The sequence below is a fragment of the Marmota flaviventris genome, chromosome 3 (assembly GCF_047511675.1).
Source record: "Marmota flaviventris isolate mMarFla1 chromosome 3, mMarFla1.hap1, whole genome shotgun sequence".
NCBI lineage: Eukaryota > Metazoa > Chordata > Mammalia > Rodentia > Sciuridae > Marmota > Marmota flaviventris.
In genome coordinates, this window is record NC_092500.1 from 49,210,372 (window position 1) to 49,354,550 (window position 144,179).

The window sequence follows — 144,179 nt, forward strand, 5'->3', positions numbered from 1 at the left end:
TGAAAAAGGCAATATCACAACAGATGCTACAGAAATACAGAAGACAATTAGAAATTATTTTGAAAACCTATATTCCAATAAAATAGAAGATAGTGAAGACATCGATAAATTTCTTAAGTCATATGATTTGCCCAGACTGAGTCAGGAGGATACATACAATTTGAACAGACCAATATCAATGGATGAAATAGAAGAAGCAATCAAAAGACTACCAACCAAGAAAAGCCCAGGACCCGATGGGTATACAGTGGAGTTTTACAAAACCTTTAAAGAGGAATTAATACTAATACTTTTCAAGTTATTTCAGGAAATAGAAAAAGAGGGAGCTCTTCCAAATTCATTCTATGAGGCCAACATCACCCTGATACCTAAACCAGACAAAGACACCTCAAAGAAAGAAAACTACAGACCAATATCTCTAATGAACCTAGATGCAAAAATCCTCAATAAAATTCTGGCGAATCGGATACAAAAACACATCAAAAAAATTGTGCACCATGATCAAGTAGGATTCATCCCTGGGATGCAAGGATGGTTCAATATACAGAAATCAATAAATGTTATTCACCACATCAATAGACTCAAAGATAAGAACCATATGATCATCTCGATAGACGCAGAAAAAGCATTCCACAAAAACATAAAGCATCCCTTTATGTTCAAAACATTAGAAAAACTAGGGATAACAGGAACTTACCTCAACGTTGTAAAAGCTATCTATGCTAAGCCTCAGGCTAGCATCATTCTGAATGGAGAAAAATTGAAGGCATTCCCTCTAAAATCTGGAACAAGACAGAGATGCCCTCTATCACCACTTCTATTCAATATAGTTCTCGAAACACTGGCCAGAGCTATTAGACAGACAAAAGAAATTAAAGGCATAAAAATAGGAAAAGAAGAACTTAAATTATCACTATTTGCACTCGACATGATTCTATACCTAGAAGACCCAAAAGGGTCTACAAAGAAACTACTAGAACTAATAAATGAATTCAGCAAAGTGGCAGGATATAAAATCAACACGCATAAATCAAAGGCATTTCTGTATATCAGCGACAAAACTTCTGAAACAGAAATGAGGAAAAACACCCCATTCACAATATCCTCAAAAAAATGAAATATTTGGGAATGAACCTAACAAAAGAGGTGAAAGATTTATACAATGAAAACAACAGAACCCTAAAGAGAGAAATAGAAGAAGATCTTAGAAGATGGAAAAATATACCCTGTTCATGGATAGACAGAACTAACATCATCAAAATGGCGATATTACCAAAAGTTCTCTATAGGTTTAATGCAATGCCAATCAAAATCCCAATGGCATTTCTTGTAGAAATAGATAAAGCAATCATGAAATTCATATGGAAAAATAAAAGACCCAGAATAGCAAAAGCAACTCTAAGCAGGAAGTGTGAATCAGGCGGCATAGCAATACCAGATTTCAAACTATACTACAGAGCAATAGTAACAAAAACAGCATGGTACTGGTACCAAAACAGGTGGGTGGACCAATGGTAGAGAATAGAGTACACAGAGACTAATCCACAAAGTTACAACTATCTTATATTTGATAAAGGGGCTAAAAGCATGCAATGGAGGAAGGATAGCATCTTCAACAAATGGTGCTGGGAAAACTGGAAATCCATATGCAACAAAATGAAACTGAATCCCCTCCTCTCACCATGCACAAAAGTTAACTCAAAATGGATCAAGGAGCTTGATATCAAATCAGAGACTCTGCATCTGATAGAAGAAAAAGTTGGCTCCGATCTACATATTGTGGGGTCGGGCTCCAAATTCCTTAATAGGACACCCATAGCACAAGAGTTAATAACAAGAATCAACAAATGGGACTTACTTAAACTAAAAAGTTTTTCTCAGCAAGAGAAACAATAAGAGAGGTAAATAGGGAGCTTACATCATGGGAACAAATTTTTACTTCTCACACTTCAGATAGAGCCCTAATATCCAGAGTATACAAAGAACTCAAAAAATTAAACAGTAAGATAACAAATAATCCAATCAACAAATGGGCCAAGGACCTGAACAGACACTTCTCAGAGGAGGACATACAATCAATCAACAAGTACATGAAAAAATGCTCACCATCTCTAGCAGTCAGAGAAATGCAAATCAAAACCACCTAAGATACCATCTCACTCCAGTAAGATTGGCAGCCATTATGAAGTCAAACAACAACAAGTGCTGGCGAGGATGTGGGGAAAAGGGTACACTTGTACATTGCTGGTGGGACTGCAAATTGGTGCCGCCAATTTGGAAAGCAGTATGGAGTTTCCTGGGAAAGCTGGGAATGGAACCACCATTTGACCCAGCTATTGCCCTTCTCGGACTATTCCCTGAAGACCTTAAAAGAGCGTACTACAGGGATACTGCCACATTGATGTTCATAGAAGCACAATTCACAATGGCTAGACTGTTGAACCAACCCAGATGCCCTTCAATAGATGAATGGTTTAAAAAATGTGGCATTTATACACAATGGAGTATTAGTCTGCACTAAAAAATGACAAAATCATGGAATTTGCAGGGAAATCGATGGAATTAGAGATTATGCTACGTGAAACTAGCCAATCCCTAAAAAACAAATGACAAATGTCTTCTTTGATATAATGAGAGCAACTAAGAACAGAGCAGGGAGGAAGGGCAGGAGGAAAAGATTAACATTAAACAGAGACATGAGGTGGGAGGGAAAGGGAGAGAAAAGGGAAATTGCATGGAAATGGAAGGAGACCCTCATTGTTACACAAAATTACATATAAGAGGTTGTGAGGGGAATGGGAAAAAAAACAAGGAGAGAAATGAATTACAGTAGATGGGGTAGAGAGAGAAGATGGGAGGGGAAGGGGGATAGTAGAGGATAGGAAAGGTAGCAGAATACAAGAGTTTCTAATATGGCATTATGTAAAAATGTGGATGTGTAACCAATGTGATTCTGCAATCTGTATTTGGGGTAAAAATGGGAGTTCATAACCCACTTGAATCTAATGTATGAAATATGATATGTCAAGAGCTTTGTAATGTTTTGAACAACCAATAAAAAAATAAAAAAAAAATAAAGCAAATGTGGTATATATACACAATGGAGTTTTAAAAAATATTTATTTATTTATTTTTAGTTTTAGGTGGACACAATATCTTTATTTTATTTTTATGTGGTGCTGAGGATTGAACCCAGTGCCTCAAACATGGTAGGCAAGCATTTTACCAACGAGCCCCCTGAAATCCATTTTTGAAGATCACTACCCTGACAAGCAACTTGGCCAATGGTCTCTTCAGCTGTTATTGAAAGGCACCCTCAAGTTATTTTTCACCTATATCCTTACCATCAGCTCCTTGTGTCAGAGGCACTTTGGAACTTCTCCCATTGCTAGTCCCCATTGAATCTCTGCTATCCAAAATGACTTCTGGGTTCTTTGAAACATGAATATCTATATGCTTTTCATTTTGCTTAATGTAAATCTGTTCCTATACCTTCCAGAAGAAACATGTACTTTTAAAGAGGTTGTTAAAAGTTCCTTTCAGTTGCTCTGGGGATGTCTGCAAGTGTAACACACCAGTGTCTGGGGATGGAGAACAGGTCTGTAATTCCTTTCTTGGCTCCCAGAGGTCAGCAGTGCAGATTCCAGGACTCATTCATTCCTCAAGGTCTATTATGACCCAAGGTTATGGCATGTTTATTGACTAACATGTAGAAATGAACTCATGCCAGTTATGGATGATGGAATTTTCTCGAATAACTGGACTGGTAACTAGGAGGAGGAGGAAAAGGAGGAAGGGAAGGGGAATAATAGAGACCAGAATACTTGCATTCTCTCTCATAGCATACGTGATAAAGGGTAATTGAGCACACAGCAAGATGGCAGCCACAGTCCAAGAGAAGAGGCCTCAAGATGAAATTCACCCTGGTATCTCCTTTATCTCAGAATTACCAGTTTTCAGCTCTGTGACAAATTTCTATTGTTTAATCTTCCCATTCTACTGTATTTTGTTATGGCAGCATAGGAGGACTAATATGGTGCATAATGAATGGAATCTTGCAATGATTGATTATAAAATGAACAATCATAGAATCATTTGAATTTTTCCTACCCAATGTATATATTTCTCACCCAAATGTGTGTGTGTTGATATATATATATATATATATATATATATATATATATATATATATAACCATAAATGTCTTTCAAATGCTTTAATCTTACTTTATCTTTACAGTAATACAAACCTCCTGTATAGAAATGCTAAATTCTGCTTGAGATAATATAATTAACAAAATGATAACATAATCATGGGCTTTAACAATGGTATTTTTTTCAATATTCTGCTTCCCACATTTTTGAATCATGATGGGGATCATTAAGCTCATTTATAAGCAAAAATTCTCAGCTCATTTAAAAATGTCAGTGAAAAAAATTTACCCTTTGATCTTCTGTATTATTCTCTCTTTCTCTCACTCAGTAAGTTTCACTTTATTGAAGAAGAAGCAGGAGGACAGACTGATAAACTATCTGGAGCTCCAGGAAGCAGTGAAAAAGACTTTGCATGTAATTGCATGGACTTCTCAAATTAGACCAGAGGTAAAATTATGTTCTTTAAATTTGTTCTCATATATAAAAATTTAGTATTTCACATTGAATATTTTTGGGGAAGAATAGTTATAATATATGCTATCACTTTTTATGAATGGATGGTTAGCACAGAGAAAAAGGTAAATGAAAAGATAAATGCATAGATATCAGTCATATTTAATATAATGTCTGCTTCACTTTCTTTCTCCATAGTCCAGACTTAATTCAGTTTTAAGTTTTACTTTATGTTTTTATAATTTTCTGAATCTTTACTTGTGATATAAATATCAACCCCATAATTAGCAAAGGGAACTTTTTAAGTTTTACTGGAAGACTTTTGTGACCTAGATCTTTAGTTTATCAAGGAAGAAGATGAGAATATTAAGAACTCACTTCTGGGGTAAGAGTTAATTTTGGATATAGAATAATTTTGATGAATCAAATTAAATGGTATATGGTAGAAGAGAGCCTGTTTCAGATGAACACAGATTATGTGACTAGGTTGGGATTTTTGTGGAGATGGCTATTTTCCTCCAACAACTAATTAAACTGCCAATATACTTTTGATCTCACATCAGGCAGTATTTTAGGGCTTGCTATCTGAGTCAGATAATCAAACAGCAGAAAATCTCCCAGCCACTTCAATTGCATCACAATTCTTAATGCTATGTAATAACAAGGCCTTAATAATCATACTTTATTTTTTCATATACATATGAAGCTGAAGTGTTAGATTTTGGAGTGATTTTCAATATAGAAACATCTCAATCCCTTTTCCTTGTCGAAGCTCTTGATACTAAGTAAGGTTAACAAAAGAAATATTTATTTTATTGTGAGACTTTATATCAATGTTCGTCCTCTACATCATCTAATTTCTTTTTTATTATGATTGTAATTCTTTCTTTCCCTCAGTCATTTCCCCCGCTTTCAGCATTTCCTTTAATTACAATCTTGCATGGCATGGCTCAGCTGATGCATAAGCCCTGAGCTACTTGCAAACACAGAGGTTGATTTTTGTGCCAGAAGAAAGAGCAAGTCAGAACCCTGACTCTCTGATTGTCACCTAGCTACTGAAAGACTTTCAGAGGCTTAGAATTCTGATATTTTCCCCTTTCATTCAATTTAGTTTGCTCCTTCCACTAGACTCCACCTTTTCATCAAGTTTCTTGTTTCCTTTAGCTGCTGCTTTGCTTCAAAAGCAATTTATCATTTAGGAATGCCTGCTATCCCCGAGTTAGGATCCTCAAGTCAAGCTGAAATCAAATCAGCTGAAATCTACCCAAGTTCATGTTGAACTGATCCAGAGCTTTGGGCTCTCATTGGAAATTTAGGCATTTAATAAATATTTATAGTGAAATATTATGTGAGGCACTGAGTTGGGCACATGGTGGGAATCAAACAGGTGCATTTCCTCCTCATGGGCTTGTGTTCTACTGAGGAATTCAGATAATAAACATGTGCAAATGCGTGATGGAATGGAAACACTCTTAAAAGTCTCACAATAAAAGAAATATTCTCTTTCTTCCCAGCAGTGGTAAGAGCTGGGAATAACAACCAAACAGGGCCAACTGTTAGGGGGGAAAGAAGGTAGAGGCAAAGTCTATGTGGGCAGGTGACCTTTGAACCCAGGCTAAATGAATTGGGAGGGAATATCTGAAGGAGGGAACTGCAAAGTATCTGAGTAGGGGTGTGCCAAGGGTTCTTAAGGGACCACAAGGGGACCAGGGTGACTGTAGAGCAGTGATGGGAAACATGGAAGGTAGTAATAGGGTTCTAGAAGTTGCGTTTCTTTTATTGCTACTAAAAGAGCACTGTAGCTGGGGAAACAAGACTTAGAATAATAAAAATAAGAAACGTTAGTTATTACAGTGCAATGCATTCTCCAAAACAAAATAGAGGTATAAATAAGAACACTACTGGGTATTTGAAAAGGGAAGTAATTAAGTGGAATAGGCATAACCTAGGAAGGCTTCTTGAGAAAGGGTGACCATGACATACTCTTTCTTTCACTCATTCAACCTGTATTTGTTCAGTACCAAATATATGCTAGACTGTAGTCAGTGGTTAAAATATGTGATAAGTAAAATGGACTAATCCCTGCACCTATCAACTCACATTCTAGTTGAGTAGACAGAGGTAAAGCAAAGTAGAGGTTAGTTAGACGGATGCTGGCTCAGATAAGAAGGCTAACAGTGGAGACCCAGGGGAAGAGTAAGCATATTTTTGAAGAATATTCATCAGGTAGACCTCAGAATTATTGATAAAAAGTGTGTTTTATTCCTGGGAAGACTTTGAGAGTGGTTTGCTGCCTTCATGAAAGTTGCAAATAAGGATGAACTTATTGGTATAACAAACAGAATACTCATGGTGTGCTAGGAACAGTTACAGGTGCTGGGTACAATGCACAGGGCCAGGAATGTCTCCTCAAAGAGCTGGTATTATGCTAAAACTTATATTTCTATGCATCTTTTAAGAAGTATATATTTTTGACCAAAAAAAGAATAAATGAGAGTGATACATTTCTTAATTACCTCATTTGATATAGGAAAATATAAAATAATTATTTCTGAATTTTTATGGGAAGGATTTAAAAGCTTCTGTTGAAAATATTTTAGCTTGGGGCTGGGGTTGTGGCTCAGAGGCAGAGCGCTCACCTAGCATGCGTGAGGCACTGGGTTCAATCCTTAGCACCACATAAAGTGAAAAATAAAGACACCATGTTCACCTATAACTAAAAAATAAATATTTAAAAATTATTTTAGCAGCTAGGGTTGGATACTGAGGGAGGAAGATTGTGAGTTCAAAGCCAGTCTCAGCAACTTACCAAGATCCTGTCTCTAAATAAAGTATAAAAAAATGGCAGGTAATGTGGCTAAGTGGTTAGGCATCCTTGGGTTCAAGCCCCACAAAAAACATAAATAAACTAATAGGCAAATAACTTACTAGGAGAAACCATTTTTCACCAAGCTACTCAAAGAATAGTGTTATTACCATAGAAAGATCTTGCATAAATCATTGAATAAAGTTGATCCCCCAACAGAAAACAAATGTTCTAAGAACATATTACACACACACACACACACACACACACACAACAAGTTAAACTAACTTGATATTATTTCCTCCTTTAACATTAGCAAAGATTTTTCTTTTCAATCATAATATTTGTGGGTGGGAGAAGCTGAATTGACACCACTTCTCTGGAAAGCTTAGGATGTACATGATGAAGCTTAGGATGTTCAATTCTTTTACTTAAATTCTATTTTGGGGACATATCCTAAAATAAGATAAATTACAGACAAAGAATTATGTACATACAAATGGGTAAAGGGTTCAAGACTGCACAGATATTGAGCTTAATTGACTCTGTGACCTGAATTGCATCAAGCATTTCCAAAGCTTCCAAGGATTTTACACTGACTCTTTGGTGAATGGATCAAGTGGCCTCAGGGAAGTCCTACACTCAGTAGGTCTCCAGTTTTCTTCGTTGGAAGAGGACATTATACTGAATTAGCCTCAAAATGGGACTGCAGCATTTAGAATTTCCTTATCGTTCTACCTCAGAGAGCTGACCCAGGCTTTTTTTTTTTTTAGCCCAGAGAATTGGTCTTCATATCTGTTAGAAACTCTTTACTGCCATCTCCAATACTTTCTTTCTTTTATCTCAGTCCTGCTTTCCAACTCCATCCCAAAATTTAGATCTTCAGCATGCATGCACACACACAGACAAAAATGGAGACACAAGAGGTGGAGTAAAATAAAAACAATGGATTTGGGATCAATGATAATAATCATTGGTAATACTTATGTAGTGTATAAATCAGGCACTGTGATTTTTGTATATTAATTTAGTTTCTATATATCTCATTATACTATTACTACTATTTGTAATAGTAATATGGGGTATTATGGATTGAAACTATTATTATAGTATTTAACATGAGGATGATACAATTATTATACTATTATTAGCAACATGAAGTAGATAGCATTATTATAGTATCTAACATGAGGCAGATACTATTATTTTTCCCATTATATAGAAGGAAACAGGCATAGTAAGTTGACCAAAGTTACACAGCTAGTATGTGGTTATAGCTGAGGTTTGACTCTAAACAATCTAGGTCCAGAATCTTGCTTTGATCTCACCACATCACCCTATCTCATTAATCAAATGACTAGAAATCATGTCCCGACCTTCCCACTTAGCAACTGGTTGACTAGGAAAGACAGTAAATGTCTCAGAACCTGGGTTTCCTATTATGAAGTGGGAATAGTAACATTAATTTTATCAAGTACAATTGATAACAGAATGAAATGGTGTGTGTGAAATTCCTGACATGTAATAAGCATATAACTGGCATTATTATTCATAAGCATATTATAATTACAGTTGATAGTTTGTATGTTGGCTTTGCCTGGGAACCTGGAACAACAAGTTTGACAAAAATTATTGGCAATTTCCTGCCACCACGGTGAATGGCAGCTAGGAACTTAACAATATCCTTCAATCCAGCAGAGCATGGGACTCTAGATACAGAATTTAGAAGTGGCTGGTCTGTCTCTTTGATCCCATGATCTGGCTTCTATAGAATGATTGAATAGAATAATTTTATGCCAAACACAAGAATGCAGTTAGGAGCATCTTCTCACTTATGTGGTCACTGTTTGCTCATTTTGACTCTGCAGAGTAAGGGTTCTAAGAAAAAAAGAAAGATTCCTTTTATACCCCAAAGTGGAAGTGGAAATGGAAAATTTTTTTCTTGGGTTATCCTGTCTGCATCTAGCTGAACAATAAGTTTCCATGTTTATTTTTGTAAAATATACATTGTCTGCTTGTCTTCAGTTGTTCTGTTTTTCAACTCCTTCCCCAATCTCCCACTTCTTGTGATGTAAAGGTGTACAGGTCTAGGTTTACATCTGGCTCTACTGTTGGCTGTGAGACTAAACCAGCTGCTTATCTCTATGAGCCCAGGTTCTCTTATTTATAAAATAAAAGTAATAATGGGATTGGTAAAAGGATGATATGAGATAATGAGTATAATTTTATAAAGTACCCAACTTCTTGTAGGTAAGTTATAGGGATGGGAAACAGGACACCCTGTAAGACAGGAAACATGTAATACAGGAGACGAGGGCAAGGAAGAGGAGCAGAAAGTATAGGAAATAACCACATAGCACATAGATGAAAGAAAAACAGATTTTTTTTTTAATATGGAGAAAAGACAAAGGTTCAGAGTTCAAAGTAAGATTTTTTCATTTATAAAGAACTTCATTGTCAGAAGCAGAATCACAGGCTTTCTTTAATTCATTTATCAGATACTTACTGTCTCTAAAAATCTTGGTTGGAGGCCATCATGGGAGGAAGGATCTTGAGAAAGTCAAGGAGAATATATAGCTTTGATACTTACTAAGGGAAAAGCAGCAGGCACGTTAATGAATTCTGAGAATACAATATAAATGGGGTACCAAAAGCCAACTCTTGAAAGGGGTTCAAGTCGAGTTTTTGTCTAGAGAAGATCTATCTTTTTTTGTAACTAATACAGTGATAATGTGCAAATAATACAGTGATATTATGACAGGGCTGATTTCTTCAGTGTGTTTTAGTCTATTTGGGCAGCTTGAACAAAAATTCTGTAGACAGGGTGGCTTAAACAACAAACATTAGTTCTCTTAGTGTAGAACTGAGGAATTTAAGCTGAAGACACTGGTAGATTCAGTGTCTGGTAAGGTTCTGCTTCCTGGTTTGTAGATGCCATCTTCTTGCTTTGTCCCCATATGGTGGAAAGGACCAGAAGCTCTCTGAGGTTATTTTTATAAAGGAACTAAGCCCATCTGTGTAGGCTGACCCCTTATATCTCATTACTTCCCAAAGGCCTCATTTTCAAATACTGTCTAATTGGTGGTTAAGTTTCCATGTATGAATTCTGGGGAGACTTAAAAATTCAGTCTATAGGACAGTGAGAAAGATGGTGTGCAGTCAGCCATCTGCTACTATAACAAATGCCTGGGATAAATCAAATTAAAAAGAGAATTTTGACTCATTTTGGAGTTTTCAGTCTATGGTAAGTTTGCCCTATTGCTTTTAGGCCTCTGCTGGGGGAGCAACACATCATGGTAAAAGTGTGTGGCAGAGCAGACCTGTCTCATGGCGGAGAAGTGAAAGAGAAAAGCAGGAAGGGGCAAGGTCCCACTATCCCTTTCAGTGATAAACTGCTAATGACTGGAAGACCTCTCACTAGTCTTCCACAACCTCCTAATGGCACCAAGATGTAGATAAAGCCTTTAACACATAGGCCTTTAGGAGACGTTTCAGACCCAAAGGATAGCAAATGGATAGCTATTGCTTTAGGAGAATATTAAGAGGGAAAAGGCAATAATATGAAGAAAGACCCCCTACAGAATGGGAAAAAAATCTTTACCACACACACCTCAGATAGAGCACTAATCTCCAGGATATATAAAGAACTCAAAAAACTTAACACCAAAAAACAAAACAAAACAAAACAAAACCTCCAAAAACCAAATAACACAATCAATAAATGGGCTAAGGAACTAAACAGACACTTCACAGAAGAAGATATACAATCCATGAATAAACATATGGAAAAATGTTCATCATCTCTAGTAATTAGAGTAATGCAAATCAAAACTAAGATTTCATCTCACTTCAGTCAGAGTGGCAATTATCAAGAATACAAGCAATAATAAGTATTGGCGAGGATATGGGGAAAAAGGTACACTCATACATTGCTGGTGGGAGTACAAATTGGTGCAACCATTTTGGAAAGCAGTATGGAGATTCCTCAGAAAACTTGGAATGGAACCATCATTTGACCCACCTATCCCACTCCTTGGTTTATACCCCAAAGACTTAAAATCAGCATACTATTGTGACATTGCCAATGTTTATAGCATCTCAATTCACAATAGCTAAACTATGGAACCAACTAGATGCCCTGCAACAGATGAATGGATAAAGAAAATGTGGTACATATACACAATGGAATATTACTGAGCCTTAAAGAAAAATTATGACATTTGCAGGTAAATGGATGGAACTAGAGAACATCATGCTAAGCGAAATAAGCCAATCCTAAAATACCAAAGGCAGAATGTTTTCTCTGATAATCAGATGCTGATGCATAGTTGGGTGGAGGATAGGGAAGAATGAAGAAACTTTGTATTGTATAGAGGGAAGTGAGGGGAGGTGTGGGGGTGTGGAGATGGGAAGAATGGTAGAATGAGACAGATATTATTACCCTATATACATATATGATTATACTACTGGTGTGATTCTGTACCATGTAGCCAGAGGAATGAGAAGTTGTGCTCCAACTGTGTAGAATATGTTAAAATATATTCTTCTGTCGTGTATAACTAATTAGAACAAATTTTAAAAAAAGTAGAAGGGAGATCAGTAGCATAGAGAAAGGGCATCAGGGGGAGGGAGGGAAGAGAAAGGGGATTTACTGGGAAATGAAATTGTTCAAATTATACTGTTTTATTGTGTGCATATATGAATATATTACAATAATTCCACTATTATGTATAATTATAATGTGCCAATAAAAAAGAAAAAAATAATTATGAGTACAATATCCAATTTCTGTCTAGCATATAAATATAAATATGAATATATAAATATATTTTATATATGAAATATAAGTCTTGAAGCCATTTAGGTTAATATAATTATTATTCTAACCAATCATTCTCAACCTTGGTGGCTTAAAACAAGAGCGACCCTCAAACATCTCTCATGCTTTTGAGAGTGACTTGATAGTTTTTGTGCTGGTCTTGTTGGTGTCTCTTCTGTGATTGCCATGGGATGATGGCTGTGGCTGGGGGTTATTTGTGATTTGAGGATTATTGGGCATTTATTTCTCCCTCCTGATATTATCTTGAGACTTCTCTCTTTCTATGTGGCCTATCTAGTGTCTATCCAGCAGGTTACTGATCTTTCTAAAAGGTAACAAAGATGCTATAGTTTGGATGTGAGGCGTCCCCCAAAAGCTCATGTGTGAGACAATGCAAGATCATTCAGAGGTGAAATGATTGGGATATGAGAGCCTTAACTCAATCAGTGAACTAATCCCCTGACAGGGATTAACTGAGTGGTAACTGAAGGCAGGTAAGGTGTGGCTAGAGGAGGTGGGCATTGCGGGTGTGCCTTTGAGATATATATTTTGTATCTGGCAAATGGAATCTTTCTATGCTGTCTGATCATCATGTGAGCAGCTTCCCTTCTCCACACTTTTCTGCTATGATGTTCGGCATTAGTTTGAGTCCTGAGAATGGAGCTGCCTCTCCATGAACTGAGACCCCTGAAACTTTGAGCCCCCAAATGAACATTTTCCCCTCTAAAATTGTTTTTGTCAGGTCTTTTAGTCACAGCAATGAAAAAGCTGACTAAAACAAAAAGGAAGCAAGTGGAAGCCTCATTCTTCTTAGAAGCTAAGCCAAGAATGACAAAGCAAGTACCATTTCCATCGCATTCTGATGGTCACTATCAACCATAAGCTGAGATATTTGGTAAACCACCTCTCCAAACAAAAACTGTCACTGATTTATAGCATTTCCTCATATAAATATTTCAGTTTTGGCTGATTTTAAGCTACAAGTGTAAAATCACTGAACACAGGATTGGGGATAGATATGCACAATTGGCTCTCAAGAGCTGGTATAAGCTAGATACATCACTAGAATGTATCAATCAAGGTTCAGCACAAGAGGGCATTATACAAAGGCAATAACCACATATGATATAGTTCATTGGGCATCATTTTTGGAGATTTTCATAGAAATTGTCTACTGTAAAAGACAAATTTATAAATATATTAGTACATTATAGGTATTCTACAAGATATGGTTAAATATCATACTAAATGTGTAATTAGATAAATACAGGAACACAAGGAAATGACTAACTCTTCTAGGGGATTTAAATGAAGATTCACAGTATTAGCCATGATTAAGCTGGCTCTTCAAGAGTAAGAAGGAGTTCATTGGGGAAAAACAGTGAGTTCAATTGGGGCCACACTGTTTAAGTAATTGTTAGAACATCTTGATGGTGATGACAGATGCCACTGGAAATTCAGACCTGAAACTGCAAGAGAGAAGAGGTTGGGGGAGAGAGAGATCATAATGGACAACAAATTGAGTAGGAAAAGTTCAAGGGTAGATCTCTGGAGACTGCACCATTTGAGAAGCATGGCTAGCTAAGGAGCAGGTAGGACATGAAAGAGATGTCATTAAAGTGAACATATGGAAAAGAGGAGAAAGGAGTTGGCCATGATGTCAAGTATCTTAGTCAAGTTAGATAAAGCCTAAATGTCTATTGGACAATGCAAAACAGAAGATAATGTGGGATATGATTAAGAACAATTTTAGAGACCTTGTAGAGGCTAGAGCAGATGAAAAGTGAGCAGGTAGAGAAAAAGTCTGGAAAACTAAATGTGTGTAGTAGAAGAGATAAGCCAGGAATCACAATTTAAGGGTTAGCTCAGTAGACAGGAGAAAAAGGAGGCACATATATAATAAATGAGCACATATATAGATATATTAAAGGGGAATATGGCAAAACCAAGAGCATAAGATTACAGCTTTCATGTTTTTCATGATTTTGATATGAAGAGCATCTCAACTGAGAAACTCAAACCTGAGCTTATGAGCTTGCAATGAGATAAGTGTGCACAGTTTGGATCCCAGCTGGGAGAGCTTAACTCCTTTCCATTGCAGTTTCTTTATCTGTAAATGGTGGATGATAAGGTTATCTACCCACTGGAGATGGTAATGCACAATAAGCTTAATAAATGTTAGGCATTTTTATTATTTTCACAAACTTGAATGCCTTCTGTTTTTCCTTTCATAAACATTTTAAAAATGCTTATTGGATTCATTATTCTTATTTTTCAGGATTTTTTATTTAAAGTTTTAATATTTATCAATGTGCCCATGGATATATCTAATCTTCAACTACAACATAATTTAAAGAATACAATAAATAAATATTATTTTAGCCTGATGTATAAGATCATCAGGCCTATGAATGGCTTATTTTAGGGTTAATAAAATCCTATTTTAAATCCAAATGTGGGAGGATATTGATATAACATTTATACCTGTAGCTCCAATATGAATTTTTTTCCTTGTATGAGATTTTCATTCTGTCATTTCTAAATTAGGGAAGTCTCAAAGCTATCTGTGACCTCATGGTGTGAAGCTTAGGCTCTTATCTGAAACACTTCCAAAAATCACTGTAGCACATTGGCTATCCTCAAAAGCCTGCTGAGTTTCCTAGATCCTGCAGAGTGTAAGCATTAAATGTGCTTAATTATTACAGCAAATCAACTTGAAAAAAACTGCTAAAAATATTTGTATGTTCTTTTTTTTCAACTCAGAAAATAAAGTCCCAAACTAATATGGTTGCTCTTATGTTTAAATAATCAATTCAGTGTAAATGACTGGGTGAAGAAAAGTTGCCCAGAGTTACCAAATTAAAATTTTTATAGAAGAAAGAAAGGACATGTCTGGAGACGGGGTAAAAGATACATTTTGGACGTAAAAACTCCTCATCTATTGACTTGGTTTTATGTTAAAGAAAACAAGCAAATCTTTGCAGGTTAAATTTTATATGAAATTGATAGAGACTCATGGGCAATAGGCACTGACTGGAAATATGAGCTGTAATCTGCTTCTTAGGGAAGGGATGTTTGTCCTGTCCTGATGCTACTAAAATAGCTCAAAGTCATCATCTTAGAAATCTGCCTGACTTTCACCAGGTACTTTAAAGTTCCTGGAACAAAAGTAGAATGTATTAATTAGACTTATAATTTATTAGTCCTTAATTTTTTAAAATAGCATTAGATTTTTCTAGAGCTTTCAAATGTTGAGTGTTTTGTATTCAAACAAGTTTGAATGCAAACTTGTTGTCTTTTTACTCTGAACTGTGGAATGTGAAAAATTTAGCACATAAATATCCCTTTGACCAACATTTTGAGAAAATGTGTGAGGAGGTGTGTGTGGGATCCTAAGAATACATACAGGAGTATACTTACCAGCCTTCTTTTCATTCATACAACAAATATATACTGAGAGTTTACTTCATGTCAGCTATGTTTTCTTCTTGCACTAGAGATTTAGCAGTAAACCCTGTCTTTAGGAAGCAAATATTTTAAGTCATGAGAAGCAGAAAGGGAAGAAAAATATTTATTTTTTAAATTAGGGGTTGACTCCAGGGGCACTTTACCACTGAGCTACATCACAAGTCCCTCTGTTTTGTTCATTAGTTTATTTTTACTTTGAGGCAGGATTTTACTAAGTTGCCTAGGCTGTCTTTGAATTTGCAATTCTTCTGCCTTACACTCTTGAGTTGCTGGGATTACAAGTATGCATCATCATATCTGGCAAGAAAATTTATATTGTATATTGTAAAGTAAATCAACAAAAATGTACCATACCACTCCTTTGTTTAAATTATTCTGTGACAATAGGAGGAAGTCTAAGCACCTCCATAAGCTTGGTTTCCTTTCTATTTTTTAGTCTTCTATTCTGTTGTCTTCTACTCTATCCCTGGATGCAACATTTATCTTTTCAAATCCAGTTGGCTCTCCTGTATCCTTGGGTTTCTCATCTGTGGATCAAAATTATTTGAAAAAAACAAATTGCATTTGTACTGAGAGTGTACAGACTTTTTCCTTGTCACCACCACTTAAACAATGCAGTATAACAAGTGTTGGCATAGAATTTACAAATGTTGGGTAATCTAGGAGACATTTAGAATGTATGGGAAGAGGTAAATAGGTTGTATGCAATAATGTGCCATCTGACATAAGGGACTTGAGCATCTTTGGGCCTTGATATCTCTGCACGGGGGTGGGGTGGGTGGGTAAGAGGGTTTTGGAAAGACTTCCCTGAGGAAAATGAGGGTTCCTGTATATTTGTGAGACTCTTTTTCTCTACTCTATCTATTCTTTACCATGCCATCTCCCATTGAACCTGCAAGAAGTCTCAAAGTCCTTCTTGTGAGTCTGGATTGCATGCTTCTCATGAGGGGTTCCATAATATCTTGTGTCTTTTTTATTATGGTGCCTTTTTTTTGTATCATGGCACCTAGGTGAATGTGTGTGTGGTTGATGCTTTGTTCTGTATTTGTTTGAGTGGTACATGGTAAGCACTTGATGAAGGGGCAGATGGATAGATGGCTGAATATATGAATAAAGGAATAGAATTAATTCACTAAAGTAAGAATTCCACCTGATATTAGAATCCCTAAGGCTACAGAAACTTCAATTACATTAGTTCAGGCCTAATTGTCTTCTTAACCCTTATTCCTAGCTCTAAAGGTAAGTGAAATTTTCTTACTAACTACTTATTAACTTTTCCCAGACTATTAGATAAGATCTTTTTAGTGGACTAACTTTTCTTAATCTGGTTAAAAAAATGAAATAATTCTTTTTTTTTCAGGAATTTAAGGGATGATATAAATTTAGTACCACAGAACAAAGATCAGAAGCTTTTACATTCAGAGCTCTAGAGAACACTGTGAATGGGCTTTTTAACCCAAACTTCATCCAAGAAATTTAATTTGGAGGAGTTTTCTGTGTGGGACAGTGTAGACTCTAACAACACTATTTCCATTTACCTGTGGTATTCACTGTGATAGGGAGGGTCGCTGTCTGCTTTGTTTTGTTTTCTTCCATTCAGTTGCTGTATTCTGGTTATTAGAGACTAAATTGCACTACTTCCTTGCTTCACATGCTGTAAACCACCCAAAGATGTTTTGAGGTTTGCCTTTGAAGGATAGGTGTGTGTATAGGAATGTGAGATAGATAGCTCTTGCCATCCCTCTGCCCCTCTTGAAGTGTCAGGGGTGTAGGATTTAGTGTAGCCATTCATAGGAGGAGAGATACAGTTTAATGTTGGAGAGAGAGAGAGAGAAAGACTATGGCTATCAGAGCATTTGGTAATTGGGAGCAGAGAATAATCACAGTTCTGCAAAGAAAGGAGTCACCAAGAAATAGTGCTTTGGAGATGGCAAATGGCCTTTGTGGAGGAAGGGGCTGAGGAAGGCTGACCATTTTGTAACATTCCTTTCATATTCCTCAAATGAAATTCTTAGATAAGTATAACCCTGCTATGCATGCAATTTCAAAAATCCACATAATATTTTACTTGTAATATAATATTCATTTTAACTCACAATGCTGGGATATAACTACTTTTGACATAATGAGGTAGTCAAATGCTTGGAACTTATTTATAATAAGTATGTTTGGGTTTAAGAGAGTAAGGTCATATTCAATTGAATATTGATTACATGTTCTCTTGATATTTTGACATAAGGGTCTAAACAAGGACATTTATGCACATACATTGAATTGTCATGACCAAGGTAGCTATAAATGCATATGAATAAGAATGTGTAGTATCAGTGATACAAGCATCACAAAGTGCATGGCTGGTGGTGATACGATGTTCTAAAGTGGTGAAAATTCTCAGTAAAGTGCTGAACAAAACAAAGTACATTTTGGCAACACTGTGGTTGCCATATTGAAAATACCTATAATACACACACACACACACACACATACACATGCACACATACACACAATGAATACATGTAGAATTAAATATAAATAATGAAGTATATATAATTAAATATGTAATAGACTTAAAACTTTGTGGATTTCCTGTTCATTCCTAAATATGTTCCCAACCTTCCATTTCTGCTCTATCTAATGATGTCACTTTCAACCTTACTTCTTAAATCAGACTCATTCTACATTCTTTTACTTTGCTCATTACCCCTCTCTGTCACACTCCAGTTGGTCCCTGAACCAGTCCCTAACAATTACAATTAATGTGTTTAAAATCCTATCCTTCCTTTTTATCTCACTCTTAACCTACTCCCTTCTACCTTTATTTTATGAGGACAGTATTATAATTGGTAGGTTGGTGAGTAAGCTTCCTGCCTTACTTACAGTTTAAAAAGTTATGTGGTCATCACAGTAATGGGGGAGAGGTGAGCACTGGTAAGTAATGGCCAGGAATTCTGGAAAGCCTGACATTCATTAAGCAGCAAATGCAACAATGCATGAAAAATTACAAAAGTGTCCTGGGACCTACATGACTTTTGTTAGTCTTCTGAACCATGTGGAGGTGGACTTCTTATCTATAACTACTGTTCACGCCTAGAAATTAATTTTAGGATCAACCTGAGAACTTTTTAGTTTTTTAGCACCCATCCAATGCTTTGTTATTGAATTTATATGCACAAAGTTTATCAAATTATCTTATGATTCCATTTTATAACTGGTTATTCCTCAATTTTCTTGTCTCCTCTTTGCTTAGGAAATGCATGGTTTATACATTTCAATGTTTGTTCATTTTTCAAAGAACGAGGTTTTTATGTAATTGTTAGGTTCATTACTTTAGGGTTCTGAGTCATTAATTTTGGATTTTATCTGTAGCATTAGCATTTGATTTCTTCTATTTTAATATTAGTGTGAGGTTCCTTTCCAGATTTTTAATTTTTTTTGGTATTTATTGTATTTTAGGCTATGACTTTTTCTCTGAATTATGTTTGCCTTAAAATTTATTTATTATTATTTCTTAGGAACTCTGCTCTAATTGATTTAATTTCTATATTGGATATCTAATGATTGGGGAAATACCTAAAATTTTCATGTGTCAAAAATTTTTATATTTTTGTTATTAATTTATAATTTTATTACATTCTGATTTAAAAATATTATTCATACTACTCCTACATTGGGTAATGAGGTTTCCTATGGGATCTGTTGTAGGTTGAATTTTGTCCTCCCTAAAGATATGTTGAGGCTCTAACTCCTGGAACCTCTGAATATGACCTTATTTGGAATTGGAGTCTTTGCAGAAGTAATCAAGTAAGATGAGGTCATATTGGATAAGAGTTGGCCTAACTCAATGACTAGTATCCTTATGAGAAGAGAGAAATTTGGACATAGAAACTTATATGGAAACACCATGTGACAATGGAGGCAGAGATTCAAGAATTGCATTTACAATCCAAGGAGTGTCGAGTATTGTTGGAAATCACCTGAAGCTAGAAAGAGGTAAGAAAGGATCAACCCCTGGAAGCTTCAGAGAAAGTATAACACTGCTGGCATTCTGCTTTTGAACTTCAAGCCTCCAGTTCCATGAAGGAATACATTTCTTTTTTTTAATATTTATTTTTTAGCTGTAATTGGACACAAGGACACAATACCTTTATTTTATTTATTTCTACATGGTGCTGAGGATCAAACCCAGGGCCTCGCATGTGCTAGGCAAGCTCTCTACTGCTGAGCCACAACCCCGGCCCTGAAGGAATACATTTCTATTGGCTTAAGTCACACAATTCATGGTACTTTGTTATGAAAGACCTAGGAAACTGATACAGAGCCAAACAACATGTAGCAAAATTTTGCAGATTAAAGGTGCTGCACCTGGGCTGATTCCTATGCAGAAAATTATTACTTGTCCCAATTATACCTGCAAAGGAGGGTATAATTCTTTCATGTCAGGATTTGTCTTCTTAATTATGTTAAATCCTCTATATAATTTCTAATGTTTTGCTAATTTGAGTAATCAAGAATTGAGAGGCAGATTAAACTCATTTGTAACTGTTGTGCTTCAGTTTTTTTTCCTTGTAGTTTTGAAACTTTAAATATCATGTTATAAGGTACATAAATATTAGGCTCAGATTTCCATTATGGATTATATTGACCTATTTTTACTAAAAATGTGAAGCACCTTTAATTCTTCTTTTAAAATATGGTAAAGTTTAGTAGTAGGAAATCAATCCAGACCTGGGCTTTTGTTTGTTGGGAGATTTTATTATTGCTTAAATCTCATTACTTGTTATTAATCCACTTGGGATTTTTTTTAATATCCTCTTGGTTCAATTTTGGTAGGTCCAATAAATACAAAAAAATTTCCCATTTTTTATAGGTTTTTCCCATTTATTTGCATATAGTTTTCCAAAATATTCTCTAATGGTTCTTTGAATTTCAATGGTGTCTTTGTAATGTCTCCTTTTCCACTTCTAGTTTTCTTCATTTGGGGCTTTTCTCTCTTTCTTTTGGTCAGTTTAGCTGAAGGTTTGTAAATTTTGTTTATTGTTTCAAAAAACCAACTATTTTATTTGATTCATCATATTGTTCTTTGAATTTATAGTTCATTTATCTCTTCTTTGATTATTATGATTTCTTTCCTTATCCTGATTGGAGGTTTGGTTTGTTTTTGTTTTTCTAAGACCTTTAGATATATTTTTGATTATTTGTTTGAGATTTTTCTGCTTCCTTTCTGATGTAAGCAATCATTACTATAAAGTCTCTTCTTAGTACTATTTTGAAGTATCTCACAGACTTTAATATGTTGTATTTTCACTTTTATTTGATTCTAGGAATTTTTAAATCCCCTCCCAATTTATTCAATGACTCATTCTTTGTTCAACAGTGTGTTGTTCAATCTCCATGTGATTATATAATTTCTGTGGTTCTCTTGCTCTCAATGTCTACTTTCAAACCATTGTGATGTGATCAGATGCAAGAAAATATTTTAATTTTTCAAATTTGTTAAAATTTATTTTAAGGCCTAAAATCTGATCAATTTTGGAAAGAGTTCTATGTGCTGATAAAAACTCTGTTCTGCAGCTGTTAGATGGAATACTCCGTAATATATGTTAAATTCTTTTGAACTGTACTGTAATTCAACTCTGATGTTTCTTTGTTGTTCTTCTCTGGATGATAAATCAGTTAAGTAGGATACAGAAATCATACATTATGATTGTATTGCCCCCCTACTTATGTCTAGTGATGTTTGTTTTATAAAACTGAGTGCTCCAAAATTCATTGCATATATATTTATAATTGTTAAGTCTTCTTGACAAATTATTCCTTTGAATAATTTGCAGTTACCCTTTTTGTCTCTTCTAACTGATCTGACTTGAAGTATATTTTGTGAGATATAAATATAGCTACTCCTGGTTGCTTTCATTTATTTGGATTATCATTTTCAATCCTTTCTCTTTAAGTCTTTATCTGTAAGGTGAGTTTCTTGTAAATAGCATATTGTTGGGTCTTATTTTTTATTCCAATCAACTAGCCTGAATCTTTTAATTGGAGAATTAAGGCCATTTACATTGAGTACTATCACTGAAGGTATATAGTTGTTCCTGTAATTTTGTTAATTTTCTTGGATCGTCAAATATGACTTGGCATTTCTTGTTGCTTTTAAAAGCTCTTGTAGCTTTTAATATTCTTTCTTTTCATTACTCTTAGCAATTTGATTACGTTGTGGAAATATTCTTTTCTAGACATGTCCATATGTAGTCTGAACCTAGATATCCATGTCTTTTCCAAGATGTAAATTTATCTGCTATTATTTCATTGAATAGGTTTTCCTGACCCTCAGCATGTATCTCCCCTCCCTCTGATATGCTAGTTAACCAGACACTTGGATTTTTAATGATGTCATTGAAATTCTCAGCCTATGCCCACCAGAGCCTCTCTTTGTGTATTCTCAGGCTATATGTATTTATTGGAGAGAGAGCAAAGGATGGGATTTTATTAACCCCCTTCTTTCATTTGGGGTGCTCATCAGATGACTAGAGGAGCAATTTGGGGAATGAAGAAGAGAGGTACAAATTCAGAAAAACAATAGAAAAGAGAGCTAATAATGTCAAGGAAGAAATGGAAAAGGATTAAAAATATATATGAAAGAAATATTAGAAGCAACAACAATCCTGAGAATAAAGTTAAGAAAACTTTCATTTTTACCAACACTTTTTTTTCTGGTATAATGATTCATTTCTGTGTCTATAGAAGTGGGTTTGTAATAAATCACTGACCATCACAGATAGTTTGCATAGTAAATTATTGCTTGCTTTGCTTGAGTTAAGAACACCTGCCACAGAGAAGATTTATTCCGAATCTTCCTTTTGACTGTGCTTACAGCCTTCTTATAATGGTATGGCTGTACAATCCTCATTTGGTTCCATGCTCTCTTATAGTCCAAACCATCACATATTTTTTTTAATAATTATGCCAACCAGAGTCCCTCAGTGCCTTCCAAACTTTTCTCTTTAAAGAAAGAATTGCTGGTTTTTCTATTATGTGAGCACTCTGGGATCTGCCTCACATCTGCAGAATAAGGGACATCCTTTTATTCCCCCATTGGTTTAAATTTATTGTCAGTTTTCTATTATCATACATAGATTATGGTTTAAAGTTCTAATTCTTTTTTGAATTGAAGGTGAAGTTACATTTTCTTTTTTTAAAAAATGTTGTATTGTTTTTATTTGTTTTCAGGGAGAAGAGTGAGGTAGAATTACATAGTTCAGCCACTTTTAATTTGATGTCAGTTTTGACACCTTCTAATAAAATTTTACTCTATTAACAAGATCTTTCAATAGTTAAGAAATATAGAAATATTACTGTGAGCCGAACATTATGGCAGTGGATACTATACAGAGATAAAATGCAGAAAACCTACCCAGAATATAGTCAATGAGACACAGAAAAATCAACCAATCATAACTATGCAGTAATGAGCATTAGGAAAATGAGATGAGATGGTTATGTGCAGGTTGTAATAGGAACATAAAAAAATGAGAGTCTGGGGGTGGGGTTGTGGCTCAGTGGTAGAGCGCTTGCCTAGTATGCGTGAGGCACTGAGTTCAATCCCTAGCACCACAGAAAAGTAAAAACAAATAAAATAAAGGTATTGTGTCCATACACAACTAAAAAAATCTTAAAAAAATGTAAAATAAAATGAGAGTTCAGAAAAGGTTACTCATAGGAAGAAATGGTCAAACGAAGTCTTAAAGTAGGCATAGGAGTTCTCTGTATTTGTGTATGTGCATAGTGTGGTTAGGAAGGAAGATGAAAAAGCACATATAAAAAAATAAAAACATAAGAGAATGTGGTACTCTTAGGGATCACAAGAAGATTAGGACACCTAAAAGACAAGTTGTATAATGGTACATGAGCCTGGAGACTTAGATGGGGGCAGGCCATTATGAATGAATATCCCTTAGACCTCTAAGGAGCCACTGAAAGATTCTGAGTGTATACAATTCAAGATCAAAGCAGTAAAATAATACTCTGGTATCCACATGGAAGATGAATGAGGACAGGGAGAGGAAGGTGGTCAGCAAATTCAAATGCCATTTTATTATATCAAGTGATGGGTATTGAGGACTTGTATGAAGCCACAACAGCACATACTGAGAGAAAAGAATTAGTTAACAGGAACAAAAGATTATAGGTTGATTATAGATATTGGTTGGGTGGGGAAAGGGACTTTCTATGGTAACTTCATATTCATGATTTTCTATGATAACTTCAGGTTCATGATCAGTTAGTTCACTTAGGTGGACTGTAGTTATATACACTGGAATAAAGACTCAGGAAGAGAAAAAGGTTGGAGGAAAACTTAAGTTCAGTTATGAACAGGATGAGAGGTCCAGTTATGACTAATAGATAGGTGGAAATCAAGGCGAGAATATAAAACTAAAAATCCCTTGGGTATGATTGGTGACTGAAGTCATGGTTTGGATAAGGCTATGAAGGGAGGCACTGCCTAGCATGGGAGCCAATAGTCATATGTGGCTATTTAAATTTATCCATAAATTAAATAAAATTAAAATTTCAGTTCCTTAGTTGCACTAAGCAAGTGCTCAAGTATTCAAGTACTTGAAATCAAGTGCTCAAGTACTAACTACGGCTGCCATATTGGACAGCACAGATTATAGAATATTATCAAAGAAAGTCCTACTGGACAGTATATATATATATATATATATATATATATATATATATATATATATATAATCTTTTATATATATGATCTATCTGTCTATCTATCTATCTATAAAAGAGCAAGGGTTTGACATAGATCAGAGCCCTGATAACCTTATTGATATTTATGTGGTTACTGAGGAAGAAAAATCTAATGACAACAACAAAAATGTGTGAATGATCCTCCATCCATTGAATCACTTTTAAAGAGTTGGACATTGGATGCTTTTCATGTTATTTCTTATCCCCAAATGACCCTGTAATATTAATTATTTTTATTGAGACTTTTTAAAAGTATTTACCCAGGACCTCAAGCTTCTAAGAGGCAGAGATGGAATTATAACCCAAACATATAATCTAGTAAATTTTCATTTATCCTAGCTGTTTGTCCTCCAAAAGACCAGACAAAATAATGTCAAGGGAGAATAGAATGCTGTGAAAGATGAATGACAAATTCAAGTAACGTCAGATCAGAGAAGTTTTCACTGGATTGGGCTACAAGAAGTTTTCATAAACTTTGTTGAGAACAATTTCATTCAGTGTAAGGGTTGAAGCCCAGTCAGAGTGAACTGAGAAGCAGTATAGTTGTATAGAGTGTGGACCAGGATAGGCTGTTATTTCAAGACATTACACATAGGTGATTCCTTTATTATATAAAATGGTTCACTGAAGAGACGTTTCAAGTTTTGCAAATTATATGTACTGAGTGTCCTAAGGCTGTAGCTCTCATCTTTGGTATAATCAGATCAAGCTCAATCCTATATTCTTCACTCCTTAATTACTATCTGACTGACCTTGGTTTTGTCACTAAATTCTTCTCCCAATTTTTCTGCCTGTGCACTGGGGTTGTAAATATGTGTGATTCTCACCTAACAGGAATATGGGAGCACAAAAGAAAATGATGAGTTTCATGATGAACTTCACAGTGATTCATGATAAAACATGCTATTCCTAACCAATCTGACCCAAACATTTCAGCTCCACTAATTTAACCACGAAGTATGTACATGTGTTAGCATAATTGCAGCCATCTTCCTTTTCCCCACCCCTCACTTTATGAATACAGTTCTTATTTCCAAGAAATAGAAACTAACCTGAGATAAAACCTACCTGTCTGGAGACATGCCGGTCTCTCCCTGTTCTCTGATTGAGAGATAGGAGACAACTACAGGCCCCTGAGATGGGAACATACTGGTTTTCCTGTTCTCTTCTTGAGAAGATAAAAGGACATGCTGGTTTTCTTGTTCCCCATCTCTGAGAGACAGGAAAATTGCCTGTCTTTGTTCCCAAGAAACAAACTTGCCTTCCATAAGATCAGGGGATGCTTTACTATGTCAGTCAAGACTAAACCCACCCCTAGCCAGTGGTCATGATTCTAGCCTATAAAAAATAACATTCAAAGGGGAGTTGCTGCTGCTCTCCCTCCTTGCTGCTGCTGTCCCTCTCTTTTTGCAGAGCATCCTTGTCAGGCTCCTGACAATAAACGTGCTTCTTATCTCAGGTGTGTGGGTGATTGGTCCTGCATCACTTTTCTTTCAACATTTATTGGAGATTTTAATTTCAATCCATCAACTCTAAATTCCAGATAAATAAAAATATGTGTCAGATTTTGTTGAATTTCTTCAGTCGATCTTTATATCTTGAAACTTGCCTTTTAAAACCAAGGCCCATGAATTCCTGTGGGTTAAATCTAATTTAAATCTTTGCTCCATGGCTAACTCCACCAAAACTGGAGGAAGAAGAGATAATTTATACTCTCCAAAATGTTTAATGAATGAGTGATTCAGACTCCTTAAAGAAAACTCAGCACTTACAAGATAGATATTTCTAATTATTTTGCTAACTAGGTTATGTGCCTATATCTAGAACCTGATAATTTATAAAAAACTTAACATTAGTTTACCCAGTAGCAAATCATGTTTATTATGGCAACTGGAGAATGCTCTGAATTTTGTTTACTTTTGAGCCATGTTGATGACCAGAGAGCAGAGTGTTGCTTGGAACCACCATGGTTTCATAGAAGTGAGGGTCAAAATGAGAGGGTACATATTTACTAAACCATGGGAAGAAAAAAAAAGAACTTTGCAGGTATTTTTCTGGACCTCACCAGCTGAACATATTCCTTGCTGGCAGAAATATTCCTAGCTTCCTGAACTCCCAGGTTTGAACACTGGAGTCTTACCATAATTACCCCTGCTATCTGCAGTAGTTTTCAGGAGAACCTTTAATATTTTAGCTCAGAATAAATCAGAGAAACAGTAACTCCAAATGATAAATTGTTTGTCAATAAAGTATTTCTTGGTCTCCTCTGAAACTTTTCTGATTAGCTTCAAAGCACGTTGAACCCACAACAAGTTACTGGAAATGTTAGTTATTAAATAGACACTTTACAGTAATTCAATGTTAGTGTCACATAGTTCAGACCACAGGCCCTGGCAGCCTAGAGAAAAAGTTGCTTGTAGCAAACTCTGCACTGACAGGAAGCAAACTTCTCAGCTGGGTCCCACCACAGTGCTTTGGCCTTAAGTTGCAAGAAGGAAAAATAACCAACCCCATCCCCCTACATCAGCTATTGCCACTGAGCTGCTGTCATTGAAATAATATCATGGTGGTCAGATAAAATATGAAGAAAACCAAAGTCTTGGTGGGACTTTTTAAAGCCCATTTCAAAGGAATTATTTTTCTTTTGGTTGAGGTTTATCATGCTACTGTTAAATGGTCAGAATAATGTGCAGAAAGGAAATCCCCAGCCACAGTGGTAGAGGGTTAAGACATTGACTTGGCTCTGCTGATATTTTAGTAGAAATGGTATGAAATTCCTCTATTTTTTTTTTAGTGATTTTAAGGTACCATCTAAGCACCAAAAATCTGTCAGGTTGAATTTCAGCCTTCTGACTTCAAGACAGATAAGAAAAATTGTGATTGTCTTAATCTTGGGATAGAATGCTACCAGTGTATAACGCTGGTTGCAGTTTTCCATTAACTGCTGCATATCCCTGTTTCTAGTGGCAAGACTAATTCATAAAGTGAGCTAAATTAGCCTTTTTTTAAGCTAAATTAGCCTTATATTTAGGGCTCTTCTGTGTGCTTGGTCCCATCTCCAGCTTCCTCAGGATCCTCAAAGATAATTCCCTTCACCCTCCAAATGTGCTCCAGTGTCCTCCTCTTAAAATGAACATAGAAAAAGCAGATAAATGATCTTCCCATACTTTTTCCACACATCTCCATCTACTTAAAGCCTTTTTCTTCTTCCTTTTATATCTGTAAATATTTGGTTAATGATAGCATCTCAATGTCAAGCCCAGTGACATCATTATGTAAGGAGTGAGAATAAAGCTACTATATTGCTGACCAAATCAGTATCCACTGTATCCAATGTGAGCCCTGAATGCTATCATGAGACATGAGCTTATCCTGACTCCTTGTAAGTGGGCTGCAATGCAGACAGGTTTCTTCTTTATTCTGGTCTGCCTTGCCTCTGTTTGGTGGCTTAGAATACCTTCTATGTATGGATTCATGGTTCACGTAAATCTCTGATATGGACCAGGACTCTGGTGCCTTGATTAGTTCTTGCAAGCTCTTTTTTTTTCTTGGTCTAGATTCAGGTTTTCTCTCTAGTGGGAAATCCTGTTATATATGGGCAGATTTCCTGGGACAGACCATTGCCTGACTCTTACACATGTCATATATATAGGCATCTCATTATATATATATGTCACATCATGCATTATATCATCAAGATAAAGAGTAAATACCACACACTTAAAATAAAACTAAAAGAAAATAGTTTTAGAGCTTCTTTAACCTTTGTTTTCTAGCCAAATGCTAATCAAAGAAATGATCAGCTTTGACAGAAGCTGCTGTCTCTTATCTACCCATGATGGGAATACCTGATCTGAATGGTTGAATTATTGCCATTTAAAAAATGATGAGGTACTTATGTTTTCTATTTCTAGCCTTACTCTGGAGCTTGGCAATGTTTGGCCATGACCATCCCTCAACATTGGACAGAGCACTCTTTTAAACTAAACCAGCATTCTTGCCACTCACCTGACTCTGAGTGTTACAATTGCCAGATTCTTTGGGGACCAAAGGTTTATCTTGTCTTCTCTAGCATGTTCAAATCAGCTTCAACTGCATTTGTCATGTATGCTCCTTTATAATTATGATCTGGACTTCTGGCTACCAGCATTATCAAGGGTCAGTCATAAGCTGGTTTAGTCTGCATACTCTAGCCTCTTTCCAGATTCCTCTCTTAATCAATAATTCAGCATGGGGATAAGCCCATTTCTTCTTCCAGAGGAAGTATGACTATTTCCTCTTCCAGACCCAGCTCAGTGTTAGAAAATGTGCAGAAAAACTTAATAAGCAAACAGGCGTTAAATGTGGGCATCATGATTATTCACTCAGATAAGATATAAAATTAGCAATAGGAAGTTCCCATGAATATTTGAGTCTATGATTACTGTGGTAAAATTCACTTTAAGAAGTGTGACTGGATATCATGGACAGGAATGATAAACACATGAAAGCCAGAGAATCAAGAGCATCTGAAAGTCTATTACAAAAAGGTACATAAAGCATGTAAAAAATTATGAAATTGTATATTGAAAGACATTAAAAAGACCTTGTGTTTTCACATTTGTTGACAAGAAGACATTTTAAAGATGTCTAATATTTCCCTAATTAATCTGTAGAATCAATGAAATTTCAATCAACATCTCAACTAGTTTCTGTTTGTTTTAAAACTGATCTTGACAAATTCTAAAATGAACATGCAAAGGTGGGGTCAAGAAACCCTAAAATGCTACAAAAAAATGACACCTAGGTAGAAGCATTTATTTTATAAGATATTGTGATTTGCAAATATTTAATAACTGAGATAGGTGATATGTGAGCATGGTGAAATAAGATCAGTGGCAGAGAATACAGTCCAGAAATTTTAAAAAATGCATATGGAAACTTGATATAGTACACCATGAACATTTCTAATCATTGGGGAGAAGAGGGACTGTTCAATAAATGGTGCTAAAAAGGAAAAAACCAAGAACGTGAAGAGAGAGCCTACAGGATGGGAGAAAAACTTTGCCACCTGCACCTGAGATAGAGTGTTAATCTCCAGAATATATGAAGAACTCAAATAACTTAACATCAAAAACCAAATGACCCAATTAATAAATGGGTTAAGGAACTGAACAGACACTTCACAGAGAAGAAGCACAATCGATCAACAAATATATAAAAAAAATGTCCAACATTTTTAGCATTCAGAAATGCAAGTTAAAGCTACACTGATTTCATCTCACTTCAGTTAGAATGGCAATTATCAAGAATACAAGTAACAATAAATGTTGGCTAGGATGTGGGAGAAAAGTACACTCATACATTGCTGGTGGGACTGCAAATTGGTGCAACCATTATGGAAAGCAGTATGGGGATTCCTTGGAAAACTTCAAATGGAACCACCATTTAAGCCAGTTATCACATTCCTGGGTTTATATCCAAAGGACTTAAAATAAACATACTACAATGTTTTTAGCAGTTCAATTCACAATAGCTAAGCTATGCAACTAACCTAGGTGCCCTTCAATGAATGAATGGTTAAAAAAATGTGGTATACATACACAATGGTATATTACTCAGCCATAAAAATGAAAGAAATTATGGCATTTGCCAGCAAAAGAATGGATCTGGAGACTATTATTTTAAGTGAAATAAGCCAATCCCAAATAACCAAAGGTTGAATTTTCTCTCTGATAGGTGGATGCTAATCTATAAAAAGGCAGGGTGGAAAGAGGAAGTATGGAAGTTTATTGGATTAGACAAATGGGAATGAAGGGAAGGGAGGGATGATGGGAATAGGAGAGACAGTAGAATGAATCGTACATAACTTTCCTATGCTCATGATATGAATATACAACCAATGTAACTTCACACAGTGTACAACCACAAGAATGGAATCCAAATAAGAATGGGTTACACTCCCTGTATGTACAATATGTTAAAATATACTCCTCTGTCATGTACATCTAAAAACAACAACAAAAGCAGATACTGAATAAGTAAATAATTTAAACACATAATATATGTGATGATAAATACTATGCAGATTATTTACCTGAGAAGGAAGGTAGAGAATTCTTGAGGTAAAGTAGGTGTCATCTTCAACATGTTTATCAGGAAAAGTCTCCCTGAGAATCTGAACATTGAGCAGAGATCTGGAAGAGGTAAGGGAGTAAGCTTTGTGATTTTCTAAGGAAGAAATTCATGTGCAAAAATCCTGAGGCATAATTATGCTTTGTTTGCTGGATGAATAGTAAGGACACCAGTATGGCTAGATTAAGTGATTAAGGAGAAGAGTAATAAAAGATGAAATCAGAAAGGTAGAGGGGACAGATTATGTAAGAGCTTTGTAGACTATGCAATTTTTTTTTTTGTATTTTATTTAGAGCGAAATAAAAAAAACCTTTGGAAATTTTTAAGCAGATGATAATGTTACCTGATTCACAGATAAAAATATCATTCTGCATACTCTGTCAAGAATAGATCAGTTAGAGGAAATCCAAGCATAAATGCAGGGAGAACAACAAAGAAGCCATTGTACTAAGACAAGTGAAATATGGTGGTCCTTTGGTGCAGTGGGGTAAGAGGAGACTAGATTTTGTATGAATTTTGATGTAGAGCTGAAGGAGTTTTCTGAAGAATCAAATGAGGTTCTTTTTGTCCCAAAATAATGTAGAATTACTGATGTCATTTACTGAGTTAGGGGAAGACTGTTTCGGACTAGGCATGAAAACCATGAGATCAGATGTGGATGTGTTATACTGAAGATGTTTTCAGAGAAGCTGTTCAGTAGACATTTGCATATGCTAATATGCAGCTAGAGATAGAGATTTGGATTAGAAATGTAATTTTGGGAGTTATCATGATGTAAATAGTGTTTCTAGCTAAAAGACTGTCACTGAGATTGACAAGAGAAGAAGTGTAACACTGGAACCCCAAGCAGTCCAATTGTTTTAAGTATATACAGTAAAGACAAACAGGGAGAAAAGAAAAATTAGCTACAAAGAATCAACAAAAGACTCAGCTCATTTCTGTGTATCAATGACAAATCCTCTGAAAGGGAAATGAGGAAAACTACACCATTTACAGTAGCTTAAAAAAATACTTGGGAATCAACTTAATGAAAGAGGTGAAAGATCTATTCAATGAAAACTACAGAACCCTAAAGAAAGAAATAAAATAAGACCTTAGAAGATGGAAAGATCTACCTTCCTCTTGGATAGGCAGAAATAATATTATCAAAATGATCATTCTACCAAAACCACTATACAGATTTAATGCACTTCCGATCAAAATCCCAATGTCATTCCTCATAGAAATAGAAAAAGTAATCATGATATTCATCTGGAAAAATAAGAGACCCACAATAGCTAAAGCAATCCTTAGCAAGAAGAGGGAAGCAGGTGGCATCACTATACCAGACCTTAAACTATACTATAGAGCGATAGTAACAAAACAGCATGGTATTGGCCCCAAAACAGACTGGTAGACCAATGGTACAGAACAGAGGATACAGAGACTAACCCACATAATTACAGTTATCTTATATTAGACAAAGGTGCCAAAAACACACATTGAAGAAAAGATAGCCTCTTCAAAAAATGGTGCTGGGAAAACTGGAAATCCATATGCAACAAAGTGAAATTAAACCCCGATCTCTCACCATGCACAAAACTCAACTAAAAGTGGATCATGGACCTAGGAATTAAATCAGAGACCCTGCGTCTAATAGAAGAAAAAGTAGGCCCTAATCTTCATCATGTCACATTAGGCACCCACTTCCTTAATAAGACTCTCATAGCATAAGAATTCTTAAAACCAAGAATCAAAAAATGGGATGGAGTCAAACTAAAAAGTTTCTTCTCAGCAAAATAAATCATAAGTGAGGTGAATACAGAGCCTACATCCTGGGAGCAAATTTTTACCCCTCACATATCACACTAATCTCTAGGGTATATAAAGAACTCAAAAATCTAAACAACAACAAAAAACAAATAACTCAATAAATAAATGGGCCAAGGTACTGAACAGACACTTCGCAGAAGGTGATACTCACTCAATCAACAAATTTATGAAAAAATGTTCATCATCTTTAGCAATTAGAGAAATGCAAATCAAAACTACTCTAAGATTTCATCTCACTCCAGTCAGAATGGAAGTTATTATGAATAAAAACAATAGTAAGTGTTGGTGAGGATGTGTGGGAAAAGGTACACTCATACATTGCTGGTAGGACTGCAAATTGGTGCAGCCAATATGGAAAGCAGTATGGAGATTTTCTTGGAAAACTAGGAATGGAACCACCTTTTGACCCACTCCTCGGTCTATACCCAAAGGACTTAAAAATAGCATACTACAGGGACACAGCCACATGAATGTTTATAGTAGCATAATTAACAATAGCTAAACTGTGGAACCAACTTAGATGCCCTTCAGTAGATGAATGAATAAAGAAAATGTGGCATATATATACAATGGAATATTACTCAGCAATAAAAGAGAATAAAATCATGGCATTAGCAGGTAAATGGATGGAGCTGGAGAAGATAATGCTAAGTGAAGTTAGCCAATCAAAAAAAAAAAAAAAAAAGCCAAATGTTTTCTCTGATATAAAGAGCCTGATTCATAGTGAGGTAGGGAGGGGGAGCATGGGAGGAATAGACGAACTCTAGATAGGGCAGAGGGGTGGAAGAGGAAGTGTCTTTTTCTGCTAAAAGAGGGAAGGGAATCTGATACTGATTTTCTACATTCTTGTAAAATGTACATGTTGTGAAATCCCTTCTACCTTCTTGCTTTCTTAGCCCGCTTACCTGCTAATGTTAATAACATTAATGCTAATAACATCTGCAAATGTTATTATCTATATAGGAAAGGCCTCTGTTATAGTTTGGATATGGAATTACCCCATAGGCTTATATGAGAATTCCCCCATAGGCTTGGCCCCCCCATGTAGAATGTTAAGAGGTACAGTTTTAGGAAGTGGTTTAATCATGAGGGAGCTAACCTCATGGGGGTGCTAACTTCCTCAGTGGATTAATCCATTGCTGAATTCACAATTTTAATGGACTATTGGGAGGTGGTAGAAAGTATGGAAATGGGAGGGAGTGGGTCCTTGGGGCCATGTCCTTGGGGTCTATGCCTTGTTCCAGTTTTGATTCTCTCTCTGCTTTCTGTTTATCATGAGCTGATTAGCATTCTTCTGCCATACCTTTCTGCCATGATATCTGGCCTCATCTAAGGCCCTAAAATGGATCCAGTCATGGACTGAAACCTGAAAACTATAGCCCAAATGAGTCTTTCCTCTTTTTAGTTGTCTATGTCAGGCATTTTGTCATTGCGATGAAAATCTAACTCAGCCCCTCTTAGATTCTGGTTTAATGATTGGATGTAATCTCATGCAGTCCCATAATTTCAGATACTGTTTATGGGTCAATGAATCTTTTGAACACTCCACCTTAAGCTGCTTCATTGACTTTTCAACCTGGATATCTTCAATCAGCCTCTCAAACTAAAGACAATTTTTTATTTTTATTTTTTTTTAAGATTAAATTTATTTATTTATTTAATATTTATTTTTTAGTTTTCGGCGGACACAACATCTTTGTTTGTATATGGTGCTGAGGATCGAACCCGGGCCACACGCATGCCAGGCGAGTGCGCTACCGCTTGAGCCACATCCCCAGCCCCCTAAAGACAATTTTTTATACATCATGTTTTATTGGCAATGCATGGACAGCGTTGCATGAGACTGGAAGTCCCTCATGGCATAAGACTGTCCAAAGGTTTAATTAATGTTCCTGGGTGTGGTGGGACACACCTGTAATCCTAGTGACTTGGAGCAAGAAGATCCAAAGTTCCAGGCCGGCCTCAGCAACTTAGCCAGACGCCTATATCGAAATAAGAAAATTAAAAAGGGCTGGGATGTAGCTCAGTGGTAAAGTGTTCCTGGGCTCAATCCTCCCCTTCCCCAAAATAAAAGGTTTAAGGTGGCTACAGTATTAATATGGGGGTGGGGGATAAGAGCAAGGGAACTCCCTGGGGAGAAGGGAATCAGAGAAGGCTTAGGTGTTTTGACTGGCAGGGAACAAGGAGTCTACTTAGCTAGTTGTAACTGTAGGGACCTATTAAAGAGAATTCTTGTTTTCCCGTCTGCTCTCATCTTCTGCACACCTGGGTGTTCCTTATTCCAGTTCAATAAAATCATCATTTACCCCTTTTTGACTCTGGCAGACAGCTGAGCAATTCTTTATTGCCTTCTTTACATCATTATTCATCAGCAGATCCTCTTGACTACACCCCTCTAAAATCTCCTTAACCTATTTTCCTCAGTATCTGTTAATAATGCCCTGACTCAAATAACAAATCTTTTTTTAAGGATCATCATATAATTTCTTTCTTATTTTTTCTTCTTTCTGTTGCACACAATAGTTAATGGAATCTTTTAAAAATGTAAATCAGAACATGTAATTTTCATGAGTAAAACCTTGAGCCTCACTTAGAATAAAATCTACATGCCTAATGTGGCTTCCCCAAACCTTAAGAACTCTTTGGTGCTATTCTCCAAAGTCAATAAATTCCTTCTCTCTCACTATGTTATTATTACCTGGCTTCTTCTGGTTTCTTTGAATATGCCAGTCCAGTTTATTATGAGGCCCTGGGTTATAAAGGTCTCTATCTAGACATCATCACCTTCTCAGAGAGGAATTCTCTGTCTGCACAGTTCATTGTAGGCACTTAATACCTTTCTACCATACTTCCTTAATTTCCTTCTATCATATTTGTGACCTTTGATATTTTTTTTGTTTACTGCCTCATCTCATTCAAATTTAAACATCTTTGTAAAAGAGAAAACTTGCACAATTTATATTCTCAGCATATTTGTAGAGTAGGTTTTAAAACATAATAGAGTCTCCTCAATATCAATTAATATAATGAATGGATGAAAAGTGCACTTAAACTTATTTTTCTCATAAAGGCACTGTGAGAGATATATGATAAGTGTAGCAATTGTTTCTGTTACATGTGTGGCTTCCAATCTATTTGGAGACCAAACAAAAGAGCATTGCATGACTAGGTGGCAGTAAGCTATGTGGTATTGACTATAAGTGAGACTGGAGTTCAGAGAAGAGTGTGGGAAATGCAAGAGACCTAAGCTCTGGGCTTCTGTTCCAGTATTTGCATACTGTTCCAGTATGCAAATCATTTAACAGAATGTATAGAATTTCCATTCCCATCATTGTGGTTGTAGCAGGAGTTAAATGGTGCTAAAACTGGTGATAGTTTATGCATCAACTACTCATCCAGCAAACTTTTATTTTATTTTATTTTTTTTGTGTGTGTGTGTGTGTGTGCTTTCTCATTTTAGCATGCTTTCAACAGAAATGTTTTGGGTAGATTTTAAGTCTTACCCAAACTAAGTAAATCATTGGGCAAACTTCTGCTCTTTCTAAATAAGATACATATGCAGGATGACTTTAAGGGTCATTAATTCATAGCAATAAGTAATAAACATTAAGAACTCCATGATACCAACATAACAAAGGACATTTGAATATTTGTTTTCTCACTTACTGGGTATATTTTTGGTCTTAATTGCTTACATTACTTTGGCTTTTTGAAGGATAATTCTTCTTGGAAGTGAGTTCTATTTGTAATCTCTTCTTATTACTCATTTATTTAATAGACTATTAGAATTACACTTTGCATTCACTTCTGAGGGTCTTCCACCAATTTTCAACAAACCCGTAATAGTGAACATATTCATTAAATGAATAACCCCTAAAGTTGAAAATAATTATTTTAATTTTATAATTTCCTGCTGAAAAGTTAATAAATAAGGTTTAAATAATTTGTCTAGGAGAAACAGCTGAGCAAGGAAGACACTGTAAACTTTCAGGGCCTTTACCATCTCTTTCTCCTGGAACAATAGTCAAGACTTCAAGAACTCATTGCCTTTGCTTTTCAAATAAATGTCTTGGGGTGTGAAAAGCAGCACATCCGCCCTGTGGTTGAGCATTGTTTTCTGTGAGTAGCATAGCTTTGAACTTTTCTGTAGTGCTGGGCTGGTGGTACTCCCTTGGCCTTTCCCAGAGATTCCTCTCTAACTCACTTTCCATTTACTGAAAGACCCCAGAATGACCAAGTAAAAACTTTTTGGTTACCTCATTTCCTGACTTCAAATTATAGTTATTGCACCTTCAAAAAACAGAATTATATACTTATGAAGGTACATCCTTATCCTATTTTATCAGGAAAGCAATATCTCTCTATATATTATTTCATGACTTTAGTTAATATGATAAACCTCAAATATTAGAACCCACTTAACCCAAGTCCTTATTTCACTAGCATTTCCCCCACTAAATTCAAGTTTTAAGAGAAAGGAGAATAGCAACTGTTTCAGGAATATATTTAGTTACTTTAAAAATATTCTATTATGATATGTAACAATAAAATATAATTTTTTAAAAAACATAACTACCAACTTATGTTCTATTATTTATAATAAAATGGTATTGTCAACTTTTTAATCTCATCCTTCAATGTTCTAAATAAGGGCATGCAAACATAACAACCATACTTGGATGAAAATTGAAGTGTTGCTTTATCAATATTAACAAAAGTCCTACAACCCCTAAAATGGAGGGCTTCCAGTAATCTAGTGAGACACTTAAAAACTAGTTTAATATGTACTTTCTTTCACAGAAATTGAAGAAAACAGGACTGCAGTGCAAACTGTCTGATTTACTTAACCAGTTACCAGATGGGAAGGATGATGGCTATCTTTTCCCACTCCTGTACTTAATAAGGAGAGGCCCTGCCAGGTCTGTAGAAACCTGAAGAGGACTTACTTCCCCTAGGCAAAAAGGGAGTTGCCAACCGATGGACAGTGACCTAAACCCTTTAGTAAAATATGCAGCAATAAAAATCAGGATTCAACTGCTTGGCATTGGGGAAGGATGTGGAAGTGAGATGCATTACACATAGAATTTCACCAAGGACAGAAAGAAGAGACAGGTTGCCATTTATAACCATACAACTCATACACTGTACTACTCTAAAGTGCAGTTCCACACATAGAATATGACACAATATGTCCTGGAGAGTTGTTCAGCAACACAAGAGTCACCAAGATTTCTTAGTACACTCATATGAAGACAACTAACTGTACTACTCTGGCTGAGTCATTTAATCCCCATCAGCCCCAATTTCCTTGATCAGAGAAAACTATTTACATATCCAATAATGATTCACTCCTATTTCCTTAGCATTGAATACCTGCATAGATGGGGATATAGCTGTGTCCACATTGGAACAAAGTACACTTCCAAGCCTGCCTTGTAGTTGGGAGTGGCCCATGGGACATTCCTTTAAATCACTTATATAAGGATAATTTTTCACCATGTTAGTTTACAGCTGGCAGAGTACCCTTCAAATTGGATCAAGCTGAGAGGTTATCATGAGGTCAATTGCAACTGAGAGGTTATCATGAGGTCAACCTGAAGATGACAAACACCCCTTAAAGATGATGAAGCAGAAAGAAGGAGACTGAGACCCTGATATAGATGGAGCTACCATAGCAGACTTTGCCCCTAGGTTTCCTTTTGACATGAGTTAAAAAGAAAATCCCATTTTGGTTGAACTACTGTTGGTTTTGTTACATATCTAAACTAATCTTTATTGACAGACAATTGACCTATCAATATTTACTTGTGCAACTGAAGAGAAATAAAGATAACATATTGGAGAATACTTTGTCAACAAAAAATATCAAATAATGTAATGGTTTTATGAGAATCTGGACTCAAGCAGTTTTGACATTTTAAAGAATGTAAATGAAGAATGTTATATGAAAATTGCTCTATCACTATAAATAGGAATTATGAATCTATAGTAAACAGACTTTTAAGTATTTTCTGACTAAGTATCCCTAAGATATAAAGGATCTAGATAAATCAATGAGAGGCAATGGAAAAATAAGAGAAAAATAAGTAAGACTTATGTATAAGAAATGGTAAAAGCAGCAGCTTAAAAAGTGAATATAAATTAACTTTATACATTATACAGAAAAATTAGGAAATCAATTGTTGCTCTCAAAACCTCTTGATTACTCCTAAGTAAGTCCAACTATCTTTTATGGAGCCCAAGTATGTGCCAGGCTCTGTCCTGATAGATGCAGTTGATATACATTAACTAATTTAGTCTCCACAATATCCTTGCCACAGACCCAAAGTTCTTATCAACTTCTCCATCCTTGGTGGAGACCACCATTTACCAGGACACCAGATGCTTCTTATTGGCCCTCTGCCAGCTCTCATAACACTGTTAAAGGGAGACAGATTTCATTGGAAACCTCTCATTTTAAAGGGGCTAACAAAATAATATGGGGCAATTAAAAAGTTTATGAAGGCTTGTAGAGTTTCTTTTAGTTGTGTGTCCTAGTCAATGAATCCCCAGAGTACAACAGAACTACTGAGCCTGGCTCTTTGGATGCTGAAAGTTGAGTTCTCTAAACTGTCTCTGGCTAAGGTGGTGTTCGGGAGTTCTCAGGAGCAATAAAAGCAGAATATCTCCTTGTCACAAGAGAAAAAGTATAATTTCTGGAAACTTCCAAATTAAACTAATTTCACCTTAGTGCCCTTTCACAGTAGTGGTTCTCTTTAGATTATTTCCTTATGAGTTTTTTGTATGTGATACCGAGGAATCGAATTAACATTTGTATAATTGCTTTTTTTTTTCCAGAACAAAAATTTCGATGTCTAAAAAATGAACTTATAAATGAGAACTTGAAGGTCAGATTTCCAAGTTAGGTTTTTATATGTACTGATTTATAGTGCATATGAAATTTCTAGATGGAATAGTGCTCATTTTCAGGTCATGTGCTATATGAACACCATTATTTTATTCTTTTTATTTATAAAATTATCTAGTACTTTTTGATTAGTAAAGCCCACTTATATAAGGATAATTTTTCACCATGTTAGTTTACAAGCTTCATGTCAAACAAAATGTTAATATCCTTTTCAGAACTGGATCAACTTTTTAAAATTTGTTCAAATTAGTTACACATGGCAGTAGAATGCACTTTGACACATCATACATAAATGGAGTATAATTTCTCATTCTTCTGGTTGTATATGATGTAGAATCACATCAGTTGTGGTAGTCATATATGTACATAGGGTAATAATGTCTGATTCATACTACTATCCTTCCTACTCCCATGCCCCATCCTTTCCCTTTACACCCTCTACCTAATGCAAAGTAACTCTATTCATCCCTAGCCCCACCCCATTATTGTGAATTAGCATCTGAATATCAGAGAAAACATTTGGCCTTTGGGATTGGCTTATTTCATTTAGCATGACATTCTCCAGCTCCATCCATTTATAGGCAAATGCAATAGTTTCATTCTTCTTTAAGGCTGAGTAATATTCCCTTGTATATATATTCCACATTTTCTTTATCCATCCATTTTTGAAGGACACCTAGGTTGGTTTTGCTATTGTGAATTGAGCTGCTATAAACATCTCTGTGGCTGTGTCACTGTAGTATGATGATTTTAAGTCCTTTGGGTATGATTATACCAAATTGCTGTCCCACCAGCAATGTATGAGTTTACCTTTTTCTCTATATCCTCGCCAACATTTATTGTTGCTTGTATTCTTGATAATTGCCATTCTGACTGAAGTGAGATGAAATCTTAAGAGCAGTTTTGATTTTGGCACCAAAAAGCCAAAGGACCAATGGTACAGAATAGAAGACATAGAGACAAACCCACATAAATACAGTTATCACATATTAGACAAAAGCACCAAAAACATACATTGGAGAAAAGATAGCTTATTCAACAAATGGTATTGGGAAAATTGGAAATCCACATGTAATAAAATGAAATTAAACCCCTATCTCTCATCCTGCACAAAACTCAACTGAAAGTATATCAAAGACTTAGGTACTAAAACAGAGACCCTGAACCTAATAGAAGAAAAAGTGGGTGCAAATCTTCACCATGTCAGCCTAGGATCTGACTTCCAAAAAGACTCCTAAAGCATAATAAATAAAATCAAGAATCAACAAATGGGATGGATCCAAACTAAAAAGCTTCTTCTCAGTGAAGGAAACAATCAATAACATGAAGAGAGACCTACAGAATGGGAGAAAATCTTTATGACATGCACCTCAGAGTATTACTCTCCAGGAGATAAAGAATTCAAAAAACTTAACACCGAAAAACTGAATAACCCAATCAATAAATGGGCAAAGAAACTGAACAGACACTTCACAGAAGAAAAATTACAATTGATCAACAAACATACAAAAATATGTTCAACTTATTTTCAATTGCATTAGAAATTATGTAAGAAAAATGTAAAATAATATTCTAAAGAAAATGAAGAACAATGGGAGAAGACTATTCCTCATATGTAGTAACACACATTATGACAATATTATTTATGTAGTGAATATATATGTATGTAAATGTTAGAGTCTGTAAACAAGTCAAGATGGTGCCTGGCATTTTGCAGAGGAAGTGGTTTGTGAAGTAACTCCAGCGAGCCATTAAGTGTGGAGATTCCTTATTGGTTGACTGCTGTATCTAGTTTATGTTAATTAAGATAAGCTGTGTGGATTGTATATATACCCCTCCTGTCCTACAATAAACGGCTCCCACTCCTGCTGTATCAATGTACACAAGTTGTTCATCACCTCCCGGTTATTTTGTTGCAGCCAGACTGCGGCATGTAAACACACACACACACACATATAAATAAATATGAAACACAAAACAGATGTTCAATATACTTACTGAATGAGTCAAAAACAGAAAGAAGGGCTGGGGTTGTGACTCAGTGGTAGAGTGCTCACCTCGTACATCTGAGACCTTGGGTTTAATCCTCAGCAGCACTTAAAAAAAATAAATGAAATAAAGGTATTGTGTCCAACTACAACTAAAAAATAAATATTAAAAAAAAGCAGAAAGAAAATCACTGTGATGTTACAAGGATATTATGCATGCATCTTTAATATTTTATAATGTTGTTTTAATGTTTCTTGAATAAGCAGAGAAAGAAAACTTCACCAGGCATGCCTGCATTTTTTACTTAACTAGGCAGGATAGAGGCATCAATGGATGCTATGTATTCCATATATCATATTGCCAGTGACCCCTGGACTCAATGTGGTATTTCTAAGTACACACATATCTCAGTTTCTGGCTTATACGTGGCCCTCTTACTGACTTCTCATTTACACTGGAGCAGAAACATTCTCATTTTTTTCCATTTCAGTTGAAATTATAAGTGGTCCTTCAAGGAAAATATGGACACAAGTTACTCTGACCTGTTAAATACAGTTTTAGTGATTGAAAATAAAAGAATGGAGTGTGATAATGTGAATTTGGCCATAGGAAAACTTTCCATCTTCTTTGGAAGTTTTAATAATGGTACTTGGAGAAAAATAATTCATATGCTAGTTATTTTTAAAATAGATTACTCTTTATATATGGGGGAGTATTTTTTTTCTTTTTGATAGCAGTTTTCTTCTCTAATTGGGTATTCAAATAAGCACAATGTCTTATGTACATATTTACAAATTTCCTAAACCTTTACTGTAAATTATTTGAAGAGATAACTTATAGATAGGAAAAATATGCAAAGTCACTTTGGAAATGGTTCTGAGAATTTTCAGTGAGGAGAAATTACACTAATAGGGTGTTTTATCTAAGACTGCATATCAAGGCCACGTCATACCATGCTGTCATCATCTTCCAATCTTTCTTTTTTTGTAGATTATTTTTATGTGCCCAGGAGCATTGGGCCCCCCAGTCCGTTTTTTGGCAATGGAGCCTGATGCCTTTCTCCACGATATCATGGGTAAACACTTGGTCCTTGTCCGTTTTTTGATGACGGAGTACCCTCTATGGTAGTTTGAGAACGGCATTCATTAGCCCAATGTCTCCCTTTACGGCATCGTGGGCAAATACCCGGTATTCTATTCCTTTGATACCTAGTTTTGTTAAACCCTCCTCCTATGGGGCAACTCCTTTTAAAATGTCCTGTTTGTTCACAATTGTAGCATGTTTTTGGCCTGGCATCTAAAGCCTGTTGTACTGCAGCTGCCAAGACTTGCCCTTGTTCATTAATGTCTCTACATAATTTAATATATGTGTTTAAATCTTCATGTCTCCATGGTCTAATGACCTCTCTGCAGTAACAATTTGCTTGGTCATAAGCCAGTTGTTTTATTAATGGCATTGCTTGTTCTGTATCCCCCAAAATTCTGGCAGCTGTTTGAATAAGCCTATCTACAAATTCAGCGTAAGGTTCATTAGCTCTCTGTATTACCTTAGATAATTGACCTTGTAAATCTCCATGTCCTTATAAAGTCTTCCATGCCCTAACTGCATCTGCAGCAATTTGTGCATATATAGCAGGATCATATTCAATTTGTTGCCATTGACCCTCATAAGGTCCTTTTCCTAACAACATATCTAGATTTCTTTGAGGGTAACCGGCTGCTGCATTTCGCCTAGCTGTCTCCGTGCAAAATTCCTCATTGGCAACCTTCCATAACAAATACTGTCCTCCATTTAGCACAGATTTACATGTTAGCCCAATCTGCTGGCGTCATGTCCAAGTTGGTAATGGATTCGACCATGCTTACAGTGAAGGCTGCTTGTGGACCATAGGTTGTTACAGCCTCCTTTGATTGCTTCACTGTTTTGAAATCTAAAGCATGGTGAATTCGTTGCCCTCCTGCCTGCTCAAGTACAGGGCATGCTAATCTTTGAGGTCCTGCCTCAGGATTCCATCTATCAACTACGGGGGTTGAGGGCCACTCAGCTGTCTCTATAGATGGAGCTGTTGGTTGAATTACGCCCTCTGGTGATAGAACGGAGTTAGTAGCAGCCTCCTGTTGTAGCTTCCCTCCTGACAGCTGTTTGTCCTCTAAGCTTTCTTCCTTTAAATTTTCTTCCTCTACCTGACTAGCCCGAGAGATCTTCTCTTTTGCTTGATCTAACATGTTTTCTACCATAGTCTGGACCTCTAACAATTTACTTAACACTCTTTTGGTTTGTTTTTTACTAATTTCTAATCTACTATAAAGGTAACGCAACCCAATAAGATAACATAAAACAAAACCGAAATAGAATGAAACAAAAACGGAACAAAAAATCGTTGTATCAATTTTCTCTTTCTCAGGGCGGAACAACTTCAAACCTTGAGCCAACCATTTTTCCCAGTTTGCCTGAGAAAGTTCTAGGGATAGGCAACTTGAAACAAAAACAAAATAAATCAAAACAAGAACACATTGTTTTTTGAAATGGTCACCCATTCTCTCGCCTTCCCTCAGGGGCAAACAATTTTACTTACCTCCGAGCTTCAGGCGTCCCCCGTACGGGCCACTAAATGCTGCAGTCTGGCTGGGCACAAAATCACGAGCCACTCAAGCAGGAACAAACTTTATTTCTGAAACTCCCGCGAATGCCACGCACTCTCCAGGGAAATATGCCGAACCACACACGCTGCGTTCTCCCGGGCCACACTACACCAACAGACAAATCCCTCCTCCGGAAATCCCTCCTACTGCACTTCCCCAACCAATGGGAACTCTCCGGGAGTCCCGCTAGAGCTCCAAAGTAGCAAGCGGAGGCGGACAGCAGGGGTCTAATATCCATTTGAATGCAGATCTTAACATAATCATATCATCTCAATGGCTTGCTGGCATCACCTTTCAATCAAAAATGCCATGCATCATTCCTACTTGGCTATGGCTCTCAGCATTAAACCATTGGTTTTCAATAAGTATAAGAACAAAAACAAGGGAGAGAATGAATTACAGTAGATGGGGTAGAGAGAGAAGATGGGAGGGGAGGGGAGGGGGGGATAGTAGAGGATAGAAAAGGTAGCAGAATACAACAGTCACTAGTATGGCAATATGTAAAAATGTGGATGTGTAACCGATGTGATTCTGCAATCTGTATATGCGGTAAAAATGGGAGTTCATGACCCACTTGAATCAAATGTATGAAATATGATATGTCAAGAGCTTTGTAATGTTTTGAACAACCAATAATAAAAAAATAAAAATAAAAAGGGCATTTTCTAAGAATAAAAATAAACACTTTTGGGGGGGACCAGGGGATTTTGACTCCAAACTTCATCCTGGATCATCAGTGCTTCTCAGTAACCATATGTCATTTAATCATTCTGGCTCTTAGATGCTCTAATTATAAAATAGGACCTCTCTGCATGTACTTCCCTCCATTAAAACTTCAGATCACAGAATAAAAGTTGCTGATCTGCAGTGGGAAAAAACTTGAATCTATATCTCATTCCATCCATATATCTACCTCCAACACCTCCTCCTTGAGCCTCATTTTCAAGCATGAACTTGCCTGCTATTTCAGAAAGAAAGCTGAACCCTCAGATGTGGCCTTCACTTGCTCCCTCAGATTGCTTTCTTACCCATTTGCCTCTGTGCCCATACACCTCCCTGTGCTCCGAACCCTTCTCTTGCCTATTCATGGATGTGCTCCTGGGATCTTCCTCCTTCATCATAGAACTCTCTTCAATAATTAATTATCCTCCTTAGAATACAAACATGTTATTTTTATTATTCTAAAAAACCCTTAACCCCTGTTCTTCTATCTCTAGCCCTCATTCTTTGTTCACCTTGAAAGCAAAACTTAGAGAAGGAGGTCACAATGTCTCCTCTTTTCTTCGCTTCCTTCCTGAGCCTGTTCTGATCAGGCCTTCTGCTTCCACCACTCCACAGATGTTGATCAATAACCTCCAGTTTCTCTAAATCCAACAGTAATTTCTCCATCCTCACCCTGTTTAACTATCACTGGTATTTGACATAATTGATCTTTGCTTGCTTTGGAATTGTCTTGAATTCCTGACATGACACCACTCTCTCGGTTTTCTTCTTACCTCAGTGGCCACCTCACACTCCCTTGCTGGATCTTCTGTTTCTCCCCAGTCTCCAAATCTCCATATATTTGAATACTTCCATGAATCTAAGCTCCACTTGGGAGTCTAATATGTATATAAAATTCAGTATCTCCAAAATGGAACCCCTTAACTTGCTCCTCTCCTGTTTTTCCTTATTCACTCAGTACATATACCATTGAGTCACCTTTAATTCTCTTCTCACTCTCATTCAGTGCTCAACTCTTTAATAAATCCCAGAAATACAGCCTTAAAAATTGTTCACAATCAGGAGGCTGAGGCAGAATGATTCAAGGCCAGCTTGTGCAACTTAGTGAGATCTTATCTCAAAATAAAAAATAAAAAGGGATGGGGATGTAGCTAAGTGGTAAAATGTCCCTGGGTTCTATTCCAAGTATCGCAAAACAAAACAAAACAAAACCAAAAAACCCAAACAGGCACATAAATAAATAAGTAAACACACACACACACACACACGATCTGCCAACTGTTTTTTTAAAAACAACATCTCTTACCAGACCTATCTAATTTTCAATACTTTTACATTTGTAATTGATCTTGTTTCTATCCTTGTTTGTTCTCCAGATGGTAAACTAGAATGATCCTTTTAAAATGCAGTTTAACCCAGTCCTTCTCAAACTATCAGTGATAAAGAAATATTTAAGAAATTTCTGTTCCATCATGGATCATCATGTAAGCTGTTACAAAAGGAATTACTAGAAAAATAAAATTTAAAATGACATAAAAAATACAAGTCATATTTATTATCAGATTCAAAACATGGAAATTACATTTCAATGATAAGAAGAAATAAGATTTCTGTAACAAGATTTAAATGCTTATTCCTAATTTGTGTGGTTGTTTTGTCAGGAACCTGTAAGGGACTGCTCGCGGATTGGCACCAACCTCCAAATCACACTTTGGGGAGCACAAGGGTGGATTTTGTTTGTTTCTTGTTCAAGATTTCCAGTGTCTTCCCTATCCTGAACTGAAAAGCTGTACATGATCTGGGCTTAGGTTGTCTCTTTGTGCTCTTCTCTGGTACCTCAGCCTGTGCCCAGACACACTGGACTCTTGCTCTTTCCTACCAGGCCATACATCTTCTCACCCCACGGTTTTGAACTTTCAGTTTTCTTTCTCTGAAATATTTTCTCTTTGAGATAGACACATTTCTCATTATCATTCCTTCAGCTCTCTGCCTAATGATTCTCTTTTCAGTGCTGCTCTTCTTCAGTACTCAATTTAAAAACAACAGTCCTCACTCCTAACCAATATAGTTTACTTATTTTATATATATATATATATATATTTTTACCTTAGTAGAATGTAAGTTTTGCAAACAGAGGGATTTCTCTGTTTTGTTCACTGCTATATTCATAGTAGCTAGAATAGAACCTGGCACATAGTAGATACTGAAAAACATGTACTGAGCCAATAAATTAAATGAATGATCCCAACATTCAGGAATGGTTCACGGTATTACCAGGTAGATAGCTGTTAAAAGTTAGAATGTTCATATTAGGCTTAAACTATTTATTGTGCATTAATAGTAAGAAACAGTAATAAAAACCACAAGCTTTCATATACCCATTATCAGGATATTGTTATCATTTTGTCCGCCCAGTACATCTACTCTCATAGGAAAAGCCTTTGCTCAGTAACATGGTTTCTATGGTAATTGTCATATTCTAACAAATAATTAGGACATTAGTGGAAATTCAGTAATGAGCCCTTTCCCTGAGGCTGTGAACATTGTACTCCCAAATTATAGTAGGTACAGTGAGAGCAACATTTCCACATGTCACAATTAAAGAACATAAAGGTGAACCCAAGGAAGAAAACAGATTAGAGGAAGAGAAGTTTTCAGGTTGTCATTGAGTCCCTAGTTCTAGTTTTTCCTGGAGTTCCTCTGCACCCTTGCCTTGACTTAATTATTCAATCTTTCTTTGGCTTCCATAATCTTCTTAGCCTCCTTTAAAAAAATGAACACCTGTGTCCTTTTGTGTTGGGCTTCCCCATTTAAAATCAAGTGCACCTACATTATAGGTATCAAAAAGGATAGCACCGAAATAGGAACTCTTCATAAGAGATTCCTGAGAAGAAAAGCAAGTTGAAAAGTAGACATGATCCTATTACATAGAATGGCATGTATTGTGGATACATAGATGCATTTAGAGAACAATAGAAACCATGACAAACCATGGGTTATCTTTGGGTGGTAAGATTTCTGAGAACTTCCTTCTTTGTTTTTCTACATTAAAAATTTTTTTTCTATTGTGAAAATATTATAAAGCTAGCAACCTTTGTAAACATGAAAGAATATAAAAAATCTTTGCAAATACAAAAGAATAAGCATCACTTCCCCCTATTATTTGATTATCCTGATATTTTCACTTAAACTGCATTATGTGTGGGAGAGAAAATGGAGAAGTTGTACAAAAAAACATTCTGGAACTTGACCTATCTTCCCTTTATCTTGTTTTAGAAAATTTGAGGTCAACCCCAATACAATTTACTAATGAAAAAATTTAAAATGTAATTTGAACATCCATCCTCTTAAATGTTCTATATTCACTTATTTCTTTCTGCTTTTTTGAGAGAAGATTACATAATATTTTTCTTACAACTAAAGTTATTATTAAGTGTTTTTCATGTTTTAGGTTGGGTATTAAGCATAAGAAACATCATGAACATCCTAGTGTGAGAAGCCATGTAGTATTTTTTTAATTTGTTCTTATTAGATTTACATGACAGTAGAATGCATTTTGACATATCATATATAAATGAGTAAAACTTCTCATTCTTCTGGTTGTTCATGATATAGTTACACAGGTCATGTAATCATACATGCACATAGAGTAATAATGTCCAAGTCATTCTACTATCATTCCTACTCCCATACTCCCTCTCACCTCCCTTCACTCCTCTCTATCCATAGTAGTTTTATAAAGATTGCAAAGTATAGTCCTGCACCCAAGAAACCTAAAAACCTAAAACATAGATTATAACACAGAAGATCCTGAAAATACAATTACCCATGCAAGACACTGAATGCCAAATGATATGTAAGTAACTGGCTTTCTGAAGAGGGAAACAGCAGTCCTGACAGGGATAGTCAGAGAAACTGTATTGGAAAAGACTGGATTCAAGCAGGACACACAGTAAGAAAAGAACATTCCAGGTTGGTGTGTATGTGTGTCCGTGGGTGTGCAGGGGGTATTTGGATGAACATAGACAAACATGTAAGAGTAGTATGGAATATTTCAGGGGGGAGTACATAGGTCACTCCAAATGAAACCCAGGGAGGTGGGGTAGTTTTTGGTCAGTTATTGGTTATCTGGGGTCCTTTGAGAAGGATCATGAGACAATGCTTAGAAAATGGTGCCACAATCAATAAATGATGCCAGTTCTAGGTATGAGAAATAATGGTGGCACTAAATGTGTTAGGGTATGTTGGATTCTACTGAAGATAGCAGGGGGCCTAGATTTTGTTGTACTGGTTCTCATTATGTCTAATACTTTTAATTTTTTTATTGCTCACAAAGCAAACTTTTGACTTTCATGCAAGTTTGCTTACATAGCTGAGAGTGTGCAAATTCCTCTTTGCACCCTTTTGTTTCTAAGATATATTTGTATTCTGGGGAATTACAGTTTACTTTGACTATTGTAGAACATGTTGTTGAAACCAGCCAGCCAGCCCTGCTGACAGAATTCTCATGAAAAGTCAATAATGAGGTTTCTGATTATTCTTATGCAGTCTGAATACAGGTAAAGAAGGTGCAAATCATGATATTTACAGTATGAGAAAGAGGTACTTCTCAATATAAATGTATGCATTGGCACTCTTGATGTTTCTGCTGGCTCACATGTGTTTTAGTTAGCAGGAGTAAATCTCCCATAACTAGTCCAGAGCAGGTCTATAGCACTAAATCGTGAAAGGCAGGATCCAGGAGACTTTCCTTAGTTGATGGTAGAATTATGCCTTTTCCCAAAGGTTAACTGTTCCCTAATGATTTTTTATTAACTATTATGGCTCTACTGGTCACCATTTAAGTACTTTTATTGTGCAATGTTTTGCATACTCAAAAGATTGTAGTTAACACAGTAGTAAAATATATACTCATAATTCTATCTTCCATCTTAAAAAAATAGAAGATTGCTGTGCAATGCTTGTATAATGTATTTCTTGGAGGCTGCCTTTCCCCCAGCAACCAGTATCTGAATATTGATTATCATTTTCTTGCATCTTTTCATTGCATTTTAGTATATAAAGATATAGTACTATGTAGTTTTGCTTGTCTTAAGCTACACTGCAACAATGTCATGGTATTTACAGAGTTTTGGAAATTACTTTCTCATATATTACTTTTCTAAAACATATTCATGCTTTCTATGTAGCTCGAATGTATTTTACCATTATGTAATATGTTCTTTTCTGACTACACCACCTTTTATTTTCTATTCTATTAAAGAATATTCAAATTAATTGAGATTTTTTTCTTACTAAAAATGTTCCTATGATCATTTGTGGACTTTCCCCATCAAGACCCTGTTCAGCAGTTTCTACAAGTTAAATATCTAGGAATGAAATTGGTCATTGGAACATGGATAGTCATCTTTATAAGATTCAGCAGAATTGTTTTCCAACGAGGATATTACCATTTTATTATCCCATCAAAATTTATAAAACTTTGTGACTTCCCTAAGGTTTTTGGAAAGGGAATGACTTAACAAAGTGGCATTTTGAAAACAGAAATCTGATATTTTTATCCAATATAGATTTAAAGAAGTAGAGACTGGGAAATCCAATAAGAAAGCTATTAAAATAATTCAAGTTGGAAAAAAAATAATTCAAACTGGGATCAGGATTGGATCAGGATCTCACTGTAGAGATTAAGCAACAAGCATGTTTGGTGAGTTATTTTTGTCATTGTATTTGGTTATTAAGGTGGCTGGAATGTTATAAATAACTCCTGCATATTTAGCTTGAGTCAAAATAATTCATCCAAATATAGTTGTCCCTCTGTGTTCTTATATATCCATATCTGAAAATTCAATCAACTCTGAATTGAAAATATTCTGAGATGAAAAAATTAATGCATGTACTGAACATGTACATGTATTTTTTTCTTGCCATTATTCCCTAAATAACATAGTATAGTGACTGCGTAGATAGTGCTCAGCTCATCTGTATTAGTTATTACAAGTGATCCAGAGATGATTCAAAGTACACAGGAGGATTGCATAGGTTATTTGAAACTATGCCATTTTATTTAAGGACTTGATAATCCTAAGATTTTGGTATCTGCAAGAGATCCTGGAACCAATTCCTGAGGACACTGAGGGGCAATTAGAATAAAAATGTATTGAGAACCAAAGTATGTCAAGCTCTAGGTTAAGCATTAGGAAATATAAAGGCTAAGATACCGCTCTTCAAAGATCTACTAAGTAAGGGAGAATCCAAGTTACTGACAGCTACAGGGCAGTGTCCTCAGCATGGCAATGGGAGTTAGCAGCAGGGTAACCAGAAGGGCAGAAAAGGAGCACCAAAGACAGTCAGATGTAGGGGAGGAGTGAAGGAGGGATGTCTGAGACCTCAGCTTTGGAAAGCAGCAGTTATCCAGAAGAAACAGTAGAAAGACCTTTAAGACAAGGACACAAATTATGGAAGGCCAGGATGAGCAAGGAGCTCATGAGAAACTATGTTTGCTTCTTTGTGGCCAGTGCCTGGCTAGGGTGTCAGGAATATTTTGCTTTAATTCTTTTGTGGTATTTTGGGTCTAGTAAATTGCTTTATTTTAAGGAAAGATTGAGCAGACGACAGGAGCTGGATCATGTGTTGCTCTGGAGCCTGGACTTACAGGCAGTAGGGAGCAGGGTTCTTGCTCTGATCCCATCCTCACCTCTCTGTTCTCCTTTTGCTTTTAAAATTTCACGAATCAGCTTACAATGTTTCTAAAAGCTGTTTAGAGACCATTTTGCCAGAGCTTTCATGGAGTCAGGACTCTGCTATGTTCCAGGGAAAAATGGACAAGTGCTGGTTTTCCTTCTTGATGTAGAACTTTGTTGCCTCGGGACCAAAGTATTACTGTTCAAATCCCAAGTCTCACAGAATTATTTCTTAAAATAATTCTTACCATTCTGGCTTTTAGCTCCTTTCTCTAAGACATGAGGCATGATCTATGAAGTACACTGAAATTAAATATCCTACCTTTCTTTGTCAGAGTTCGGTTATAATCTATTGCGATTGATGGACAGAAAAAGAATCTGTTAAAGATTATGGAACTTCACAGGAGATCAGACAGCAGGCTGGCAGTTCCCCAGTCAAGATCAGTACCCAGAATCACAACTAAAAACTGTTCTGGGAGAAAGGGCCCTGCTGGTTGTGCTGGGCTCAGCCTCATTGGTGGTGCTGGGATCTGGCACCTCCCTGTGGAAACTGGCTTTACTTGCTGCTGTTCTTCCCAGAGTGGACTCTAGGTGGCACACGTTTCTTTGCTCCTGATCCAAATCCTTGATCTGGTGTATGTGATTGCCGGGGGTCTTCATCATAGCCCTGTGTAAGAAATACACAGGAGGTGGAGGATTATTCAAATATAAGAAGTGTGTTCAGTTGTGCTGATATGCCCAGTAGTTTGACTACTTGGCCACTGCCACCCTCAGATTCTCTTCTTCTCTCTTCTCCCTCTTTCTCCTACCACCATAAACACATAGTCTCCCTCCTCCTCATTCATTCAATATCAGAGACTTCATTAGAATTGCATTCTCTGTGGCCTATCACCACCAAGTCACCAAACATGTCCAGACTTGACTGAACACCAACAGTGGAAATACTTAGGCTCAAGTTGAAATTCTATTAAGTGCTACACATGGAAGTGTAACTGAACACCCTACACTGAGTCCATAAAACTACACAACAGGAGAAAAGAACAGCTCAAGACCTAAATGGAGGCATAGACATGTTTTCATTATGGAGAAAGTAGATCTTAATTTACACTACCACCAATCTGGAAGACCTCAATGTTTGTTTTCTTTTTCCTTTAAAACTTTAATCAATATTCAGCTTAACTACCGAAAGGATCTAAGTACTGTTAATGAAGTCATAAATAAAACCAAAGACATGTCCACAAAATACTTTTATTCTAGAGGAAGAGAGAAAAATAAACAAGGAATCAAATATAATAATAATAATAATAATAATAATAATAATCTCAGATAATAATTAGTAAGAAAAATAAAGGAGGGTCAGGTGACTGAGTAGATGCACTTTTATGTTGGGTGGTCTGATAAGATGCTTTGTGAGCAGAGATCTGAATAATGGAACAGAGTGAGTATGAAGAGATTTGGGATCAGAGACACACCCAGGTATTTAAGGGAGAAGAGGAAGAACACTCTGAGTGTGGGGGGGAGAAGCCTGAAGAAGAAGTGAGAAGGGTAAACAGGCCACAAATATGGAGAGTTTTGGGGTCACATTTAGGGATTAGGCATTTATTCTTAGCATAATAGGAAGCCATTGGATGGTTCTAAAATGAACGGGGATAGGAGCAAATTTACATTTTTTCAAAGCTCTCAATGGCTAATATATAAATAATAGGACACATGGGCTACATTGGCTATGAGAAAGCTTCTTCACAGGCTTTGCTCTAATCCAGGTAGGGATGGATTAAGGTGGGAATAGTGTTGAGGTGACGTCAGCACAGATCAAGTTTGGGGTATATTTTGCTGTCAGGCCTGTTAGGACTTGTTGATGCTTTGTGTGTGAAAATGAGAAAGAATCCAGCAGAAATTTCTGGGAAAACATTTGATCTACAAAAATGGATAGAATAATATTTTCCATTTTGTATGTTTTTCCAGAACCTTGCAACTCTTCCATTAAGAGGTGAGGTCTATATCCTGTGCCCTCAAAGCTGGGTGGGGTTTTGCTACATCCTCAGAGCATGGCAGAAGTGACGTACATCACATTTGAGGTTAGGCCATAAAATGTGATGTTGGTTCTCCCTGTCCTCAGGAGGATACTCATCCTTGTTACCCAACTACCTCACTGAGGAAGCCCAGGTCACAAGGGAAGAAACAAAGCTCCAAGTCCTCAGCCCCAGCAGCCAGCACTGACTTGATGGCCATTTAAGTGTGTCCCCAGATGATTGCCTGGATCTTTATCATCACTAGACTTATTCAAGTCCTTAATTTGTCTATACTGGTGTCTTAACTATGAGCAAGAGTCCAAACAAGGCTCTAAATGGCTCTTAGTTCATCTTCCATTTTTGTAGAACTCATGGCACCTTTCTCATTGAATGTGAATCTGTCATTGTACACTTACACTTCTATTCTTATTCCTTTGCTGTCCTCTAGGGGCCATTAGCCGCATTGCCCAGTTTATATCCTTTACGTGCCAGGAAAACAACAATTAGCATTATTGCCTGGAAAAAACTTTTCTAAACTCCTCATAAACACTTTTTCCCTTATTCCAGAGGCAAGTATTACTATTAGCACCCTGTTAAAGATGAGACAACAAAGATAATCAACTTGTCCAAGCCAGGTCTACCACAGCCTAAGCTAGAATCTGAACCCAGGCAGTCTTGTTCTATAGAGTCTACACTGTTCCCTTCTCCTTCAGTAAGACAAAGTAATTTTGTTGGGCACCTATGCAGGTTTGATTTACTTCTATAACTTGTGAAAATAAGTTTGATTTTCATCTTGGGTTTTTGCCTCTTGTCTAAATTACAGCACTAGCTGCCTAACTGGTCTCCCCATTGCTGGTCTTTTCCTACCTAATCTGTTCTCACCATAACTGAGTAATTTATTTTAATGTGAATGAATGAATAGACAAGGGATACCTATTTCTTTACCTCTTCTCATACAGAAAAAAATATAACCAGTCTTATCAAAGGGGTAGATTAGTTAGCTAAGAAGAGTTCAAATATCCTAACACCCTGAAACCACAGTCTAACATTGAGTCTTCTGATGTGTGATGATAGCTCTTAATATGCAGTTTTTATATGAGTAACTTTAGCCTTTGTCTTATTCACCATCACATTAAACCTGCAAGGAATAAAGCACATCTTTACTTTATAAGAGAAAAATTTCTACTGCATAAACAGTGCTATTGTATAAAGTCACTAAATAAATTTGGTGGAATGTTAGAGCTGTTTATATAGAGCTGTAACTCCTAAAATTGAAAGTCTTTCAAAACCTGGATGAGACGTGCAGTAGAACTCTTTTTAACTCCAATCTTAAACAGAAATTATTGTGTAAAACATGAAAGCGGTTATAGTTACATAGCTGGCAATAAAAGGGGAAAAGTATGTGCTTGGCCCTCTGGGCAGACTCTGGAAGCATATTGGAGAAATCTCTAGGGATCAGCTTGAAAAACATTGTAAATCACACGTGAACCTGAAGAAAAGTCATTAAGACCAGTGATGAAGATGGAAGAAGTTGCAAATCTCAAACTCAACTGATGTTTTTAGTCATATCCAACATTTCCCAGTTTCATTAAAAAAAAATAATCTGTGGAGTATTTACTTTCCTGTGGCACATCAAAGAAAACCAAAAGTCAAAAATGTCAACATTCACACAAGCCCACTTGATGGCCTCAGCCAGGAGGAACTGGAGAATGCCTGTGTTTCCCAGCTGGCCCTTCATCTTTGCAGGTCTGGATTCTCCACTTCATGTTCAGCAATAAGAGTCTTTTCTGAAGTTTCAGCCCCCTTGCCTGGTGGGTGGGGTTGAGGAGAGGGATGGAAATGAGGAGACAGTTTACTAGTGTATGCTCTGGGAAGGGGCTCTTTCCTGATTATCAGAGTTATGCACATTCAGATTTTTCAGCTGATATGCAAAAATGAGCATAAAAAGACATCAAGAAAATCAACAATTTTTCTTACATCGAAATTCCATTTCATAAGCTCCTATTCCCCCCATCATTTGTTGTTGAGAACAAAGTCATGTTCTCAACTTTGATGTGAATCTAGATCACTGGGGCAGATATTTTAGATGCAGGTTACATTATGACTGAGTAGATTTTGGGGTGCTCATTTTTGTTGTTTAAGAAGCTTCCAGATGATTGTAATGGAAGCACGTCTTTCACAAGAAGTGTTGACATAAAGATTTACTGGAGAAATTGGATTTCATTAAATACTATTATTTTCTGTACTGATCTTTTAATATTGGTTATTTGAATTCCTTTCAAGTTTAATAAAACAAAACTTTGGTTTGAGTCCTGTGAGAGAAACAAATTATTGTGATTATTTGGTCCTGAGGATTGACCCTTGTTTCCAGATCTACCAGCTTTGACAGACATAATGATTTATTCTTCTTTATGCTGTAAAATGCCCCAAATGTCTTCACCTGCCATGCTATCTTAGTCTTTTCACTTTCTACTATGAACTTAAAATACCTATAGTTACAAATCCCATATCTTTTGGACTGATGTCCTGGTTTATTCCTGGAGAAAAAAAGTAATTCTCTGTGACAGGATCATTTCTGTCACCTCTGACAGCCCTTCCCCATTGTGACAGCTTCAAGGAACTAACCACTAACCTGGAAAGGGAAAAATACACTGTTCTGGGATTAAAGGCCTAACAGGCATACGGTAAAAGTACTGAGGTAGCTGAAGGCCAGGTCACCATCTTGTGAATGTGGTGATATGAGGAATTTTCTAGAGAAGTTTTACAAAGCAGTTGGTTCAGTGTTTCACTATCTTTATGAATCTGTAGCTCATCAGTAGAAAATATGCTCTAAAAGTCAGCCATCAGGATGGGCTGGGATAGAGTGGTAATTTATCTATAAAGATACTTCTATTTCACATATAATTTCCTATTTCTCCCAGCTATTTCACTTTATCTCATTTTTATCAGATGTGATTCAGAAGTAGTCCTTCCTAAGAGGTCTCTGGGCTTCTGAAGTTCTAAGAGTAGGACCCAATTGGATAACTGTATATATAGACATAAGCCAAGATTTGGTTATCAGCTTTTAATAGGTCAGTTATGGGTCTTAATAGGAAAATCCTTTCATTAATGGTAGGCATTAATGAACACACTATATTCTAAACACTGAAAACTCACTCTATATTTAATTAGATTCTCTTCCATCTGGTCAAATTTAACAGTTTCCCACTTAATGCACTGTCATTCTTGTAGAGAGGAAAACTTACTTCAAGACTGGAAAAGTGAGTCAGAAAGCAACGCATTTAGGGTTTAGTCACAGACTTCCAGGCTTGTACATTTATGAATCTCCTGTTGGCCTTGACCTACCAAAGTGGAAGAAAAGGTAGAGAAATCTTATCAGCATTCAGTTCAAAAGGCTCAGCTAAGGGTATATGAGTTCTAGCTCCAGTGGAAGGTTCAAAAACTGGGCTTCAGCATTGAGAAATGACATTCTTTAGATCTTGGAGTCCTCATAGGTTAATTTAAAAAATAACTATTTAACATCTTCCACATAATGTGATTAGACATGAGTATAATTAGCTTTGCAGAATTAGAACAGTCACTTTATAACATGGTTTAGAAAAGGTATACCTTCTGTCTTTTCATCTCTGGCTTTCTTCTGAAGGGACAGGTTTATGGAGAGGTAGAATAATTTACTTAGATTTGGGTAGCCAAATACACCCCACATGAAAGTCAGCCTTTATCACTTTCTGTTTGGTAACTAACAAAGCAGTTGACTTACTCTTTCTGTGATCTGCCTCTTGGCTGAATCTGGCTCAGTGTACCAATCTTAATGTACTAATTCATAAATAGTAGTAACACCCATCTTAAAAGAATTATTGTGAAGAGTGGAAATTGCTAAGTGTGACAAACAGAAACATGGCCAGGGTATCAAAGTCCTTTTGCCTTAGGTTGGGTTCTTTAGAAGCAGAGTGTGAAATAGAAATTCAAATCAAGTGACTTATCCTGAAGAGAGAACACCCTTCAGGAAAGACCTGCAACAGAGAGAGGGAGGCAAGACAGGAAAGGGCAAGATGCTGATCAAGCAGGTGGACTCTGGTAAAGTTTTGTCTTGGCCTGATCAATGGGGAACTCTGGAACATAGATAGTACTACATAATTATCATGGTTTGAGGCCAACTGGTCTTTTGTGCTCCATATGAGTCAGCCATTGGCTCCTGGAGAGCACTGGGAGCAGGTGGTGATTGTGTTGGTGGTAAGGATAATCTTCAAGGCATGTCTGGGTAAGGTGGCTTCTGTTAGCTAAGGCCAAGTTTCATATATTTTTAACTTTTGCTCTGCCTATGTAAACTTTTAACACTTAAGTTTATGTCCCTGAGGACTCAATTCTATACTGGGTACTTCCTATTTGGATATCTGTCACAATTCCAGCTCAGTGCTTGGTGTAGAGTAGGACTTGGTAGATGTCAACTTTCCTTTTTTAATCTTCCAAATATTGCCCCTTCCAACCTGTCCTTCACTTAAGCAAATTGTTGTTAAAGTATCCTTTCATGTCATACCAGAGGTGAATAAAATATAAAAGAGAATATAATCAAAGCACTTGTCATGTAGAACATGGTTGATTAGTGTTGGTTACATTTCCTCCTTCTTTTTCATTATCTTGTTACCAGGATCATGAATGTTTTTTGAATTTTCTCATGGTGTAGCCTAGCTTATTTCAGCTAGTCAGTTATCATGTAGAAAATTATCAATAGTAATAACTATAAATGTTAAGTTTCAAATTGTTTGGGAATCCTAATAAATTTGAGTAAATATTGTTGAAGAAAATAGCCAAATTACATCTTCAAAATATTATATCTGTTTTTTCCAAAGCATACATAATATGCACCATCATCCAATTTAATGTTTATATGTCAGTATTTTTTCCTACATTTTAAAAAAGATTCTAAGGTAAGAACTTACTATTGTATCCTTCTATTTTATCTAATGTGTCCTGCCTCAGTCTTCAGTAGACTATTAGGAGCAAAAAAATGTTCAATGATTATTTCTTATTCAGATCAAATATAGTAATAGGTAAATTAGGATGAACCAACTGAAAATAATGCCTTATAAGAGAAATCACATGAGAAATTGCTTCTAGAATTTTTGGCCAGGAAATTAGCAATAATTAGTAATGTTTTAAATGCTCAGATTTCTCAGCCCAGTAACTGTGCTTCTATGAATATATACTTAAAAAACTGGAACCAAAGTCTGGGGTTGTGGCTCAGCGATAAGATGCTTGCCTAGCATGTGCAAGGTGCTGGGTTCAATCCTCAGCACCACATAAAAATAAATAAATATATAAATAAAGGTATTGTGTCCAACTACAACTAAAAAATTTTAGGAAAAAAAAAAAACCTGGAACCAAGCCAAATGGCCATGAAATAGAAATTAATTGAATTGCTACATTCAAAAGTCATTAAACTAGAAAAGATAGATGTATATGTACTGATGAAAAGGAGCCTAAGATATAAGTGAAGAAAAAGAGAAGTTAAACAAGAATAAGATAAATCTATACACACTGATGCTATATATACCCAGATATATGTGTGATATACATACATCTTAAATTCATTTGAAATTTTAGTATTTAGCTGTGAGGTAAAGGTTAGATTTGGTTTTCTTCTAGATAGATGGATACAATTGTAACACCATTAATTAAATAGGTTGAATTTTTACCCACTAGATTAAAAATGTTAATTTTTACCATATATCAATTTATAATAGATAACTGAACATTTCTTCAGGATTTACTAATTTTTCTCTTCCTTTGGCAGTATCATACTAATCTTTACAGAATATCTTCCTAAACAGTTTTAATAGCTATATAGACATTACCCTGCCTCACCTTGAAAAAACGTATCCTTTTAAAAAGTTTCTAGGCAATATCCTCCATTTATTTTTATGTTAATTTTTCAACTTTTAGTGGTTTAACAGTCAAAATATTAGAAGGATTGAAAATGCACTAAATATTCCTTAATTTGGTAAAGATTGATTATTTCCTGAAAGTGTCTTTTTATTCAATGTCCTTCAGTGTAATCTTTTTTATAGGTTTTCAACACTCTGTCTTTCTTGTGGGGGAATAGGATATTTCTCCATATTTTTTCTTTTTGGTTCTTGCTAATATAAAAGAAATTATGGATTATATTTCCTTTATTTATTTATCTTGTGTCATACCCCACTTAATGAACTCTTATTTATTCTGATAATTTAAAAATGTTCTCTTGGTTCCTCATCAGCTATATTAGAAAATAATCATGGAATCCAGGCTCTTAAAGCTAGAAAGTCCTGAAACAACATATACCAAGATCTGAAAGATAAATGGATGCCATCCAGGAATATTACACCCAGAAAAATTAAGCTTTCGAATTGATGATGATATAAAAACCTTTCATGATAAACAAAAGTTAAAAGAATTCACAATTAGAAATCCTGCTCCACAGCACATGGTCAATAAAATATTTCATTAAAAAGAAGTGAAAAATAAAAGTGAAAACCAGGAAAGGGAAGAAGTACACCAGAAGAATAGTTAATCAAAGGAGAAACTAATTCAAATTAAAAATCAGAAGTAAATAAAAATGACAGGGAATAAAAATTATATCTCAATAATAACATTGAAGGTAAATGGCCTACACTTATCAATCAAAATACATAGACTGGCAGATTGGACTAAAAACAAAGACCCAACAATATGCTGTCTCCAAGAGACTTATAGGCAAAGACATAAACAGACTGAAGGTAAAAGGATAAGAAAAAACATATTATTCACATGAATCTTGTAAATAAGCAGGGGTTTCTATCCTCAGTGCAGATACAGTAGGCTTCAAGCTAAAGTTAATCAGAAGGATCAAAGAAGGACATTTCACATTACCTAAGGGAATAATAAACTAACAAGACATAACAATCATAACTATTTATGCCCCAAACAACAGAGCATCTATGTACATCAAAAAAACCCTTTTCAATTTCAAAAATCAAACTGACCACAACACAATAACACTGGGTGACTTTAACACACCTCTCTCACTACTGAATAAATCCTCCAAACAAAAACTAAATAAAGAAGCTATGGAAATAAAAAAAATAGATACACTACCCTGCATTCTACCAGATCAAAAGCAATGACAAAATAAAAAACAGAAGCTACTCTAACACCTGGATACTAAATAATATGCTATTGAATGATGAATGGCTAACAGAAGAAATCACAGATGAAATAATAAAATACTTAGGAGGTAAAAGAGAACACAAATACAACATATCAAAACCTCTGGGACACTATGAAGGCAGTGCTAAGAGGAAAGTTCATTGCATTGAGCTCATTCATTAAAAGAATAGAAAGTCAACAAATAAATAACCTAACATTACACATCAAAGCCCTAGAAAAAGAAAAACAAGTCAACACCAAAAGCAGTAGAAGACAGAAAATAATTAAAATCAGAGCTAAAATCAATGAAATTAAGACAAAGAAACAATTCAAAAATTGACAAAACAAATAGTTGGTTCTTTGAAAAAATAACTAAAATTTTTAATTTAAGAAATAAATAAACACTTAGCAAAGCTAACAAAGAGAAAGAGAGAGAAAACTCAAAGTACTTAAATTCACGATGAAAAAAGAAATATAAAGACAGACACTAATGAAATACAGAAGATAATTAGAAACTATTTTGAAAATTTATAAATAAAATAAAAAATCTTGAAGACACTGACAACTTTCTGGAGACATATGACCAACCAAATTAAATCAGGAGGACATAGAAGATTTAAAGGGCTCAATTTCAAAAGCCTACTAATCAAGAAAAGCCCAGAACCAGACAGATTCTCATCCAAGATTACCAGCCTTCAAAGAAGAACTTACACCAATCCTCTTCAAATTATTCCACAAAATAGAAAAAGAGGGAGCCCTCCAAACTCATTCTATGAAGCTAGTATCACCTTGATACCAAACCAGACAAAGATATATCAAGGAAAGAAAATTTCAGACTAATATCCCTGATGGCCACAGATGCAAAAATTCTCAGTAAAATACTGGCAAATCACATAAAAAATATCAAAAATATAGTGCACCATAATCAAGTAGGGTTCATCCCAGGGATGCAAGAGTAGTTCAACATATGAAATCAATAAACATAATTCATCACATAAATAGGTTTCAAGACAAGAATCAATTATCTCAATAGATGTAGAAAAAGCATTTGATAAAATACAGCACCCCTTCATGTTCAAAACTAGACTTAGGAGGAACACAACTCAACATTGTAAAAACTATATATGCCAAATTCAAGGCCAACATCATTGTAAATGGAAAAATATTGAAAGCATTCCCTGCAAAAACTGGAACAACACAGAGATGCCCTCTTTTATCACATCTATTCAACATAATCCTGGAAAATCTAGTCCAGAGCAATTAGAAAAGAAATTAGAAATTAAAGGGATACAAATAGAAAAAAAAACATCAAAATATCTCTATTTGCCAATGGCATGATTCTATATTCAGAAGACCAAAAAATTCCACTAGAAAACTTCTAGAACTCATAAATGAATTCAGCAAAGTAGCAGTATATGTATAATTAACACCCATAAATCAATTGTATTTCTATACATCAATGATAAACCAACTGAAAAAGAAATTAGGAAAACTGTCCCATTCACAATGGTCTCAAAAAAAAATTTGGAATCAATCTAACAAAAGAAGTGAAATACCTCTACAATGAAAACTACAGAACTATACAGAAAGAAATTAAAGAAGCTTAAAAGATGGAAAGATCTCCCATCTTCTTGGATAGGCAGAATTATTATTGTCAAAATGGCCATACTACCAAAAGCACTATACAGATGTAATGTAATTCCTATGAAGTTCTGATGATGTTCTTCATAGAAACAGAAAAGCAGTCTTCAAATCCATTTAGAAAAATAAGAGGCCTAGAATAGCCAAAACAATACTCAGTGAGAAAAGTGAAGCAAAAGGTATCACAGAGGCCAGTGAGAATGGCAATTATTAAGAGTATAAGCAACAATAAATGTTGGTGAGGATGTGGGGAAAAGGATACACTCACATAATGCTGGTGGGACTGCGAATTGTGCAACCACTATAGAAAGTGTTATGAAGATTCCTTAGAAAACTTGGAATGGAACCATGTATGACCCAGTTATCCCCCTCCTTGGCATTAACCCAGAGGATTTAAAATCTGCCTAGTATAGTGACATGGCCAAATCAATGTTTATAGCAACTCAATTCACAATAGCTAAGCTATGGAACCATCCTAGGTGCCCTTCAACAGCTAAATTGATAAACAAAATGCAGTATATATACACAATATAATATTACTCAGACTTAAAGAATGGCTACATTCAAAGGTCTTTAAACAAGAATGTGATAGATCTATACATACTGATGATGATGTATATTATACACATTTGTATATGTGATATTTTATATAAACATCTTAAGCTGTTTTGAAATTTTCATATTTTGCTGTGAAGTAGAGATTATACTTGGTTTTCTTATAAATGGATCCATCAACAATTGTAACACCATTTATTAAATAGTCTATTTTTCTACCCATTGGATTATGTCAAGTTATAAAATAGCTCAACCATTTTTCTGGATGCTACTAAAAGGAAGATGTCTCTTCCTTTAGTAATACCATAGTAATCTTTACAAAGTACTGTTGTAAATAGTTTTAATAGTTTTACAGAAAGTACCCTACCCTACCTTGCAAAAATATATCCTTTTAAAAAGTTTCTAGGCAATATCCTACATTTATTTTTACATTAATTTTAAAACTTCTCTGTGGTTTTAAAAATAATAGAATTGAAATTGCACTAAATATTCATTAATTTGGGAAAGATCAATACTTACATGTCTTTTTATTCAGTGTTCAGAGAGAGGAGAAAGGAGTGGGGAAAGTGCTGGGGACTGAATTGGAATGGGTTAGGTTCCATGCTTTTGTGATTTTGTCAAGGTGTATCCTTGTGTTGTATCAAAACTAAAAAGAACAACAACAACAAAAAAACACCTCAGTATAATCTTGTTACAGGTTTCAACCCTCTCTCTCTCTCTTGTAGATAAATTATCTATCTATTTCTCCATTTTTTTCTTTGTTGGTTCTTGCTAATAAAAAGGAAAAGTATAGATTTTCCTTTATTTATCTTGTATCATACCAATTAATAAACTATTGTTTACTCTGACCATTTTTTAATGTTTCTTGGTTCTTCATCAGCTATATAAGAAAAGTGTTGTGGTTTATTTTAATCCTGATTTAGATAATAGGACAGTTATAGTAAATGACAAACTCTTACTACCAAGTTCAAGTTAGTTTCAGTCTTATTCTCCATCTTCATCATTCTGAAGCCAGGTTTCCAAATTCTAAGGGGAGAAAGGAAAGCAATAAAAACACTTGTATGGCCAGGGCTCTTGTTCTCACTTGGCCCAGGGCAGGGAGTCCACCAAACTCCTAAACTGGAAATTCCACTGGTCAATAGAGGAGAACACAGCAGCTGGTACGTGAGGGCCAATAGCCCTGGGAGTCCTCTCCGTATTCTATCAGGTGCATGGGATCTGGGACAGCAAGCCTTGTTAGATTTTACAGGACTGATTTGAAATGTCAGAATAGGCACCTACAGGTCAGCCTCCCTCACCCCATGATTCTAGGCTTCAGTCACTATTAGGACTACAGTGCCCTGGCCATACATTCCACAGAGGTCTTCACGAGACAGTAGTCTGTAAATGGGTCTTGCAAAAGGAGAGATGCTAAATTTATGCAGTGAGGCTGGCTCAAAGATGTTGTGACCTAATTTCAAAAGAAGGACCTTAATATTATTTCTTAAGTATTTTATATAAGCTGAAAGGACAGAGGGAAAGCCATCCATGGTTTTGGGAATGAGCTGGCATGTGGAGTTTTCTTTTACCTTAGGATACTTCTCTTCCTTAGTTTCTGTCCTGGGCCTCTTGGTGCTTTGTCCCATCAGCATGATGTGCTTTCCACTTACCATTCTAACCATCTACTCATAGATTACCCCCTAACACACCCCACCACTGCATCACCTCCACCAACAAATTGTGAGGAGGTGAAGTTACTGTTTAAGTCTTTATAATTCCATTGTAAGAAACTCAAATGAGTTTCTCTGTGTATTTCCCTTTCTTTCTTAAAAGAAAGAAAAAGAGACAATAAAATTTTGTGAAGCACTTTATCACGCACAATCTATCTCTAGGCAAAGCTCCTAGTAATTTAGCAACTGGTACTTGAATCACATTGCCTAGAATTCTATAGAGTATATCTCTGCTGGATGTACATGTTTCAGTCACCAGTATGTTTTTTTTTGGCAAGATTTAATTTTCTTATTGGTACCTTATAATTATATATAATAATGGGACTCATTATTATATATTTGTACATGTACATAACATAATTTGATCCATTTTATCCCCTAGTATCTTCCCTTTCCCTCCCATACTCACCCCTTGATCTGTTTGCTCAGCTCCACTGATCTTCCTTCTATTATTATAATATTATTAATATTTTAATTGGGACATTATAATTATATATATAAGAAAGATTCATTGTGGTATATTTGTACATGGATACAGCGTAATTGGTAAATTTCATTCTCCAATACTTACCCACAACTCCCCTGGTCCTTTTCCCTCTATCCCTTTCCTCTACTCTATTGGTTGCATTTCTATTTTAGTAAAATCTTCTTTTATTTTATTACTTTTTTCTCTCTTTAGCTTCCACATATGGGAGAAAACATTCAAACCTTGACTTTCTGAGTCTGCCTTATTTCACTTAGTATGACTTTTTCATTCCTATCCACTTACCGGCAAATGCCATAATTTCATTCTTCTTTATGACTGAGTATGTATATGTGTGTGTGTGTGTGTGTGTGTGTGTGTGTGTGTGTGTGTGTGACATTTTCTTTATCCCTTATCTGTCAGAAGGCACTTCAGTAACATGGCCCTAGTGAAGTGCGTTGCTATAAACTGGTGTGTATGTGTTACTACTGTATACGGATTTTAGTTAGTTTGGATAAATACTAAGAAGTGGGACAATATGTTCTTTTCTATAAGCAAAATTCTGCCTTGACTCATGATGGCTATATAACACCTATTTTTTTCAAAGCATTTTGAGCTGATAGACAACCAATATTTGTCTAATCTGCAGCCTCAGGACATGCTGATAGATGGAAATCACTTTCTTCACTGAAAGGTCTATATTATTTATTCGTTTATTTATTTTTGTGGTGCTCAGGATTGAACTCAGGGCCTTGTGTATGCAAGGCAGGCACTCTACCAACTGAGCTATATCCCCAGACCCACTTACCATTCTAACCATCCACTTATAGATTACCGGCTAACAGATCTATTTTGAAAGCAAATTCTTTGATAAGAAGCAGTGGATGTTCTGATGCCTTTAGGTTCAGTATTATATTTTTTACCCCAGTAGGGAAAGATATTTTTCTGAATTAGTACAAACATGTGCTGTCACTTTAATTTGTTTTCAATTATTAAAGTAATAAATAATCATTAAAGACCTTAAGAATAGGGCTGGGGTTGTAACTCAGTGATTGAATGTTTGCCTTGCATGTGTGAGGCACTGGGCTCAATCCTCTGCATCACATAAAATAAATAAATAAATAAAACAATGATATTAAAAAAAAAGACCATAAGAATAGTTTCAAATTATAAAGGTAAAGGTAATGGCAGCCTGATAACTCAACCAAATCCACCCTCCACCGCACCATCTTTGCGTTTACATTGAATGTTAGAAAATACTGTTTATAACAGCAAACAATTACATCCCAGTGTTGTTTGATTTTGCATTTTCATTTTATTAATAACAAATGTAGGGCTTGTATGTTTATTAGTGATAAAATCAATAAATATTATTATTTAAAATTTTTCCATGTACTTAATTTTCTGTTTACTTGAATTTACCACCACCCCTCCCTCATTTTTCCTGTGGAGTTTTTGTCATTAGTTTAAGCTCATAGTACAAAAAAAAATTTGTCTTTTTAGTATTTTATGTAGCTATATCTATAATTTGATAGTTATCTCATGATTTTCAAAGTTTATGTAGCGAAGTTTTAAATTTTTATTTAGTTTATCTTTAAATTTTCCCCTTTGTGTCTCTTATCATTTATAAGGAAAGTCCATCTGTCCCTATACATTTGATATTCATTTCCCTTTTTTTTCTAGTTTCTGTTGCTTGATTTTCATTTTGGTTTTATTAATTATCTAAAATATACTTTACTGTAAGAAATTAAATGATGCTCTAAATTGTTTTTTTTCCCCAAATTGCTAAGTGCTTCATCATGTATCACTTATTGACTAAACCTTCAATTTCTCATGGATTCAGTGTCTCTATTGTTACAACAGTAGTGCTATGTACAACAGGTTATATTTTAGGGGCTACACATTCTGTATATTTTTAGCCAATAACAAATTAATTTTATTGCAAAAGCAATTTAATGTATACATGATATATTAATATATTCCATCAATAGCATAACATATGTATATCAATAGCATTAGTCCAGTCTTAGTTTTTGTACTAGTTTTCTTTATTTTTTCTTCTCTATGTTTTCTATTTATTTTGGAACAATTTTGTGGGGTTTTTTTGTGTGTTTGTCACTGGAATTTTGGTAGAAATTATTTTGAATATATAAATTTATCTTAGAATGACTACTATCTTTAGAATTGTTAAGAAAATCTTTCATCGTTTAGGCTCAAAGAATAGTCATGACAAATGGTAGTACATTCTCAGTATATACTGTATGGGGTTGGAAACTGCAATTGGGTTGACTAATATTGTAAATAATTGTTTAGCATAGCCACATGAATATTTTGGACCTGTTCATTGCAAGATCTTACCTTGTCATTATCACTATTATCAAATTCATAATTTCTTTAGCATAAAATGCTCACATCATTTTCAACCTTAAGGAACATGTTAAAATTAATCACTGGTTAGGTGCTAGCTATTAGTAGTACCAAAGGCAGAAGACTTTTTCAACATGACATATAAGTCTTAATGTGCTTTTATTTCTGCAGCCATTATTCCCTCTGATTGAAATGTCACTAATTCTGCTTCTCTACATCATGAATTCTTTCTGATCCACCAATGTTAAAGCTGCACATAATTTTAATTTTCTCTGTTGATCTTCAAAATCCCTGGTAGTTAGTGACTTCCTTCTCGTTAGCCCTAGGTATTTTGTTTACACTTTATGGATCAGCTTGTCTCTGGATTGTAACTACTTGCATATGCTTCTGTCCCTCACAAAACTGATGTTTTTGAGTTCAGGGAATTAAATTCTATGTAATTATGACTGTATGAATGTCAAGTATTGAGGGTAGACTTCAATATGTGTCTAACAAATGAATACATGATTGAATAAATGAAAATAATTCTATTTCATAAATATTTGTATGGGAAATTATTAATACAAAATTTTTTTAGGAAATGTTTTATATTTTGAACATTTTGAAGTTATCTAATAGAACTTGGAACTACTCAAAAAATTAAAAACTGGTTTTGTGTATATGTTGTAGGCAATAATTTCCTCCTAAGATTTCAAGATGACATGTGGGTTAGGTGGTTTATCACTTTTGTTTCAGTGCAAATATAGTCTTCCAAATAATGTTTGGCTTCAAAATACATCATTCAAAAACATGCAACAGCCAATATATAACTTTGTGACTAAGCTGAAAATGTCACTGACGTGCTGGACTTTCCAAAGTGGAAAGGTCTGTGTTAAATAGAAACTGCAGAGTCTACCTGTGAAAAACATTTCCTTGTCAGCAGAATTGACTCTAAGTATGGATAAGGTTGACAATTCTTTACATGGGATTTACTTCCTCCAAAAAAAAAAACTCTCTGTGTGTTTGCAAAGGAACCTAATACTCTCATTATTGTACTGCCCTTTTAGGTGCATAAAATATAATTGGCACAAAAGTAGCTCAGTGGAAAAATACTTGTCTATTATATACAAAACTCTGGGTTTAATCCCCAACATTGAAAAAAATTTAAATCATTATGACCTAGAACACAAAATTTTGTGTGTGTTGGGACTATGAACATATTTAAGCCACTCAGTACGAAGAGGCACCCCACCTTGACCATATTACAAATCCCTCACAAAGAACTCTAATGCATACTCCATCTCCACAAACTTGCCTGTGAACACAATTCTTGATTCTCAACTCCATTTTCCTTTGTTGCCTTGGCTCTTTTCTCTCAGTTTGTCTGGTTTCCACTTCCTGGATGCTTTATATCATGTTCGGATATTATACAAAAAATATTTACAATCCTTTTAGGCCCTGGGAACATATTGATGAAGCTTTTTTGCCTCACTCTGGCATGAGTAGGAATTAGACCCTTCAAGGGGTTCTTCATAACATCAGTCAGAAGAATAATATTGCAGGAGTCTGGTTCAAGGGAGACCAGCAACTTGGAAAAAGATGAGATATTGTATATATCTGGCACCACAATCAAACTGGGACCAAGTACATTATATTAATGAACATTCTATTATTTCAGACTCTTACCATTTTGTTTCTTAAAATAAAATTGAAGAATAGGTAGTAAAAATATCTGATGAAACTCCATAGTGCTTCAGTGGCCACTCTACACTCAATTAGTGTTTCCCACATTTCTCTGAGAGTCATTCTTTTGCAATATTTTAGTAATTATTAGTATGTGAATTATTCATAATTTACAGAATATTCCTATTTATGTACAATTATTTGGTCTCCCCGATTTCATTCTTAGTCTACAAATACATGTTTTCAATAGAATCAATTGTTAAAACAGGCAAATGATGATATCCCTGCTCTACTCAAAGCCCTGCAATGGTTTACCTGTATTTTCCTCAGATAAATAAAATCATTCTTTACAATGAGCTTGATAATTCTCTGTGGTATTACTCTACTCCAATCCCAACTCTCCCTGCCTATCTATAGAGGGATCTAATATTCCCACTAATACTCATGGTTACTAGAACCAAATAGCAGATATAGGGGAATAAGGCAGATCACATTTTCTGGTTTACCACATATACAACTGATAATCATTTATCAACATAAAGAATATGAGAGATATGAAGTTTATGAGATGAGCTTTGGTTTGAGTATGTAAATGACACAGTACCTGGGGGTCACCTAGAGAAAGTAGTACAATACAGTGCCACTTTTAAGGGTGGCACTTAACCCTCTGTCTGGATTCAAGTTCTATCTCCATTAATTATATTAACTCTGTGACTTGGGGCAGACTTAGTTGACTTTATCTCAGTCATGTTATATATAAAATAGGCAGAATAATGATGATCTTCCTGAAAAGGTAATACAGAAGAACAGTTTCTGATACACAGTAAATATTGCTGTTCTTCATAGTCTGAAGGAGATAGATATGGTAAAATGAAGATAGGTAAATGGACTCAGGTGGAAATACAGCACTATGGATACTCAGAAAATAAAAGACCCAAAGAGCATATAAACAAGTAAGTGGGAGCTGAAGAGTATGTATGAGTGTGCATGTGTGAGTGTGTGTGTGTGTGTGTTTAGACATGTGTTATAGTTGCAGTAGTAACAGAAACAGTAGTTTTCCTAGTGGAAGGGCATTCAACATATAAAGCTTAAATTATGACTGTGAAGAAAACAATAGATTTGACTCATGGTAATATAAGAGGTATTGATTTTCTTTATACAATTTGGATTTTAAGTGGCCCCTAAATGTCTATGTTTATGATCTTAGGCCCCCCAGATTGGTAATATTGGGAGATGAGACATCTTTAAATGGCAGGTTCTAGGGGTAAGGTCTTTATTATTGGGAACAGGCCCTTGAAGGGAGAGTGGGACCCCAGGCCTTGCCTTTTTCTCTTCCTGCCTCTTGGCCATGATATTTTGCTCTTCAAACACTTCACCATGATGTGGGCTGCCTCCCCACAGGCCCAAAGCAACAGTGCCAACCAATTATTGACTAAAACCTGTGAGCCAAAATAGAGCTTTCTCTTTTTAAGCTGATCGACTCAGGTATTTGTTATAGTAATAGAAATCTGACTAACATATCACAATTATCATTTGGAATTTTAATCAGTTATTTTTTCATGCCTGCTTTAAAAATCATAATTTTTCTGCTCATATATTCCTATTCCTTAGAAATTGGGCTGGGCTCAGTTGGGAGTTCTTCTGATGGTCTTCCTGGAGTTACTCATCTGACTGCAGTCATCTGGCAGATCTATTAAGGCTGAACGGCCTCACTCACACGTCTTGATTTTGACTTTTGGGTGGAAATACCTCAACTATCTACTCTCATGATGTCTAAGGCTGACCAATATGAGGATAGATGATCTTTATTCCACTAGGGTCACTGAGGTTTCTCTACTTGGGTGGGAATGGTCTGTCATTCTTATAGAGCCTGACCTAAGCTTTCTAATATATTGTTTTCAGGGTAGCAAGAGTCTGAGTGTTAAAAAGACCTCTTGTGACTGAGGCTGTGAAGCCATATGGTGTCCCTTCTGCCACATTCTGCTGGTTAAAGAAAGTCAGAGAACAAGCCTATATTCAAGAGGAGGGGAAATAGACAATGTCTTGAGGTTAGGAGTGGCAAAGTCTCGTTGCAAAGAGGCACATGTGCTAGAATCAAAAGAATCCTTGTAGCCATCTTTGAAAACTATTGAAACAGTATACTTCTCATATCACTATCATATCCACACCAAGTAGGATCTAAGATATATAAAAAGCTCCCTACTACCAACTATGTCCAGAATAAGCCTGCTGCATAACTTGTTATGGGTGTGATGAAGGTAAGAATGAGTGAGCATGTGGGTTGGTCCAGAGTTTATATTCTGAAGTGATACTTTCTATTGTCTGTCATTCCATGAGAACATGGGTAGCTGGATACATGAACCAAGTAGTCATAGAGATAGACATAGAACCTTGGATTCTGGAACTCTGAGATCCGGAGAGGAGATGTCAAAGATGAGTGGTTGAGGACTTTCTCATTAGAGAAAATGAAGTTGAACACAAAGAGTAGAACACATGAACAGAAAGCTAAAGAGCCAGGGTGAAACTGAAACAGTAGCTATGGCATTTGTAGCTTAGCTACACTTACTAGTGTGGTCTAACAGGCTGGCTTACAGGACAAAAGAAGATAGGTACTTACTGTGGGGGTTGACAGGGGACTTGGTATCAAAGAATGATGATGTCCTGTTACATGCTCTTTATTCCACTAAGGTCACTGAGGTTTCTCTGCTTTTTCCTCTTGTCATACATCGATCACAGCCAGTGACTAGGTAGAAAGAGAAGAATTCATCATTTCAATAAGCAGGTGCTGTTTTGTTTGGGATGTTACTTCTAATTAATACCACTGTGCCTATTCACACTTATCTTCACATCTCAGTGATAGCACATTAAGATGGAGGTAATGCAGTGGGTTTCAACATGAGGATCCAACAGTCATGCTATCTTTGGTATAGGTGTCAAATGTGTCCCTGTACTAAGAAGAGTCACAAAAATCATGAAGAGACTTTGGGAAAATTGTTTCTTGTTCTTTTTAGAACAAACCCTACTTGACAGAAAATCTCATGGGTAATTATTCCCATTCTTAAAATGCTTGAAGTTAGGTTGGGAAAAATTGGGGAACTATATACACATAAAAAATTAAGGGACAATTAAAAGGCCATGGTTGAGAACAAATACCTCAACTATCTATTCTCATGATGTCTAAGACTGACCAATATGAGGAGAGATGATCAATAAAGGGATGGGCCATGTAGAAGAATGGTTTTGAAGAGACTTTGAAGAAATGGCATTTGGTGGGAGAACAAATCTCCAGTACTGACAATAGCTCTAATGTCCTAGCCTTCCCACTGCCCATGCTTGAATGTGCATGATGGGCAGTGAACGCTGCAAATGTTCTCTTGCCTCACTCTTTTGGGGTGTGGACCAAAAGTGCAGTTACTGTCACTTGACATAATACCAGTTTACTCATCTTGGGTTGCTGTTTTTGCTGTCACTTCAATAGGTGAGCTTCCCATAACACTACTGACTTCTCTTTAAGGGAATTCGAGAGTTGATTCAAAGAAAACAGCAGCAGCTCTTCTTAGTGAAGAGGACGCACTTCTTAAGCTGTAAACACTCTGCTTCCTTTACACACTCTGCCCAGATTCTGTTCTCTGGTGGATACATGTGTGATTCTACAACTCCATTTCTTTGCATGTCTGAAGTTTTATGAGACAGCTTTAGTAACAACTCCAAAATCTCAGTTTTACCTTCCTTGGAGATTATAGAGATTTATTTACACTTTTAGTCCAGTGAAAAATAACTTTTGGCTCTTCACTCTCAAGATTTTAACATGTTTGTGTATTTTGGTGTAGTTTAATATACTAATGTATAAGAAAAACAAATGGCCCCTTGTACTCATCTATGTTGAGGTTGATCTTTCTGATACTTGAGCCTCTTCCTAGTCTAGTTTTCCAGGCATCTTTTCATTCCTACTGTTAGTTTTTATTCACCCTTTCCTAATCCTGTGTGAGTTCTCATGCCTCCCAGGTGCTTTGATTATGCAGATTCCTCAGTAGACTAAGCTTCCCTCTTTTCTTTCTGTACAAATTCTCATGGCTATCAAGGACTTCTCTAAATGGCCCCTTCAGGTTTAAATAATTGGTCTCCTTATGGGATTTCATAGCTTCTGATCTTATAGCTTTTGGTGGTAGTCATCTGTTTTATTACAAAGCCGGTTTATTGAGAAGCATTCAGATAGTTGACTAAGATTGCTTTCTGGATCAATGAAAGGATCTAAAAAGTAAATGTTAAAGCTTCTAGTTTATTCAGTATATATACACATTTATTGTCCTTTGGCACTCTAACTACATCAAGACCTTATTAGAATTCCCTTAGAAATATGAGAGTACATTGTAAGTATTCAAGCTGAAAATTTAAAGAAGCTTCTCCAGTCTGGATGCCCCTCTGGTATATATGGTTCTACTTATATTATCTCTTTGGGGTTTCTTTCAGTTTCTGAAAGTCAGACCATGTGCTCCTGAGGTATCTGGGAGGAAGAGAAGGGCAGCATAGATGTCTGTAGTACAACTGTCTGGCTCTTGTTTTCTAGCTTGTGCCAGTTACTAAGCCTTTATGTCTCAGATTCTTTCACTGTAAAATACACTACAATAGTAGTGTCTTCCTTTGTTATTTTTCTTAAGAATGAAATGGTAATATATGTAAAGTACTTAGAACAGAGTCAAGCATGTAGTAAGCACATGTAAGTGTTAGCTATTATTCTCATCATTGTCATTATTAGTAAATAAGAATTTGAAATCAAGTCCTTTTGGCTTCAAATTCTTATTTACTAAAAGTTGCACCAGTGATTATATAACAAATACAGAAGACCAAGTTCAGGATCTGGCATATAGTAATTATTATTCCCTTCACATTTTAAAATTTTATTTTCTATTTGCTTTCTCATTCATCTTCATAATTCATTATACTTAATTTCTTCCCACCATTCAACTGAAACCAGTCAAGAAAAAGTCACCTGTTACCAGTGACCTCTTTGCCAAAACTAGTAATGTCTTTTCTGATTTCATTAAAAGACCTAATTTCCTTCCACTAAGACTCACCTCTAAAGTTTCCACTGCCTTCTAATAGTGCTACAGGCTGATGAAAAGGTCTTCAATACATGGGCCTTTTGGGGGACATTTAAGATCCAGACTATAGTACCAAGGTCATGTGTCTAGTACAACAACTAGGACTAAGACTGACTTCAGAATCTATTCTCCTAACCAATGAGCTAATGACTCTTGAATGTAAAGGGATCATGGCACTGAGTAGCTTCTGAAAACCATTACCACCAATAGTTTATAGTTAGATGGAGCTGGGTGATTGTCCACGACTCTCTGGTTTGCTGTTTTGAGTTCTCTGGAAGGTGGCTGAAGAGTTCTGTTCTGTGCAGCATCACTCCTCAGAATCCTATGCAAGAAAAAAGATTTCAAGTCACTAACAACTTCTGATCTAAACCTTGAGACCTGCAGGACTCCTTATCACTTATACAATTGATATAAGTGTTTTCTTACAAGGTTTTGGTGACTAAATAAAATCACTTATAGAATGCTAATTTATAGTAAGCTCCTTGCTTTTCTTCCAGACTTTTCTTTCAGAAACTTTCACTGAGTTAGGAATGAGACAGGCACTAATGTGAATGGTATCAATTTCTGAGAAAATCTTATTATTTTTATTTTTTTTCATCTCCAACTTGAAGACAGTGAAGTAAAAGTATGGAGCAGTTGAACAACTTGACCTAAGATCACAGCTAGTAAGGACAGCTTTAGTAACCCTAATATATGCCATTGGAAAAATTAGTTTTGGAAAGAAGTCTGCAGTTAATGATTGTTGAACTGAATCTCAAACCTTGCTGGTCTTTCTATTACTTTGTTTTAAAAACACAGTATAATCTTCCCTTTCTTCTTTATTTGTTTACTTTGACCTTGGAATGTGTGGCTTCTTTGATATATGTTCTTATGACTGTATTATAAACATTAAGTTCAAAATTATTTATTTGACACATGTATAAAAATCAAATACACATAATCAATGTGTGAGGCAATGAATAAAACTTGGTTAAGGTCTCAGGACTTCAACTGAATGGATGAAGCCCACTCATGTTATGGAGGGCAATCTACCGTTCTCAATAAAAGTTCAGATTTAAATATAAATCTCATCTGAAAGCACCCTCACATGAATATCCAGATTAATGTTTGACCAGATATTTGTCATTGTGGCACAGCCAGATAGATACCAAAAAATAATCATGACACATATAGTATTTTTAAAATTGAACTCAGCAGAACAATTATTTCAGAAGGTGTTAATGGGTTGGCAAAAACAAATAAGTGAATATATAAATGGGAGAAATAAAATGTTAAATGTCTTTGTGACATGACTTATGTCACTCTTGGAGAATCATATTTTACATTCACCGGCTAATGATTGAGGATTCCTGATGCCAAGAAAACTGCTTGGATTTTAGTATCTGCTGCCAGGGGAAGAGGAGGCCACCCACACTGTGGTGCTTCACCCAGCAGCCACAACCTCCTCTATGAAGATCATGTTTGGAGGAAATAGAGTTGGCTTGCTTTATCTATAAATCCCAAATCCGAAACCATGGCTCTCAGATCTAAAGTTTGCAGAAATGTTTGCCAAAGTGCTAAAAGTATGTATTAAGAGCTGATGTGATGCACTAGAACAACCATTTCATGCTGAGCTATCCACAGGTTGTTAAATAAGTCCCAGGCAAAATGGTGAAAGGGCCTGTGTTGCAGTGCAGCTGAGACCTCCTGTGGCTATTCCTGCTCTGTCATATTCTAGCTTGACAGTTTGTTTCCATGGTGTTTTCATTCTCTGCTTCATGCTATCTTACTTTCCTCTTTTGCCACTTTATATTTCATCTCCATCCTCAAGGGAGCTCTAAACAAAGCCAAAATGTGTGATACCACAGAAGAAGCAAAGCTTTCACTATTTTTAGGTAATCCATGTGGACTTCCTTCTGCACTTAATGGCAAAGGCCTTTTCCTCTTCTGTGCATTGTTAGTTGTCTTTTCCTAATTAAAGTGCTTAAGTCTTGAACCAGGTCAAGCATATGAAGTGATGGCAATAAGTAAGGTTAGTGATATACAAACATATGCCTGTTGAATTTAATTGAGTTCACGGAGGTTAAAGCAATTGAGTAATCCACACTCTCCAAGCTATCAAACCACTGAGCTGGACTATATCTCTGACCTTGGCCTGACTTCCCTTGAAATGTGCTCAGGAGAAGAAAGTTGATTGCACATTTCCTCCTAAGCCTCTCTCTCCACGTTAGAGAACAACTTGGAGCAGCATTCCCCCGGTTGAGCACAGTTTCTTCTCCTTTCCACAGCCACTTGTCTGCTGAGTTGGCACATCTGCATGTGCTCCCTTCTTCATCCAGTAGCTCTCACCTACTGCATTCAGAATAACTGTCCTGATTGCAGACTGGATGGGGAGGGCCTCACATGAGGCAAAATAAGGCAGGGATACATTAGCAGACTCATCGATCCAGTCCTGGCAGGTGGCTGATATCAGTTTTCCCTGTTTGTTCAGAATAATTAGATCCTTAGTTAAAGTGATTTAGAAACTTGACCTAAAGAGTAAAACTAATTAGAAAACACACACACACACACACACACACACACACACACACACACAAAACCTCTGAACTGCAATCTAGTGACTAGGGCTAAGGGAGGCAGAAAAGAAATGCCAGAGCTGATCTACTGTACTTCCACACTGCACCACTGAGAGATAGGCTTTGGCATTTGTTCTTCTGATGATGAATTTAATACACTAACATGAAAGAACATCAAACCTTTCCAAAGTCAAAGTAGAATGCTTGTGCCAACTTTCCAGAGTAGCTGAAGGAAGCTTGTGAAACCCAAATAGAAGAACTGAAGTCAGCCCCTCCCTCTTGCTTTGGAATCTGTTGTGTAATTTTCTATATATTCTCTCTAATCTTGCTCCATTAGAAATGCCTCCTGCCTCTAGGTTAAACAGTGTGGTCTGCAGAGCAGGGGTGAGTTTTGGCTCTTGGGAAGTTGGCTGTCTCTGTGAGGCCCCAGCAATGCCAATTTTGTTCTTTGCTGGTCCTCTCACTGCAGCTGCATGGCACTAGCAGTGGAGGGAGCCACAGCCAGTGGATCGCAGCATGCTGTGCTCTGCCTGTTCTCTTGACAACCTCAGGCCTGTTCTGCTTTTTCTCCATTTGAGTTTGCTCATTAGGTAGGAGGTAAGCAATGCAGATGTTATCATTGAGCAAAACCAAGGCTCCAATGCCACTGCCATTAGACAGCAGAAAATAAACCTAAGAATGACCTTGGGAGCTTGCATTAGTTGGACCATCAACTCAAGACCTCTCCATGGTGCTTCTTAAATCAATGCTGCTTTGAAAAGTGATATCTATAGAAATGTAGCTCCTCCTGCAGTTTGGGGTTTTTTTGGGAAGGAGTTACAGTATATTCATCTTAGTGAGAAATAACAACATGTGTTTCAGAGAGAGACCACAAAAGGAAGAATGCACTTTACAGTGGTTGCTAAAAGCTGTTAAATTCTTAGTAATCAATTATTGAAAAATTGAGCCACAACCCACAGTTTGATTAAACTAGGTCAAATTTAAGTTTATGGGACTTGACTTTTTGTAAAGTTAGCCAGTGTGGCAAAGCATCACCACAGAGGTTGTGCTAAACAGAGCCCACAAGACTCTGTTTGTCTATATGTGCCTCTGGTCATGGCAGTTTTCTTTTCTTACTGTGCTTTAGGAAGCAACTAAACACACTGAGTCTATATCACCTGAAAACCTCAAAGTTCAAAGGGCTCTGCCAAATTGATCAAATTACTTACTTAACCTTTCTCAGTTTCCTCACCTAAATACACACCCCCAAACTCAAAAGAATATAATGCAGATTAAATAAGATAATACATCTAAAACTTTATGGAAAAGCAAAAGCACACTTAGAATTAAATAACAGTGATTATTAATTGAGCCTAATACATTATCATATTCCCCATTTTCAAAGGAGGAAAAGAAAGCTCAAGTGCTAAGGACATCTGTTTTAGTCAGGGTTTTTTTTTAAATTTTTTTAATTTTGTTTTTGTTTTGTTTTTCCTGCTGTGACTAACAGACTTGACAAGAACAATTTTAAGGAGTAAAAGTTTATTTGAGCTCTCATGCTTTTAGAGGTCTCAGTCCACATACATCCAACTCCATTCCTCAGGTCCTGCAGTAAGGTAGAACATCATGGTGGAGGAGTGTGGCAAAGGGAAATGGTTCATGTGATAATCAGAAAGCGGAGAGAAACTCCACTTGCCAGATACAAAATACATACCCAAAAGGCACAATCCCCAATGACCTACCTCCTCCACCCACACTCGACCCCTTCAGTTACCACTCGATTAATCCTGTCAAGGGATTAATTCACTGATTGATTTTTTTTCCATTGACAACTAAAATATATTTAAAATAATAATAATAATAATAATAATAATAATAATAATAATAATAATAATAATTCCACGGAGCTGCCACCATCAGAGGGCCAGGCGCAGCTGCGGGGGCCTGGGTAGGCACACGGCCCAGAGGACAGGGAAGGGAAGCACGGCCGCCCTGGGAGGCCTCGGCCACTCTCCCCTGCCATCACAGCATGGGAGGCAGAGCATGGAAACACTGTTCTATGGTGATGGGTCGCTGAGCAGCCTGGGCGGCTGCGCCAGTGGCAGCAGCAGCAACTTAGTGTCCCTAGGCCGCTTGTTCCCCAGGGCACTCCTAAAGGCAGCAGCGGGTACCACAATGAAGAAGGATGTGCTGACGCTGAGCCAGAGGGAGCAGGTGGCCCCCTTGCACGCAGATGGCGCCCCCAGTCAGGCACCCCCTCCACGGCCTGCTTTCCTCCCCTGATCTGGAGTTGCTCAAGGTCCCCTCTCCGGAACTTGAGCGCCTCATCATAGAGTCCAACGGGCTGGTCACCACCATGCTGATGAGCACGCAGTTCCTCTACCCCAATGTGGCAGCCAGCAAGGAGCAGGATTCACCAAGGACTTTGTCAAGGCCCTGGAGGATTTGCACAAGCGGAACCAGCTAGGCGTGGGTGCAGCCGCCACTGCTGCGGCTGCCACAGGAAGACCCCCTGGCATGGCATAGGTCTCCTCATCTTCCTGCGAGCTGGCTCTCAGAACCCAACATTTCTCCTCTAAGCCTTCTTGCATTGACTCAATGAGCTTTTGGGGAATACTTCACATCCAAATTATTACAATGCCAGAGTAATAAGTCAAATGACTTCATAGGGTCTAGCATCTGGGCCTTATGACCTGTCTTCCCACTACCCTGACTTGTGGTCCATTCAAGGCAAGAACACAGAAGGAGAAACCTGTAGAGCTGAGGACACTAACCTCCATCAGGGCATTAAGCACATGGAAAGCCAGGTTCTGGTCACTTTATCAAGTCAGCAAGAGTGCATCAAATTATAATAAGGCCTAAGAGGCAAGCCTGGGGTTGGGGATCAGGGAATCAGGTGGAGAAGATAATATTCTGAGATGCTTCATGGGGAAGACAGCACAAGAAATGTGTGAGTGTGGCAAGAGGGTAGAGGAAGTTAGTTCTAAAGTTGGGAGGGCTATAAAATGCTGGAGAAACCAGGAATATGAGGCATGCAGAGACACATTTTGTCTGGGTTATTTAGAATATGGTTGTATTCTCAGATTGAGGCCTGGAAACCAAGAAACCATGGATACAATCTTGTGGCTCAGTGAAAATTATTTCTCTTAAGAAGCCTGTGTGTTACTCAGCTTTAAAAATGGTGAACAAAGGTTCTCTATCCATCTGAAAGATAACTTTATGTTGAGACAGTGCCCTCACAGTGCTGCAGACTTTTGAACCATCCTGTAATTGTTATATTTAGCTCATCAGTAATGGTATGTACCACTTGCCTCCAATGATTAGTACCCCAGAGCTCAACATTCACTGAGTTTTTCCTGTGTACTGATATACATTTGTATGTGACAAAAGTTAAATCTAAAGCACTCTGAATGGAAATTAGAGATTATCATAAATCTTAGCTTAGGGCTAAACTATCATTCTTTTTCAGTTTCTCAATATTTAAAGATTATTTTCACTTCATTTTTAAGTTAGAGTAATTTTACTTTCTGTGAGCTTCAAATATCCTAATATTGAAAGAAGCTCTGACCACAGCACATACTGCTTCCATATATTTCTCCACACAGTGACAAAAGTGGCAGTAATTCCTAGCTTATGGAGAAGCCACCAGTTGGGAAAAGACCAGATTTCTCAATGGTTTCATGGTGGAGAGCTTTGCACTTGTCCAGGAAATTTTATGACAGCTAGAAATCAGTGCTGTTGTGTTACGATTCTACATTGAAAACCTTTCAAGTCTAATCATTCAGTTGGAAAAATATTAATTCTGATGCTGATACATCCATGTTCTTGACTGAAATGAAAGAATACCTTGCTTCCCAAACTGACATAATTAAAATATTTCTTACTACTAATAAATTGCCAATTATAATTCTAATGATAAACATATAATTTCATTTCAGTCTACATAAGTCTTAAGATGTAGGATATTTATAATTCTCTTTTAAACAAAGAGAAATTGAGGCATAGACAAGGGAAATGTTTAGTTGTCAAATGGCCAAGATTGAACATAGATTATTTTGACTGAAAGGTCCTTTTTTCAACCATCAAGTTTAAACCATGCACTGACTGTACATCAATATCACATGCTATACTTATGGCAGAGACTGCTTCCTGTTCCCTGAAACTTACTTCCTCTTCTTAGCCCAGCAATTAAACTGTATTTCCCTCTTTTACTTTTAGGTAGGTATCACCATGTGACTGAATTCTGCTTAAGGGGATGAGAGCAAAGGGAAAATTCATGCTTCTTTTAGTCTGGCCCATTACCACTCCCCACATGTGCCTTTCTGTCCTATTTTCCCTTCTATTTGGGGAATTCAAAAGACAGTGAATCCAGAGGGCATGAGGGAAAGAGGCTACAGAGGGAAAGATGCTGGGTAACTTAACTTGGAATGAGGAAGAGCTTCCCTGCCAACCTCACCATTTTATGAACAAGAAATTCATTTCCATTGTGTTAATGTACCAACATTTAAGGAATCCATTTGTTACTTCAGCTTTACCTTCCCTTTAACAAATTAAGAGTTTTTTTTTTTTTTTTAAATACAGTTTCATGGTCTGTACTCCAGATCTCCTAGATCAAATTTTCTGGATGCATATGTAATTTCAAAAGTCCTCCTCTATCATTCTAATGCATTTGGGTGTTAGCAATAATACACTTCACTTTCACCACTGAATTTTCCCTTTCCCCAGCTAAATCCTTCTACCTAGTTAGAAAGCTTAGGAAACTGTTTTTCTATTTTCAGTTTCCTTGGATTAAAAAAGATTACAATCTAACAATTTTCATAGATTCACAAAAGTTCCACTTTTTTTTTAAACAATTTATCCAATTAGACTAGACTTGGTGGTGAATGCCTATAATCCCAGTAACTTGGGAGGCTCAGGCAAGAGAAGTGCAAGTTCAAGGCCAGCCTGACCAACTTAGCAAGACTTTGTCTCAAATAAAAAAATAAAAAAGGCTGAGAATGTAGCTCAATAGTAGAGAAACCTAGGCATTTGATTCCTAATGCCATTAATTAATTAATTAATTAAAAATTACTGGACTCAGAATTTAAATTTTATCTTTTCATTCATAATCAGGACCCAAGTTACTATTTCTTTTCTTTCCTTTCTTCTTTCTCTTTATTTCTGCCATTATCTATGTGTTTCTCTGTCCATCTATCTTTCTTCACAGCTGAATAGCTGTCTCAATGGATTTTCATTCTACTTTACTGCAAAGGTTTTTACTGTACATTTTCTGATAAATAATATACAGCAACTACAACACAGGACTTTAGCAACGATTCATGAGTTTTAGTGGTTACAGTGAAATTGTGTCTGATCCTCAAATCTTGGGAGGAGGGATGTTTTAGTTCATTTTATGCTGCTATCACACAATACAAAAGGCTGAGTTCTTTTTGAAGAAAAGAGGTTTACTTAACTCAAGAGTTCTGTAGGCTTGAGAGAATAGCACCAGTGTCTGCTAGTCTTTGGTGAGTGCTCTGCAGCAGATGGTACATGTAAGATGAGATGACATGTAAAAAAGGAAATGAGATTCAGGGGAGGTATCAGAATCACTAATAATAATCTGCTTTCTTGGGACTTCCCAAGAAAAGCATTAACCTCTCTTATGAGGTGTAGCCACCATGACCTGTTATCTCCCAGGCCTCATTTTGTAAAGACTCTCCCATTTTAGCACCACCACAGAAGGGACCAAACTTCTAGGGTATGAAATGTCCAGAGCCACACTCAAACCATGTCCAAACCGTATCAGAGATCTTTAACAGATTCCAGATATAATTAGACCTCCACTAGCTATTTTTACAGTTTGAAATTGGCATCATATTTTACATTATTTTATCCATTTTTGACTGAAATTGATTATTGAAACCAACTCAATACAGTAATAAGAATGATCTCTTCTCTCCTTGTTCTTGGATAGGCAGAAATAATATTGTCAAAATTACAGTACTTCCAAAAGCACTATACAGATTTAATGCAATTCCAATCAAAATCCCAATGATATTCCTCATAGAAATAGAAAAAGCAGTCAAGAAATTCATCTGGAAAAATAAGAGACCCACAATAGCTAAAGCAATCCTTATCAAGAAGAGAGAAGCAATGGCATCAATCAAGTATAGACCTTAAACTTATACTACAGAGCAACAGTAACAAAAACAGCATGGTATTGGCACCAAAACAGACTGGTAGACCAATGGTACAGAACAGAGGACACAGAGAGTAACCCACATAATTACAGTTATCTTATATTAGACAAAGGTGCCAAAAACATACTTTGGAAAAAAGATAGCCTCTTCAAAAAATGGTGTTGGGAAAACTGAAAATCCATATGCAACAAAATGAAATTAAACCGTGATCTCTCACCATGCACAAAACTCAACTCAAAGTGGATCAAGGACCTAGGAATAAAACCAGAGACCCTGTGTCTAACAGAAGAAAAAGTAGGCCCAAATCTCCATCATATCAGAGTAGGCCCCTACTTCCTTAATAAGAGTCCTATAATGCAAAAATAAAATCAAGAATTAATAAAGCAGATGGATTCAAACTAAAAAGCTTCTTCTCAGCAAAAGAAACAATCAATGAGATGAATAGAGAGCCTATGGCTTGGGAGCAAATTTTTACCACTTGCAGATCAGATAGAGCACTAGTTTCTATAGAAAGAACTCAAAAAGCTAAACACCAAAAAATCAAATAACCCTGCCGGAGTCCGGCTGCAGCAAAATAACCGGGGGGTGACGAATAACTTGTGTACGTTGATACAGCAGGAGTAGGAGCCGTTTATTGCAGGACAGGAGCAGTATTTATACATTCCACACAGCTTATCTAATTAGCATAAACTAGATACATCAGTCAACCAATAAGGAATCTCCACAGTTAATGGCTTGTTTTTGTTACTTCTCAAACCACTCCCTCTGACATTTTGCCAGGCACCATCCAGACTTGTTTACGAACTCTAACATTCCCCTGGCAAAATTCCAGGTGTTACTTTGACTTGTTTACAGACTCCAACATAACCCAATCAATAAATGGGCCAAGGAGCTGAGCAGACGCTTATCAGAAGAAGATATACAATCAGTCAACAAATATATGAAAAAATGTTCAACATATCTTGCAATTAGAGAAATGCAAATCAGAGCTACTCTAAAACTTTATCTCACTCCAGTCAGAATGGCAGCTATTAAGAATACAAACAACAATAACTGTTAGCAAGGATGTGGAGAAAAAGGCACATTCATACATTGATGGTGGGACTGCAAATTGGTGCAGCCAATATGGAAAGCAGTATGGAGGTTCCTTGGAAAACTGGGAATGAAACCACCTTTTGTCCCAGGTATCCCTCTCCTCAGTCTATATCCAAAGGACTTAAAACAGCGTAGTACAGGGATATACCACATCAATATTTATTGCAGCACAATTCACAATAGCTAAACTGTGGAACCAACCTAGATGCCCTTCAGTAGATGAATGGATAAAGAAAATGTGGTATATATACATAATGAAATATTAATCAGCAATAAAAGAGAATAAAATCATGGCATTAACAGGTAGATGGATGGAGGTGGAGAATATAATGCTAAGTGAAGTTAGCCAATCTCAAAAAACTAAATACCAAATTTTTTCTTTGATATAAGGAGGCTGATTCATAGTGGGGTTCAGAGGGAGAGCATGGGAAGATTAGATGAACTCTAGATAGGGCAATGAGGTGGGAGGGGAAAGGAAGGGCAAGGGGATAAAACAGATGCTGAAATGAGATGGACATCATTACCCTAAGTACATGTATGAAAACACAAATGGTATGAATATACTTTGTATACAACCAGAGAGGCAAAAAAAGAGACTGATCTCCTCATTAAATTCCTTCAGTGTTTATGATAGGATGACTCTCATTGTTGAGAGGATATATATGAAGAAAGTCTTTGAAGCTTTTAGATCTACTGATAATGAGAAGAGGAGTTTTTTTGTAAGGCTAGTTAATGTTTCACAGAGTGCTTGCTGTCTACCAATTGCCCTCTACTGACTTTGTATAAGTCCAACAGTCCTCAAAAGAATCCTATGAGAAGAACACTATATTTTTCCTTATTTCATAATCTGGAAATTGCATGGAGGCATGAAGGAGCAGGGCCAGGATCACAGACCAAGCAGGTGGTAGTGCAAGGACATGAGCACATACAGCCTGGCTTTAAGCTCTGTGCCTTTAGCCATCACATACAGTTTTTATAGATAGGTATTGACCCCATGTGATTTTCCTTATCACTCTAAAGCATATTCATTTTTCCATTGCTTTATAATAAATTAACATAAATTTAGGAGATTAAAACAACAGACACATTATTTCACAGTTTCCATTGTCAGCCTAAGTGGATCTTTTGCTCAGGGTTTTGCAAAGCTGCAATGATATCAGGATACCATCTGAGTTTCAAAGTCCTTTTCCAAGATCACATAGTTACTAGAATAATCCATTTCTTCAGGCCTACAACCATTGGCAGCCTGCTTCTTCAACACCACTGGGAGGATCTCTTTTTGACATCAGTGAAGTCCAAAACTCCATTTTTAAAGATTAACAACCTTTTTAAGTCAGGTCCACAAGGTTAATCTCTCTTTTCATGACTTTTCAACTACTTTGGTGTCTTAATTACATTTGTGAAATATCCTCATTCTTGCTGTGTAATGTAACATAATTATGGATACAGCATCAAGGACAGAGATCACGGGGCCATCTTAGAATTCTGCCCAGACAATGACACAGAGAGTATGACTGATCTCCTCTTTCATGAGGGAGGAAGACTGTTATATACTACCACACTTGGACAATGAGATGATATTTCCATGAGGACTTGATGCATAAATCTCCACTTATACTTGTATCATGGATTTGTTAAAAGAAGTTTTATGTATTATATTTTCTGTCTTTAACCTTTTCTAGAACTCTTTTTACACTTAAGGAAGATAGATAGCACAAAGAAACTAATGTTTGGAATTGTTTTGTAAATGTGCTCTGTTGATTAGATTTCTTTGCCATTTCCTAAAACTACTCAGACATTGTTGCTCTATAATCACCTGTTGGGTAAAAATAAATCTCCATAGTAGGATAGGTCAAAACCCCTCATACATTAAGTAAACATCCCATGTTGTCCTCATTTCTTGGCACTGACTCTAATGCCTCTGCATCCTTCACAAGATGTGCGTGTGCATGCTTAATCTTATCTGGAATTCTCTTCACACTTTATCACTCATTCCCCCACCTGCCTACTGCTGAATGCTCTGGTTCTTCAAGAAATATCTCAGTCATCACTGCTTTTATAAAATTTACAAGTTGCAGAAAAGGGATTGGAGTTTTAGTTTCAGCCTTAAGGAAGAAATGGGGGAATAATACGGGTCCAAGCTGCTTCTGAATAACTTTATGTCATTCTATATTGAAGTATATAATAAGGAAAAAAACATAGGTGAAAATAAAAAGATTTTGGTAGCTTTGGTTAAATAGAAAATATAAGTATGGCTTTAACCTGTTTTGTCAATAAGGGTAACAGACATTAAAACAATTTCATATGTTCTACCTAATGCCTGACATTTCACTCTATTCTGACTCTCCTTTTAATCTCTTTGAAGATTTGATAAACACTTTACTCTTGACAGAATACATGAATGACTTAAAATATAAATGGGATAAATCTGAAAGGACAAAAGAGCAAGCTTTGAGGTATTTTCACAATCCAACTTGAAAAAATTTAACTATTAAAAATCAATAATCCTTTTTGAAAAATACTGATTAGTGGGATAGCTGGGTCATATGGTGGTTCCATTCCTAGTTTTTTGAGGAATCTCCATATTGCTTTCCAGAGTGGTTGTACTAATTTTCAGTCCCACTAGCAATGCATTAATGTACACTTTTCCCCACATTTTCACCAGCATTTATTATTTGTATACTTGATAATTGCCATTCTGACCCAAGTAATATAAAATCTCAATGTAGTCTTTTTAAAAAATTTCTTACATACATGACAATTGTGGAATGCATGCATTTCCCTGATTGGTGGAGATGTTGCACATTTTTTTCATATATTTGTTGGCCATTTGTATTTCTTCTTTTGAGATGTGTCTGTTTAGTTCTTTTGCCCATTTATTATTTGGGCTTTTAAAAAGATCTTTATTCTAGATATTAATTCCTTGTCTCAGGAGCAAGTTGCAAAAAAACTTCATCATTCTGTAGGCTCTCTCTTAATAAGTTTTTAATTTGATGTCATTTCATTTATTTATTCTTGTTATTTTTTTCTTAAACTTTATGAATCTTGTTAAATAAGTCAGTGCCTATACCAATATGTTGAGGTGTTAAGCCTACATTTTCTTCTAGCAGTTGCAGAGTTTCTGGTCTAATTCCTAGATCTTTGATCCACTTTGACTTGATTTTTGTGCAGGGTGAGAAATAGAGATGTAGGTTTTTTCTTCTATATATTGATATCCAGTTTTCCTAGCATAATTTGTTTAAAAGGCTATCTTTTCCTTAACAGGTATTTAGGGCACCTTTTTCAAAGATCAGATTACTGTATCTATGTGTGTTTGTCTCTGGGTCTTCTATTCTATTCCATTGGTCTTCATATCTGCCTTGATGTCAAAACCATGCTGTTTTTGTTACTTAGCTCAGTAGTATACTTGAGGTCTGGTATTGTGATGCCTTCAGCATGGCTCTTGCTGCTCAAAATTGCTTTGGCTACTCTGGGTTTCTTATTCTTCCAAATGAATTTTAAAACTATTTTTTCCTAGTTCTATGAATACTGTCATTGTTATTTTGATGGGAATTTCACTGAATATAATAAATATAATGCATTTAGAAGTATGGCCATTTTGATAATATTAATTCTTCTTATCCAAGAACATGGGAGGCCTTTCCATCTTGTAAGGTCTTATTTGATTTCTTCAGTGTTTTATAATTTTCATTATATATAATTCTTTCCTAACTTCCTTGGTTAGATTTGTTCCCAAGTATTTTACTTTTTTGAGATTTGTGAATGGGGTAGTTTTCCTGATTTCTTTCTCAGCAGATTTATTATTGAGTATAGGAAAGCAACTGATGTATGTATGTTGACCTTATATCCTGCTACATTGCTAAATTTATCAGCACTAGAAGTCTTCTGGTAGAGGTTTTTATTTTGGGGGGGGGTGTCTTCTAAATATAGGATCATGTCATTAGCAAATAGAGATACTTTCACAACTTATTTTCCTACTTGTGTCCTTTTAATTTCCTTCTCTTGCCTGATTGGTCTGGCTAGATTTTTAAGGACTAGGTTCAATAGAATTGGTGAGAGTGGATAGTCTTAAATTGTTCCTGATTATAAAGGAAATACTTTCAGTTTTTCTCTGTTCATCATGATATTGTCCTTAGGTTTGTGGAATATAGTCTTTACAATGCTGAGTTCAGTTCTTTCTATCCCTGGTATAGCCTTTATAATGTTGAATTAAGATCTTCTATCCCTGGCTTCTCCAGTGTTTTAAACATGAATGGGTGGTGCATCTATTTAAAAATCAAGTCATTTTTGTCCTTAACTCTATTTATGTAGTATTTTACACTTATTGACTTGTGTATGTCGAATCAACCTGCATCTTCGGGAGTTACCTGAAAAAAACTAAAAACAGCATATTATAGTAATATAACCATGAATATTTACATGCAATTCACAATAGCCAAGCTATGGAACCAGCCCAAATGCCCATTAACAGATGAATGGATAAAGAAAATGTGGTGTATACACACAATGAACTTTTACTCAGCCATTAACAAGAATGAAATTATGGCATTTGCCTGTAAATGGATAGAACTAGAGACCCTTTTGCTCAGTGAAATAAACCAGACTCAGAAAGTCAAGGGCTGAATGTTTTCTATCATATATAGAAGGCTATAAGAATAACGGAGGAAAATAAACAGGGGGTGGGTGAATCCTATGAAAATAGAAGAGACAAGAGTGAGGTAGAGGAAGGAGATTGTGGGGAGAGAAGAGAAAAGAGACATGGTAGGAAAAGAGGGATAAAATCGACCAAACTATCCTATGTACATATATGAATATAAATTTCATCTATATGTATGTCTATAAAGCACTAATTAAAAAAAAAATAGAGATAAATAGAAGAAAGACCAGTAAAGGATAGAGAATAGGGAGTGGGAAGAGGAGAGAGAAAAGGGAAATAATGGGGACTGAATTAGGGCAAGTTGTATTCCATGCCTGTATAATTATGTCAACACGAACCCTCCCTAATATTATGTATAATTATAACGCACTAATAAAAATCACTTAAAATACTAATTCATAAATGAGTTGAGTTCATATAATGATATTCAAAGTAGGAAAAATAACATTATGAAAGAAATTGTAGCACAAAAGTATTAAACATAAGTAGATGTTCTTACCTTTATTAATTTAATAGACTTGTAGGATTGACCCATGTGAGTTTTCCATTCTTTCCAATAAATTTATATTCCTTTATAAAGCATAGATACATACTTTTACCTACAGATATAAGGAAGGTAGATGAAGAGAACTGCAAATAATCTCTGGAGTTCTGAAGTCATAAGAAGTGAACAAATAATAAGAAAGACTGAGCCTTGAAGTATTGAAAGAGATTGAAGTATAGAAAGAGATGTACACACATGATAGGTTGAAAGAAGAGAAATTTGCCCCATTTCCCAACACTGATGCCTCATCTAGAAAATAAAAATCCCTAAAAAGAAATAGGATGTTTGTCCTTCTAAGTCAGTGGAGTGCAAGAGAGAAACAGGAAATAGAATTGGGAAAGCAAGTTTTTAGTGCATATATCCTACTCAGAAAAATCCAAAGAAGAGTATTGTTTTCCCTCATTAGCTATTTGGAGCTTTGGGAGGAAAGGGACATATTGGAAAGTTCTTTGTCAACATGTGAGATGATAGAGTAACAGTGGCCTTAGCAGGTGGCTAGACAGATGAGATAAAACTTTGATTCCCATGGTTTCTGGAAAGTCCATTATTATTGTTATCATTGTTATTGTTATTATTATTATAAAAGTAAGAATTTTTATCATTATAAAAATATTTTTCTCTTTCTCTCATTTGCACATAGATTATTTGGCTTCTGAATGAGTTTATTTCTTGAAATAGCTATTCAAAGATTTCAAACCATGAAAGCAGAGAATCTCAAGCACAAGAGGGCCTCGTTTGGCTATTTCTTAATGTCTTATGCCCTCTGGTGGCAAAATCAGGTGATCCACAGTATTTTTTCTTTGAATTACTAATAACTTTATGTTAATGATAACTTAATGATTAATGATTACTTAATGATTAAGTTATCATTAAGATAACGTAAAGTCAGCTTTCTCTCCCTTTCTCAGCCATGGTAGTGCATGGGTGACAGTTTCCATTTCTCACTATGTCTTCTAAAAAGACTTTTAGGATCAAGCAATTCCTGGACAAGAAACAGAAGCAAAATAGTTCCATTCCCCAATGGATTCAGCTGAAAACTGGTGATAAGTAAAGCATAACTCCAAGAGGAGACACTGGAGAGTTGTGTCTATGGCACACCTATTTATGCTATATCAGGGTTACTAGCATCTTACCACACCAAACTGAAAATGAAGCCAGAATTAGACAGGCAGATAGACAAGGTCAGATCCAGAGAATGTTAATTCATTCAGAGCTCTTCCTCCATCCTATCAAGATAACCTGCCCCTGCTCCAACCTGTTGCTAAAGCAACCATCCTAGGAATTGCCCCTCCCTACAGGGAGTTATAAAGTTGTTAATTAATGTGTCCTGGACTGCTCCATCTGGCCCTTCCCCCTTCTGTCCATCTGCTTCTCTCCTTTTGGCCATCCCACTAGTCAGGTACACAGGAAGAAGGAAGATAAAGAAAAGAGAATAGGAGAACAAAGGAAGCCTAAGACATATAAAAAGGCAGAACACCTCGCTTCTTGGGATACCAGGTTACTAGCTATGGCCCCCTTTTTCCTCCAGAGAGATGTCTATATTACCCCTTTTAAAATAAACCCTGCTTTATATGCTTGCCTCGGCGTGCTTCTCTAATGTTATACTTCAACATGTGAGGAAGCAGGACTCATCACTGGTAACTGATGGTATCAAAAACACTGTCTGGGTAGCTGTATATATTTTCTGAGAAAAATAATTTTCTCTCTGTTTCTATGCTCTGCAGTAGGTTGGTTAGTAATAAAAATGTGAGAACTTTTGTTTAAAAAAATAAAGACAGCATTCATCACAATTAGCAACTAAATGAAAAGGTGTGGTCTATATAAAAGATGTGGTTCAGGTTATTTGAAGCTAATAATATGAGGTGAGGTAATCAAAGACTCTTGAAGTTTGTAAAATTGGCCTAAACTTTACAGATGGGAATGCTAGACCTCTATAAATTTATCTATCTCTCCCCTTTCCTTTTTAAAATCGAGAAGGAATTTTTTTAATTGCACATGTGTACTTGTTAAATATGGGACAAGTCTTCATTGGTGCTAAATTATATCTGGTAGCTTACACAAAAATGAAGCTCCCTTAAGTCTAACGATTAAAAATATACACATAATATTAAACTTTAAGATGCTTAAAATTCACTGGGATAAAATGATCAGTAGGGTTGATTTATAAAGAATTTTTTTCATTACCCAGATTACAGTAGGAAAATTAAAACAATGTGTCAGAGAAAGGGAACATATGTTCTGGGGAAGAATTTACATTATAAATGTCTTTTTGCGTACATTTTTTAGCATTAAGAAAATAATATCCTTTTATTTTGAGAGAGAAATTTTAAAATGAAATCTTGTAACTGTAGCAAGAAATATTTGTAATGATCTCTTCATTATTCTTAATATTTTTATTAATTTTTATTTTAAAATGATTTCAGACTGATAAAAATTTGTAAAAACAGTGCAAAGAATTTCCATATAGTCTTTACCCAACTTAGCCAAATGCTAGTGTTTTACATATAGTATAATCTCCAAAATAAGGAAACTAACATTAATACTGTATTATTGACTAATCCACAGGCCTTATTCAACTTTTGTCAATTGTCTTATTAATGTCAATTTTATAGTCAAGCATCCAGATTATGATTAAATTAATATAAGTACAGTTGTTTATACATATTTGATAAGAATACAAAAGTGATAGCATGGGATGCTCAGTACCTAATCTCCAGGGGGTACATTCTATTGATTTTTAAAAATTATTGATGATGTTACCTTTGAGCACTTGGTTAAGGAGGTGTCTGAAATGTTTCTTCACTATAAAATAATCATTTTTACTTTCGTATCTATCTATCTATCATCTATCACCATGAGTTCATACTAATACATGTGATTACAATCCATTACCACAGGATTTATTCTACCCTTCTTCCTTATCTCTAACTCCTTTCCCTGAAAGTTAAAAAACAACAAAAAACCAACCAACCAAACAAAAAACTGTCTCTCATTATCCATAGTTTATTTACTAATTTGAGTAATCCTAAAATATACATGAACCAGCTTGAAAATTAATATTTTATGCACCTATGGGGTCAGGAACTTACTAACTAGTGTACAATGATTATTTACACTCTTTTTTGTCTTTGAGTATAGTTTCTTCTCCTTTTTCCATCTCCTTCAATGTAGTTTAGAATAGATTTAGGCTCAATGGTTATCATTTGTATTGAACCTGGGGTTGTCTCCTTATGCTTTTAGTCAATTTATTTTTATTTTGATATAGGAAACATTATCCTTATTTCTAAACATCAGAACTATTTAGAGAGTTGTATTCAATTTTCTTTTCTTACGCTGTCATTCCTCCCTTTACTTGCTCTTCCCCCTTTCTCCGGTAGACAAGTAATTTTGTTAGTTTCTGGGTTAACCTTTCTGTGTCTTTTTTTTTTTGCGGGGGGGGGGGGGGGTACAATTTGAGTGAATATGTGTATATTTTATTTCTCTTTCCTGGAAATCACAAAGTTGATATTCTTTTGCACTATCTACCTTTTTAAAATTTAATGTATCCTGGAAAACAATCCAAATTAGTTCATAGAAATCCTCTTCTAGATTTTTTGTTTCTCACAGCTGTGCAGACATACATAATTTGTTTAACCTCTCTCCATGTTTGGATATTTATGCAGTTTTCATTGTTTTGCAACAAAAAATAATATCACGATTAATAATCTTGTGAAAACATATTTTTGTATTAATAGTAAAATATCTTCTGGGTAAATTCCCAGAAGCGAATTGCTGAGTTAAATAGTAAGTGTACACATATCATCCAATTTCCCTCCAAAAAGTTTGTACCAGTTTGCATTCCACCAGCAATGTATGAGAGTGCCTGTTTTCCTACAGAATGTGTTGTCATATTTTTAAAATATAACAATCATATAGGTTAGAAATAATATTCTAGGACAGTTTTAATTTGTATTTCTCTAATTATGCATGAGGTTGAACATTCTTCATTATTGTTTTTTCACTGTAGATGTTTATTGAATGGTTAGCTTATGCCAAATACTTTGCTTAGAACTTGACAAGTGTTATCTACTTTCATTCTCACAAAACACTATGAAAATAGTTATCTTCACCCTCCCTTTTCTGTAGACATGGAAACTGAGGCTTGAAGCCATTTAAAAATGGCTGAAACAGAGTTTCCTTATACTAAGGTTAAAGAGGAATTTACCCAGGTTTTCAAGTATTTAAAATTTTGTTTTTACTTTTATCTCTCTCTTCCTTTTGGAGTTCATGCTTATACATGGCGAGTTATGAACTAAAACTTATTTTATTTCAAATATCTATCCATTTATCCCAGAACCCTCTCTCAATTTTTTTTGCCCCAGTAATAGTTGATGCCATCATATACTGTATTAAATTACCAAAGGTACTTGAGTTTATTTCTGGGTTTTCTAATATATTCTCTTGATCTGTTTGTCTGTTCTTACACAAATACTACACTGTTTTAATTATAAAGACTTTATAATAGGTGTTAATGTCTGGTAAAATCAGTTTTTCCTCCCAGTCTTTCTTTTTAAATGTTTTCTTGACTATTCTTGAGTGTTTGATTTTTCCTCCATATAAAAGTTTATTCACATTTTCATTGAAATAGTGTTAAATTTGTACATTAACTTTGAATTAATGTTTATGGTATTGAGTCATATAATCCAAAACCTAGAATTATTTTTCCATTTGACTAAGTCTGCTTTTATATCTTTCAGGAATGTTTTCCTAATAGTTTTTGCATATTTCCTATTAAGTATATTCCAAAGTATTAAATACTTTTGTTGCTGTTACAAATGAGGATTTTTCTATTATTATTTCTTCTAATTATTTATATGTGTGAAAAATTATTCTATATATAAACTTTTATCTTTTTATCTTTGTAACTTATTTTATTGTCTGTTTTAATGTGCTTTCTTGAAGAACCAGAAACAAATTTTTACTATGTTAGGCTTTTGAGATTTAGTTTATTTCTTATGGTACCTGTTAGCCAATTTTGACTAATATAAGGTAGACATAATTTTATTTTTATTATTAAAATAAAGAAACTGAGAGATGTTGACATACCCGAGGTCACAGAGTGAACAATGGACAAAACAGGCTTTTAAATCTAACCTCTGTGTTATTAACCACTGCATAATACTCTTTCCAAGGTGTGGGTTCCCTGAGTTTCTCTGTAAGTTTCCATTTCAAAAACAGAGAAAGCAAGTTCATTCCTCCTCTTCCTATTTTTTGTCTACATGCATCCCCATTATAAACTGTAGGGACCTGAGCAGGACTATAGGAGACAGCTAGATGGTAATAGCAGCAAAGTGGACCAACAATTGCATGGCTTTATGTGGGAGTGATCTCTGCTATATTTTATGGACACAGAAAACTAGACATGACTTTATGGCTATAAAATTAATAAGTTTATCTTTGGCTCACCTTCTAGTTTGCTCCCAGTGTACAAACACTGTTCCCTTGTTTAAAATCTTTCAACAGACTCACATTTATCTCAAAATAAATGCAAAACTCCTTTATTGGCCTATATTCTCCTGGCTCAACTCCATGTCTTATACTAACCCTTGCCATACTGAATTTTATCACTTATTTACTAGAGTTTTATAAACTTTTGAGAGCAGAGACTAACAGGTAATTTTGGATTCTAAATCCTATAACATATAAACATATGGTAAGCACTTAGTATATGTTTGTTAAAAGGATATATGAATGAATATTGTTTTCCTACTTCTTTTGGTTTCATTTTCATGGTATATGCACTCTATCAACTGGGCTATATCCAAAGCTCCCAGACTCCTCAGTTTTATACCCCCAAAACTTAAAATCAGCATACTATAGTGACAGATGAATTCACAATAGCTAAATTATAAAACCAACCTAGGTGCCCTTCAACAGATGAATGGATAAAAAAATACTTTATATATATATATATATATATATATACACACACACACACACACACACACATATACATACATACATATAATATACACACACACAATGGAATATTACTCAGCCTCAAAAAGAATGAAATTATGGTATTTGCCGGTAAATGGATGGAGCTGGAGAATATCATGCTAAGTGAAATAAGCCAATCCCCCCCAAAACCAAAGGCCAAATGTTTTCTCTGATATGCAGATGCTAATTCACAATAAAGGGGGGTGTTGAGAATAGAATTACTTTAGATTAGGTAGAAGTAAGTGAAGGGAGGGGAAGGGGTATGGGGGTAGGAATGATAGTAGAATGAATCAGACATTATTACCCTATGTACATATATAACTATACAACCTGTGGGATTGTATTGCTGGGCTCTCTGTCATCCAGTGCAGAGGTCCATGGAACGGGATAGAGGAGAGTGTGGCTGTGGAGTCATAAATCAAGACCTCCAGAGACCAAGCTGGAAGCAGGTCTGATTTTATTGTTCAGTTACCATGTACATATACTTGGGCAGTAGCTAAGCAGATTATAGGCAGCCATCAATACAAATTCTTGCCAACTGTCCTTGTAGCAACCAATCAAGGAGTGAGCCATGGAGCAAGCTCTAGGACCACAACATGTGGCTTCACACACAGGGCTGTGCCTATGGGGTAAGTGTGTTTCTGCTCCTGTGCCTAGCATTAGGGGAGTGGTTTGCCACTCAGTCATCCTTAACATATGCCACGTATGCAGTACTCCATGTACTTGTCCCCACATTGTGTATCATGTACAATCAGAAGAAGAAAAAATTATACTACATCTATATATGATATATCAAAGTGCATTTTACTATCATGTATAACTAATTAGAACAAGTTTTAAAAATGCAAAATAAATAAGTAAATAATAAGACATGGAGGAAGATAGCAGAATAGAGGAGTTGCTTCCATGCAGTGAGCCAAAAAAAACGCAGACAGCTTTTCAACAAGGTGGATAAATAATCAAGAATTTGGGCAGGGGAGAATTAGGGGGAACTTTACTGGCATTTAATACTGGATGCTCAAAACAGATTGGGGACTTAAGAGAGCTTGTGTAATAAGATAAGGGGGAAAGATCCCCAGCTCCACAGCCATCACAGCTGCTGGAGGCACAAATCAGAGCAGTCCCCATGAACATAGTAAAGCAATAAAATAATTAAAGGAACCCCCATTCTGGGGAAGACTTAGGTGTGTTGGGGTACAGAGAGCTTAGAGATCAGAGACATTGCTAGAAAAAAAACCAATAAGCTATATTGCACACTATCCATGTTTAGCAGTCATCTACTTTATGCTTTGAATATAGCCCTTGCTGCCCTGCCATTACAACTTATTTTTAAAATGGACATGTTTCTTTCTCTTCCTCTTTCCATGCTCCTCTTTAATCTTTCCTCCTCTCTAATTTCAGGAAAAACAGGTTTACTTTATTCTCCATGTTAGGCAGATTTAAAGTAATCCAATCTGGGAATGGTACCAGAAAATCTCAGAAATGACTGTCTCCCAAATTAACAAGTGAATGACAACTCAACAGAGAACATGGGGAATGCAGCCTTTGAATCACCTCTTTAAAAGCCTCCTGTTCCTGCTGATGGGCAGAATGACAGCCTTTGGTACAAGAGTCCCCAGTGTTTCTCCTTTGCTAGCAAAGCAATAAATCTTCTTTTTCCTTTTTCTCAAAACTGGTCCTCATTATTTGATTGGCATCGGGGACAAAGATGGAGCTTTCGGCAACAGGTGTGCTGGAGGGAAGCTGCCATCACTCTTGGCAGCATGCACAGAGGACAGTGGAAGGAACCATTTAGCAGCTAAAGCATGGGGGCTGGCAGCTGGGGGAGCTTATTACTGGAAGAGCTGTCTGGCCCTAAGAATGAGGAGGGCAAACCCACGCTGCATGACAGAGAGTGTACCTAAGTTACCAGGAGAAAATCAATCATGGAGAGAGGTTTCACACTGGAATATTGGTTGTGAAAATCCACTTGGCACCACCCTCCCCCTCCAACTTGGCTGCTTGCAGCACCAGCTGGGAGAAAAGTGCCTGACTCTGAATTGGAAAGGGCAGGGGAGAGAGAGAATGAGTTTGGAGACTCTGAATCATGGGGTCCACAGGTGAAGCAGTCAGCTAAGAATAAGCTCATACACTACACAGTGGAACCCAAAGGAGACTCCTGGGGTGCAGTCTTCCAATGTGGATAGGAAACTGCAGGTTCTTGGAAGTGCTCTGACTTAAAATCTCCAGACCAACAGGCTCCCATCCAAGAGCATCTCTAAGCCTATATCTGGCCTCCAGGAGTTCTGCCTCCAGGACTAACCCTCTCACCATAGCAAGCACAAACATCCTGAGGCTGGAGCTAGTATCAAATGCCTGACAACCCACCTAACAGCTGAGAAGGGAAGCTGAGAAACTTTTGAACTCTAACCAAAACAACTGTTCAATTTTTCATTGAGATCTTTTTCCCCCTCTCTTACATCTCCAACATTTTTGAAACCAAGTATTTTTGGAGAGAGGTTTATTTATCAGTTTATTGAGAACTGGGATGTCTGAATAGTATATTACAGTTTCATTGTGTGTTCATTGTGTAAATATGTAAATATTTACTTCACATGTATGTTTTCCTATCACTTTTCTGTTTCCCTGGATTCTCTTTCTCTCTTTTCTCCTGAGAACAGCCAACCTCTTTTAATTCCTCTTTCATTCTTCCTATATTTTTTAACCCGTATCTTCTCTCCTCCTTCCTCATAAACATCACATTCTACACAACTTCTGTTCTCTCCTTGTCCACCATTTGAAATTTTAAATCCTTTTGCAAATTTACTGTATATATTGCAGACAATCATTGAACACACCATTTCTGTTTATTGAGACAAAACTGTAGATGTCTTAATAGGAGATATTTGGTTTAAGGCTGTATATTTTTTGCATTGGGTGCTGATAATTTTGGTGTCTCCCTTAAAGGTGAGGTATTGGAAACCTTCCAGGACACTATAAGTATATAGGGTAGAAACTGTGCTGCCTCAGATCCACACTGGTATATAGGAAGACACATGAACAACATGGAAAAAAAAAAAGGAGAACAAAGTTCCCCAAACAATCCACGATGTTCTAATAATAGAATCCACTGACACTTCAGTAGAAGAAATGTCAGAGGAGGAATTTAGAATGTACATACTTAAACTGATCCACAACAAAAGAACTATGTATAGACTGAAATCAGAGAAAAATTTCAGGAGATAAAAGATCACTTCAATAAAGAGATACAGATTCTGAAAAGAAATCATGCAGAAATCCTTGAAAAGAAGAAATTAATAAAATAAATTGAAAATTCAATGGAAAGTATCACCTATAGTCTAGACCACTTGGAAGACAACCTCAGGCAATGAAGACAAATATATAATCTTGAAAATAAACTTGACTGTTCAGAGAAGATGGTAAGAAACCATGAACAGAAATTCCAAAAATTATGATATAACATGAAATGGCCAAATTTAAGATTTATTGGGATAGATGAAAGCATGGAGATACAAACCAAAGGAATGCACAATCTTTTCAATGAAATATTATAAAAAATTTCCCAAATCGAATGAATGAAATGAAAAATCAAATACAAGAGGCTTACAGGACCTCCAATGTACAAAATCACCACAGGCCCACACCAAGTCACATTATAAATAAAATGGGTAGTGTACAGAATAAGGAAAGAATTTTAAAGGCTATGAGAGAAAAATATCAGATTACACACAGGGGAAAACAATTCAGATCGCAGATGATTTCTCAGTCCAGATCCTCAAATCTAAGAGGTCCTGGAAAAACATATCTCAAGGATAAAGACTGGGAAGATGGCGGCGAAGTGAGTGCATCACCCCCCGTGTACCGCGTCACTGTGCGGGAGAATGACGAGTTAGAACGGCTAAAAGCTATCTTGTTAGGAATGTCCAGCAAAATTGGGGTGCTCCAAAACCTAGAGGAAGGATTTCCATTGCACGAGGATCAGCTACGGGGGCTCAAATGCGAGAGATTTGTCTGCACGGAGGGTCACGCTGCTTATTCAGCAAATCGCCCCACAGCTAGAGTCTACGGCGCGCGCTGGGAAACGACAAGATAGCAACGCAAAGATACAGCACTGCGGATTCTGCGGGCTTCTGCCAGCTGTGCAATCACCATGCTCAGTGCTGAATTCTGGGTTTGAGACGGGGGAAGGAAGCGGTCCAATTCGGTTTTCCACACCGGTCAGACCACAGAGGAAGCCAGCGGCCTCCATCTTGGAGAGCTAACGTCACCATCCCTGTTTTCAACTGATCGCAGCTCATTCAGCCATAGAACAGGTAATTTCAGGCTGCCATTCGCCTGCGTCTTGCAGACAAATTACTCAGGCTCAGTGCTAAAGAACCCGCAGAAACTGCTTCTTGGAGCCTGCTCCTATCAGAACATACACCGAGCCCGGATTGGCCGAATTCCAGCTCCTGGAAATGCTCTGGCCCAGGGCTAAAGAACCGGCGGAAACTGCTTCTCGTCCGGGTCCTGCTGAATACTGTGGAGGTAAATACCAACGGAGCCTTCATAGGCAGTGGCAACAGGATTGAGACAGGGCTTGTGAGGGCCGGTCAGGACTCACCCTTTGCTTTGGTCACCCGGCAAAGGGAACGTAATGCTGCCATTCGCATGGGATACCAACATGGCAGAGATCTGATGTCATCAGAAAGCGGTGGAGGAGAGAACTTCATCGATACCAGCGGCGACAGAAACAGTTGGTCTCCTGGTAAAGAAAGTGAGTCACAAACACCCGAGTCTCTCTCACTTTGTCATCAAGCCAGAGGGGCAGAGCAGAGCCGCCGCCCGTGCCCAGAACAGGCCCAGCGACCTGCCGGTGTGGTAGTCACGACACCCCAATTGGAGTAGGGGCTGAGCAGAGCCACCACCCGCGCCCGCAAGGTAGGCAGACCTGCGACCGACCGGCAGAACAGGCCCAGGGGTCCGCGGGCGTGGTAGGAGGGGCAGAGCAGAGCCGCCGCCCGCGACTGCAAGGTAGGCAGACCTTCGACCGACCAGGGGATCAGGCCCAGCGGCCTGCTGGCGTGGTACACACGTCACCCCAATTGGAGTAGGGGCAGAGCAGAGCCTTCGCCCGCGCCCGGAACAGGCCCAGCGTCCTGCCGGTGTGGTAGTCACGTCACCCCAATTGGAGTAGGGGCAGAGCAGAGCTACCGCCTGTGCCCGGAACAGGCCCAGTGACCTGCCGGTGTGGTAGTCACGACACCCCAATTGGAGTAGGGGCAGAGCAGAGCCACCACCCGCGCCCGCAAGGTAGGCAGACCTGTGACCGACCAGCGGAACAGGTCCAGCGGCCTGCCGGCATGGCAGACACGTCACCCCATTTGGAGTAGGGGCAGAGCAGAGCCGCCGCCCGTGCCCGCAAAGTAGGCAGACCTGCGACTGACCGGCGGTACAGGCCCAGCGGCCGGCCGGCGTGATAGAAACGTCACCCCAATTGGAGTAGGGGCAGAGCACAGCCTTTGCCCGCGCCCGGAAGAGGCCCAGCGGCCCACCGGCGCGGTAGGCACGTCACCTCAATTGGTGTAGGGGCTGAGCAGAGCCGCGACCCACGCCCGCAAGGCAGGCAGACCTTTGACCGACTGGCAGAACAGGCCCAGCGGCCTGCCGGCATGGTAGACACATCACCCCAATTGGAGTAGGGGCAGAGCAGAGCTGCCGCTCGCGCCAGGAACAGGCCCAGCAGGCCGCCGGCGTGGTAGTCACGTCACCCCGATTGGAGTAGGGGCAGAGCAGAGCCGCCACCCGCGCCTGCAAGGTAGGCAGACCTGCGGCCGACTGGCAGAACAGGCCCAGCGGCCCGTCAGTGTGGTAGACAGATCACCCCAATTGGAGGAGGAGCACAGCCACCGCCTGACCCTGCAAGGGAGAATTTTCAACTATACAAGAGCAATATAAATATATAGGGGGAAAATTTTAAAAAAAACAAAGTTTCACCAAGCAGAAAGAAATGCGAGCAGTATGAAAAGACAAGGAAAGAAAGGAACACAAGCAATGCAGGTCAACTCAACTTTAGAAGAGGTAATAGCTGCAGCAGATGGAATGTCAGATAAAGAATTCAGGATATACATGCTTCAGATGATCTGGAGTCTCAAGGAAGACATTAGACAGCAAAATCAGACAATGAAAGATCACTTCGACAATGAATTACATAAACAAATCCAGGAAGCAAAAGATCAACTATACAGGGAGATAGAGGTTATAAAAAAACAAACAAACAGAAATCCTAGAAATGCAGGAAGCAATAAACCAACTTAAAAACTCAATTGAGAATACTACCAGCAGAGTAGAACACTTAGAAGATAGAACATCAGACAATGAAGACAAAGTATTTCAACTTGAAAAGAACATAGACAGCTCAGCAAGACTGTTAAGAAACCATGAGCAGAACATTCAAGAAATATGGGATAACATAAAGAGACCAAACTTAAGAGTCATTGGGATACAGGAAGGTATAGAGGTCCAAACCAAAGGAATGAGCAATCTATTTAAAGAAATAATACGAGAAAACTTCCCAGACTTGAATGAGACAGAATCCCAAATCCTAGAAGCCTACAGGACACCGAATGTGCAAAATCATAAGAGATCCACACCTAGACACATTATAATGAAGATGCCGAACATACAGAATAAGGAGAGAATTTTAAAAGCTACAAGAGAAAGGAAGCAGATTACATTTAGGGGTAAACCAATCAGGATAACAGCTGATCTTTCAACATAGACTCTGAAAGCTAGAAGATCCTGGAATAACATTTCAAACACTGAAAGAAAAGGGGTTCCAACCAAGAATTGTGTATCCAGTGAAATTAAGCTTCAGGATGGAAGATGAAATTAAAACCTTCCACGATAAACAAAAGTTAAAAGAATTTGCAGCTAGAAAACCATCTCTTCAAAATATCCTCAGCAAAACATTACAGGAAGAGGAAATGGAAAATAACAATGAAAACCAACAGTGGGAGGTAGGACAGTAAAGGGGGTAAAATAATCAAAGAGGAAAACAAACCATGTTTAGTAACATAAATAAACAAATATGGCTGGAAGAACAACCCATATCTCAATAATAACTTTAAATGTTAATGGCTTAAACTCACCAATTAAGAGACACAGGCTAGTAGAATGGATCACAAAACAAGACCCAACAATATGCTGCCTACAGGAGATGCATTTGATAGGAAAAGACATACATAGACTGAAGGTGAAAGGTTGGGAAAAATCATATCACTCATATGGACTTCGGAAACAAGCAGGAGTGTCCATACTCATATCAAATAAAATAGATTTCAAGCCAAAGTTAATCAAAAGGGATAAAGAGGGACACTACATACTGCTCAAGGGAACCATACACCAACAAGACATAACAATCATAAATATATATGCCCCAAACAATGGTGCAGCTATGTTCATCAAACAAACTCTTCTCAAGTTCAAGAGTCTAATAGACCACCATACAATAATCATGGGAGACTTCAACACACCTCTCTCACCACTGGACAGATCTTCCAAACAAAAGTTGAATAAGGAAACTATAGAACTCAATAACACAATTAATAACCTAGACTTAATTGACATATATAGAAAATACCACCCAACATCAAGCAGTTACACTTTTTTCTCAGCAGCACATGGATCCTTCTCAAAAATAGATCATATATTATGTCACAGGGCAACTCTTAGACAATATAAAGGAGTAGAGATAATACCATGCATCCTATCTGATCATAATGGAATGAAACTGAAAATCAACGATAAAAGAAGGAAGGAAAAATCATGCATCACTTGGAGAATGAACAATAGGTTACTGAATGATCAATGGGTTATAGAAGACATCAAGGAGGAAGTTCAAAAATTCTTAGAGATAAATGAAAACACAGACACAACATATCGGAATCTGTGGGACACATTGAAAGCAGTTCTAAGAGGAAAATTCATTGCTTGGAGTTCATTCCTTAAAAAAAGAAAAAAAAACAACAAATAAATGATCTCATACTTCATCTCAAAATCCTAGAAAAAGAAGAGCAAAACAATAGCAAAAGAAATAGAAGGCAAGAAATAATTAAAATCAGAGCTGAAATTAATGAAATCGAAACAAAAGAAACAATTGAAAAAATTGACAAAACTAAAAGTTGGTTCTTTGAAAAAATAAATAAAATCGACAGACCCTTAGCCATGCTTACGAAGAGAAGTAGAGAGAGAACTCAAATTACTAGCATACGGGATGAAAAAGGCAATATCACAACAGACACTTCAGAAATACAGAAGATAATCAGAAATTATTTTGAATCCTTATACTCCAATAAAATAGAAGATAGTGAAGGCATCAATAAATTTTTTAAGTCATATGATCTGCCCAGATTGAGTCAGGAGGATATAGACAACCTAAACAGACCAATAACAATTGAGGAAATAGAAGAAACCATCAAAAGACTACCAACTAAGAAAAGCCCAGGACCGGATGGGTATACAGCAGAGTTTTACAAAACCTTTAAAGAGGAATTAATACCAATACTTTTCAAGCTATTTCAGGAAATAGAAAAAGAGGGAGAACTTCCAAATTCATTCTACGAGGTCAACATCACCCTGATTCCTAAACCAGACAAAGACACTTCAAAGAAAGAAAACTACAGACCAATATCTCTAATGAACCTAGATGCAAAAATCCTCAATAAAATTCTGGCGAATCGGATACAAAAACATATCAGAAAAATTGTGCACCATGATCAAGTAGGATTCATCCCCGGGATGCAAGGCTGGTTCAATATATGGAAATCAATAAATGTTATTCACCACATCAATAGACTTAAAAACAAGAACAATATGATCATCTCGACGGATGCGGAAAAAGCATTCGGCAAAGTACAGCATCCCTTTATGTTCAAAACTCTAGAAAAACTAGGGAAAACAGGAACATACCTCAATATTGTAAAAGCAATCTATGCTAAGCCTCAGGCTAGCATCATTCTGAATGGAGAAAAATTGAAGGCATTCCCTCTAAAATCTGGAACAAGACAGGGATGCTCTCTATCACCACTTCTGTTCAACATAGTTCTCGAAACACTGGCCAGAGCAATTAGACAGACGAAAGAAATCAAAGGCATAAAAATAGGAAAAGAAGAACTTAAATTATCAATATTTGCTGATGACATGATTCTATACCTAACAGACCCAAAAGGGTCTACAAAGAAACTATTAGAGCTAATAAATGAATTCAGCACAGTGGCAGGATATAAAATCAACACGCATAAATCAAAGGCATTCCTGTATATCAGCGACAAATCCTCTGAAATGGAAATGAGGACAACCACTCCATTCACAATATCCTCAAAAAAAAAAATAAAATACTTGGGAATCAACCTAACAAAAGAGGTGAAAGACTTATACAATGAAAACTACAGAACCCTAAAGAGAGAAATAGAAGAAGATCTTAGAACATGGAAAAATATACCCTGTCCATGGATAGGCAGAACTAACATCATCAAAATGGCGATATTACCAAAAGTTCTCTATAGGTTTAATGCAATGTCAATCAAAATCCCAACGGCATTTCTTGTAGAAATAGAGAAAGCAATCATGAAATTCATATGGAAAAATAAAAGACCCAGAATAGCAAAAACAATGCTAAGCAGGAAGTGTGAATCAGGCGGTATAGCGATACCAGATTTCAAACTATACTACAGAGCAATAGTAACAAAAACAGCATGGTACTGGTACCAAAACAGGCGGGTGGACCAATGGTACAGAATAGAGGACACAGAAACCAATCCACAAAACTATAACTATCTTATATTTGATAAAGGGGCTAAAAGCATGCAATGGAGGAAGGATAGCATCTTCAACAAATGGTGCTGGGAAAACTGGAAATCCATATGCAACAAAATGAAACTGAATCCCTTTCTCTCGCCATGCACAAAAGTTAACTCAAAATGGATCAAGGAGCTTGATATCAAATCAGAGACACGCCGTCTGATAGAAGAAAAAGTTGGCTACGATCTACATACTGTGGGGTCGGGCTCCAAATTCCTCAATAGGACACCCATAGCACAAGAGTTAATAACTAGAATCAACAAATGGGACTTACTCAAACTAAAAAGTTTTTTCTCAGCAAAAGAAACAATAAGAGAGGTAAATCGGGAGCCTACATCCTGGGAACAAATCTTTACTCCTCACACTTCAGATAGAGCCCTAATATCCAGAGTATACAAAGAACTCAAAAAATTAGACAATAAGATAACAAATAACCTAATCAACAAATGGGCCAAGGACCTGAACAGACACTTCTCAGAGGAGGACATACAATCAATCAACAAGTACATGAAAAAATGCTCAACATCTCTAGCAGTCAGAGAAATGCAAATCAAATCACCCTAAGACACCATCTCACTCCAGTAAGATTGGCAGCCATTATGAAGTCAAACAACAAGTGCTGGCGAGGATGTGGGGAAAAGGGTACAATTGTACATTGCTGGTGGGACTGCAAATTGGTGCAGCCAATTTGGAAAGCAGTATGGAGATTTCTTGGAAAGCTGGGAATAGAACCACCATTTGACCCAGCTATTCCCCTTCTCGGTCTATTCCCTAAAGATCTAAAAAGAGCATGCCACAGGGACACTGCTACATCCATGTTCATAGCAGCACAATTCACAATAGCAAGACTGTGGAACCAACCTAGATGCCCTTCAATAGACGAATGTGCTGCAGCCCGGCTGCAGCAAAATAACCGGGGGGTGACGAGCAACTTGTGTAGATTGATATAGCAGGAATAGGAGCCGTTTATTGCAGGACAGGAGCAGTATTTATACATTCCACGCACGAATGGATAAAAAAAATGTGGTATTTATACACAATGGAGTATTACTCTGCATTAAAAAATGACAAAATCATAGAATTTACAGGGAAATGGATGGCATTAGAGCAGATTATGCTAAGTGAAGCTAGCCAATCCCTAAAAAACAAATGCCAAATGTCTTCTTTGATATAAGGAGAGTAACTAAGAACAGAGTAGGGACGAAGAGCAGGAGAAGAAGATTAACATTAAACAGGGATGAGAGGTGGGAGGGAAAGGGAGAGAGAAGGGAAATTGCATGGAAATGGAAGGAGACCCTCATGGTTATACAAAATTACATACAAGAGGAAGTGAGGGGAAAGGGAAAAATAATACAAGGGGGAGAAATGAATGACAGTAGATGGGGTAGAGAGAGAAGAGGGGAGGGGAAGGGAGGGGAGGGGGGATAGTAGAGGATAGGAAAGGCAGCAGAATACAACAGACACTAGTATGGCAATATGTAAATCAATGGATGTGTTACTGATGTGATTCTGCAATCTGTATACGGGGTAAAAATGGGAGTTCATAACCCACTTGAATCAAAGTGTGAAATATGATATATCAAGAACTATGTAATGTTTTGAACAACCAACAATAAAAATTAAAAATAAAAAAAAGAAAAACATATATCAAGCTCTGAAAGAAAATGCATGCCAACCAAGAATTTTATATTCAGCAAAATTAAGCTTCAGATTTTAAGATAAAATAAAAACCTTCCATGATAAACATAAGTTAAAAGAATTCACAACTTAGAAAGCCTGCACTACAGAACATCCTCAAAAAAATATTTCATAAGGATAAAATGAAAAAAAAAGTGACACCCAGCAAGGGAAGAACTACACTAAAGGGAAAGTCAATCAAAGGAGAAACTAAGTCAATTTAAAAACCAAAAATGAACCAAAGTTACTGGGTATACAAATCATATCTCAATAATAACCTTGAATATTATTGGCCTAAACCCAACAATCAAAAGACATAGTCTGGAAGACTGGATTAAAAAACAAGACCTAAAGGACTCACGTCATAGGCAAAGACATCCACAGATTGAGGGTAAAAGCATGGGAAAGAACAAATCATTCACATAAATCACCTAACAAGCAGGACTTTCCATCCTAACATCAGATAAATTGGACTTCAAGCCAGAGTTACTCAGAAGGGACAAAGAATGACATTACATACTGCTTTAAAGAATTATACATCAGTAAAATATAACAATTGTAAATATTTATGCCCCAAACAATGGAGCATCTATGTACCTCAAACAAACCTTTTTCAATTTAAAGAATCAAATAGACCACAATACAATAATACTAGGTCACTTTAACATACCTCTCTCACTCCTGGATATATCTTCCAAACCAAAACTAAACAAAGAAACTACAGAACTAAATAATACAATCAATAATTTAGACTTAATGGACATATGAAGAATATTTCATCCATCAGTGAGTGAATACACTTTCTTCTTAGCAGCACACGAATCCTTCTCTAAAACAGATCATCTTATACCACAAAGCAACTCTTAGTGAATACAAAAAAATAGAGATACTACCCTGCATTAGGTTAACTCATAATGGAATGATATCAAATAATGACCAAAAAAAAAAAAAAAATAGAAGCTACTCTAACCTGTAGACTAAATAAATGGCTAGCAGAAGAAATCTGGGATGAAATAAAAGAAATACTTAAGCGGTAAAGGAGAACACTGATACAACATATCAAAACCTCTGGGACACTATGAAGGCAATGCTAAGAGGAAAGTTCATTGCATTAAGCTGATTCATTAAAAAAATAGAAAGTCAACAAATAAATAACCTAACATTACATATGTCAATGCCATCAAAAAGAAGAAAAAATCAATTCCAAAAGCAGTAGAAGACAGAAAATAATTAAAATCGGAGCTGAAATCAATGAAATAGGAACAAAGAAACAATTCAAAAATTTGACAAAGCAAAAAGTTGGTTCTTTGAAAAAAAATTGATAAACTCTTAGCAAAGCTAATGAAGAGAAAGAGAAAGAAATCTCAAAGTACTAAAATGCATAATGAAAAAGGAAATATCAAGACAGATACTACTGAAATACACAAGATAATTAGAAACTATTTTGAAAATTTACATCCCAATACAATAGAAAATCTTGAAGATATCAATAAATTTCTAGAGACTGAATCAGGAAGGCATAGAAAATTTAAACAGATCAATTTCAAGCAATGAAATAGAAGACTCCAGCAAAAGTCTACCAATCAAGAAAAGCCCAGGAACAGACAGATTCTTAGTTGAGTTCCATAAGACCTTCAAAGAAGAAGTAACACGAATTCTCCTCAAATTATTCCATGAAATAGAGAAGGAAGAACTCTTTGAAACTCATTCTAAGAGGCTAGTATCACTGTGATATCAAAACCAGACAAAGACATATCAAGGAAAGAAAACTTCAGGCCAATATTCCTGTTGAACATACATGCAAAAATTCCCAGTACAATTCTGGCAAATTTAGTACAAAATCATATTTTAAAAATGATCAAGTGGAGTAATATTCAATACTCCACCATGATCAAGTGGAGTTCATCCCAAGGATGAAAGGTTGTTTCAACATACAGAAATCAATAAACACAATTTATCCTATCAATAGACTTAAAGACAAGAATTGAGCTAGGTGTGGTGTTACACATCTGTAATTACAGTGGCTCAGGAGGCTAAGGCAGGAGGATTGCGAGTTCAAAGCCAGCCTCAGCAACTTAGCAATGCACTAAGCAACTCAGTGAGTTCTTGTCATTAAATAAAACACAAGGACAACAATTGTATGGCATTTGACAAGTACAGCACCCCTTCATGTTCAAAACACTAGAAAAACTAGGGATGGTAGGAACATACTTCAACATTGTAAAAGCTATATGTGCTAAACCCAAGACCAACATCATTCTACATGGAGAAAAATTGAAAGCATTTCCTCAAAAAACTGGAACAAGACAAGTATGTCATCTTTTACTAATTCTAGCATCCTTGAAACTCTAGCCTGAACAATTACACAGAAGAAAGAAACTAAAGGGATAGGAATAGGAAAAGAAGAACTCAATCTATCACTATTTTCTGACAACTTGATTCTATATTTAGAAGATCCAAGAAAATTCCATCAGAAAACTTCTAGAACTCATAAATAAATTCAGCAAAATAGCAGGATATAAAATAAACACCCCCAAATCAAACACATTCTTATACATCAGTGATTAATCCACTGAAAGAGAAATTAGAAAAACTACTCCTTTAACAATAGCCTCAAAAAAATAAAATACCTGGGAATCAATCTAAAAAAAGAGGTGATGACCTCTACAATGCAAACTATAGAACACTCAAGAAAGAAACCAAAGAAGAAATTAGTCAATGGAAAGATCTCCCATGCTCCTGGATAGGCACAATTAACATTGTCAAAATGGCCATATTACCTCCTGAATCATTATATAGACTTAATGCAATCCTATTAAAATCTCAATGATATTCTTCATAGAATTAGAAAAAGCCAATCATGAAATTCACTTGCAAAAATAAGAGACCCAGAATAGCCAAAGAAATCATGAGCAAAAAGAGTGAAGCAGGAAACATCACAATACCAGAAGTTAAATTATACTACAGAGCCCTTGTAACAAAAATGGCATGGTATTGGCACCAAAGCAGACATGTGGACCAATGTACAGAATAGAAGACACAGAGATAAACCCACATAAATACAGTTATCTTATACAAAGCAAAGGCACCAAAAACATTCCTGGTGCTGGGAAGACTGGAAATCCATATGTAAAGTGAAATTAAACCCCTCTCTCTAACCCTGCATAAAACTCAACTCAAAGTGAATCAAAGATTTAGGCATCAGAACAGAGACTTTAAGCCTAATAGAAGAAAAAGTAGGACCAAATCTTTACCATGTCAGCTTAGGAACTGATTTCCTGAACAAGATTGCTAAAGCAAAAGAAGTTAAATCAAGAAATCAACAAATGGGATGGATTCAAACTAAAAGCTTCTTCTTAGCCAAGGAAATATCAATAACATAAAGAGAGAGAGCCTACAGCATGGGAGAAAATCTTTGCTACCTGCACCTCAGATAGAGCATTAATCTCCATGATATATAGGGAACTCAAAAAACTGAACATGAAAATAAACAAATAACCTAATCAATAAATGGGTAAAGGAACTGAACAGAAACTTGACAGAAGAAATACAAACAACCAACAAATATCTGAAAAAATGTTTAACAGCTCTAGCAATGAGAGAAATGCAAATCAAAGCTATGGTACACTCATACACTGCTGATGGGACTGTGATTGGTGCATCCACTATGGAAAGCAGTATGAAGACTCCTCAGAAAACTTGGAATGGTACCACCATTTGACCCAGTTATCCCATTACTCAGTTTATACCCAAAGGACTTAAAATTAGCATACTACAATGACATAGCCACATCAATGTTTATAGCAACTCAATGCACAATTGCTAAATGATGGAACCAATCTACGTGTCTTTCAGCACATGAATGTATAAAAATATGTGATACACACACACAATGGAATATTACTCAGCCTTAAATAAGAATAAAATTATGGCGCTTACTGGAGAATATCATGCTAAGCAAAATAATTCAATCCCAAAGAACCAAAGGTTGGATGTTTTTTCTGATAGGTGGATGCTAATTCATAATGGGGAGGGGGTGTAGGGAAGAATAGAGGTACTTTGGATTAGACAAAGAGGAATAAAGGAAGGGGAGGGGGTATGAGGGTAGGAAGGATGATTGAATGAATCAGACATTATGACCCTAGGTTCATATCTGATTACATGACCAATGTAATTGTACATTATGTACAACCAGAAGAATGAGAAGTTACACTCCATTTATATATAATGTGTCAAAATGCAATCTATTGTCATGCATAAATTAGAACAACAACAAAAAAAACAGAATAAATGTGCATGAAGACTCATGAGGAAATAGCACACACACACACATACACACACACAAGACAAAAACCAAAACCCTAGAAAAGATAATTTTTTTTGTGAAAAACTCCAGAACCTAGATGCTTAGTTGAGCTTTATCAAAGTAATTCAAGTCCTATGACACCTGTTTGTGTCAGAACACTCTAACCAATAGAGAAGAGTAGAAAAGTGCCAAAAGCATATCCTTTTCAGATTTTCAGTGACTTGATTTTCTCAACCAAGCAGCAATATCCCACATATAACTTTATAAGCAGTATTTTGTGTGTTCATGGTTATCAACTGGTGGAAAAACTTAAGGGAAATACATTAGAGGGAAAAATCAAGGGATGCTTCCTAAACCTTAATGTTGGCACTGCAATATCAATTCCACTTGTGCAAATAAGGTATCTTTCGAGGTTACTCAGAATGTAAACACCTGCTGTGAGATTTATTTACTCAGGAAAAAAATGGTGACTAATCTGGCATCCAAAGTAATGTAAACTCAGAGGAGTTCGATTTGAACAAACAGAGATTAAACTGGGAGATATAGGGAGAGGAATAAAAGAAAGATTTCTTTTTATTATTCCATATAATAAACCAGAAAAGTCTTGGGCATCTTGAAAATGCAAATTAAAATAATATACCCTTTTAATGATTATCAAATTGAAATTGATGAAAATATTGCATGTGGGCAAAGATATAAAGAAATGGAAACTGTCATGCAGTTCTGAGGAGTATCTATGCACTATCTTATGAAGCTAAAAGAACAGATGCTGTACAGTAGTTCCTAGGAAAAGTGTCCTGTGTGTACAAAGAAACACATGCAAGGGCATCTCTGCAGTGTTGTTAAACATAACAATATACAGCAGGCAATTTAATTGAATATTAATAAGAGAACAAATTGACAAATTTTGCAATAACTGTTTTATGGTATATTTTACTGTATTAACATTGAAAATAAATGAAAGTACTAATAATCTTCAACAATCTAATGTTGAATGATCAAAGCAAGATATGAAAAATATAAAAAAACATAATACCTTTCATATAAAGTTTAATAATACAAAACCATATTCCTTATTATTTGTCGCTATCTATGCATTATAGATGTAGAAACATCATGGGAATGATACATATAAAATTAAAAATAGTGTTGCGTTTGGACAAAGGGAGGAAGGGGAAAGAACTGAGCTGAGAGGAGGTATGCAACTTGCTTAAATTGTATCTTTAACATTTAATTTTTTGTAAAAAACTGAAATAACTGTGAGAAAATGTAAATATTTAACAAAGCTCTATGACAGGCACATAGCCACTCATTTTATTCTAAATACTTTTCTCTAGGCTTGAGGTGTTTTATACAAACAAGAAATAAATATACAAACTTCCTAAGGTCCTGGAGCTAAGAAGTGTTAGAACTGGGGTAAAGGTTGGTCTGAGTCCAGAGTCCATGCTAATTTTCCATTTCCCACTGCTTATTCCATCAAGAGGCATTTCTGACTTCTTCCCTTGTTCCATCACTGAACCCTATAGGGACTCCCTCTCACAGCATCTGCAAATGGTGTAACCTTTCTTTGCTCACGAGTCTACCTTCCCTTGCTTGATTATAAGTTCCCAAAGGCTCATTTGCTCCCACTGGGAACAGTTCTTGGCACATAGTTGAATTTATGTAAATGTTTAGTGAATGTAGGAATGAATTATGGGTAGGACAACCAGGAGAGAGTATTGTAATACTACAATGGAAAACTAATGAAAGAACTAGGAAGCAATATTTGGAATAAAAAAAGAAGAAAGTAGACCAGAGATGACTTTGCAGTTTCTAGGACATGGGGTGTGGGAGAGACATAGGTAGAATAAGAAACATGGAAGTATTGAGCATGGCTCCATTTTAAATGTTTACTTTGTGTCAAACTTATTTCTAAGCAACATATGTATTCATTTAACTGTCCCCTGCCCCAAATACTATGGCATATATACTTGTACTATCACCACTTTGTAAAGGAAGAAATGGAAACACTAAGAGGCTTGATTAGTTGGGCCTGAAGACTGAAAACTGGCATAGTCCATGCTATTGATCACGATTCCCAAAGATCAAAAAGAAACTGGGGAAGCCAGAGAAAGAATGGAAATGTTTTACATTTGCTTTAACATAATATGACAGATGACTGAAAAACTTTAAGGTCAAATATCGGAATACTGGTGACCAGGGCAGGCAGTGGGAGCAGCTGCCTCAGGGACAGGTTGTGGGAAAATGAGTGTAGAGAAGTCAAAAACAAAATTATAACACACAAAATGTCTGCCTGCCTTTTTATTATTGATATAAGCCAACATTTCTAAACAACAACATAAATCTTCTCTTTCTAATTTTTTTAGTCTAAATTCCACACAATTGCTGTAGTCAGTATATATTTTAAAAGTACTCATCATTTAATTATTATTGTTTTCAATATGGGATATTTTTCAAATAATTTTTTGTTATGAAGTTAATTTGGTCCCATTGAGGTTTCAAAGAAATTCATGAGGACCCACTCAACAAAATTCCAAATTTCTCCTCTAATTCCTAGTAGCTTAGAAATAGAATTGAGAACAACCAGTGGAACTGTTGGATGGCAAAGGATATAGCAGATGTACAAAGTGATGGGTTTTAAGGAGCTGGTATGAACATCTAGAAATAGCTGGCCATGGTACCTGAGTTCTAATGGAGGCAAGAGAGACCATGCAGGAACTTAGTGACTGAGAGAAGAGAATGAGGCCAAAGGGCAAAAAGCAGGTGCTGTGCAGATCCACCTGAAAGTAGGAAGCTTCACTCTATTGGTGGATAGTGTCGATGTAGCTTTAGTGACTCCTTTCCCAGCCTAGCAACAAATGATAGCATATGCTGTTTTACAGTTTTCTTTTAGGAAATCTTATTTTCTGAACATCCTTAAGAAGCAACAATTTAGAAGGGAGGAGTTAAGTGTGCACTAGGCAGTACAAACAGAGAACTCCCCTATACGGAACAGTCAAAAAGGTTTTGACCAGCACTGTAGGTTTAAAATTCAGTCCCTCTTGGTGGCTTTCCTCCAAGGACACTGTGCTGATTGCATCATCAGTTTCTGCAGTAACCATTATTATCCTCTTCAGGAAACAAGGTACAGGATTTCTTTAGCACTCAAATGTGTGACAGGGGCTCTGTCTAGATATAGCCATTCTTTAGCATCCCCTGGCCTTGTGAACTCCTGCCCCTCATCTCTGCCTTCTCAGGTTCTGTTTTCTAGGCCCAGCCCAAACCTCTCAGCCCCAAAGAGGCTCAGCAGCTTTCCCAGTTGCTATAGCACTTTAGTTTCATACTTCTCAGAACCATATAATGACACACCTGCCACTGAGCATGAGCTTCTTTTATTCCAGGTCTACTGAAGCCTATGAATCAGTGCATTTCAAAGCCAGAGGAGGTTTCACAGAATACCCAATGCAATTCCTTTATTTTACTAATGAGAAAATTAAAACTCAGAGAACCTGAGTAAATGACAGAATCAAGACAGATTCCAGTCCTCCTTTGTTGTTATTTGGTGACTTTTTACTGTGTTATGTGTGTGCCCTAAAAGGATGAGTATATTCCTCAGGAATGGGACTTGTCTCAATGTACAGCATGTACATGTTGGGTCCTCAACAGATATTTATGCACAGTAATATGCTGTGTTACTGAATCACACAAGGCAGGTGGAAGAAGAATAAACTCTTATGAGGACAGATCTTACAGTTTGAAAACAAAATCATTAATGTTTTCAATGCTTATATGTGTAAAATTTCCTTAAAAAAGAATTAAAGGGTTAGGACTGTGTAGCTCAGTGGCAGAGCACTTGCCTAGCATGTGTGAGGCACTGGGTTTGATTCTTAGCACCATATAAAAATAAATAAAATAAAGGCATTCTGTCCATCTACAACTACAAAAAAAAATTAGAATGTTTCCATTTTTCATATAGAATGATCAAGTGCTTCTATCTTGTTTCTACCAACAAAATTACATTCATCCCTCTTAACATTGTTCCCTTAATTCACTGTTAAGGATGATCTTGTTTAGGATTTATATAAACCATTTCTGACCAGAATAGTAACATATATTTGAATCCTAGAAGAGAATAATTCTACCATGGAGCTCTTGTACCAGTTAACTTTGTGAATATTAATTAATTTCAGAAAAAAAGCATCAAGGAGTGAATTTAATAAACAAAAACATACACAATTTCACTTAATTGGAACAATATGGACTGGAAAAAAATGGATGAAACCAAAGCAAATATAAAGTCACATGCTGCTAGCTGAAATAAAACTGATACTAGAAGTTGTCAATTTCACCATTATGAATTTTATTATTCCAAAAATCAATCTATTACTCAAGATTATCCAACATCTATTATGTATGATTTGGTACTCATTACCCTGAATTACTTTGAAAGTGAATACAGAGCCCCTGCCATTTCCATTACAACTAGTCCACCTGTGACCATGTGAAGGAGAAATCCCCTAGAATACTTCTGTTAAAGCTTGCTATGATATTATCACAATATAAGCAGTGCTCTACCAGCTTATTTCAGGGTGGATGTGAAATTTCAGGAGGGGCTTGTGAGCTTCCAGAAACAGACAAATTGTTAAGAGTAATTCTCCCCCAGAGCTCAGTTGGGACATTATTCCAGTCACGTAGCCTCCTTCTGACTCCCCACTCTACCTTTCCTCTTTCCTCCTCCTCTTCATATAGAAGAAATGACAAACACCACCAACATCACCCACTCATAGTCAGTTCTCCTAATTTCACCCACAGGAGCTAAATATCTAAAGAAAATACATTTATCTGTTTATAAATGTAAAATGGAGACAGCATTTTCACAGAAAAGTGTTCTCACCCTCTTGTTGCTAGTCCTTGGGGTATTTTTCTTCGAAACGTGTTTCTTCCCGAATGACTACAGTTTTTGCTGTCATTTCTGTGAAAGTATATTCAAGACCTCCATCAGAGTCAGAAAAGCTACCTGAATTTGCAGGCAGTTTCCTGTTGGGCTTACGTTTTGCAGAATGCACACTTGGTGTGCAGAAGGTGGGCAAGGTGTCTGAAAAAACAGGAAGCACCTGTGAATGTGTGACTTTATTTGTGGAAGCAGAAGGTTCCCTCTTAGACGGCTCTAGATGCTTCCTATTTTACCTGTGAGCATTTTTCAAGGCCTTATTCTTTAGAGTTCAAGAACAGATTTCTGAATGGCAGGATTATTTTATGTCATGTATCCATGGACATAGGGTAAATTCATATTTTTTTCTTTTTACTGGAGATATTGATTTGCAGGGAAATGAAGTTGGGTTTTAATTGCAATGGGGAAATTATAATCAAAGGAGAATTTGTAGTAACAGATTTGCGTAGCTTTAAAGGTTTTTATTTTAGTAAAAAACAAATTTTCAGTCATTGATTAATTTAGTTGGTAAAGAGTACATGCCACTGAGATAGACCCTAGGAATATGCTGGAGACAAAACAAAATGGTTGCATCCCTGTTTTCTATTTCAACTTTAAAATTACCTACAACAAAGTATCATATTTCAAATTATCATTTTTTATTAGCATGTGTTTCTAGGATTTAAGTGAAGTGCTTAATACATATGTCACTGATAAAAGTCTCCTCCTCTGTTGGAAACTCTAAACTGTTGGTGGTGGCAGTCCCTGCCAATGACACCCAGGCTACACATTAATGTCATTGTTGGATAATTAGATTAACCCTGTTTCTTGACTGGAGATAACACATAAGTTATTAACTTTTCAAATATACACTGAACCATACACAAACCAACTTTAGGAAGAATCTCTGGATTGTCAGAGAGATATTATTACTACTCCGTTCAACAATTTGTCAGTAATTCTATTTTTATATTTGAGCAAAAAAGAATGGGATATGGGAATGAATGCAGTTCCTCTCTTCATATAAATGTGATAAGAAAAACAAGAAACATGTGTGTGACTTGAACAAGTCATGCTGTCATCAAAGACTTCAGTTTCCTCATCTAAACACAAAGAGCTGGATCTGCTCGGTGTCTTTCAAGATGTACTACTTTGCAATTCTAGGTAAGTCTCTTTCCTGCATTTCCTTGGGAGATACAGAACTCACATAATGCCCAGTGAGGGAAGTCACAAGTAATTGGTAGAAAACTGGAACACATCTGATTTCCTTGTGTACTTAAACAAAGCATCTGAGGATAGATTAGTGATTGTGCAGGAGTAGGGTGATGAGGATGTTTCTAGCACTTTTTCCAGCTCTTCTCTGGATGTAGAGTGTTTCAAACAGATCAGAGTGGGCAGGCAGTGTGGCTGACTTCCAAGGTCATTCCTAGAGGACTGAGATGACCCTCACAGCTTTATGAGGTTTTTGAAGTTTGTTTCTATTGGGTTGCTTTGCTTATATTACGGTAAGCAATGCTAAGCGAGTCCTCCAATCTTGCCAGTTCCTTTAATTTGAATAATTATTTCCTGAATTTCCATGGCAAGAGTTTCCAGTTGTAGAGCCAGATCAATGTCTCTCCCTCCTGCTCCCTACCATACATTCACAGTCAGTAACCACAGTATCTGAAAATGAGGCCCTCCTAGCTGGAGGAGGTGTAGAGTCCCTGGAGGCCACTCAATAACAACATGTGAGCCAAAGGAGATGCATTAATATTTAAGGAACACCTATTGTTATGTATACTGCACTTGTTAGGGTAGAGAGTTTCATTTTTCACAGAAGATTGAAAAGAAGCTCATAAAGCTTATCCTAGTGAAAATCCATGGACCTTAGCACCTGCCATCAAGAAGCAAGAGATGACTGAATTGGAAATGATCCCCAAGGATGGGGCACCTGGAAAATAAAGAGAGATGATAAGTTAACTATTTTCAATGAATCTACAGGCATAGCCATGTGAATGTTGCAATCAGAACTCTTTGATGCCTTGAATTTGAAAATCTCTTAAGTAAATAATGACAATCTTTTGGCAGTATATATTGAAAAAAATATAGAATGGATGAGGAGGAAGAAATCTGCATTTATTTTTTATTTAAAAAGTAAATTTTTTATTGTATGTATTTTACCATAATAAAAAATGTATGTGGAAATGCTAAGGTCTTAGAGTACCCAAACATTTTTTTTTAAATAATAGCACCATTTGAAGATCCATTATATCAGATCTCATGACTTCAGTAGTCAAGACAGTGTTGTTGACAGAGGATAGACATGTATTCAATAGAATAAAGACTCCAGATATAGACCTACACATTTATGGGCAATTGATTTTCTAGAAAGATTTCAAAACTATTCAATCAGCCAAGAATTAGTTTTTTCTATAAATGTCACTATAACAGTGGGATATCTTTATGAAAAAAATATATGTCAACCTAAGCTCACTATAACATAATATAACTTTCCTTTCCTGTATAATTTTGTTTTCCTTTAGTTAACAATGGTAGGACTTTTAAAAGGGTCATGCTCATGTGCACAGGTTCACACTACAATATCCTCTGCACCACTATTACTGTAGAGAAAGCCTTGAATCATTTATCCAACAATGGGAAACTGGTTCTTCTCTCACTGGAATGTGGTTCTGCCATTAAAGTGGAGGAGGGTATTACATCTATGAGGAGGAGGTGCAATCTCAAGGGAATTCTTCAGTACTGAAACTGCAAGGTGTGAAGCAGAGGGTCTCTGAATAGGTCAGATAGGGGAGACCCTTGTGCCAGCCCCATTCTTAGAGGCAACCTGTGATCCACTGGGTGGGCTCAAGCAGAAAGAAGCACTGGAGTAGGAAGGATCAGAAACTCAGGTGCACAGGTACATAAGCCAAAATCTATTTTCCAGAGACTAGGGATTACCAAACAGGGTGCATCTTAGTTTGCAGCTATAAAAACACCTCTGTGATCTCCTGGAAAGAGTGGTCAAGGACCCCAGAAGTCCCCCTTCCAGCCAGTACCCTGAGTGCCCAGCTTCCCAGGTGAAGGGCAGCCCCGAGAGGCTATAGTCTTCTTTGGCTACAGGTGCACCTCAGCTGTGGCCTGTAAGTCACTTGGAAAAAGGTCAGGGAAAGCTTCCAAACAAGGTCTCTGGGTCTGCCCAGTGCCCAAGAGGTTCACCGAATATTCCACCCTTTTCTTGGGGAGCACAGAGGGCAGATTCTGATGTGGCTTAGGCCACAGCGCCTTCCAAATGCCCCAAGGTCACTGGATCTACATTTTCACAGATTTCTCTCTCTTCGACATGCATGTAGATTTTGCCACACTACACAATGAGTCTTCTCCTCCCTGCATGGAGAACAAACATTCAGCTATGGTGGGTGATAAGACAATTGAGGTTCCTGAAGACACTCCACCATGCAGAGCAAGAGGGTGGATGAGTCTTGAAGGAAAGAACAAAGCAGAATGAGTGTCTGGCTAGATAAAATTGAAAGGCAGGTCAGGCACAGGGCCACGGGCCCATTGTGCTGGAGCAGGGGGTCAGCTTGACCCAGTAAGTTGTGCTCATGTGGGTCATGCTTCCCTGAGCTGATGGGGATCCTATCCCTGCGCAGGAGAGGAGGAGGAAACAGATGTGCAGACATCCACACACCTGTAGTGTTTAAGGCTTTCATGGTGACATCCCCAGTGTCACCTATTTTGGCTTCCATCTAGGCAGGGAGTGCATTTCCAGGGCATTCCAGGTGGCCTTTCCTATGGCAGGATCCTCATGTTCTGGGTTGGGAAGTTAACTCAGCTGGGCTTGGCTAGGCTGAAACTGCATGGAGCAGTCAGAAATCTGCTGTTTTCTGAGTTGGCCCATTACAGATAGCACAGAGCCAGCATCCAAAGGAGTGGGTGTGTGGGTACTTCTCCATCCCCAGCCAACGAAGGCCTGTGTTAGGGAGACCCTTCTCCTCACTCACTGGTGCCTCCTTCAGAAGCCTCAGTGACCTGGGGTTTCACATAGTTACTGGTCCTGTCTGCCCTGAGATCCAATCATCCTGGTTGAGAACAGAAGCTTCATTTCAAAGGCCCACTCCACCTGCTTAAAGGGTAGAGAGGATGGGTAGAGGATGCTGCTTCCCCATCAACAATACAGCTCTTGGTGCTGAGATACAGACTACCTCCACCAACTCCCATCCCCAATTTACTCCAAAGACATCTCAAAGAGGCCACCTTCCACTGCATTTCAAAATACACCCTCCAGGGAGGGCCCCTAACCCCCAAGCCACGTCCTATAACTCTAAATCACTTACTTATTTAGTAACTTAGTAAATTACTAAATAAATTTACTTATTGCGTTTATTGTCTGTTAAGTCCATACTGATTGTAAACTCTGTGAGGGTGAGGATTTTATGTGGTTTATGCCCCACCATGTCCCCAGTGCTTAAGACACAGAAGGAGAGCAATCAGAATGGTGTGGGATGGAGGAAGAAGAGCCATCATCTTGCCCTGTTGGGCATCTGGTTCACAGAATTGTCTGTGAGGAAAGCATGTCAACACACAATAGAGGGTTCCTCAGATACTTCTCCTGCGCTTGGAAGCAACGATTGCATTTGGCTTAAACAAGGCTGCAATAGGGACTCCTGCTCAGACCGCTCTGTGCATACTTGGGTTTCTCTAAGCAATGCTTCTCCAGCCATGATCAGGGGAACCTACAGGGTCACTGAAGCCACAGCTGTCTTATAAAAATATGAGCTGAGAAAACCGAGTTTAAATTCCAGTTTTGCCACTTATTAGCTATCTGATCCTGGGTAAATAATTTAGCATTTTCCAAGATCAAGTTTCCTTTTTCATAAATGGAAATAATTATCATACTCACTCCAAACAACTGTCATGAGAACTAAATTACATAAAGCATACAGAACAGTACAATTATGTTCCATTTCTGGGGTTGTATTGGAACTTGAGCCAAGAGACATGAGATTAATATTGGAAATGTCACCCTTGTCCTCTGTGCTTTATATATCTCTAGCATAAAGTTTATACACGTTCTCTGCCTGGCTCCTATGAATTTACTGAGCATCCTATAGATTGCAGTCACTGAGTCAGAGACTACTGACATGGAGAGAGGTGTCATGGTTTCTCCCTTAATACAAATGAACAAAAGATTTTTCTAAGGTTCGAATGATATTTGAAAGTGAATAACTGGCTGCCAATCACTCTTAAAGGACACTTTCTCCACTCTGTGATTAATTTTTATTAGTGCATTTTAATTATATAGAACATGTATACTGTGGTATAGTCATACCTGCATGTAACATACTTTGATTATATCCACCCAAGAACACTGGCAGGAATGGATATTCTGAGGCTTAGAAATGACTTTTCCACTTATTAAATGGGTGACTTTGGACAGGATATTTTACTAAGTCTCAGTGTTCTGTTCATAAAATAATTATAATAGTAGCATCATTTTCAGTAGTTTCTTGAGGTGGTTCATTGAATAAGAGAGAAATAGACAGAAGAGGGAGAAAGGATGGGGAAAAGGCGAAGGAAAAGGAGGGAAACAAAGAAAGAAAGAGAGAGCTAGATAGACTTTTTATAAGACTATTCTGTTTGCAGATGTTGGAAACATCTCCTTTTTAAAATTCTAATTTGTTATATATGACAGCAGAATGCACTATACTTCATATTACACATATAGAACACAATTTTTCATATCTCTGGTTGTACACAAAGTGTATTCACACCATTTGTGTCTTCATACATGTACTTAGAGTAATGATGTTCATCTCATCCCACCATCTTTCCTATTTCCATGCCCCCTGCCTTCCCCTCTCACCCCTTTGCCCTATCTAGAGTTCATCTAATCCTCCCAGGCTCCTCCTCCCAACCCCACTAGAAGAAGATATATGATCAATCAACAAATATATGAAAAAAATGTTCAATATCTCTAGCAATTAGAGAAATGCAAATCAAAACTACTCTAACATTTCATCTCACTCCCATCAGAATGGCAGCTATTAAGAATAAAAACAACAATAACTGTTGGCGAAGATATGGGGGGAAAAGGCACACTTATACATTGCTGGTGGGACTGCAAATTGGTGCAGCCAATATGGAAAGCAGTATGGAGATTCCCTGGAAAACTAGGAATGGAACCACCATTTGACCCAGCTATCCCACTCCTTGGTCTATACCCAAAGGATTTAAAAACAGCATACTACAGGGACACAGCTACACAATTCACAATAGATAAACTGTGGAACCAACCTAGATGTCCTTCAGTAGATGAATGCATAAAGAAAATGTGGTATATAAACACAATGGAATATTACTCAACAATAAAAGAGAATAAAATTAAGGCATTTGCAGGTAAATGGATGGAGTTGGAGAATGTAATTTTAAGTGAAGTTAGCCAGTTCCATTTATTTTTAAGCAAACTCTAATCTTGCACCTACTGTGTGGAAGGCAATGGAGACACAAAGACAAAAGAATTTTCTAAACTGCAGTCCAGTTGTAAAGAATGTATAAATTAATTAGTACATGATAAATATTATAAGGTAAGCCTAGAAGAGTTCTTAGAATCCAAGAGAAGAAATTTTAACATTCTAACTGGAAGAAATTAAGCATTAGGAACTAATGATTAAAAGTGTTCACAAAGATGGGCCTTATAGGCTAAAAAAAGGGCAATCAAGCTGTCCTCTTATTTTTTATCCCATGAAGAATGCTGTGTCCAGAGAGGAAAGACTTCTAGCATGTCACATTGTAACCAATAACACATGAGATTTTTTAGGTTCTGTAGAAGCAGCTGTAGCTGCAGCAGCAAATTTTTCTAAGATGAAACAGGAACCCTTGGAATTGGACAGACCTAGTGTCTTATAAACTGTGAGTTAAATGATTTCTCTAACCTCTCTTGGCAAGCTCCTCACTTATATAGTACTGAAGAGCTTAAAAGTTATTGTAAGAATATGAGACAACATGTCTGGCACACAGCAGGCTACAATATATATTACAGAACATTTTAACTGGAATACAAAATGCTTCCCTAAAAAATAGGAAGGTTTTGTGTGCTATTTGTTTTAGTCTAAGATTAATTTCTTCACCAATATATTTGATTCCATCCCCCCTGTCCCCGCCATCTCTTTTGAACCCCACTATACAAACTGAATGGTTTTTTTTTTTTTTTTGCTAGTATGTACTATTGAGTATTTCTGTGCCAGTATTTCTTTTTCTGGGATGATGGAAATCCTGCCTTGGATATAAGGCTTGGTGAGGGAAGCACAGGTGCATTGCAGACCCACGTGCACCTGACTACCCAAGAGCCTTGAAATAGAGCAAAACCTTCACATTCAGACACTATGGTAATTCTTTACTTCTCCTCCACCACTTCAAAACTCACTGTCAGGGTGGGTTGTTATGGATTGAATCATGTCCTTTGCCTAGCAAATGTATATGCTAAAGTCTATTTGTCATGTTTCTCCAGAGAAAGAGAGGTGATAGGACAGGTAGACAAAGAGATTTATTATGAGGCATTGGCTCATATGACTATGAATACAGAGACATCCCATAAGCTGCTGTCTGTAAACTGGAGACTCAAGAAAGCCAAAGGTACAGCTTCAATTCAAGCCCTAAGGAATATTTCTGGAATAGATTAGCATTTGAATCCACAGGCTAAAAAAAGAAGATTCACCATCCCCAATGTGAGTAGACATAATCCAATCCATTGAAGGCAGAAATAGAAGAAAAAGATGGAGAAAGAGTGAAATTGCCCCATGTTCTTAAGCTATGATATCTATCTTCTCCTACCATTGGACATCATCACTCCTGTTTTGTCATGTTCCGCATGACTAAAACACTCAGGGTCACTCCAGGTGAACTAGGATGAATGAAATAACCACACAAGAGACAGAGATACCTTTTTCTTTTGGATCTTGTGATGGCTCCTCTGACCTTAAGGGTTTGCAGAATAAAAGAGAGCATGAGCATGTGCTGAACCCTTTTATTGAGAAGCCATTCAATTGAGGCAAGGGGTCAGGTTTCAGGGGGTTGAGTCTAGTGATGTCTGCTGTCAGCAGGTTGGCTGACATCTAGGAAGGCCATGCCCAAAGGCAGACCAAGAGAAGGGGACACACAAAGGGCATTTCCATGGAACATTCTATTTCAAACAGGGCAAAAGGGTAGTATTACAAAGGAATAGGTGAGTGTAGCTCAACCCCATGGGTGACAGGCCTACATCTGAAGCCACACCCTCAACTTCCTGAACCAGGACAAAGCCCAAGTCACTACAAAATTGTAGTGATCTGTAAGAGCCTCTGCTTCAGGATGGAAGGCGTAGGTCATTCAGAGTGGCTCCCCACACTGTTTTATTGACCTTCAGACTCATAGTAGGATTTATATATTGTCTGCCCTGGTTCTCAGAAAACCCCAAAAGCTACAAGTGAAAGATGAAGCAGATTCTCATTCAGAACCCGTAGAAGAAACCAATCTTGCTGAGGGTTTCTAATTTTAGACTTATGCTTTCAGATTATGAGAGAATAAATTTCTATAATTTCTATTGTTTAAGCCACCCGGCTTACTTATTTACTTGGTCCTTAGTTAAGGCAACCCTAGAAAATTAATACAGGGCTCTAACTGGATCTAGATGAGGGGGTATTCAGAGTAATATTCCAGCTACTGTGTTAGATCAATTCTCCACCATTCTTGTACCTATGCTCTTTGCCATGTAATAATGCAGTACTCCCCTTCCCCTTAAAGGTGATATCTTTTCTCTGCTCCTGTACTTTGTGACTTGTTCAGCCAATGAAACTGGGCAGACATTACATGGTGGCCTTTGCAAGCATGGGCCTTAAGAATCCTTATTTGTTTCTACTTTTCCTCTTGGTAGAGGTCAACAGAGGAGAGTGCTGCATTTTGCTTCTGGGTCCCAGGAGAAGAATGATGGTCCCAAGGAGCACAGGCCCTCCAGCAGAGGTGTCTTCACTAACCCAAAAACTTTTGAGAAATAAATATTTACTTTTACAAACCCTTAATGCTTTAAAGTTTGTTATCTATAGTATCATTGACCAATACAGCTACTTTCATTTTCTTCTTTTATTCTACTCTAGTTTTGTCTATCAAAAATTATATCTTATTATGAATTTTACTTCATGTTTGCTGAGAGGGCATTACAAAATACTTATTATAAAAAGAGAGCATTTGATCAGATAGAAATTAGAGTAACGTACTATATGATCTCTAAAAGTTCCTACCACTATTGATATATTGTGTGTTCTTAAATGTTGAATACATTAAAACCATAGCAACTTAAGTTTTAAGTCTGAAAAGAGATAAAGACTATTTGCATAATCAGCAGTAACCTTGATTTAACTTTTACTTTAAAATTTATTTTATTTAACTTTTCTAAACTCTTAGTTCTTCATTGTAATGTGGAAATAAAAATATCAACTTTTAAGGTATGTGGGTATAAAATTCACTATTATACCAAGTATAAGTGATAATAAATAAACTGAGTCCAGTTTTCAAAGTTGACTTCAGGCTACAATAACAAGATCTGTGGTAGAGAAAAAATATGTGTTTTCCACATCATTTCCTCTAGCTGAAAACTTAGGGTAGTCTACTGGTTTGATCAACAAAATAATGTGAGTTATTTCCAGACTTAGTTCTTAAAATCAGAGTGACTCTCTAGTCCTCACTTCCACAGCACCAGATGACCTGTGGAGTCACATGGAACAAGTGGCTTGGCCGCAAGATGAAGGATAGTTTCCAGACATTTTCTCAACTATAAGATAACAATTGCTGTGGCTGGGACTTGGGGGTTTGTTTGGTAGAGTAACAAACATGACTTTGTGTATCTATAAAACATCATAAACCACATTCACAGGAGACAGTTTCCGTCTAAGGAAAGTGATAAGCTCCTTTCTATGACTGGTTTGGGTCTGAACTCACACCTTAAGGGAAATAATTTTGTGGGAGGAAAAAAAAGTATGATGAAAAAGAAAAGAAAAATCTGTAAACAATGAAATTAAAAGGAAAATACCTGTATGATTCTCTTTAAATCGTTCAGGTTTAGGAGAGAAGTTTTCTTCTTTTCATGTTTTTGTAGGTATCCATATACAAGCTAATGGGCTGAAGAGAGGGCTACATTTTGGCTTAATATTCAGTAGAGGGGCTGGGGTCATGGCTTAGTGGTAGAACACTTGCCTAGCATGTGTGAGACACTGGGTTTGATTCTCAGCACCACATATAAACAAATAAATAAAGATCCATCAATAACTAATAAAAATTTAAAAATATATATACAGTAGAAATTTCATTCTCTCTCTGAAAATGACATGGAGTGCTTCTTGACAGAATGTTTTTTGAAAGAAAACTCATGTATTAGATAAAAAGCTGAATTCAGTACCATCTAAATATCCTTCACTGTCAAAGATTATATTTCTAGCTCTATGCAGTGGTACACACCTGTAACCCCAGCAACTCAGGAGGCCCTAAGTAACTCAGCAAGACCCTGTCTCTAATATATATATAAAACATCATATATATATATAACATCATATATATATATATGATGTTACATGCACTTGCTCTAGTTATAGATTCTGCAAATGCATAGTAGGTTCAATCTGGGTTCCAGCCAATGCTGACTCCTTTTCTGTAGTCTAATTCAAACATCAACAGCCCTGAGCTGACAATGGGGCAGCACATGGAGTTTCAGCTCCTCTCAGGGCCAGAGGACATATAACCAACAGGTGGCTCCAACTACTAGAGCTGCTGGCGCCAGGGAAAACCAGAGGGAAATAATCAACCCACCAAGGAAACAACGATAGGTAGACAGGGTCAGCCCTGGAGTCCTCTGGAGCATTGCCAGAGAACACACTACCACCTGACCATATTAGCAAAGATTTATTGAAAAAAAAGCAAAGAAGCACTGTGTATTCTGTGGGTGTTTCTGTCTGTGGCAAATTCAACTCCCTTTGCAAAGATTTAGGGCAAAGTTAAAAAAATAAAAAAAAAAAAAAAGCAGGAAAAAAATACAGAGAGAATGAAGATGGTATGAGATGAGTCCAGAGATGTTTTTTAGATAATGACCTGCAAATTGTGAATGAGCCTTTAAAACCCTGAGCACAGCCCATGTGGACTACACTTAGAATGTTCTCTGTGTGTTTAGAGCCCTCCTGTCCCTGTGCCTGCTGGGATACAGGGCCAACTCATTTGCTCAAGTCAGCCCTGAACACCAACACTGCCTCCCTCTCTCTTTAGAGTGTAATGGCAAAGCAAATGTTCTTTAAGCACAAGGCCAGGAACAAGCTCTAATAAAAATATCACAAGTTCATTTTAAGGGAAAAGGATGAAAGGGTCAAGAAAGAGGACAAATTGGAACATGTCTTTGGTTGATAGCTGCTTCAATTTATTCCATATTAAAAAGTCCTCTTCAGAGGACGCCTCTGATCACAGGAGCATTTCTAAAAATCATTTTTAGTTATGGCAGATCCTCCATGACCAAAGCATACGAAGAACTAATTCAGGCAATTCTATGTCCCTGAAGAATGAAAATCCGATTATTAACAAGTAAGTACTCTGCAAACCTGGTACTCTAGATAAGCATCTTCTCTATTATCTTATTAATATTACCAAAAGTCTGTGTGACCTGTGAGTAAAATATCTGGTCATCTTCCAAGTCAGATGACTTCTGACTTGCTCTGGATGTAACTAAACCTTTTGCTGCTGCAGAGGAAACACAAGAAGTCTGACACCACTTAGCAGTTCCATGAAACCCTGAGGATCAGTCCCATGGCTCCTGAGAGGCCTCAAAGACACTCTTCCATTCCTGCTAAATTTTCCTTTCATGAATTTCATAATTGAAGAAAATAGCTTTGTAAAACTTAATCGGCAAGCACAGGAATTTTGGTTCTAGGATAAAGAGAGAGTGAGAGAGAATTTTAATATTTATTTTTTAGTTATCGGCACACACAACATCTTCCTTTGTATGTGGTGCTGAGGATTGAACCCGGGCCGCACGCATGCCAGGTGAGCGAGCTACCACTTGAGCCACACCCCCAGCCCTAAGATACATGAATTTCTGATCACTTGATATTGTCACAGGATAATTTTTAAAAAGTACAAAATGAGGACTGAAAATGGAAAATAAAGTTATTTTAAAAATTATCACAGGATAATTTTTAAAAAGTACAAAATGAGGACTGAAAATGGAAAATAAAATTATTTGGAGAAGCAGAGGGTATGGAGAGGTTCAAGAAAAGAAAAATAAGCTAGATCTGAGTTGTCTGTACCTCCTGTAGGGGCCGAAGAAGCATTAACTTTGATCCCCCAAGAGATTCCCTAAATTAGAACAATTTATGGCTCTGAAGCTATTATATTGTAACCATTATGAAAATTTTATGATACCATGAGACAAGAGACCAATAAAAAGAATGCTATTTGTATTTTTATGGTTTATTTTTTCCATATATTTATTTATTATTTATTTAATAATAATAATTCATTATTAGGCAAGGTGATGCTAAACCAAAGAAGAATACTATGATGATTGCGTCCACCTTCTGTTAGGAGTAAATGAAGAGACCTCATATAGCTTGTAAAATTTAAAACATTTACTCCCTAGTCCTTTCCAGAAAAAAATTTGCTGGCCGTTGATCTGGAAGGAACCAATATTATTTTGATATTATCTTTTTCCAATTTCTAGCAAGGAACTGTGCAAAGTTTTAAGAAAAAATCCTGCGATATTGCTCTGTTTGATTTATATCTTGCATTTTTCCTCTAGTTTAATGTTACATCATGAATATTTTCCTGTATCTTTTTTTTTTTTACAAACTGAAAGCACATTTTAATTATACAAGTCAAATATGAACAATTACTTTATTGAAAAGGACTTTGGTAGTTAGCTTTCTTTCTTAGGTTTTAAAATTTTCAAAAGATAAATATATGGTCATCTTTACCAAACTAATTACATTTACATTAGTTGTATTCACATTAATTGGCTTGTGGCATTAACTGCATTCACATTATTGTGCAAAAATTACCACTATCCATTTTAAAAATTCTTTTCATCTTGAAAAAATGAATCTGTGTACCCACCAAACAATAACTCTCTATTGTCTGTCTCCACTAAAAACATGTTTTTAATGGTTATACAATATTTATTTTGATTTTATACTTTCTGGCCCTTTTCATTTGGCATTTCTCTGTCAACATCACAAATAAAAGCTATTTTTTGAGCACTGCTATTTGAAGTAATGAAAGGAAAGTAAATGAAGTCTTAGAACTGTCAGCAAAAGGTAAATGTTTTGTTGTTTTAGTCAGGTTTTTTTGCTGCTGTGACTAAAAGATCAGACCTGAACCATTAGAGGAAGAAAAGTTGATTTGAGAACTCATAATTTCAGAGGTCTCAGTCCATAGGTGGCTGACTCCATTACCCTGCACCCTGTGTAAGGCAGAACATCAGGGCAGAAGGGCATGACAGAGGAGAGCAGTTGGCGGCTGTGGGGGTGAAATGGGAGGGGGTTGGGGGGTGGATGGACAAAGAGAGAGAAAGAGCACTTTCCATTCTTCAGGAACAAAATATACATCCCAAAGGCATATCCCCCACAGACCCACCTCCGCCCATCACAAGCAACCTGCCTAGGCTACCACCAAGTTAATCCCTATCAAGAAATTAACTCACTGGTTAGGTGAAAGCTTTTGTTACCCAGTCATATCACCGCTAAGCTTTCTTGCATTGTCTCACACATGAATTTTAGGGGGACACCCTATATCTAAACCATAACATTTGTTTTTTGCTAAAAGTTAATTCAGGTTTAATAAAAAGTTTTGGAACTGCAGTTAAAATTCTCACTCTGTGACTAAAAATTTAAGATTACTTAACAACTATGAGTCTCAATGGTCTTGTCTAAAACCAAGGATATAAAGCAGATAGGGTTGATGTGATGCTCAAATGAGATAAAGTAAGAGAAAATCATTTAAAATAATAATATGAAGCAAATATCAGTTATTGTTTTGTTGTCAAGACATTTGCTATCAAAAAGTTATTACTTATCAGAGAAAAACATTTTAATGTATATTTTTTGAGTGATAAGGTCATTACATTAAACTAATAAGAAACAGGACAATTTCAAAAATATTTTTACACAGCTCAATTTTTTTTCCTGGAAATTTACTATTGTCCTGGGAATATGGAAAGTTCAAAAGCTGGGCACTTCTACATGGCAGTTAGTTAAAATGCAATCTGACCATACTACGTGAAGAATTTTAGATAGTCTTGCTCCATATAAAAAATGCCTAATGTCAGGATATTATGTCTGTTTTTACTAATCATTTTTCCATCAGAATACAGTAACAGTAAACCTGTGAAAAACACAGTTTGGGATGTAATGCCTTTCTTTATACTTCTTAATATTGTATCTCTATTTTGTAAACATTTATAATTTTAGCCCAACCTGTTTATAATCATCTAGGAGATAAAAACTTCAAAATACTTATAAAAAGAACCTTAACAATCTCTATAAAACTCGAGTTCTCAGGTGTATAAAGGTATAAGACAGGTTAAAATAATTTCAAAGACATGTTTCATTCATAAGTATCACTCTGTAGCTTTATCTATGCAGATAATGTAAAATGGATTAAAAGTCATATTTTTTTAAGCATTTGAAGATTTGCTAGACTGTCAACTATCCACATCATTCATCACTATTGATGAAGTACACCAGATAATTTTTCAACTCACCTGTTCTCTAGCTTCTTATTTCTACACAACAGTGTGGAAATTTGAATTTAAGTGTCAAATGGTGACAATAGTGATTTGGTCCTGATAGGACTCTAGCAGGAGGGTGAAACTAAGTTTATTCATCTTTGGGTGACGTGAAAATTCTATGTTATTAACAAAACAAACGTGTGTCTGTGTGCCTTTTCACAATGTCAGAATTTATTAATTAACAATAAATTCCCAGGCTATACCCATTTTCATCAGTGGCAATTTACTGAAGACTTGTAGGTCACCTGGTAGACAGAAGCAGGACAATTATAGGATTTTTAAAATTTCAGACTTAATTTTTAATATCTGTAACATTCAAGTCACAGATCACACTTTATACAACCACATATACAGATTACTGAAATGCTAAGAAAGGATTAAGGCAGCCACAGGGGTTTAAAAGGTTGACCTAAAAGCAAAGGCAGAGGGTAGATATGAATGCAAAGAGTCACTGTAGGTCAGATAAAATTAGGAACCAATCTAAGAACTTGTTTAGGACACAGAGTTGTTACAACTCAGGAACTTATCCTAGGCCAAGATCTGAATGTATGGCAGTTTCACAGTGTCAGCTTGGAGTGGGACTTGCGTGGTCATCATGGGCAGGAGAAACCACTCTTTGCTAACATCTGAGGACAGAGATTTGAAAGTTCGTCACTATGATTTTCTTGGGCAAGGGTTGGGACAAGTGATCAGATGATGGGGTTACAGGGCCACCACATTCAGTCTTAGGGTGCTCTTTCTTTAATGGGTCTCAAGGGAGGGGGTTGCATCATTTGGTAGTCTGGTGTTTGTTGGTGTGTTTGATAAGCTCATGAACCTAATTTTTGGTATATGAGTTTGAAATGCCCATGTATCCATGTGCTTCTGATTAATTCAGTAAGTTCACAGGTGGACATTCTTATTAGCACAATTAATTTATTTTTCAGTTTATGCCTCATGATAGTGCCTGGCAGATGGTGGTTGTTTACTTGTACAAATAAGGTATTGAATCATTCTACCTCAGCACTTAAATTCAAAGTGGAGTAGCTTATGGCAAACTACTGCTTTATAAAATGGAGTAACAAAGGTTTAGACACAGTCTGAAAAGTGCTGTTTTACACATGATGGAATAACTCAGAGCAGAATACAACCTACTCTCCACTCAAGTTTTTTCAATTTCTTTTAGGATAAAATCCAAGGTTTATGAATTAAAAAATATGTAAAAATAGGAATAATTGTTTGTAAGAGATGAAAGCAAGTAGAGGGCATCAGAAGTTTCAGCCTCAGGGAATCCTCAGAGGAAAGCTGCTTCTGCCCAGGCAACCTGGTCAGGGGACTTCCTTTCCTGGAGGCCTCTTTTTTCTCTCCCTCTGCTTCTGCTTGCTTCTTGCCTTAGTGTAAGATCCAGACAGTGGTATCAGAGAGGTACTCAACTGTCATATTAAGGACCACAAAACTTGAGTGTGCTTACTGGAAGAGGTAGCTGTCCTGCTGAAGCAAATGTTTCTCATACTTCAGGCTATGGTTGGAAGAACAAAGGCCAACTGAAGATTCACACCAACTGTACAAACAGAAGTTAGGTTCCAGAGAATTTTCCCAGCTTTTATTTATTTTTTAACTGGAGAATCTGGCAGCCCATAGATTTACTACCACATCTGGAGCTATTTCCTTATGTCATATATACACGTGATGAATGGTGTGGGGAGGCTTGCTGGTAACTTGCTGCATATGTGCTTGTGCTCTCTAAATGTATCAAGTTGATATATTTTAGGAAAATCACAGATTAACTTCCACAATAGCTGTGAAGAAGGAAGTTTCAGAGAGCCATTCAGGTGACAAATTGCAGATAAGGTAGCTTTTTTTCTGTCTAAATGACAGCATGCTCAGTGGTGGTGAGATTGTGTGATGACGGCTAGGAGGCTCTAAATAGCAGGGTATTCTCCATCAAAGCACGTGTAGCTGGTATAGATGTTAAATGATAGGAATTATATAAGCAAAGGAGAAGGCTTAGCAATAATTTTAAAATTAATAAATGCACAAATTTTGCAGAAAGTTCTGTTGTTTAAAAATTGATTTATTTGCTTGTAAATTTCATGGTGATGGGATGTCCAAAGTACAAATGTGGATCCATACTGAATGGAAGATTATGTTTTGATTGAATTTCATAGTTCTTCCCAACTAATTTCTAACCTCTATAAATACCACTGTTTTAAAGTGTCATGTCACTATTCCATGGAAATAATCTATCCATACATGATTTGGGGCCACTCTGGGCTTTGCATAAAGTAGGTTCCAGACAGAAAAAAAAGGATAAAGCCTGTTTTCCACATTCTCCTTCTTCCCCCTTACCCTCATTCTTAATTTCTCTCCTGGTCCTCATGTTCTTTCATTTCTCTACCTGTCTTCACATGCTCACCCTCACTATATTCTGTTATTTTGTCAACTGAGGTGTTTGTTCATTTAAGAGAAGGCCTAATTCTTCAAGGTGACACTCAGCAAAATGGATACATGATACAAAATGAAACTATACTAGTAAAATGACCGGCACTAGGGATTGAATAAGGAAAGGATTCCCTCAGTTTCTTCTCAATAGAAGCATGGGATTAGGTTCCTACCTCACTCCCTAGTCTAGTTCTGTGGAGAGACTTTAGGAGGGAATAATGTAAGACAAGTGATAAAATAAACTCAACATAGAGGCAGCCAGGCTTCAAGGCAAGTGAATTATTGCACCTTTGAAGTTGGAAGGGCCCTTCAACTTTGTTTTGCCAAATTCTAGATTTTCTTCTTCAGGAAATTTGCCCTCAGAGAAGCTAAATGAATTATATGTGCTTATTTAGCTAGTGTATTCATAAATTTGGTACAAGAATTCAGGTCTCACATAATTTCTACTCCAGTGCTACTTTTATCAATCATATCATGCTGCCCCAAAATGTATGTTAGTCTGATAAAATAAGTGAATTGGGTCATATATATGTTTTTATTTTCAACATGAAGTAGAAATTATAGGAGAGGAGAGATGAGTTTTATGGGGGGTCATGAAGAGATAGAGGGGAAATTATTAAACAATTATAATAGATAAGGATTGTACTTCTGTAAAACACAATAGAGTATTGAGGGGAAACAAGTATGAATACAGACAAGATAAATATTGTCTGTATACCTATCATTCAAATATTAACTGTCTTCCTTTCCTTTGCCAATGTAAGTCAAGGTCATATGGTAATACTGAATGCATGCCTTTTTCATTTTACCATCAACTTTAAGCACAAGAAGACGATAGCTAATGCCTTTTAAGACACATTTATAGGATTTATGAGGGACACAGGAGTTTGACTAGATCTAGTTCCTGTTAAGAACCTCTACAATGTGTCTTAGGAGAGACTAATGCAGTGAGTATATCTACTAATGCAATAACTATATTTATCTATAACAGCACCTCATTAATTGTAGACACAGCATTTAAGTGTACTCTAGGTGGACTTCCAACTTCCAGTCCCTGCATTTCTTTTCCAGAGGGCTTTTTCTGACTGCTAAATCCAACTTTGACTCCTATATGGTAGAGAGATATGCCAGGGCATTAATGTTCCCTCAGAACAGGCCACAACTATAAATAATAAAAGTTGGCATAAAAATATCTCAGTTCTCTTACTCCTCACTTAGATATTCTCCTTTGGAACAGGGTCTTATGACTTGGGCACACACCCTTTATTAGCTGTCTCCTTCTTTGTCTCACTTCCTTAACCTCTGCCTGATTTTTCCTTTACCTCTCAAATGAGTTGCTTGTACCCTAAACCTCAGAACTGACTTTTAAGGAACTCATTATGTTAGTAACAGAGTTCCACAACATACCTCAGGAGAACTCACCTACATTAGGCATTCATTTTCAAAAAACAGAAAACCTAAATTTCAGTAACTTTAAAAAATAGGAGGTTAATTTGGGAGAATAGACTCAATTGCTCAATGATCACATCAAGGAACCAGGGCTTTTCTATATTTCTGTTTCATCATCTTTACCTTTCTTCCTTGGGCTTTAGACTCATGTCACAAAAATCCATTGTACCTCAGAAACTAGAGCCATAGTTCATGCATACAGAAGGGGAGAAAGTCAGAATTTTCCTTCCTACACAGCTTTGTTTTTTGAGTCAGTGAAACTCTCTCTTGGTTTTTGAGTCAGTGACTGTCTCTTGGTTTCTCCATAGCTCATAGGCTGAACTAGGTCACCTGCCCATCATCACACTACTCACATCCAAGAGGGGTGAGATCAGAAATCCTGGTTTAGATCAATTAGGTATCGTTCATCTCTGAGAAAGGTCCCTATCTTAAAAAATTGGGATTCTATTAGATGAGAAGAAGAGGCATATGGTTTGGGTAAGAAATAGACAATATCTCATACAGTGTCCCAATAAATCGTACTGTGTATTGTCATCATCATAAATATATCAGTTCTCTGTATCCACATGACCTACTTGAAAATAATGGCACATCAGCAGACATACTCAAAGGCAATGAGAATACAGTAGCAGAGGAGAATAGCTTTATTTTTTTTTTTTTTTTTTTTTTTTTTTTTTTTTTTTTTTTTTTTTTTTTTTGGAGAATAGCTTTAATGTGCTATTTTGGTCTGTTTTCTATTCTCTTTTATTGAATTTTAACTTTATAAAATATTTTTCTCATTCAATCTAGTCAAATAAAATTTTTCTGTAGTCTGAAAACTACAAGCAATGCTAGTTAACTATTGCTTGCAAAGAGGACTCTTACTCAGACAAGAACATTGTGTGAAAAGAAGATAGAATTTTAACCATAAAGTTATTTAGAGGAAACTGTTAAATGAAATTGAAGGCCTATACATTCATAGAAAAAAAATCTGAGGGCTAGGGATGTGGCTCAAGTGGTAGTGCGCTCGCCTGGTTTGTGCCGGGTGCTGTGATCCTCATAAAAATAAAATAAAGCACCACAGAAAAATAAAATAAAGATGTGTCCACCGAAAACTAAAAAATATTAAAAAAATTCTTTCTCTCTCTCTCTCTTACAAAAAAGAAAAAAAATCTGAGTCTTTATTTAGTTATCATGAATATTTTTTTGCAAGGATGTCTGTAAAACAGTTTCAGGGAAAGAGCTGGACTTTTAGCATCGATGCTGTATCCTGTGAAATGTAAGCATTAATCTAAAAAAACTGCATGCTAATTGGATGTTCAAGAAGAATGCATTCAACTTGACATTTGAAATCTTTAAGAAAATTTTTAAAATCACTTTGTTTTTTTGGGGGGGAACAAAAGCCTCAAGTTTTGTCTTTCTTCACACTTTTCCAGAAGGGGAAATTAATGAGTCAATGATTTTGTTAGATACCTAATCTTAAATTACACAAGGTATTTTCTTTCAACAGGAAGAGAACCTTCTTGTTCTAAGCAGAACCTACTCCATTAAGGTCCAATCATATAATAAAAGAATGTCACTCTTGCTTTTCAAGGAGCTATGTAGAACAATTCAAAGTATTAAATGTAAACTCACCAAAAACCAGTTCAGCTGAAGTAGAATCTGTTCTGCTCCATAAAGCATTATGAAGAATATGGTTAATTCTAATATCTAGTATTTTATAGCCTGGAAATCCTTTTGATTCCTCATGGAAATAAAAAATAATCCAGAAAAATTCTGCATTTTATTGTTAAGTGCCATAGAGTATCAGGTGCTTGAGATAGATTAGCTTTAAATTTTACCAATCCAGTAAGATGAGTACACTTATTTCCACCACTATTGTACATATGTGGAGAATCACATAAAGGTCAAACTACATACCTAAGGTGACACAGCAAGTACATGAATAAATAAGATTCAGGTCCCTCCATTGTAATTCTGAAGACAACAAGGTAACCTCTTTTTTGTTTTGGAAATTACTAGATGAATGTCTGAACTGTATTAACTAAATGTATGTGTTATTAACCTACAAATACATAAAAAAATGGAAAGGAAAAAACTTCAAAAATTAATTTGACATAAAGCTACTGGATTTTTAAGAAATATTACATTATTTATCAAGCCTATTAGTATTACTAGAGAAGTCATAAATCTGTACATTCTATGGAACAATAAGTCTTCATCAGAGTGGTTTAAAAGACCACCAAAGTATGATTTTGTTAGAATCCCTGTATTTCTTATTGCTTCAGTCTGAGCAATTTTGATACATTAGTGAAAATAATCTTGATAATCCAACCCTTGCAAATGATCATTTTCTGAGAGACAATGTCTAATCATTTGATTTTACAAAACTTTGACATCAATTGTTGTTGGAATATCAGAGACATTTTATTGCACTAAAAGAGAAAAGAGGGGAGTCCTGAAGATGGTAGAATGGAGGTAGGCAGTGATATGCCAATCTCCCCACAATATGGGGAAAGAGGCAGTGAAGGAACAACTGATCTAAGAAGTGGGTGACAAAATCAATACTCAATATTATAAATTCTGACCCAATATTATAAATTCTGAGAGCTGCACAGACTGGAAGATAAGTTACTAGAGTACATAATAAATTAAATGCAGAGTTTTCCAACACCAAACCTGGAAAAGGATATGGTAAAGGTGGAAGGGACAATAGAGAGAGAAAGAGAAAGAGGAAGCAGAAAAGCCCATAAGCTCATGCCCTTAACAACATATGGATAAAAAGGCAGAAAAATTGGTGTGATGGGAACATTGGTGTCCTTGAAGTAGATCAAGCAGTATAAACCAAATCATGAATAGAAGGCCATTCCAGGGTCTGCAGTCATTTTGTAGAGCCCAGAGCTGAGCAGTCACCCTATAAATAAACAAAGCATCACTCCATATCTAGATAGCAGCAAATTAAACCAGAGGGAGCACCCCTGCAGTGGATTCTTTTAAGACTCCATCTAGAAATGAAAAAGAATAAAATAGACAATGAATTTTATCAAAATAAAGGAAAGATGAGGAGAGTAGACAAAGGAGATTGCATAGGCAGAAGAAGGGAAAAGAAAATAGAATGGCGGAATAAATCAGACCAACTTTCACATGTGCATGCATGAATGTGGCATGGTGGGTCAGGTGCATCCACAGGAAACCAATTAAAAAAAACAAGTAAATGGATCAAAGAGACAAAGATATCCATAGACTGAAGGTGAAAGGATGGGAAAAGATATACCATGCAAATGGGACCCATAAAGAAGCGGGGGTAGTTATTCTCATGTCAGACAAAGTAGACATTAAGACAAAATTCATCAACTGGTTAATCACCCAACAAGATACAATGATGGTAAATATGTATGCCCAAAACAATGGTTAATCTACATATATAAACTCTTCTCAATATTAAGAATCAAACAGACCACAATCCAATAACTATATGACTTCAACAGACTTCTCTCACCACTAGATAGATTATTCATACATAAACTAGATTCTTCAAAACTAAAAAAATACTATTAATCAAATGTACCTAACAGACATCTATAGAATATTTCATCCATAAACAACAATCCACTTTCTTTTCAGCAATGCATGGAACATTTTATAAAATACATCATATTTTATATGATCACAAAGAAATCACAAAGGTCACAAAGAAATCTTAGTGAATACAAAAAAGAAAAGATAATTCCTTGAGCCTATCAGATCATAATGGAATGAAATTAGAAATCATTGATAAGATAAAATACAGAAGCCACTCTAACACCCAGAGACTACATAATAACACATTTTAATGATGAATGGATAGGGGAAGAATAAAAAATTCTTACAAATCAGAGCAGAGATACAACATATCAAAATTTCTGGGACAGTATGAAGACAGTTCTAAGGGGAAAGTTTATAGCACTGAGTTCATACATTTAAAAAAGGAAGATGCCAAATAAATTATTTACCATTACACTGCAAGGCCTAGAAAGAGAACAACAATCAAACATTAAATTCAGTAGAAGACATAAAATAATTAAAATCATGGCTGAAATCAATAAAATTGAAGCTAAATAAACAAAAACAAGAAAAATACAAGGGATCAGTGAAACAAGGAGTTTTTTTTTTTGTTCTTTTTGAAAAGATAAACAAAATTGATGAAACCTTGGTCAAATAACCAAAATAAAGAGAGTGAAGACTCAAATTAACAAAATTAGAGATGAAAAAGAAAATAGCACCACAGACAATACTGAGAATCACCAGAAACTATTTTGAAAATTTACATTCCAATAAACTAGAAAATCTTAAAGATAAGAATAAATTCCTAGAGACATATGACCTGCCCAAATTGAACTATGAAGATATAGAAAACTTAAAAAGACCAACATCAAGTAATAAAATTGGAACAAATATCAAAACCCTTGTAACGACAATAACAACAACAAAGCCCATAAATGGATGGATTTTCAGCCAAATTTTAGGAGACATTTAAAGAAGAACTAACACCAATCCTCCCAAAATTATTTCATGAAATAGAAAGAGAGGGAACACATCCACATACATTCAATGAAGCTGATACCAAAAGCAGACCAAGACACATCAAGGAAATAAAACTTCAAGCCAATATTCTTGGTGAACATAGATGCAAAAAAATTTAATAAAATATTGAAAACCACATATAAAAACACATCGGCCCATTTATTGATTGGGTAATTTGTTTTTTCGGTGTTAATTTTTTGAGTTCTTTATATATATCCTGGAGATTAGTGCTTTATCCGAGGTGGTAAAGATTTTTTTCCCATTCTTTAGGCTCTCTCTTTAATTATTGATTGTTTCCTTTGCCGAGAAGAAACTTTTTAGTTTGAATCCATTCCATTTATTGATTCTTATTTGTACTTGTTGCTCTTCAGAAGTCTTGTTACGGAACTCAGGTCCTAAGCTGACATGATGAAGATTTGTGCCTACTTTTTCTTCTATTAGGTGTAAGGTCTCTGTTCTAGTACCTAAGTCTCTGATCCACTTTGAGTTGATTTTTGTGCAGGGTTAGAGACAGAGGTTTAATTTCATTTTCTATATATGGATTTCTAGTTTGCCGAGCATATTTGTTGAATAGGCTATCTTTTCACCAATGTATGTTTTTGGCACCTTTGTCTAATATGAGATAACTTATTTATATGGGTTTGTCTCTGTGTCTTCTATTCTGTGTCATTGCTCTACATGTCTATTTTGGTGCCAATACCATATAGTTTTTGTTACTATTGCTCTGTAGTGTAGTTGAAGGTCTGGTATTGTGATGCCTCCTCCTTCACTCTTCCTGCTAAGGATTGCTTTGCTATTCTATATCTCTTATTTTTCCAAATGAATTTCATAATTGCTTTTTCTAGTTCTCTGAACAATGTCATGGGTATTTTAATAGGAATTGCATTAAATCTGTAAAACAGTTTTGATAGTATAGCCATTTTGACAATATTAATTCTGCCCATCCAAGAGCATGGGAGATATTTTGATCTTCAAAGTTCTTCTTCAATTTCTTTCGTTAGTGTTCTTAGTTTTCATTATAGAGGTCTCTCACCTCTCTTGTTAGATTGATTTCCAAGTATTTCTTTTTTTTGAGGCTATTTTGAATGGAGTAATTTTCCTAATTTCTCTTGCAGTAGATTCATCCCTTACGTGTAGAAATGCATTTGATTTATGGGTATTGATTTAATATCCTGCTACTTTTCTTAATTCATTTATTATTTCAAGAAGTTTTCTGATGAATTTTTTTGAATGTTCTCAATATAGACTCATGTCATTGGCAAATAGTAATAGTTTGAGTTTGTCTTTTTATATTTGTATCCCTTTAATTTCTTTTAACTATCTGATTGCTCTGGCTAGAGTTTCAAGGACACTATTGAATAGAAGTGGTGAAAGAAGGTATCTCTATCTAGTTCCAGTTTTTAGAGGAAATGCTTGCAATTTTTCTCCATTTAGAATGATGTTGGCCTGGGGCCTAGCATAGATACCTTTTATAATGTTGAGTTATGTTCCTACTATCCCTAGTTTTTCTAGTGCTTTGAACATGAAGAGATGCTGTATTTTGTCAAATGCTTTTCACTGTGTCTACTGAGATAATCATGATTCTTTTCTTTAAGTCTATTTATATGATGTATTGCATTTATTGATTTCCATATGTTGAACCAACCTTGCAAGCCTGGGATGAGCCCCACTTGATCATGGTGAACTATCTTTTAAATATGTTTTTGTAGGTGATTTGCTAGAACTTTATTAAGAATTTTTGCTTCTATGTTCGTCAGGGATATTGGTCTGAAGTTTTCTTTCCTTGAGGTGTCTTTGTCTGGTTTTGGTATCAGGGTGATACCATCCTCATAGAATGAGTTTGGGAGGGTTCCTTCCTCTTCTATTTCATGGATTAATTTGAGGAGTATTGGTATAAATGAGCTAAGGAACTGAAAAGATACTTCACAGAATAAGAAATACAATTAATTAACAAACATATGACAAAATGTTCATCATCTCTAGTAATTAGAGAAATGCAAACCCAAACTAAGATTTCACCTCCAGACAGAATGGCAATTATCAAGAACACAAGCAATAATAAGTGTTGGTGATGAAATGGGGAAAAAGGTACACTCATACATTGCAGGTATAACTGCAAACTGCTGCAACCACTTTGGAAAGCAGTATGGAGATTCCTCAGAAAACTTGGAATGGAACCATATTTGACACAGTTATCCCACTCCTTGGCATATACCCAGAGGACTCAAAATCTGCCAAATCAATTTTTATAGCAGCTCAATTCACAATAGCTAAACTATGGAACCAACCTAGATGTCCTTCAACAGATGAGTGGATAAAGAAAATGTGATATTATATTCACATGGAATATTACTTAGCCTTAAAGAAAAATGAAATTATGGCATTTGCATGCAAATGGATGGAACTAGAGAGCATCATGCTAAGTGAAATAAACTAATCCCCAAAAAACAAAGGCCAAATGTTTTCTCTGATAAGTGGATACTGATTCATAGTGGGATGGGGGTTGGGAAGAATAAAGGAACTTAGGATTGTGCAGAGGGGAGTGAGAGGAGGGGTGGGGCTGTGGGAATGGGAATGATGGTAGAATAAGACAGATATTATTACCCTATATACATATATGATTACACTACTGGTGTGACTCTGCACCATGTACAGAGGAATGAGAAGTTATGCTCATTTGTATACTATGTGTCAAAATGCATTCTATTGTCATATAAAACTAATAAGAACAAATTGTGTGTGTGTGTGTGTGTGTGCGTGTGTAGTATACTATGATCAAGTACTTTTCATCCCAGGTGTGGAAGGTTGGTCCAACATGCAAATCAATAAATTCATTCATCCAATAAAAAAGATTTAAGTACAAGAATCATATGATTATCTCAACAGATGCAGAAAAAAAGCACTTGACAAATACAATACCCATTCATGTTTAAAACACTAGAGAAATTAGGGATAGAAGGCTCTTACTCAATATTGTAAAGACTATATATGACAAATCCTAGGCCAACATCATACTGAATAGAGAAAAACTGAAAGAGTTTCCTTTAAAAACAAGAACAAGACAAGGATCCCACTGCCATCACTCCTATTGAACATAGTCCTTGAAACTCTAGTCAGAGCAACTAGGCAAGATATACAAATAGGTAACAAAGAGCTCAAATTATCTCTATTTGATAATGACATGGTCCTATATTCAGAAAACCCCCAAAAATTCCACCAGAAGACTTCTACAGCTGATAAACTAATTTTGTAAAGTAGCAGGATACAATTTCAACATACATAAATCAATTGCTTTCCTATACTCCAATGATGAAAAAGAAATCTGCTGAAAAAGAATTCCTTTTTCTTTGCAAAAGAAATTAGGAAAGCTATACTATTCACAATAGCCTAAAAAGAATAAAATAAACACTTGGAAATCAATCTAACAAAAGGAGTGAAAGACCACTACAATGAAAACTATAGAATACCAAAGAAATAAATTGAAGAAGAACTTTGAAGATGAAAAGACCTCCCATGTTCTTGGATAGGCAGAAATAATATTATCAAAATGGCCATATTACCAAAAGCACTATATAGATTCAATGCAATTTCCATTAAAATTCCAATGAAAATTATCACAGAATTAGAAAAAGCAGTTATGAAATTCATTTAGAAAAATAAAAGACCTACAATAATCAAAGCAATCCTTAATAAGAGAAACAAAGCAGGAAGCATCACAATACCAGACTTCAATTATATTACAGAGGTATAGTCACAAAAACAGCATGATACTGGCACCAAAACAGTATCATGCTGTTTTGGTACAAAGGCCATCGGAATAGAAGACCTAAAGACAAACTCGAATAAATACAATTATCTCACACTACACAAAGGTGCCAAAAACATACACTGGAGAAAAGAGAGCCTTTTTAATAAATAGTGCTGAGAAAATTAGAAATCCATAAGTAGTAGAACGAAATTTAAACCCTTTCCCTTATCCTGTACAAAAGTCAACTCAAAATAGATCAAAGACCTAGGAATCAGACAAGAAACCCCTACACTTGCTGGAGGACAATGTAGGCCCCAAATTCCTAACATATTTACACAAGAACTGACTTCCTTAAAAAGACTCCTGGGGCTAGGGTTGTAGCTCAGTGGTAGAACACTTGCCTAGCACATGTGAAGCACTGGGTTCAATCCTTAGGACCATGTAAAAATAAATAAATAAAATAAAGATCTTTTAAAAAAGACTCCTAAAGTACAAGAACTAATATAAAAAAATTAAGTGGGATGGCATCAAATTAAAACTCTTCTTCACAACAAAGAAAACAATTATGAGCATGAAGAGAAAACCTACAGAATGAGAAAAATTCTTTGCCACTTGTTCCTCAGATAGGGGATTAATATTCAGGATAAACAAAAACCTCAGAAACCTTAACAACAACAACAAAATAAATCAATCAATAAATGGGCAAATCAATCAATCAATAAATGGGCAAATGAACCAAACAGACATTTCTCAAAAAAAGAAATATATTCTACAAACACATGAAAAAATATTCAACATCTCTAGCAGTTAGGGAAATGCAAATTAAAACTACATTGAGATTTAATTTCTCTCCTGTCAGAATGACAATTATCAAGAATATGAATAACAATAAGTGTTAGTGAGGATGTAGGGAAAAGCATACACTCATACAATGTTGGTGGGACTGCAAATTAGTTGCAACCACTCTAGAAAAAAGTATGGAGATTCCTCAAAAAATAGAAATGGAACTACCACATGATCCAGCTTTTCCACTCTTGGTATATATTCAAAAGTTTAAAATCAGCATATTACAGCGACACTGCCACATCAATGTTTATAGCAGCATAATTCACAATAGCCAAGCCATGGAGCCAGTCTAGGTGCCCTTCAACAGATGAATGGATAAAGAAAATGTGACACACACACACACACACACACACACACACACACAGAGGATTATTATTCAGCCATAAAGAAAGGAACAGGGAAGGGAAAGGAACAGAATAAAGGTAGGATAGAGGGAGACAGGCTATGGAAGACAAGCAGGAGAGGAGTGAGTTTCCAGCAGTGGCCAAAGAGGAAGACTGTCCACCTACCATACCTTAGATGTAGACTGAGAGTTCTCACCAATTGAGGGTGAAGAACTGTATAGTGTGTTTGACTGGCAATGGAGATAGAGATGATAGGACAAGTGGAAGAGAAAGAGGTCTTTTAACCCTAATAGGTACCAGCATTCAGGGACCTATAATCATTAAACTTCAGGTTCCA

At 36.4% G+C, this 144,179-nt stretch overlaps 1 long non-coding RNA gene across 1 annotated transcript; it reads right to left on the bottom strand.

The window, feature by feature from the left end:
• Positions 1-52,561: 52,561 nt before the first annotated feature.
• On the bottom strand, positions 52,562-115,797 carry LOC114083984 (uncharacterized). The gene is made up of 6 exons (XR_003581247.2): positions 115,687-115,797; positions 74,204-74,324; positions 71,518-71,643; positions 63,219-63,345; positions 56,585-56,680; positions 52,562-55,147 (listed from the first exon to the last, which is right to left on the bottom strand). It is a non-coding gene; the product is annotated as an uncharacterized lncRNA (long non-coding RNA).
• Positions 115,798-144,179: the final 28,382 nt, after the last annotated feature.